General features: G+C 32.2%; 14 protein-coding genes, 2 long non-coding RNA genes, 1 other non-coding gene and 1 pseudogene across 44 annotated transcripts; 9 read left to right on the forward strand and 9 right to left on the reverse strand.

Moving 5' to 3' along the window:
• Positions 1-570: 570 nt before the first annotated feature.
• LOC7484429 (protein MICRORCHIDIA 6) lies at positions 571-11,815 on the reverse strand. 13 transcript variants are annotated; one of them, XM_052446002.1, is made up of 22 exons: positions 11,222-11,368; positions 10,710-11,045; positions 10,397-10,471; positions 10,265-10,299; positions 10,013-10,069; positions 9,121-9,199; positions 8,898-8,987; positions 8,742-8,817; positions 8,207-8,285; positions 7,553-7,687; positions 6,712-6,810; positions 6,508-6,609; positions 6,148-6,294; positions 5,514-5,606; positions 4,117-4,168; positions 3,890-4,001; positions 3,280-3,370; positions 3,117-3,234; positions 2,883-2,983; positions 2,262-2,338; positions 1,532-1,574; positions 571-1,011 (listed from the first exon to the last, which is right to left on the reverse strand). In XM_052446002.1, coding segments are annotated over exons 1-22 (2,109 nt in total). In that variant the 5' UTR covers positions 11,223-11,368; the 3' UTR covers positions 571-900. The 13 variants fall into 13 exon arrangements, with proteins under 13 accessions (XP_052301962.1, XP_052301960.1, XP_052301961.1 ...); XM_052446000.1 differs by having other exon boundaries at positions 2,883-3,016; XM_052446001.1 differs by having other exon boundaries at positions 3,117-3,157; positions 3,203-3,370.
• A 4,413-nt stretch (positions 11,816-16,228) lies between these two features.
• LOC7458071 (uncharacterized) lies at positions 16,229-18,151 on the forward strand. 2 transcript variants are annotated; one of them, XM_052445817.1, is made up of 2 exons: positions 16,229-16,380; positions 16,493-18,151. In XM_052445817.1, exon 2 carries the CDS (start codon positions 16,566-16,568, stop codon positions 17,553-17,555), a length of 990 nt encoding a protein of 329 aa, XP_052301777.1. In that variant the 5' UTR covers positions 16,229-16,380; positions 16,493-16,565; the 3' UTR covers positions 17,556-18,151. The 2 variants fall into 2 exon arrangements, with proteins under 2 accessions (XP_052301777.1, XP_024438042.2); XM_024582274.2 differs by having other exon boundaries at positions 16,245-17,265; positions 17,463-18,151.
• Positions 18,152-28,264: 10,113 nt separating this feature from the next.
• On the forward strand, positions 28,265-29,793 carry LOC7484430 (high-affinity nitrate transporter 3.1). The gene is made up of 2 exons (XM_002318052.4): positions 28,265-28,654; positions 29,074-29,793. The coding sequence occupies exons 1-2, from the start codon at positions 28,525-28,527 to the stop codon at positions 29,559-29,561; spliced, it is 618 nt and encodes a 205-aa protein (XP_002318088.3). The 5' UTR covers positions 28,265-28,524; the 3' UTR covers positions 29,562-29,793.
• A 622-nt stretch (positions 29,794-30,415) lies between these two features.
• On the reverse strand, positions 30,416-34,096 carry LOC7484431 (manganese-dependent ADP-ribose/CDP-alcohol diphosphatase). 3 transcript variants are annotated; one of them, XM_024582674.2, is made up of 3 exons: positions 33,847-34,096; positions 33,642-33,722; positions 30,416-31,520 (listed from the first exon to the last, which is right to left on the reverse strand). In XM_024582674.2, the coding sequence occupies exons 2-3, from the start codon at positions 33,651-33,653 to the stop codon at positions 30,537-30,539; spliced, it is 996 nt and encodes a 331-aa protein (XP_024438442.2). In that variant the 5' UTR covers positions 33,654-33,722; positions 33,847-34,096; the 3' UTR covers positions 30,416-30,536. The 3 variants fall into 3 exon arrangements, with proteins under 3 accessions (XP_024438442.2, XP_002318685.4, XP_052301969.1); XM_002318649.4 differs by lacking the exon at positions 33,642-33,722 and having other exon boundaries at positions 33,847-34,094; XM_052446009.1 differs by lacking the exon at positions 33,847-34,096 and having other exon boundaries at positions 33,642-33,833.
• A 5,202-nt stretch (positions 34,097-39,298) lies between these two features.
• On the reverse strand, positions 39,299-42,161 carry LOC7458072 (quinolinate synthase, chloroplastic-like; annotated as a pseudogene).
• Positions 42,162-54,709: 12,548 nt separating this feature from the next.
• On the reverse strand, positions 54,710-56,857 carry LOC7458073 (cytochrome P450 71A1). The gene is made up of 2 exons (XM_002318651.4): positions 55,480-56,857; positions 54,710-55,398 (listed from the first exon to the last, which is right to left on the reverse strand). Exons 1-2 carry the CDS (start codon positions 56,407-56,409, stop codon positions 54,778-54,780), a joined length of 1,551 nt encoding a protein of 516 aa, XP_002318687.3. The 5' UTR covers positions 56,410-56,857; the 3' UTR covers positions 54,710-54,777.
• Positions 56,858-61,018: 4,161 nt separating this feature from the next.
• LOC7458074 (serine/threonine-protein kinase AFC2) lies at positions 61,019-64,927 on the reverse strand. 4 transcript variants are annotated; one of them, XM_002318652.4, is made up of 12 exons: positions 64,704-64,927; positions 63,918-64,107; positions 63,515-63,541; positions 63,276-63,429; positions 63,121-63,169; positions 62,909-63,023; positions 62,554-62,645; positions 62,252-62,408; positions 62,099-62,163; positions 61,902-61,999; positions 61,710-61,812; positions 61,019-61,615 (listed from the first exon to the last, which is right to left on the reverse strand). In XM_002318652.4, the coding sequence occupies exons 1-12, from the start codon at positions 64,788-64,790 to the stop codon at positions 61,469-61,471; spliced, it is 1,284 nt and encodes a 427-aa protein (XP_002318688.3). In that variant the 5' UTR covers positions 64,791-64,927; the 3' UTR covers positions 61,019-61,468. The 4 variants fall into 4 exon arrangements, with proteins under 4 accessions (XP_002318688.3, XP_024438195.2, XP_052301819.1 ...); XM_024582427.2 differs by lacking the exon at positions 63,918-64,107 and having other exon boundaries at positions 64,704-64,869; XM_052445859.1 differs by lacking the exons at positions 62,909-63,023; positions 63,121-63,169; positions 63,918-64,107 and having other exon boundaries at positions 64,704-64,866.
• A 2,710-nt stretch (positions 64,928-67,637) lies between these two features.
• LOC112323575 (uncharacterized) lies at positions 67,638-70,864 on the reverse strand. Its single transcript, XR_002977011.2, has 2 exons — positions 70,091-70,864; positions 67,638-68,563 (listed from the first exon to the last, which is right to left on the reverse strand). It is a non-coding gene; the product is annotated as an uncharacterized LOC112323575 (long non-coding RNA).
• A 3,211-nt stretch (positions 70,865-74,075) lies between these two features.
• Positions 74,076-89,764, forward strand: LOC7458076 (cytochrome P450 71AP13). Of its 6 annotated transcripts, none has more exons than XM_052445931.1 (3): positions 74,076-74,224; positions 87,925-88,799; positions 88,937-89,764. In XM_052445931.1, the coding sequence occupies exons 1-3, from the start codon at positions 74,188-74,190 to the stop codon at positions 89,546-89,548; spliced, it is 1,524 nt and encodes a 507-aa protein (XP_052301891.1). In that variant the 5' UTR covers positions 74,076-74,187; the 3' UTR covers positions 89,549-89,764. The 6 variants fall into 6 exon arrangements, 5 of the variants coding, with proteins under 5 accessions (XP_052301891.1, XP_052301890.1, XP_052301893.1 ...); XR_008056951.1 differs by lacking the exon at positions 87,925-88,799 and adding an exon at positions 75,237-75,913 and having other exon boundaries at positions 74,188-75,099; positions 89,614-89,764; XM_052445930.1 differs by lacking the exon at positions 87,925-88,799 and adding an exon at positions 75,237-75,654 and having other exon boundaries at positions 74,188-75,099; positions 89,355-89,764.
• Positions 75,893-77,961, reverse strand: LOC7484433 (uncharacterized). 2 transcript variants are annotated; one of them, XR_002977159.2, is made up of 4 exons: positions 77,805-77,961; positions 76,723-76,795; positions 76,192-76,623; positions 75,893-76,052 (listed from the first exon to the last, which is right to left on the reverse strand). It is a non-coding gene; the product is annotated as an uncharacterized LOC7484433 (long non-coding RNA). The 2 variants fall into 2 exon arrangements; XR_002977158.2 differs by having other exon boundaries at positions 76,192-76,795.
• A 5,274-nt stretch (positions 89,765-95,038) lies between the features above and the next one.
• On the forward strand, positions 95,039-99,907 carry LOC7484434 (E3 ubiquitin-protein ligase RGLG2). Of its 2 annotated transcripts, XM_024581973.2 has the most exons (13): positions 95,039-95,279; positions 95,676-95,739; positions 96,187-96,437; positions 96,769-96,853; positions 96,939-97,079; positions 97,164-97,277; positions 97,363-97,460; positions 98,308-98,387; positions 98,464-98,569; positions 98,666-98,793; positions 98,885-99,068; positions 99,244-99,300; positions 99,378-99,907. In XM_024581973.2, exons 3-13 carry the CDS (start codon positions 96,210-96,212, stop codon positions 99,456-99,458), a joined length of 1,302 nt encoding a protein of 433 aa, XP_024437741.2. In that variant the 5' UTR covers positions 95,039-95,279; positions 95,676-95,739; positions 96,187-96,209; the 3' UTR covers positions 99,459-99,907. The 2 variants fall into 2 exon arrangements, with proteins under 2 accessions (XP_024437741.2, XP_024437739.2); XM_024581971.2 differs by lacking the exon at positions 95,676-95,739 and having other exon boundaries at positions 95,040-95,279.
• Positions 99,908-102,513: 2,606 nt separating this feature from the next.
• Positions 102,514-105,758, forward strand: LOC7484435 (28 kDa ribonucleoprotein, chloroplastic). Its single transcript, XM_024582169.2, has 4 exons — positions 102,514-103,141; positions 103,220-103,321; positions 104,867-105,148; positions 105,469-105,758. Exons 1-4 carry the CDS (start codon positions 102,605-102,607, stop codon positions 105,529-105,531), a joined length of 984 nt encoding a protein of 327 aa, XP_024437937.1. The 5' UTR covers positions 102,514-102,604; the 3' UTR covers positions 105,532-105,758.
• Positions 105,759-106,358: 600 nt separating this feature from the next.
• Positions 106,359-109,907, reverse strand: LOC7484436 (protein-L-isoaspartate O-methyltransferase 1). 2 transcript variants are annotated; one of them, XM_002318654.4, is made up of 4 exons: positions 109,629-109,907; positions 107,961-108,231; positions 107,186-107,350; positions 106,359-106,817 (listed from the first exon to the last, which is right to left on the reverse strand). In XM_002318654.4, exons 1-4 carry the CDS (start codon positions 109,884-109,886, stop codon positions 106,567-106,569), a joined length of 945 nt encoding a protein of 314 aa, XP_002318690.2. In that variant the 5' UTR covers positions 109,887-109,907; the 3' UTR covers positions 106,359-106,566. The 2 variants fall into 2 exon arrangements, with proteins under 2 accessions (XP_002318690.2, XP_024437938.1); XM_024582170.2 differs by having other exon boundaries at positions 109,655-109,804.
• A 6,644-nt stretch (positions 109,908-116,551) lies between these two features.
• LOC18103796 (protein SIEVE ELEMENT OCCLUSION B) lies at positions 116,552-120,427 on the forward strand. The gene is made up of 8 exons (XM_006376823.3): positions 116,552-116,852; positions 117,001-117,108; positions 117,264-117,344; positions 117,440-117,888; positions 117,991-118,097; positions 118,569-118,702; positions 118,927-119,427; positions 119,567-120,427. Exons 1-8 carry the CDS (start codon positions 116,649-116,651, stop codon positions 120,182-120,184), a joined length of 2,202 nt encoding a protein of 733 aa, XP_006376885.1. The 5' UTR covers positions 116,552-116,648; the 3' UTR covers positions 120,185-120,427.
• A 13,186-nt stretch (positions 120,428-133,613) lies between these two features.
• On the forward strand, positions 133,614-135,755 carry LOC7458077 (leucine-rich repeat receptor-like serine/threonine/tyrosine-protein kinase SOBIR1). Its single transcript, XM_002318058.4, has one exon. It carries the CDS (start codon positions 133,659-133,661, stop codon positions 135,546-135,548), a length of 1,890 nt encoding a protein of 629 aa, XP_002318094.2. The 5' UTR covers positions 133,614-133,658; the 3' UTR covers positions 135,549-135,755.
• Positions 135,756-139,160: 3,405 nt separating this feature from the next.
• On the reverse strand, positions 139,161-140,238 carry LOC7484437 (protein MHF2 homolog). 2 transcript variants are annotated; one of them, XM_024581916.2, is made up of 6 exons: positions 140,112-140,238; positions 139,961-140,009; positions 139,806-139,846; positions 139,692-139,734; positions 139,551-139,604; positions 139,161-139,445 (listed from the first exon to the last, which is right to left on the reverse strand). In XM_024581916.2, exons 1-6 carry the CDS (start codon positions 140,133-140,135, stop codon positions 139,342-139,344), a joined length of 315 nt encoding a protein of 104 aa, XP_024437684.1. In that variant the 5' UTR covers positions 140,136-140,238; the 3' UTR covers positions 139,161-139,341. The 2 variants fall into 2 exon arrangements, with proteins under 2 accessions (XP_024437684.1, XP_002318691.1); XM_002318655.4 differs by having other exon boundaries at positions 139,692-139,731; positions 140,112-140,223.
• A 25-nt stretch (positions 140,239-140,263) lies between these two features.
• On the forward strand, positions 140,264-140,335 carry TRNAT-UGU (transfer RNA threonine (anticodon UGU)). Its single transcript has one exon. It is a non-coding gene; the product is annotated as a tRNA-Thr (tRNA).
• A 71-nt stretch (positions 140,336-140,406) lies between these two features.
• On the forward strand, positions 140,407-141,140 carry LOC127904126 (uncharacterized). Its single transcript, XM_052446164.1, has one exon. The coding sequence runs from the start codon at positions 140,550-140,552 to the stop codon at positions 140,967-140,969; it is 420 nt and encodes a 139-aa protein (XP_052302124.1). The 5' UTR covers positions 140,407-140,549; the 3' UTR covers positions 140,970-141,140.
• Positions 141,141-142,029: the final 889 nt, after the last annotated feature.

The following is a 142,029-nucleotide window of genomic DNA, read 5'->3' on the forward strand; positions in this document are numbered from 1 at the left end:
CTAGACATGCACCAATAGCAAACTAGGCATGCGTGGGCCTAATTTTATTTTAGTTTTTTTCTATTAAAAAAATGAACATGTATACTATTTTTTTAAAAAAAGAAAATGTCTTCTAGTTCCTTTAAAACAATAGTCATTTTCAACTATTGAACATGTAATCTCTAAGCTACTTGAGCTAAGACATAAAAGTGTAAGGACTAGCATCTGGCCCACCAATAGCAAACTAGGCATGCGTGGGCCTAGTGTTTTTTTAGTTTTTTTTTTATTAAAAAAATAAACATGTTTTCCATCTTTTTTTAAAAAATAAAATGTCTTCTAGATCTTTAAAAACAATATTGTCATTTTCAACTATTGAACCTGTGACCTCTAAGTTAGATACACGTGCTAACCACTTAATTTATATAATCAATAAAACACCATAAGAGTCTAAATTCATTGTGCAGTAGGTTAATATTAATTGCAGACACCCAATTTTCTTTTTCTTTTTTAATCTTCAGAGATGTAATCACAGGGATAATTTCTAATATTAGTTCTGAGTTTAAATCACTGAAATTGTTACAAATAATCATCTTAAATTAAGAAAGGTATTAATTTCTATTGCATAGATAATCGATGGCCGGCGTGTAAACATAGATAATAATTTTTACAACTAATATATTGCAGGTCCATGGCTGGCGTGTAAACATAGATAATCGACTCGTACTGAAGCATAAATCGATTCCTATAAATGCATCAGCGTTGTTGATTCTCAATTAGTATCATGCATGTTCACGTCCACATTAAACATGCTTGAGAATCCGATACACTGAGCTCCCTCCCTCTTTCCCAGAATATGATACAACAACAAAGGTGTTCTACGATAAGAGGGTTGAAAATGGCAAGCCAGCTACCCAAAAAAATCTACGTACGTACATGTTCTTCCTCCTTAACCGTGTCTAATGATGTTAATTCAACCATAAGCCGATCATACTCCTGTTGAACATCTCCTAATTCCCTTCTTAGCTGCCTCACCTGCACGAATATGAACATCACGAATATGAACATCATCAGCTTGATATTTGATCAATCATCGAAACTTAACTCGTCATTTCGAATGCAAGAGAGCTTGTCCTCAAGTGTGATTTTGTTACTATTTGCATCTGTTTGGATGCCAAATGGGAATCAACAAAACTTGGTTGCACTTACTAGCAAGAGTTCAGGGTTTCTAGAATTGGCAGAATTCCACCACTTCAAAATAAGATTATTTTCTAGTGTATTGAACTCAAATCCCGTATTGTAGTTATTTAAGAAAAATAAATAAAGCCTTTCTAGAATGATGGAATTAAAAACACAAAGTCCATGATTATACCATTCCACTGATTAATACAGACAGGTAGCATACATACATATATACTGAGATGAATAGTTATGTGTGTAACATCCCCAATGGACTGCTATACACTTTCAAGCGTGATAAAGATGCTTATTAAATTTGAAAAAGAAGGAAAACATAGAATATGCATGTAATTATTAACTGTGGCGTATAAAATACCTTCAGATCAAGGTCTTCCCTCCTTTTCTCATGTTCCAAGCATCTGAAAAATAAAATAAACATGAGTAAATTTTCACGGATGCCAAGCTTAAAACAATGCAAGTTCCTCCAATTAGGGCCAAATGTTTACAGTCAGTCAATACAGAATTCTCCTGAACTGCATTTTGATGCTGTTCATCAAGTGCCAGTCTAATCTTTAACTTCACGACACTAGCTATCTCTAATCACAAAAGATCAATATACAGAATCCAATTGATATAGAACAGGGGGAAGAAAGAAGATAAAGGGTTGTAGAACTCCCTATCCTAGAGGAATAAGTTGATTGAGGGAGAATAAAACCTACAGAAAGAGAGCTCCTCTGGAAGGGAGCTGAGGGATATAAAAGAAAACCCTGTAGAAAAGGCTAAGAATTGGCTAGAAAACCCTATAACAGAGGGTTGGACAAGTATTTAAAGAAAATACTTCTCAATTTCAATATGATTTCATCATAATTGATAGAATAAGGTGCTTGTATGGACACCAAGCAACCCTAGTAATGGTCTTCCATAAAAATAAATCCTATAAAACTTCAAAGATAATAGTAAAACTCTAAAGAAATAATTAATTATAAATCAATAAAAATAAATAACAATCCTTCATCCTATTCTGCATCACCAATTACTCACAGGATTAACTCAACCTATACATTGAACAAAAACTGATGTACCGGGAATGTTATGATAATACTTACTTTGCATGAAGTTTCTTGTTTTCTTGAATCAAGTTCATAGTCTCCTTATCCATCAACTGATTCGCAGTACTCAAAGACTACAAAAGATTGCAGGCCAAATTAGCAACAGATTTCTTAGAAAAAACAACATGACAGGCAGCAAACAAATGAATAGATCAGAACAAGAAAATGAATTGCAAAAAGCACAGAGAAATCACCCATTTTGGTCAAGAAATAGAGAGCAAAAGCAAGCTATGTAATGAAAATAATCCCACAGTAAAGAAGCTGTCTTTTATGCGTGCGTGCATGCTAAATTATATCGAATTAGAGTTTTTGCAGAAAAGCAACCTGAGAATCACCTCTCTCTGTCTTGAATGCTACTATACTAGAAATTTCTGGTTAGCGTACCATGCTAACTATTGTTCTCCTACTTTCACCATAGACAATGAATTCAACATCAGAAGTAAGAAGCATGGAAGAGACAGATTTAGGCCTGGACACATATAGTTGTGATAGCAGAAGCATAGACCAAATAAAATTTGTGGGAGATGAATTAAGGTCAAGGCTTTCAAGGGAATTGGGTAATCTGCATGCACTGCTTCACTTCAATAAGATATTCAGATTCATGCTCCTTACTCAGACCTGTATTTCCAAATTGTGAGCATCTGCCCTTGCCCCTGCCTGCCGTTTCATTCTTTCAAATTTGTTTAAATCACCATGCTCCTTCCTCTTTGATGATAGTCCTGTCCCAACAATAGGAATTTTCCCAAAGAAAGCTCCGAGAATGAAAAAATTTATTTTAATCAAGCACATGGGAATCTAAGATAATTATCTAGTATTATTCAAGCACAACTTTTTCATATTGAAAGGGTGTACCTGCAGCAGATGCAGCTTTCACACTAACAGAATGGTGATTTTGATTCAATGTGACAGCTTTTGTTTTGCCACCATTTGGCATACCATGATTCAATGTGACAGGTTTTGTTTTGCCACCATTTGGCATACCATGATTCAATGTGACAGGTTTCATTATACCACTATTTGGCATGTCAGGGGATGAATCTTGTGGAGGCTCTATTGGTGGAAGCTTTTTCTTGACCTGGTAACCAATCAGTCCGCAGTGGTAATCCCTGACAAAAGTCAATAACCAGCATGACTTAAGTCATCGATATATAAGAACATAAATTAGATGCTCACTGTAAGGGGCATTTGTCACCACAAAGAATCATTTCAATTAATCAATTAGGTGCACAGATCCAAAGCAAATAAGGGGCATTTTTCACCACAAGGAATCATTTCAATTTATCAATTAGGTGTACAGATCCCATGCAAATCCATTTAACAACAAATCAAGTAATCAATTTAGAAAAAGGGAAAAAAAATATGGAAGCTTGAGATTGTGCGATAATCTTTTTAGTAACTTTGAACAACCATAGACAGTGTGTGGACACATAGACCAGGCAATTTTTGGAAGTTATAAAATAGAATTAGAAAAAACAAGTGAAGAGCCTCAGAAACAGCAACATGACAAAAACTTCCAAATTACTCTAAATAAAGGATTCTTTACTCAAAATAGAGAGCAACATGACTTAAACTTTCAAATTACTCAAAACAAAGATTTCTTTTTGAGTAAAAATTGAGAAGCGTACCAGTACTCCCATGTCATCTCCTTCAATCGACCTTCAAGCTTCTGAAACAGGGAAGTTCTCTCAAAATCTTGTTTGTTATGAGTGGGCTCAACAAAATTTGCTTCCAGAACACCTATGGAAGTAATACTAGATTAGTGTCAAGCATTAATTACAATTCTGAACAAAATTCACCTCAACACCATAGGAAAAGGGCAAAAAACTAGAAAAGACTTTTAGAAGCTTCTCACCAACCACCCCTCTTCCCCTACTGTCTGCATAGCTCACAACAGGCCAAAATGGCTGCATTGCAAGAGAAAGAAGAGACCTCTCAGAAGTTTGCCATCATTTTCTTCAGAACAAAACTGAGCAAGATAAAGCTACCACTAAACCTTTTACATTACCAAGGTAAAATAAATGGTCAAGGCTCCATGCAAACTTTACTGTGAAGGAAAAGAACCACAGCAACACACAATCACATGGCATCTAAACTTCACAAAGAAGGCATCTAAACATTCTATGGAAATAAGGCGGTTTATTTTGGAGATGCATAGAAGGAAGTCAACAAGTAAGATTCTGTGGTCTTGTCCCCATGCTTAAATGGCTTTGCCAGCTATCCTAAACATTTCTATCAGGAAGAGTCCTTTCATGATTTGATATGATCTCACATCCACTTCTCATTTCTCATTATCTTTTGATGTTACAATAATTAGTCTGCTTTGGTAAAATTTTGTAATTCCATGAGCAAATCTGTTTCCCATCATCTTTAGGTGTTGCAATAACTATTCTGATTTTGTACTAAAATGCAGAGCATGACACAATTCAACTGATTTCAATTTCTCAGAATATCCAATTCTCCATAACTAGATTCCTTATTAAATCTACTTAACAATTATTAAATAGTAGCGAAATTCCTACAAACTACTAAGAGTTTAGAATACTTGAAAATTAATTTCCAAAGTAGTCCTTCCTTACCCTTACTCTTTCCTGGTTCTAGACCTTAGATTTCAGAGCAACGAAGTAGCAAAAGCTCCATGAACTTCTATGACATCAACAATTAACATAACAATTTTGCTTCTGATACCTATCACTTTTCTTCAACAGTGGCAGTAATGATGACAATATGATACAGTCTTCTAAAAATTAAGTTTGGAAAGAATGATAAAGTCAATGTGATTGAAATCTTGTTTAAACTTCACAATGATGGAACCTTCAATGTGCCACTCTTCTAGTTTTTCCTGTACAAAGTCCATTGTTTTAACTCCTTTATCTCAAAGTGATGACCATCTTGTTCCTTCCAAATTTATATTATTATTTAAAGCTGGCTTATAAGTAACCTAGCTATATTTCTTACTTAGTAAATTTTCCAATTGTTTAGTTTTTCTATTTCTATCTGCTTTGGGGCCTATAAATAGCACTCAAGTTATGTTATGATGCGATGGTTATTAAATAAAATAGTCTTCTAGAGAATTTTAATTTGTGTTTTTTTCAGTCATAAAATGGTTGTACTTCATAACAGCATTTATAAATACTACACAATGGACTAAAGGGCCAAAACCAAGGAAGAATGCATAATTCCAATGGGTCAATGGTTTGTTCTCATATCTGCCAATGCAAAGGTAAAACCTCCTAGTTAAAAGACACTTGCCAGAATAAGACGGTTCTTGTGGTAGATATTGAAACCATGGGCAGTGACATGTGGAGCTTCTTTTAAAAACCCAATTGTAGTTAAGACTTCAGCCTGCAAAATTAAACCAGGTAGGAACAGGAATTACAATCACTGAAAATCAGAATCATGTGCATTTTACAAAATAAGTATTAGATTAACATGCTAAACTTAGACAAAGAAAGGCAGGAAGACACGAACTACTTTTACAAATGAGTATCGTATTGACACTGGAAAACTTGGACAATGATGGGCAGTAAGATATGAAAAAAAATGTCGAGAGATATGCAGGAATAATATATTTGTCATGAATCTTGGCAGCACACACTAAGGCACAATAGAATCACACACACACACTCACACATGGTTTTCTGAGATCCCATTTCCCACTAGAAGAGAGAGCAAGGGTGGCACTACCCACCAATATGATACTTGAACCTCCAGCAGTTGACTCATAGTTATAACAGAAACAACAAAAATTGTTGAGAGAACATCGTTAATATGGTCTGGTAGTTAAAACTAGATGCAACTTGAGAAATGAGACATTCAATCACTCAATATTTTTTTAATGCAATGCAGAGAGTAACTGAACAAGGAGAAAGTTTGCAAGTAATACCTCTTTACATCCACCAGTTTGAGGCCTGTACACAATGAATTCTTGAAATTTGAGATCAAGGACTAGATTACGATGCTCCACAAATTGCCCCCGCAGCACTATTGTGAAAGTTTCTGGTATTTTCAGGTACAATATGGACAAATAAGCCTGAGGAGCATAAGATATCAGACAGTGAAAATCATATTCATATATTCCTTAGATGTGATTGCACATGAGCAAGCATGCATGAGTGAGTTATGATGTCTCCACCATGAACTTAGGTGGAGAGGCTTATCACAAAAAAGGAGGCACTGTCTATGAAATATTACCTCAACTGTAAACTTGCATGAAGAGACAGATAAAAATAAAAAAAGAACTTACACGGAGTGAATAATGTAATCGATTGGCAATATGTTGTTCATTGACTGTCCTCCAAGCAGGATTTGCCTGTACTTTTTTTACATCCCCACCAATACGAATATCCTGCAACCATGCCACAACAAAGCAGCTAACTGGGAGTGATCGTAGTATATAATAAAGTTTAGAGGAGAAAACAACTACAAAGAGGCTGAAAGAAGTTCCAACCTCAGGATCTGTATCAAAGTCTAGCTCCACATTCCCATCATCACTGAACCACAAATTATAGATAATAACTTTTGTGCCATGCGATCCAATGTCATCAAACTGCAAATCAAATTGGAGTTATTTTTTTAGAAATGAGCTTGCAAGGGAGAAAGACAGTATCAACAAAGCATTTCCAAATTCTAGCTTTCATCAAGAATCATGGTGTATCTGGAAGTTTTGTACAATTTAGTAGTGTTTCACTTATTATGACTACAAAGATTAATTGAACTTTTTGAAAAGATTTCAAGGTGCAGCTTGGTGCTTGTCGTTCTAATACTACTACCATCCAAATCTCATTCCAACAGCTAAACAAAAATTTCAGCTTCCAATTCTGGCAAAATTGTGGCAGAAAATATGTCCGGCCTACTCATAACACCCCCAGCTCGACATTGAACAACCATGAGAATTTTCTCTATTCTATTGCCCTACGTCACATTCTTTCTGAAATTATGTGCAGTATCCATTGAAAATGGAACAATCACTTAAACAAACACTTCAAGATGTATCCACTTTTGTACCATTTGATTTTTAACCCAACTCTAAAAAGAAGGGAAGGTAATCTTGGGGCAAAAATAACAATTAGATTTTTACATGCCTGTACACATGTACCTCTGTGTTAAATAGCTCAGAAGTTGTACAGGAGTAAAATGAACCATCAGGATATCATTACTAAACTTAAAGAAAGACTATTGTGTAATTAGCTACATCAACTTGTAAAACAAATCTATACACATATGAAGGAGCAACATAAAATGCAATGAATGATGGCAAGTAGAGGAAAAGATATAGGATAGGAATTTACTTGTTTCAGCAGCTCAGCTTCTGTTGAATAGGGAGACCATTGCAACAGCATGGAAAGGTTAGACATAAAGTATTCTTTATCATACCGATGTGCAATTTCCATATTACCAGTAATCGTGTTAAGCTCATAATCCACCTGCATATAGAAACAAGTTCTTAAAATAGACTCCAGAAATACAAGCTTGTAAACAAAAATGGAAAGCAGGGATAAAACATAGAAGCAGCAGTTTGCCACGTCTTGGAAACCAAAAGGTCAACAGCTAAGTCAGCTATATAATAACAGGATTTAAGACCTGTGGTTCACTAGCATCTGCTGAGGTCTGACCCAAGAGCCTAATATTTGGGATCATATAACCTCATCCCTTTAAATCCCACAATTTTTTTGGGATCTTCTCATTCCTTTGGATGAAAATATCCTTCGTGTTGTTGCATTATCAAATCAGGATACCATCCAAAAGACTAATAAGCAGAACCTCAATTCAAGCTGTTGTGGCATGCCGGATGCGTGTGGTACACTACATATACATGCTATAAAAAGCAACAAAATGCCGTCTAAAAAATTGCAATTATTAACTTTCCAAAAAACAATTCCCAAAATAGAAGAAAATCAGAAAGAAATTCAGCTAACATAATTAAGTGGGGAAGTGAAACTCACCATTGGCACCACTATTCTGTCGTGCCCTGTTTGTGTCAAAAATGTATAAGAGAGGAGACCAATGCTTTGTGTCATTACCCTGCTCATTATATAAACTAATAAGAAAACAAGATTGAAAGGGTAATTACATATTACACAATATTAGAAAACAAAAGGAGCAAGGTTTATTCTTTTTCTTCTTTTTTTTCTTTTTGACCTGAGATTGTTCTTTATCTTTTTCTTTTTCTTTTTTGACCTGATATCTGTTCTTTATGTATGCAGTGAAATCATGCGTAATTTGGCTCACCTGTTACTTTCATCTATACAGTTTCACCATCAAAGACAGGGAAGAAACAATTGTGATGGCAGAGGTAAGAAATATGTTGAAGATTAATAAATGAACTAGGAAATCATCGAATGTTTTTGCACGCATATTTGAAAATATATAACTAGCCAGCAGTGGCTATCACTTCACTTGTGCATGGTTTGTATAAGAATTGTAAACATTTAAATTCAGATGAACAAGTCAGTGAAAGTTTTAGAATCATAATCAAACCTATCACCCAAGTGGCAGCTGAAGACAATAACATCTGCCCCAAGTCTCATGGTGCTGGTCTTGAAGCCATTACCATCTGAAAGGACCACAGCTCAAGCAATAAATATGGAAGGAAATAATCATAGAATTCAGTAAAAGCACAGACAAGTTCTGTACATTGTCCAATTGCTGCTTTGGACTTTTTATCAGAAAATCCAAAACTCATGCATCGCCGGATTGCTTCAGGATCCATTCCACCACCATTATCTAGTCATATAGTACCAACATGCAAATACCAAAATCAGGAAGTATTCAGTTTTTTTTCAAGATAAATATTTCATCAACAAAGACTACAAAACAACTTGACAACAAGTCTTTATCTTTGACAAGATAAACACACCTTGAATTAACAATGCTGGACTTTGATCTCTTGGATTTAAGGTTTTATCTACAATTACAAAAGTGGCCCCGTTTTGGATCTATCAAGTGAAAAAAAAAAGGATATGAAAAGTGAAATTCACAGCTTGAAGATGTCACCATATGATAACAGAAATAAATGGTGAAGAGATCCTAACACATAAGGGTGACCATGGCATATATTTGATAGCAATAGACATAAGAAAGGCTATTAGTGAAATAAAAGCTGATTTGCCTTAGGATTACCACTTAACAGACCCACATGCGTTTTTCCAAAGAAGAAAGCACAAAGGAGCACAGGTATCAAGACTTGTGCTGTCATAACATCATCCAAAATGTTTCAAGAACCAAGCATCACATTGAATCAGAAAATGGACAAAGTCAATAGGTAAACTACATTGTTATCGTGATATCATTCACATGTATAAGTTTAATTAATGAATTAAAAATAAAATCCATACACATCCACCTAATAAAAGTGGAATTATTTAGCCTATGAACATACAATGAGATTAAATTAATATGTGGCCTTTTCCTTTTAAATTAGTAGTTTTAAGTAAATTATTTTAGAAAAAATTATGATTGATGTGATAAGATTTTCATAAACTTTAGATTCAGCTTGCTACGGTTGAGAAATGGTAAAGGTTCTATAAATAGTGGTTTAAGCATTCAAATGTCTACTGAGAAGTTATTTCACTTTTCTTATTGCTTATTTTTGGGGATGCACACGTGCACATGCACATACATGTGTGTGTGTTAAAGCAGGCAGTAATCTCTTGTCACATTTTGGAAAAATCATTAGAAATGAAAAATTGTACAACCTGCTATTAATATCAACCAAAAAAAAATTACGACCTCCAGGTTCAGCAGATCACCTGGACAGGTGTCCCAACCAGTTCCCTGATATGCACATCTTGTCTGGGTTTCAGACACTGCTCTGTCCAGTCAAGAGAACATCTAAGCAAGAACGTACAAGTGTGACGACATGACATGTATAGGCTTATAGGCCCACTAACAATGATCTCAAAAACACCACACCACATTATTTTGTACTTTCAACAATAGACTACATGATAATCAAACTTGTATAAGCCAGTTAAAAAAGAAAAAGAAAACTGGCTACTTACCTCATCAACTGCATTGTCAATCAGTTCTGCTATGGCTGCAAACAAGAAAAGGTAGTTAGATGCAAACTCTACTCTTAAATTTATCATCACCAAAGTACAGGTGGAATAGAATACTGTATTAGCTGGACATACCACCAAAAGCCCACTTATGAGAAGTGGCATTTGAATGAAGAAACATGGGGTGGACATGGAGATAACTCTTGCCATCTGTTATACCATAAAGAAAATTAAAAAGAGCAACTTGGAGAATGGCTTATCGAGTACACACACACGCTGAAAAGAGATACTTCCGCGAATTGCAAAAGATTCTACCATCCAACTTATAAGACAAAACAGGGAGTAAAGCAACACCACAACATATATGATAGATTGCACAACAAGGTAGAGATTTTCAATAATAAGTGACAGTCATGAAATTATGATGAAAGAATTGATAGCTGCATACTTTGAAGTGTGGTCTCGGAATTGAGCCCATCATCATAATTCCCAGCTTTCCAAAATTGACGACAAAGTGGTGCTGGACATATTGTAGATGCAAAAGAAATGCCACTGTCATCCACTGGAGGCTGCCCATGCTCCAATACAATTGAATTACTCTGGCCAGTACTTAAGGCATTCAAGTTTCTAGTTTCTTCAGATTCTTGTCTTTTAGATTGAGTGCCAGACTTCCGAACCTCTGCTTGTTGGGCCTTACGGCGGTTTTCCTCTTGCACTCCTTCCCCAACATACCCTTTCTCCAACTTAATAGCTTTCAAATCAACCTTTTCCAAGCCCACCATCACTACAAAGTGAACAATGCTTCATCTCAAACAAATAAATAAATAATTGAGCAGATTATGCTACTACGGAAAACACTCAGAACAAAGAAAGTTGAAAACATGTTGCAACAGCATAATCAGAATAATATGAACATGGGAAGACATCAAGTAACGCCAATATCGACGGAGAAAACCTTACTAAGCCCAAGACTGCAATTCAACTAGTAGTTGTCTAGTGAGTGTTGGGAGATGAATTTTCAAAATATAACAAGTTCCTTTGACAATAACTTCTTTGATGTCAACAAATTGAGACAAGGAAGAGGATAGAGATAGACCAAAAATGAGGGTTCTCACAGCAAGTTCCTTTTTCTCCCTTTGTAGATCTACTCGTTCTTTTTCTGCTGAAACCAGATTTGGCGACTCCCCTGAGGGTTCTCGCTTCCTTCCCTTCTCATCTTCCCCCCCACCTTTTCAGGTTGGGTTTCAGCTTAAGAATGTAGATTTCTGTGTCGACTGCGCTGCGGAGGTGGTTGTCGGATGGTGGCGGGAGTGGCCGTTTGTTGGTTGCAGGTGGTCCGGAATGTTTTCGGGTCTGTTTCGATGTTTGCTGTCAGTAAAATGGAAATGGAAGGATGGTTTGGTTTGATGTTAACCAAACTGCAAATTTGGTTTATAAATTTTATTATTTTTCTATTTAAGTGTTTGATTAAAGATTTTCCAAACTCTCACAGGAGAAAAAGAAAGTAGAGCTACACAAACTCCTCTCCTGAGACCCTTCTGTAGAAATGAAAGTTGAAACTCCATTATTATGTATTTATATCGTAATTAAGTTTTGTTAAAAAAAGGAAAGGACTTGAAGGACCAAAATGAATTCATACACTCAGATATCCTTTTTATAATGTAATTAAAGAAAAAGTCCAGCATATTATTTCTGTAATTTAATTATTGCATTTTTTTATTTTAATCTCTTAATTTAATTATTTTTTGAATTTATATGCTTAAATTTTAATATTAAAAATAGTTGTTTGGGAGTGTGGTTGCGGTTGCTTTTCAAAGTGTTTTTCACTCGGAAATGCATCAAAATGATATTTTTTTTATTTTTTTAAAATTATTTTTAATATCAGAGCATCAAATAATCTAAAAGCACCAAAAAAGTAATTTAAAGCAAAGAAAAAAATAAAAAAAATTTAATTTTTTTCAAAAACACTTTTAAAAAGAAAAAACAAACAGATTTACCCATGATAGGCGACTCAAGTGCTAATTTGTTATTAGATTAAAAAATGGTTTGGTGATATTTGTCATAACTCATTTTTATTTCCCTGTGTTTTCTAACATATTTTTAAATAATACAAAAGTTTAAAAAATATGCATTTTCAACCTAATTCAACTCATTTTTTATCATTTTATTTGTTGTATTCGTGCTAACGATTTCTTGAAACTCAAAAATTCAAAAGAATAAAAAAAAATTAAGAAGGAAAAATCAATAACCAAGAATAAAAAAGATTTAGTGGACATAATAATAATTAAGTAAGAATTAAAGGGAAAAAAAATACAATAAAGATATTCTTAGATGGTGTAGAATATTCTTAGAATAAGAAATAAAAATATTCTTAGATAAAGCTATAAATAAAAGAGATGTTTTTTCAGAAAAGGAAGGTGCTATTATAGCCACTAAACTAACTAATAAGATGAACTGTATATGCTATATTAGATCTAATAATAATCAAGTTATTAAGACTCTTAATGATTTTCCAAAAATAAGTTGAATCATCAAGAACACTCCTTAACATCAAAATAAAGTTAAACTTTGAGCTTTATAGGAGTATCAAATATGACAAAATCTTGAACTTGGGCAAGATCAATAAGATCTTATCTTGAACATATTTATATTCTTATTTATCTTTAACATATTTATATTAGTCGACAAAATTACTAGATTTAAAGTGAGAGATCTCAAGCCCTAGAAAATATATCAATGGACCAAGATCCTTCATATAGAAATATTGGTGTAAAGTTATCTTCAAATAGTGAATTTAGAAAACATCATCACCTATAATTAAAATGCCATCAACATAGATTAAAAAATATATTATTCTTAAAGTGGTTTGATGAGAAAATATAAATGGATCATAAGCACTCTATTTAAAGTGTGCATTTAAATGTATCAAACCATACACATAGGCCTTGTTTGCATCTATATAGAGATTTTCTTAATTAACAATTAACAAGCATGTTTGGAGCTAGCTTGAGAATATGTTGAAGGTGAAGTCATAAAAATAGTTTCATCTTGATCATTATGGAGAAAACCACTCTTAACATCTATTTAATATAAACTCTAATTATAAGTAAGATTGTATGAATGATAGTTAAATATCTCTTCATAGTCTACTTCATATTTTTAATGATTTCTAAGAGTTATTGAACGAGCTTTGTACATGTCTAAAGAACCATTACGTTTACATTTAACATTGTACACTCACTTGCATTTAGAGTGTGTTTGTTTTTGAGGTATTTTTTGTGATTGTGATTTGAAAAAAGTAAGTTTTAAAAAAATATGGTTAGTTGGATTTAGATATGTATTTGGTTGAAATTATAGTTGAAATTTAGGTGCAACAAAAAACATGTATAAAATGTTTGGTAGTTGTGTGATTGCGGTTGCTTTTCAAAGTGCTTTTTACTTGAATATACATTAAAATAATATATTTTTATTTTTAAAAAATTATTTTTGATATCAGCGAATCAAAAGTATCTAAAAACACCAAAAAAATATTAATTTGAAGCAAAGAAAAATATAAAAAAAATTTAAATTTTTTCAAAAGCGCATTTGAAACGTAAAAACAAACGATATTTTACGAAACTTAATTAAAAAAACATGTAAAAACTGCTTCACAAAAACTGCGTTTTAAACTGAATTTTTTAGTGGGTCCCACAGTATAAAATGTTGTTTTTACAATTATCAAACACCTTGCTATATTTTTTGCACCACAAACACAAAAGTAGTGAAAAACAAACGCATCCTTAATGTATTTAACATAAAAGAGACATGGTGTAAGATCATAAATATTTTGATTTCAGCAAGAGCTTCTAGTCCTCTTTCATCCTTAGCCTTTTGCTAATAGAGATGTCTTACTACATATTTAAAAGAATTGATGATGTGGACAGTGCCTTAAAAGACATAGAAAGAAGAGGGAGAATATACATATCAATCTAGAGGACATATGTCTGATAAAAGAATGATGAATAAGAACTAGAATTAGGGATGAAGAGGGTTCCTCCATAGAAGAGTAATCAATCATATAATATCATTGTTAATTAACAAATTTAGATTTAAAACATCTGGGAATGGCCTTAAGTGATTCAAATAAATCCAGTGGTAAGAGCTTGGGACAAAGAGATTTGCTTCCTCTATAGTCTCAGGTTCAAGCCCTGTGGTTGCTCATATGATGGCTACTGCAGGCTTACATGGTCGTTAACTTCAGGGCCCGTGGGATTAGTCGAGGTGCGCGCAAACTGGCCCGGACACCCACGTTAAACTAAAAAAAAAAAGATAGAATATAATAGGATATGAAAAGAAGGAAAAAATCGAAGCAGAATGATGTTGTTAGGATTTATCATGAATCTTTCCTACCAAGGAAATTGCATCTATGGAGACATTATCATATTCAAAAGATGCATATGTATAAAGCCAGAATAGTAGTCTTGAACAGTTTATCATCCTCTGCATATATATTCTTGAAGATCATGTTCATGTTGAAAACCTCTCGCATCATCTTTTAAATGATAAACCGTTTTTAGATAGTTTCACATGTCAAAAGCAATTTGATAAGGTTGTAGATTCAGTGTTATATGTGATTCAACTTCTCCTAAGTCCCAACTGATAAATTGAGCATTATTTGAAATTCATCAATCTTGATCATCGAGATTCACAAACACAGAGATAAAAGTGAGTTTTTAGTAAGAGATAACTGTTCACAAACACAGAGAGACTGAATAATTCTCTGAACAATTTGTAAGCCTCATCGTGAACAGAAAAGAGCAATTTAGACAGAGAGATGACTAGCTACGAGCAACAATCAATATTGCAAAAATACTAAAACAAAAATTCTAAATCCTCCAATGATTAGATTCTATGCTATTTTTTTGGTCGCAACTTGATTTCCTTTTCTACACGGGTTAAATAAAAAGCTATTGCTAATGCTACTGCTGAATTATAATGGGTTCAATTTCTTGTCATGATCCTGGTGATTCGGGTATAATTCCTCATTTTCTTTGATTGCATAACTTAGAAGCAAATCCAATCTTTCATGCTTGCATGGAGCATATGGATATTGATTCCCACTTCATCCATGACATGGTAGCTCGTAAAGATCTTGAAGTTCAATTTATTGCCTCCAATGATTAGATTGCAGATATATTCACCAAGCCTCTTTTCTCGCCATGGTTTATGCTTCTATCATCCAAGTTGAACGTGGTTTCTTCCCTCACCACATTCAACTTACATGGAATCAATCTAATCCAACATAGTCATAGGCCAATTATCTGTTATATTATTCTATTGTATTTATTATATTGTACAAATACCATTGAAGTAAGCTAGACATATGCTTGTATAAGAGACATGTTTACTTTGTTCTTTTTAATTTTCTTTTCCATCTCTGTCAAACTGCAAATACTAGGCTTGCTGGCTCGTGAAGACTGCAAAACCTCTCTGTCCTAAGACCCAAAATGGCAACCGTAGATTTCACAGACCTTTTCAGCTGTCCCTAGATTCCTCTCCTACACCAAGAAACTAAGAAAGTGCTGAAACTTGACCACCCACAAATCAAACTATATTAATTGTTTTTATCAAATGATAAAAAAAATCCTGTAAGACCCACATTGGAAAGCCAACTTCTTGATGATTCAATTTTTTAAAGTTTTGACTGGTCATATCTTTTACTCCTATCTCATGTGCTGTCATGCTTCCAAGGATTCTACCTACGTACGTAGAAATCTATACTCCCAATCTGGTGATAATGGCCTTCTCTTCTTTTAACCATGCATGGGAATGCGTATTTTAAGTGTGTGTGTGTGTAGAATAAGCAAAAACACCTTGGATTCATTAAAGTTGTCTTGCTAAAAAGAAAAGAAGAAGAAAAAAAAAATGAAAAAGTCATGAAAACAAAGGAAACAAAACAAGTTTATAAAATACAAAATCCAGGTAAGAGAAGTTAAAGCATAATTGAATGATTGAATATAAAAAGGGGTGTTCTCCTTCACTCACTTTCACGGTTCACTATGTATTTCTTTATTTCCATTAATGCTGCCAAGAAAACCTCTGGCACCATCTGTGACTTGATACAATACATCCTGTAACCAGTAAGATCTCTCTCTCTCTCTCTCTCTCTCTCTAATTATGCAAGCAAGATCAGTTTTTATCCAGCTCATGACTCGTTCTCATCTTGTTGTCGTACTTCTATTTGTTGTTCAGTTCTGCTCTATACTAGGCTAAACTACCAAGTATTTCCATTGAATTAATAGAGCAAATCTTGAAGTTAAGTACAATGCTAGACCATCCAATTGGGATCCCTGCTTGCTTTACATCCAGTGACAAGGTAACTGATGATCCTGCCACAGTAACCAGGTCAGGGCAGAGTGTTTTCGTGTCTGTTTATCGTACAAAGATTGCTGATCAGTGTCGTTTGATCACAATAAGATGGTGCAAGAATCTGTTGCTCCATGGTCTATCAGTATCGGTTGAAGGTCCTGAGGGAGAGAGCCACTACACCTGCAAAGCGGAGCTGAAGCCTTGGTATTTTTGGAGGAAACAAGGCTCCAAACGGTTTGTAGTGGAGGGTAAAGCTGTGGATATCTTCTGGGACCTCAAGACTGCGAGATTCAATGGTGAAACTGAGCCTAATTCTGAGTACTATGTTGCTGTTGTTTGCGATGAAGAGGTTGTGCTTCTTCTTGGTGATCTAAAGAAAGATGCTTATAAGAAAACTGGGTGCAGGCCTGGTCTTATTGATCCCATTTTGGTTTCAAGAAAGGAGCACATATTTTGCAAGAAGAAGTTCGCTACAAGAATCAAGTTCCATGAGAAAGGTAGGTTTCATGAGATCTCAATCGAGTGCAGGAATATATGTAATTACAGTGGCAATGCTAGTAATGGGAATTCTATTAACCGGGATGAACCAGAAATGGACATAAGGATCGATGGAGACTTGGTCATTCATGTGAAGCATCTCCAATGGAAATTTAGAGGTAACGAGTATATTAACCTTCATAAACTAAGAGTAGAAGTATATTGGGATGTCCATGACTGGCTATTTAGTCCTGGTTTAAGGCATGCTTTGTTTATTTTTAAGCCAATAATGTCATGCACATCTCTATCATCACTATCGACGTCATCTTCATCACCACCATTATCTTCATCGACATTGACACCACTGTCCTCTCAGACAGGACCTGGTTCTGGTTCACTAGAGAGGCTTGATGCAGGTGGTGGGTCATTTGATTTTTGCTTGTTTCTCTATGCTTGGAAAGCTGAATGACAGGGACATACAGAAGCACCAACGTTACATCATCATCATGAACACCCAAGAGAATAAGGTTGTAAAAAGGAAAGGAAAAATGGGGTGTTCATGGGATGGGTCAGCAGCATGAGGTAGTCAGGATACAGATTGGGTTAAGACAGTGACAGATGATTTGGTTAAGAAAGGAAATGGGGTCCAATACTGAGGTTGGGAGTTAGCTACAGCTGGGGTTGAGCAAGTGGGCATAATTGGACAAGACAGATAGCATCACATAACATGGCCAATATTAATTTTTCACATCTAGAGGCATCTTCCTGTCTATCTTCTCAAAATCATCTCTTCCTCTCTCTCTCTCTCACTTGATCTGGTCTTGAAAAACGAGCAGTTTGCTTTCAGATTATAGTACCAATGGTGTATGCTTCCTTAATTTTATATATAGAGAGAAAATATAACATGTTTTCAGTAGGCTACTGAATGTCTGTATCAGGCAAAACAAGGCAAATTAATGCGTGTGATGATGAGCATAGGGGAGGATTTAGCGGGCTATGGATGATGATGAAGAGACACGTGCACGTTTCTATGCATATACATGACATTTTCACTTGATTTGCTCACTCTTCTCTTTTGCCTTCTCATATTCACTCTCCCATTTATTTACTTATACGAACGCGTAGGTTTTTCTGTTCATAATCTTTCCGGGAAACTAAGATCCGGCCCTGACACCTTGACTAGTATTCTTTCTATGGAAACTAGAGATAAACTGGCCTGGTGAATTGAAAAATAAAACCTTTTCAAGGTGCCAATTCTATTAGAATAGACATGTATACATCAGATTATGTAAAAGCGTATTCGAAGATCCAAGGTAAATGCGTTTTAATCCCGTACATATATTGCTCGGACTCAGATTCATATCTGACATGATCAGTGCATCCAAGGTAAGAATTTTAACCTGTGGCAAGGCTTCCAAATTGATACAAGTTTTCCTGTTAGTTCCAGTTTATTTGTGATTGAAGTCATTGAGAGTGGTGATCAAGTGGGCATAATATTCTAGGAAGGCAGGGGTTTTTGGCTGTTTTGAAGTCTCAAAAAATTAAAAAAAAAAAAACCATACCATTGAATCGTTTTTCATGTGTTCGATGTTTGAATCTCAACCATACAAATTTGGCATGGGACGTGTAATAATTGACATTAATAAGCATTCTATAAGCCGAATTCCACATAAGGATCAACTAGCTATAAACAATTGAGTTTGTTTTCATGCACAAATTAGATCTAGAAATTGTTAAAAAAGAATTCTTTAGTTTTCTTAGTGATTTTATTTTCTTATTTAATTTATGAATCCTAATGATAATTGAATTCTATTAGCGATGCAACTTTCAATAATTTTTTTTTTATATAAAGATTCAGGTTTATAACTAATATAAATAAGGATATCTAGTTATTTTTTTAATAGATTATCAAATTAAACATATTAAAAGATTTAATCAAAAGTTTTTAGTTTAGAGTTTTATATATAGTTTAAGGATTGTAATTTCTCCATAATTTAGGACTATAAATTTTAGAACTTGAGACAGCATCACCTTTTATTTTTTTCTATATGTTGTGTCCGTTTATATAGAGCAGGTTGACATGTTTGATGGATGATGGTATTGACAACATCATCTCATCCCACGAGACAAATCAAAGAGCGGAGTCTATTTGAAGCCCTATAAGGGCTTGAGAGGTAGCATAAAGAACTCTATTGAAAAGATTTTATAGGTTGCATCATTTGTTAAGCAAACAAGATAACATAGATTGTAACGAGAAGAGAGATGTATCTAAAGACTTACCTCGAGGTAGACCAAATCCTAAATATATTCTCGCAAGCCTATATAAACATCATATTTATATGCAGAGTGATGTTTACAAAAGACAATGCACTGAAGACTTGGTTTAGAGTCATCTTTTTTGTAGATGCATTTTTAATTTTGATGAAATTCCTTTTTTTGATAGGGAATTTTTTAAAGAAAAGATTTATAGACATCATATCTATATGACGTGTTGTTTACAAATCTAGATTCAAATAACATGAGAGCGGTAGGAAAATCCAGTTGGGGTGTTTTAGGGTTCAAAAGTTTATTTTTTAACTTATTTGACACAAAAAACAAAATAAACACCCTAGAAATCTCAATAACCTAGTTCCAACCACTTAAGATGGCAGGAGAATAAGGTTGGGGTGTTTTTGAGTTTAAAAGTGTGTTTTTTTAACCTATTTCACAAAAAAAAAAAAAAACAAAGAAACACCCTAGTAACCTTAATAAATCAATCTTTCAACTCAAAACACTCTTAAATTGGTTAAAAAAACATAAAATCAAACAAAAAAGAATTCTCTCTCGAGCCTAATGTACTTTTTTTAGGTGATGAAGGTAAAAAACCATCATCATTGAATTCCTCTCGTCAAATGAAATCATCTAACACCAATCTTGGCTGTTTTTATTGTTAAAATAGTGATAATTAAAACCTTTCTCTCTCTATCGCTGTTTTCTGGTGAATTTCTCTCATTTCTCAAACCTAGAGATTTAAAATTGAACAAAATGAATTTGTATACAAAAATAATATTTGTTGTAAATTTAGGGTTAGTTATATATTCTTGTTGTGTTTTACATTTCAATCATCTATCTTTTAATGCTACAAGTTTGAGCCGATTGCAAAACATGTTTGAGCCAGCATATATATTTTTGGTCATTCTTATGATCGTTAAAATAATGTTTTCTCATGCTTAAATCAGAGAGAAACACTCTTGTAAGGTACTCCTAACTGGAAACACTCGAGCAAAGTAGTTATAAACATAAACAAATAAATGAGATCCACTCTTAGAATTTATAATAAAATTAATCAGCTCCTTGTATTATGAGACATTGTTTTTTCTAGCTCAATATGCATCATATAAATTAAGCAGATTATATACATAGCTCTGATAAATAAATGCTGGCTTAGAATTGGACCCAATATATATATGAGGAGCGGCTTATCATTATAGAATGGTAAACTGTGATAAACATAACTAATTACAAGATCATGTCTAAAGATTTAATATTAATAGTTGTATTTATGTTGCAGAATATAGATGACAAAATACTTGCTTTTGATGACAATGAGATGATGTTGCCAATGAGACTATTTGGTGCTTTCTAACATTATTGTTTAAAACAAAAAATAATAATAAATTAGACTTAATAGACATTTTTCTTCAGTAAAACCAACTGCTCAATAATAATAATAATAAAATTCTAACCTTGTCACAAGTTAAAAACACTACCATAAAATTAGTAAATACAAACGGAATAAGTATGTTGGTATATTCTAAAAAGTTAGAAAAGAATTACTACAAATTTCACTGCAACTATTAACTTACCGATAAAATTACATACGGTTCTCTTATCGATGATATGTTAAATCGTACAGAGAGAATTACTGATGGAATGAAACGGTTATTTTTTTATCGCGCATGTTTTGTCTATAAAGTCATCGGTAAATTTATTAATGATGGACTTACCGACATACCAAAAATTACCGACGAGCATTTTTGTGACAGACATTTTCCATCCATGATCTTGACGGTAAAATAATCACAGACAGACTGTTAGTGTAAATACCGAAAGAAATTAATTTCCATCAATAAAATTGTTAAATTTAGTAGTGAAAATTTTACGATCTTCATTTACCAACACCAAACCACTCTGCGAGGAAGAACTTGTTCTTTTCGCGAGAGGCATCAAGGGTTGCTTATGTCGATGCAAACACAAGAACTACTAGGTTATTAAAATGGTGTTAAACAACATTAGAGTTTGAAGGATGAATACCAATATTTTTAGGGTTATAAAAGAACTAAAAAAGTCATGTTTAGAATTGAAGTTGGGCATTACATATTCTTTTCTTCTCCCAAACTTTCGTAGCACCAAAAATGATCATAAATACTTAGATGGATCAATAATGCATTACCTGACTTTGTTGTATTCACTTTAGGTTTTCCATTTCTCATGTTATTAGAATTAGCAGAAAACTAATTGCGGTGAGAAAAATAATATAGACAAGGTATACGTAATTCACGGTGGATTGGAACACTAAAATTACATCTTTTCCCTTGATAAAGAAAATCAATTAACTAACTTTGGAGGGTAAATGGGTATTTTCACGGGGTTCATTAACATGACCTAATTACTGTGGTAAAAATACTATAGACAAGGTATAATTCACTATAGATTAGAGCAATAAAATTACATCTTTACCCTTAACCAAGAAAATCAATGAACTGGTCTAAAGGTGTAAATGAATCTTTTTAAGGGGTTCATTAGCCATTCTTCGATTGATTGATCGAGGGAAGTTCAATTTTTTTGTATTTTTTTACATAATGAAATGACTTAAATACCCCTAAAAGAAAAAAAAATTCAATAGCCTTAGAAGGGCTTTTTTTGGTATTTCATTTTTCAAAGCACATTAAAATTACCATGTTACCCTTAGATTAAAATTAAAACAAGACTCAAGGAGTTTTTTTTTTTACTTTCACATTGGTTTTTTCTCATTATTATCAGGTGGGCTTAAGGGCAATTTGGAATTTTAATATATATATATATATATATATATATATATATATATATATATATATATATATAAAAGTTGCCTATGAGCGCAACATATGCGTTAGTGTGAAAGCCGCCTCATCATCTTTAAGTGGCTCGTGCAAAGACTTATGATGGCGAAAAATAGCCCTCCTTGATGTTTTTAGATTTGTCATGGTGGTGCCTACCTCTTTGAGTGGCGCGTTTATTTTAGTCATCGCCCGTTCTATTTTTTTTTTCTTTTTCTCTCTCTCTTTTTCTTGAATTGCATGCTGCCACTAAAAAACTTCACAATAGCTCTTTAATTTGTTTTTTTGTCAGATATAAGTCCTTGTTCTTTTAGTTGTAATTTTTTTATTTGAATAAATTATTTCAATTTGAAAATTGTTTTCAATTTCATTCTTTAATTTTTTCATGTCTCAAATTTGATCGATATTCTTTTAATTGCTTATTGTTTTTAATTGAGATGATTTTAAAATTGACTTTTTTTTTAATGATTTCATCCCCATTAATTTTTTTTTTCAGGTTTGAGTCTCATTCTTTCAATTGCTATTTTTTATTTTGCTTTGGTATATTTTCTTAATTGGTTGTTTTTTTTTCGATTTCATCCTTTAATATTAATTTGGTTGGGAATTGACCTTCTTGATTGAGTCCGGGTATATGATTTCATGGGTCATGAATTTAGGTGATTAACCCAAGTTTAGAAGACTCGCTTAGGTTTACTTTGTTTTTCATATTATTAAATTACTATTGTCTATTTTCTTAATATTATTAAATTAATAGAGTTTATTAAACTCAGTTGTCTCAATGACTGGAATCTCGATTTTCTTTTTTTGATTCCTTAAAAACTCTAGCGTCACCTTAAATGATTTCTTTTTTGTGTTCAGAAAACTTTGGTTCGGCCCGCGGCTTAGTGCCAATCACCAATATAAGTTTACTAGAGTCACTTTTGTTAGGTCTTATTTTTAAACTAACTTTTTTTTTCACTTTCGGTCATCAATAAATGGTTAATTAGAAATAGGCTTCCTAATTTTTTTTTTATATGAATTCCATGAGTTTATCAAATTCTTTTGAGAAGAGAGGGGATGATAGGATCCGAACTACACTAAAGAACCTATTAGAAGTTCTAAATGGGCTAATCACCAGGTTAAGGACAAATAATCTCAAATATACATATAATGGGCTTATTCAAAGTATTTGGGTCATGATGAATTTTAAGAAGTCTATATCTTTAACAAGTAATGATCAGACTTTAGTTAATCTAATCTATGTGCAAAAGAGGTTTGATTCATCTACTTCATGAGATACTTAGTTTCAGCAATTTTATATTTTATATTTTTTCATGTGTTTTGTGGATTCCAAGTTATTGGAGGATTCCTTATTATGTGTGAACATCTGGGGCTAAGGAAGAGTTAATTTCCTTATTTGTTTAGGATTCCAAGGGGCGTCAATAATATCTATTCAGTCAAGGGGTTTCTTTAATCAAGGAATTTATTCAACACTTGTTTATTTAAATCTCTAGAGTGCGGCAACTTAAGTTTAATTTTAGAAAAAATATTTTTTAATTTTTTTTGTTTTGGGCCTTATTTGAGATACTTTGGATCTTATTTTAATTTGGGTTGATGTTAGCCCATTAGGTCAACTAGGGTTTATTTTATTTCAAGTATAAGTATTATTTTTGTAAGAAAATAATTTATTAGAATGGAAATACATTTTGTCGCATATCATTGTGTGTGAGAGAGAAAATTCTCTTAATTTGGTTTTTTATTAAACTACCATGACTTATGTAAGAATTGACCAAGTTTCGTGGCGTCTTACATACTTCTCATTCACATCTCTTCATAGGCTTTAGGTGGGGGTTTTTCGGTTACTTATAGTTTTGGTTTCTCGGTACAGATTATTGTTGTGTCAAGCTCAAAGCCTGAATTTAGCTTTCTATGGAAATGATTATTTGATTATGAATTTTTGTGTCTTTATATCCATGGGGTTCACATCAATGACCCTACTTTCAAAATACTCGATCTTACTAAAATAACCAACCACATACTCAAAACACAAAAAAAATACCAAGATTAGTTACCACCTATTTTCATGCCCCTAAAAGAGTTATACCAACACTTGATCAAGCTATAGCAAATCTTCCATATGCTTTATAGTCCCTTACAACCACCTTACCCATATTGGTATAAGTCAAAAAAGAAATGTGATTACCATCTTGAGGGTGATAGGTTGTAGCATTAACGTGTTTGAATGTATGGTTGCTTTTCAAAGTGCTTTTCACTCAGAAATATATCAAAATAATATATATTTTTTAAAAAAATTATTTTTGATATCAGCGCATCAAAATGATCTAGAAACACTAAAAAAATATTAATTTGAAGCAAAGAAAAAAAATAAAAAAATTTTAAATTTTTTCAAAAGCGCTTTTGAAACACAAAAACAAACAGGGACTTGCAATTCATTCAAGAAATGGGTTGGTCTACTTGTTAAACATGGGTGGATAACTTTCAAAAGGGACTTAAATTCATTTAATGTTTAATTAATTATAGATAACAAAAATAAACACTTGTGAAATTGAGTACAAACCAAATGTTGGGACATTTGTTTTAGACTATGATAACCTCATAAAAAGCTAACTAAAATAATATTATAGATAACAAAAATTCCTTTCCTCTTCGCAAAGGAGGTGTTTAGCTATTACCAGTTGAGTCTAGGCTAACTAAATCCCAACAGATGGACAATGTTTGTCCTTCTTTGAAAAGTTTTGTAAGATCATCTGACTCGAACCTATAGTTAATGTCTTCAGAAATTGCTACTAATTGGTTGCTGGCAGTCTGGCACCGATAGTGGCACTAACATGCGTTGGTTTTTTACCTTCACCAACAGAAATAACGGTGCCATGAAAAACACATTGTCTGGGAAGCCACCGCTTGTCAAGAAGTGGAGGAGGAGATGACTGGTTGTAAGATTCAATGAGACAGTTAATCCTAAAGAAGGGTTGTAGCCAATTTGGGGCTGCTTTCATTATTGGAAGGTCCCTCTTCATAAAGTAAACAACAAGCCTCATTTGATCTCGGATGAGAAGAGAAACTACGATATGCTAGCCTCGACTTCAACTGAATATGAAGTAAATAAGATGGCCAAAAATATTACTAGGTTGCTTCCCTGGCTCTTTTTTTTTTTTTTTTTTTTTTCCTGTGATGAACTTTCTTTGTTTTGTTTTTTATTTTGCAGGGCTAATAACTAAGGAGGAAGAAGAAACTTCAGGAGGGCCTGTAAAAGAGAAACATATGTATGTCTTCTTTTAAATTGTTAGGCACCGTTTGAGTTTACACATAAATTGTACACATATTATTTATAAATGGGTCCTTCAAATTTAATTAAAGATTAAATATATTAATTGCTGCCTATTTAAAACCATTTACTTAAGATTAAATTGCTAAAATGGCTTTCTCTTAACTAAAACTATACTTTGAGGGTTTATTATTATTATTATTATTTTTGTTGACATTTCATCGCTAATATTAGGTAATGTTTGGTTTGACGGAGACAACTGAAGTAGGAATCTATGTGAGATAGTAAGAAATAAAAATAAAAACTCATTTTTATCTCAAGCGGAAATGAAATCAATTTTTATACCCTTATAAAAAAAAAAAAGATACATAAATATCACATGTCTCTACGTAACCTGTTTTTTACCCCAAAAGAAAAATAATAATTTTTTCCACACCCATAAATTTTTTTTTGATTTTTTTAAGGTAATTTTTTTTTTCCAAGAAAAACAGAGTTGTCAAGTAAAAAATTGAGATTCCCGTCAAAAACTTGACCACAAAACTGGTTAAAATCAATTTAACACGGTAAAAATCATCTAAAAAAAACTTAAAATATAAAAAAATTAATTTAAAACAAACATAGCTGTAAAAGTGCAATGAGATACACATCACGTCGCACAAATGTGAAATAGGAAAACCATTCCTTAAAAAAAACTATAAAATTCTCGTAATATTTAATATGAAATATAAAATAGGAAAACCACTCCTTAAAAAAAATAGAGAAGCATAATAATACATAATAAAAAAATAAAAATAGAGAAAAATAAATTAACTAATAAAAATATTTATTTTCCAAAAACAAAAACTCGTATATTATATATTATTTTATAAAATCTAATTCAATTTTTACTTTGTTTTTTTAATGGGATTATAACATATATTTATTTAATATTAACAAGTGCTCTTGTTGATATAATAATAATAATAAAATCTTACTCAATTACTTGTATTTTTATTTTTGTTATCATATAATTATATATTAAAAAAATAATTTCAAAATATAAAGTTATTAAATAAAACCGGGCTCATGATTTATTTTGTGAATTTAACGAGTTAATCCAAATTGATAAAAAAAACATTTTTATCTTAAAAAGCTTTTTTTAAGAAATTAAAACGACAATATCTTAAAATATTTTTAGTTAAATTAGGTTTTAAAAAGAATAATTATATTACATTTAAACTCACTAGATCAAATGAATCAAATTTAGCCAACACCAACACAATTTAATTTCAATGTCATACCATATATGAGGCAACATCATAGAGCCAAGTCAACTTTCTATATACTCTTTGGTTATCTTCAATGATTCTTTTTAGTATTTATTAATGTGTATGATTATTAATTAGTTTAATTATTAAACATGCATTTCAAGTTTTCAATTTAAATATGAGATTTTTCATAGTTTTTTTTTTAAATTAAAAACGGCAACATATTTTTTCTTTCATGTTAAAATTAATTTCTGATCCATACCGCAGGGAAAATTAGCATCTGGCATCGAGACTAGTGTTTACTATAAAAACTTTCCTCTCTCGAGTCGCCCATTACTTGAAATTTCCCAATTTTTTTCGTTTCCTGCTCGAGTCGGATAATTCAAGTTTAGCTCAATAACAATCAGCCCTTATCAGAGGGAACCTGGCTTGATTACCTTTATTATGGACCTGGATCTTGTTTTATAAATTATTTGTTTTTAGGGTAGAAACCATACTTATTAAACTTAGACCGGCCCGGCGGGTCGATCCGGGACCCGGTGGCTGGACCGGTTCGGATTTGTTAAAAGACCGTTTAATGCAACAACCCGGCAAAACCCGGTCAACCCGACGGGTCGACCCATGACCAGGACGACTTGGGTGAACCCGGACAAGATCCGGTGATTTTTTTTTTCCTTTTTAAATGTGGTTTCTATATAAACTTGGGGAAGAAAAAGAAGGGGCTCTAGGGAATGATTAAGAGAGAGGAATGAGAGAAGTTGTGGCCAGACAAATCTACAGTCTCAGTCTCAAGAACATCATTAATACTTCTCATCATCTTACCACAAACCATAGAATCTCGTGTACAAGAGCTAATCTTGTGCCAGTAGCTATCACTAGCTGCTCGATCCTTCAACCACCCTGAAGAGTTGTGTACAAGAGTTAATCAAGTTGATTATACCTGGACCTTGTTTTATAAATTATTTGTTTTTTGGATAGAAGCCGTGTTTTATGATTTATTTTTTATTTAAAATTAATATATTATAATTTTTTATTGTTTTAACGTGTTAATGTTAAAAATAATTTTAAAAAAATAAAAAAAATATATTATTTTTATATATTTTACAAATAAAAAATACTTAGAAAAAAACGGTGTCTAAAAATAATATTTGAGAATAATGGGTGAGTATATAATATAAAATTCCAGTCAAGTTGGGGGACAAGAAGGCCAACTCGTATAATAACTGAGCTTTACCAGTCTCCTCTTCCTTTCCACATCCATTCTATTTGGCTTTTCCCTCGATCAGCAACTTTCCTTGATTCGTCTAATCTCTTCGGGAAGCTAGGGGACAACCCAAACCATAGAAATTGTCCAATTACAAAAAAGTCTACGAAGAATGAAATGTCCTCGATACGTATACCAATACCCTCTACGTCCACCATGGATTTCCACCCTCTAAATTACTCCTTGCTTGGCGGTATATTTATAATGATGTCAAGAATGAATTTTAAAAAATAAAAATAAATTATTTAAATGTTTTTTCTAATGAAAAGCATACATTTTAAAAGTATTAAGAGCATGTTTAAGAATATAAACTGTGCATGAACAAAAATATTCATAACATATCCATCCCAAGAACTCTTTCGTTAACCCCACCCTTTCCTGGTGTTAAGGGTCATCTGTCTAATAAGTAAAACTCTTTTCTATTCCCATGAAGAAAAAAGATCTTACTGTATTTTGTCTGGCCTTGTATTATATAAGGAAGCCGAGCAGTCTCCACTTTATAGTATCATACCTTCTGTTTTAGTGGGATCGTAGCCACTTTTGCTGCTTTTGTACAAGAAAAGAGTATCTTCAGTTCTATACCAATGGCAGCACGTCGTCTTCTCTTGGCATCCCTTGTTCTCTCTTGCTCTCTACTGCCTTGCTATCAAGCTGTTCTCTTCTCCTCTCTGCAAAAAACTCTTGCGGTCACGGCTTCACCAACATCAGGACAAGGTAACGCAACCCGAAGAACTGTCTTCTTCTTTGCTCTTTCTGATTTGCAACTCCTCAGTTCTCACAGCCCATCTTCTTTCTCTGTCTGATTTAGATAAACAGCCATAGAACACCATCTTGTAGGTTTTATTAATTAACAAGGTCAGATTTTGTCAGCGTTTACGCGTTTGATGGCCGCGTGCTCCATTGGATATTCATCATGTCAAAAATTAAGGACAAAATATTAATAAAACTTCAAAAATATATTTAAATTGTTGGAATTGTGGAGTTCATAATTGGGTTTCCTTTTAAAATCATAATCCACGAGTTTATGTATGTTCTTAAAATTACTTTTTTTTTTCCTGTTTTTTCTTGAAGTTTATCGTTTTTTGTTATCTTAATCATGATAATAAATAACTCATTACAAATAAAATTTGCAGTGTTGAAAGGTGGTGTAGACAAGATCACTGTGACATGGGGGCTAAACCAAACCCTCGCAGCCGGGACCGACTCGACCTACAAGACGATCAAGGTCAAACTATGCTACGCGCCCCTGAGCCAAGTAGACCGCGCCTGGAGAAAAACTGTAGACCGCATAAAGAAGGACAGGACTTGCCAGCATAAGATCGTCGCCAGGCCTTACAACTCTGCCAACAAGACCTTCCAATCCCTCGAGTGGACTGTTCAACGTGACGTGCCCACTGCCACGTACTTCATACGTGCCTATGCCTATAACGCCGATGAGAGCGAGGTGGCTTACGGGCAAACAACAGATGCACACAAGACCACAAATCTGTTTCAAGTGGAATCAATCACCGGCCGCCACATGGCAATGGATGTTTGCTCAATTTGCTTTAGTGTCTTCTCTGTTGTGTCCTTGCTTGTTTTCTTCTACATCGAGAAGAGAAAGTCAAAGAGATCTCAGTAAAGTGAACAGGGCAGCAGATATCATATCAAACAATAAGCCCGTATAGTATTGCACAAGTAGTGGGTGCCATGTTTTATTTTCTTAAATTTGTTTTGAGCTTTTTATATTTTCTTGAACTCGTAGGAAATCTGGACTTTATTGTGGGGAAACAAGGAAAAGAAAGTGGCTTTATTATGAAAAACTGAGCTGCTGATATCTGAAATAGATGGTTTGAGTCAGCTGGGTTATTTTATCTTGACAAGTCCTTCAGATTTTTTATAGCTGTAAGCGAACCATTGACTTCCAATTCATTTCCAGAAAGACTAAAAAATAAAAATAAAAAACAGCAGCGTAAAGAAAGAATTACAACATGATCATGACAGCTTAGCATAATTTTGAAGATAAAGCAGACAAGCCATCATGTAGGGTGGACCAAAAATAACAAAGCGGCCCGTGGAATTAATCGAGGTGTGCGCAAGCTGGCTCGGACACCCACGTTAAACTAGAAAAAAATAAATAACAAAGCGTCACGATGAAGATGTGGATGATGGTGATCACATTTTCTATCTGCACGCAACCAAACATCTCTGGCATCATCCAAAATATTACTCTATTTATTCTGGTAACACCTCCAACAAGTCTGGAGATGATAAAGGAAGTTGAGTTCTGAAAACAAGCACCAATGGTGTAAACAACAGGCATGCGCGATCATGACAAATAAACATAAACAAATGAGAACAAGCAACAGAGACCATCGAGAGTAAGCCATCCCCTAATCGCAAACGTGTAGGGTATTCAATCTTGGACATTGATAGCAATCAACAGTTGCATCCATACCTCTTTTGGAAGGAGAAAGGCACAACACAATTGCCGAGTTGAGTTTAATGATGAGCTCTTCCATGGCTTGTTAATTTATTTATTTATTCCAATGCGGATAATATAATGTACAGATGAATGGCAGTTTAACCAAATAAAATGTTAAACTTACAAGTCAGGTTAAGGATTAAAACACATTTCGGTGCTCTGAATCCTATCGGTACCAAAAAGCAGTAGCCTGTCGTCATAAACATCGATATGTCCGTATGCATCTGTGTCAGGAGGACACTCAAGGGCTGCTTCAAAGGACCTGTGGTGTACTCCATGGGAATCAACTGAATACCCACCTTTGTGATCATGTCCAGAAAGGCAAGCCTTGACACAATTGTACTGGTGGATTACGTTCATTACTTCATCATAGTTCCATAGAAGTGCTTCTTGAGATGATGCAACAACATCCAAAGGCAGATGACAACAAACGATCACTTTCTGCTTCAGCTTTGTTGCATCCTGAAGTGTGCCATCCAACCATTCAAGTTGCTCTTTCCCAACAGCTCCATTGAACATTACAAACCTCCTATCAAGGCCCAGCAATCCTGATGGGCTGTTTTTATCTGAATTTGGGTTCTTCTTTTCAAGAAATTCTAGTGCTTGTAAAGTTTTAGAATGACCTTGTGGCCATCCAATTGCACTGATATCATAGCCATCCAGCACGACGATTCTGTATTCTGGACTAGGTGAAAAATCATAGTAGGCAAGGCCATTGAGACCTTGGATCTTCAATAGTGGTAGTAATTTGTCACGGGGAAGATTGTAGAGACAGTGATTGCCAATCAAGTGATAAACAGGACCATTGATTTTCTGGAATTCATTATTTACTTTCTTTACAGCATCTAGAGATTGGCCTGGAGGACATTTCCCATCCACAATATCCCCAAAGTTGATCACAAAGTTAAGATTCTGGTGGTTATTCCACTTTTGTACTGCCCTTTGCAATACATGGATGCTATGTCGATAATACCGGGGAACACCAAGGAATGAATGACCATCAGGAATATCAGCATACTGGACATCAGAGATTACACCAAATGAAAAAAGAGGTCGCTTCCCAGGTGGACTTACCAATCCATTTATTGACCCCATTGCATCCCCAGCACAGATACCCTGTCAGAGGAAAAGATGATAGATCATCAGCCAAGGTCTTCCAAGTAATTGATTAAGAGAGAATGGAATCAGTATGGGTAAGGAGGAATCTCATAGTAAATGTTCTACTCATCAGGGTTGTGGTGTATGTGTTTTCCACAGGATCAAAATGACACAGACTTAGAATATATTTTGGGCAGGTGGTCAACCATGAAATATATAATCCAACCATCAAATCAAGTGGTATATGCTTATCCTATCCATGAACTTTCATGATGGATTTACAAAGAAAAAAACATGTTTAATACATAATGAGAGTTAATTCTATCCCTAAAGGAATTCTCAAAGGTAAAGAAGCAAAAGAATTGAACCATCATAGCTGTATATACAAAAACCAGTATAGCTAAAGCACGTTCAACATTGACTTGAGTCCACCATTGTGATCATTGTAAGAGAATTCAGGATGTCACAGACAATAGAGATGTAGGTGATCTTTTACTTGATATTTTTTTTTCCTTCTGTGGGTCATTAGAACTCAAAAGAAAAAACTTATACAGAACCAGGCAACACTCTTGAATCTTGCAAATTAGCAATGCAGACTGCTGTTTTAAAGGTTCTCAGGTATGCAGAATCAAAAACTAAAAAAACCACATGTCCAGAACATATAAAAACTAATTTGTCAAATCATTTTTCCAGTGCCAAAGGAAAATATGACTACATAGTCAAAGTTTTATATAAACATACTATCCAGAGAAACAGTATGATGGAAAATATTATAGAATCAATAATAATCTGATCAAGGAATTTTCTATCCTGCATAGATTTTCTAGAGATACATCATAGTATAAGAAATCAATTCCATTGGATATAAAATGTCATATGCCTAAAAATCTAAAACACAAAATTGGGGCATGCATTTAGCCGTTTTTTTTTTTTTTTTTGAAGGGCATTCAAATGCTTAAATCAGGAATAAAAGACCATTATATCCCTCAGGAAAAGCTACATGTTTTTATTGGAAATGCAAAAATGCACCCTGCGAACACAATTTTATGACCTCTCATACAACTAAATGGTTCTCAAATAATTTACTCTAATTGAGAGTAATAAAAAGTTCCAGTAGAGGAAAAACTGCTGATTAACTTGTAATTTTATACCACAAGCCCACACATTATTAACTACACACATTACAGCAAGCACTCTCTTTTTACTAACGTCTGAACAGAAGCCAAATATGGTATGATCAATATCTTATAAACTAAACTAAATCCTGTTCACAGTTCTCAAATATTGAATAAAAAGAATCTAGAGGATTATATACACCTACACAATTAATGATAATACTGTAGAATTTGTGCTTAAAGAAAAACAGGCACCACAACCACACACCCCCTAAGCCTAACCATAAGATGAATAGTGAGAATATAAACAGATGAAGGAGATTGGACCTTTGAACTAGAGGAGCCAGTTATGAGTCACTGAACTCTGCATAATGCAGGATTTAACAGCGGTAGATACATAAAATAATACAGTATTAACTGCAAGGGATCCATATGAAACCACTGAATTGATCCTCTAACTAAGGCTACCACCCAATGCAAGTTTTCTTAGAAGAACTTTGCACGTTTTACGATTAAGGTCACTAATTAAACTAACAATTTTCCCATTCTTTAATTTTCTTTCATCTTTCTTCAAACAGAGCCTGAGTGAAAATGATGAGCAATAACAGCAGTTAAGGACAAATTTTTAAAGTTTCGCCTAGATTACCTGATCCAACACACACTAAAATTTATAACATCTATCTGCATACTCGATAGCAATCAGACAGACAGAGATGTAGACATTAATGACAAAGTTTTTGAATGGAATTAATGACATAAGAGCTGAACTGCACCAAGACTCTAATCAAATAAAAAACCCATTCTTTGTCAATACCAAAAAGAATCAAGAGCAGATTTGGGACTCACATATGATGCTATTTCCATGAAAATTCTAACCATCCATAAACTACACTGAAAACCCAAATCAAAACAAAAAAAAAATCATAAAGTAATAACAATTACGCCATAATATGTTCGACATGATCCATTATAAACAGCATCCACCGACTTAAGATAAATAAACCCAGAATTTAATGTTGCTTACGCTATTCACCATAGCAGTAATTAATGAGAAAAACAAAAATTCTTTCGATAATTATGAGAGCCCAGAAACAGTATTGGCTTCCTGTTTCATCAAGTAAACAAAACTCAAAAATAAAATCACAGAAAGTCAAGAACATATACATTCATTCATAGATAGATTAAAAACAAACTAAAAGGAAAGAGATATGACGTTGTTGGTTGCTTACGTTTGTTTGTCGATGACAGAGACAGAGACAGATACAGAGCAGTGATGGAACGAGGACGGTTAGTTTGTTTGGAACGACAAGTCACAACAGTGTTCTAGTTGGGTTTGGACATGAAGTCTCAGGTTTGTTTGGAAAAGGGCGGTGACCTTTCTGTGGTTGCTTGGATTAATTTGACCGACTATTGTGATTTGTGACTACGTGGTCAATTGTCCAAGAGAATCCACCATTGTTAACGTGACAAATGGTTTAGTCTCAGCCTCCTGTATATAGCTTTCGTTAGAAGCCAGTCTCATGTCTCGCAATAATTTTAGTTATTCGATTTATTTATATATAATCAGTCATTTAATAGTTTATTTGTGTGTAATTGTAATCATAATAATTATGTCTATGTAAATAGAAATATTAACAAATATTATATGTGTAAAATATCTAATTAAATTTTTACCTTTTTTTTTTCTCAACTTGGTACCAATTTTTAAATTTCTTTTATTGATTAAAAATTGAATTTTAAAATTTCTATCTTAAAAATAAAGTAAGAAATTAATATTTTTTAAAAGAAGATATATGATATATTTTATTTTATTTTATTGATACATATTAAATTTAAATATTCTTAATTTTGTTTTTTGTTTTTAAATAGTAGTGTATCATTTGGTTTCATAATTTTATGGGGAAAAAAGGAAGTTAATTGAAAAATAATAAGAAATCAAATAATATATAAATGAACTTCTATACTACTATAAACTTTTGAATAATTTGAAAGACCTTGAAATGATATTTATTTATTGCTTTTCTATCTTATAACAAAATATTCAATATGCATTATTAAATTAAGCTTATAATATGAGTTTTCTAATTACTTAAAAAAATAATTTATCATAAATTTATTTCAAGAAATTGTGATTTTAATATTTATCTGCATTCCTGACAAGAAAAACCTAGTATATGAGTGATTTATAAATGTCATTTACGCATAAACAATTCATTTATCATAATCATAGCATCACTTTAAAATGCATTTATTTTGAGAAACTTACATGGAGGTTGGGGCAAAGAAAAAAACGATAAAAAATATATATACACACTTGTCATAAAAAAAAAAAATTAGATGAGATGTCCGCGTTTCATGTATTTAAAGAGAGAGTTATTGTTTTACTATATATATATATATATATCAACGCATTAAACGGTGATATTATTAACAAAAATAAAATCCTAAAATATAAGGTTTGTTTTACTATACTCATCCTCAAAAGATATTATTTACTTGAATGGTAGTTTTTTTTTCAATTTATGTTTTTTTTTCTAATTGCAATTCAATCTTTCAATATTAGATTTATTAAAAATTAAATTTTATAATTTTTTATAATTTACTTTTATAAGGTTATTTTAGATTTATGATCTGGATTGCGGATTTGACGGGTTAACTCGGATGATTCGAGTTTTTTTTCTTTTCACCAATTGATTTTTTTTTATCAATTTTATCCTTCAACATTGAGTTAATTAGGAACTAGATCTTGTGATTTGTTTTAGTTTTTTTTTTATAAGGTTATATCTATTTCTTTATTTGAGTAACGAATTTGGCGGGTTAACTTGGGATAACTTGAGTCATTTTTTTAAAAGATTTTTAAATTTCAACTTCATCCTTCAACATTAGATTTATTGGTGATTAGACTTCATAACTATTTTTCAATTTAATTTAATGAGTTTATTCCAATTTCATGATCCAAACCATTGGTTTGACAAGTTAACTCGGTTGACTTGAGTTTTTTTTCTTTTTCTAATTGATTTTTCTCAATTTCATCATTTGACATTAGATTGATTAAAACTTAGGCTTTATGATTTGTTTTAGTTTATTTTCTATGAGGCTATACTCGCCTCATGACTAGGGTCGCGAATTTGACGGGTTAACCTAGGTTTATTCAAGTAGTTTTTTTTTAATTGATTTTTTTTTCAATTTTATCTTTCAACACTAGGTTGATTAAGAATTTGGCTTCATAATTTGTTTCGATTTACTTTCTCTTGGGTTATTCTAATCTTATGAATCGAGTTATGAGTTAGATAGGTTAACATGGATTGACTCATGTTATTTTATTGTAATTTTTAAATTAATTTTTTTCAATATTATCCTTAAACATTGGATTTATTAAAAAATGAGATTCATAATTTGTTATTCAAAATGCTTTCAAATAAATCTATAACAAATATGTTTAATAAAATAACAAATATAACTAAAAGTTAGAATGCTTTTGGTAGGGACTTATACTAATGCTGATATTGTGAGCTAAATTATTAAGTCTTTATTGAAGACTTGGAAAGCTAATGTGACGACTATTGAAGAAGCTAAGAATCTCACCAAACTTTCATTGGAAGAGCTTATTAGTTCTCTAATGACTCATGAAATTGCCATGAAAGAACAAGAATGAGAAGTAAATCCAAAAAGAAATTTGGCATTCAAAATTGTTCATCAAATTAAAGATGATGATGATAATGATAATGATGATGAAGATAAAAAAGGAATTGAAGAAGACATTGCACTAATTATAAGCCAACTTTAAAGCTTTCAGAGGAAGAAACTAAGAAACAAAAGATTCTCAAACTTCATAAAATATAGGAATAGGGAAGATTCTAGCAAGGAACTTCTAAAGTGCTTCAAATACAACAAGACAGAACACATAATAAGAGGTTATTCTTCAAAATAAAAGGAAAAGTCATCATCGCAAAAAAGTAATAAAAGTTGCATGGAATGACAATTCAGACTCTAGCTCAAGTGATAAAGAGCATATAGCAAATATATGCTTCATAACCATCGAAAATGAGAATAAAGTACATTTTTCGAATGATGAATCTGACCTTTCTTACAATAAGTTGCATGATGCTTTTGAATCTTTGTATGATGAATTTAGAAAGCTAAGTTCTAAATATTGTTCATTGAAAAAGATTCATATATGTTTATTTGTTAAAAAAGATATATCGAAAAAAAGAACATGCATTATAATTGATGATAGTAAAATGATTAACCAACTTGAAGATGAAAATAAGGTTTTTAAAGAAAAGGTTGATAAGTTGAATAGTACCTCATTAAATTTACACAAAGTTCTAAGATTTTAGAAATCATTCTTTCAAGTCAAAGATATGTTTTTAACAAAAGAGGTTTAGGTTATCAATATAAAAAGAATCAAAAGTATTTCAAAAACTATTTTATTAAAGCCAAGCAATCATATAACCCCAACCATGAATAAAATTATTGTAAAGCTATTGATTATCTGATTTATGCATGTCTTGTTAAAAAGGACAAAGTTTATGGTTTGACTTGGGTTCTAAAAGGAACCACCATTAACCACAAAGGAGTAAAAAAGGTATGAGTTCTAAAAATATCTTCTTGATTTTTATGTGTAGGAATCAAGAAAGTATGAAGAATGGCTTTTTGATAATGCTTGCTCAACAAGAGATAAATGATATTTTCATCAATCAAAACAAGCACATTAAAATCTTCCACATACTTAGGATATAACATATCAATTAAGCTTGATATGAACGAAAATAGTAAGAATATAGAAATCACCAAATTTCAAGGTATTATTGTTTCTTTTCTAATTAATTGCAAATAGACTCGATATTATACTTTGTGTGTCTATGTGCATTTATTCAAGTTTGCCCTAGAAAATTACATGTTAGTGCTATAAAAGTTTTTGTTTCAAATTGCATGGTATAATTGGTTTATAATTGTGGTATCTAAAGGAAGCAAGTTGAATTTGATTAGCTATTCGGGTGTGTTCATTGATTAACATGTTGATTTTTATAAGCCTTTAAATAAGGATTGTTTTTGCAAAATTCTAAGAAATTTAGGCTTTATTGATGCTAAAGATATTTGAGGTATATATTATTTATGTGTGTGTATATTATTGGAAACAAGTTAGACATATTTAAATGATAAAATACATATCCTTTTAGCATGAAATATCTATTCTACTAAAAAAATAATTCACTGACAATAAAAAACCAATCAACTGGTTCATTATACCAATTCAACCAGCCGACTAGTTGAGCCAGAGAAATAAAGGATGACTATTATCAAATTTATAAGATTTTGAGTTTTGAGTTGGGTTTAGTTTTTGAGTCTACAAGTTGGACAAAAATATATATTTCGACTCATAAAAACACTTGTAAAAGAGATAATTAAGATAATCTTGATTTTATATGAACTAGTCAATCGGTTCACATAATTGGATCAACCGATTAAGCTAGAGCATTGGCAATGAGGCTACTGCTTAAATTTTCATATTTTCACCCCTCGATTTCTCTGCTTTTTTGTTATAATTTTAATATGAAAATGACCCATTTTAAGTGCAAAGAAAGGATCAAAAGAGAAAATTGGAAAATTTCAAGTTTAGGTTTCAATCGGTTGATCGATTGAACTTAACCCAAAGCAACCGGTAGATCGATTGCTCGACAGTATATATAGAACTGTCACTTTCCATCAAAAGCCAAAATTCCTAAATAGAGGAACCTTAACCCTAATCATGACTCTTCTCCTAAATTCACTCAAAATCCACAAAATTAAGCCTATTTGGAGTCAATTACTTAGAGATTAAATCTTAATGGCACCCAATAAACATACATGGGATGTGAAATCATGAAGAAAAAGTGCCAATGATCTACATCATATCAAGGTGATGATATTTAGAGATTCATGAGTACTTTTGCAAATAGATTTATTGTTATAGATATGATTAAGTAATGATTTAATTGCATATGACATTTTGCCCTAGAAAGGGCATTTTGATGAAGTAACTTTTATGAATTTATGCTTAATTGACTGCATGATTAAAGGTCAAATTAACCAGTCATATATCATGATGAGGAATTTTATTATGGCACTTCATCAAAAGCAGAAGTCTTCGCCCTATAGTTTGTGTCTAAGTATAATTTTTTAGTATTTTGAGATTTTGCTCATGGATAGGATTCCGTATCCAAGAACATGGAAATAAACACTAGAACCCTCGTCAAGATATATGCTTTAAACAAGGATGATGAATGGAGTGTCCAGAGATCAAATGGATATACTTTCATGACAGGGGAGAAGCACAACCTATTAGTAGTGATAATGGGTTTGAAACAATGTTTAAAAGACTATCAATGACTTTCTCTCCTGAAAAGATGTCTAGGGTGGAAGATTGATTGGAGAACATTGAAAGTGAAATGCACCATAGACGAGAGGATGTGTAACACACAAACAAATATAATAGATATGATGGCTAATCTACTTTCTTGTTATCCACCTCCCTAGATCTTGTACTAGCATCTGCATTGTTTTTATGTTTTTCATATTTTTAATGCTTTTCGTACTTTCTCTTTCCAATTTTTAATAGATTTTAAAACTTTTGAAGATTATATAATGATTTCATATTTATTTTCTCTATTTTTTAATTGTTTTTTTTTTCGCTGATGATAAAAGGAGAGAGAATAGATAATATAAATATAATCACATATGAACAAAGGAAAAACTATTGTACAGCTTTATGAACAATAGGCGAGAAGTACAAACTATAGATGGATTATAATTGTTTCATGACCAAATATCCTGTGCATTTAAGTTTTTTGTTTTTTTTTTATTTGGTTACTGATTAGTATTTACATAGTATTATCATATCATTCGTTAACATGTAACATGTAGTAAACAGAAAAAAGGGACTTTCAAATGTAAACGAGGAAGCAGTAATCTAATGGAATCTCCACTATGCGCTGGATGTATCTTGGCAATTTCTTCATCAGTCAATATCGCAGTCATTTGCAGGAACAATTTTGCAATATCGGCACCCATGTATGTTCAAATCTGGAATTTGAGCAAAAGCCTGTGGATGAATGGGATAGAAGAAAAAACAGAAGAAACAAAGGTAACCTTTTTAGGTGCTCAACACCAGATTACAAGATTCGGAAGGTAAAAGCACGCTTGTAACAACTACAAACCTGCAGGATAGTTTGCACAACTTTGGAAGAAGTACAAGTGATAGTAGGAACAAGCTCTTGAGCGTAAGCTTTTGTCTCAAGTGAGGTGTTAATGTAGATAACATGCAAAGATGGAGGAGACCCTGAAGCGGCTCCAAGATAATTTCATTTAAGCAGGAGTAGATGCAGCATCTGCTAAAGAACCACCAATGCGCTCATTTGACATCCTGTACACACCAACCTGCAGTAGTAATGCCACGAGGAAAGAAAATTATGAATTTCTTTGATGGTATGTTACACCAACACCACAGTTAATCTGTAATTCTGTGTACAAAATTCAAAAACATGATACGATGTAAGAATGTTTTACAGTAACATCATTTTATGCGTCATCATCCATATAAAACACAACAAAGGGTGCTTGATACCAGTAAAGAAATGACCAAGGAAACCGATACAAGAAAAACGAGCAACAAGAATGAAACACCTCTCCAAAGCCAGCTTGATCAAGGGTTGCACGCACATTTTCTGACATAAAATCCACACCCAAAACAGTGATGAACTTGCACCCGCCTTCAGCCATCTCAACAGCACTATCTGCCATGACCAACGTATCAGATATGTGGATGTGAGGCCAGTGCTTCTGTGCAGCAGTCAAGATACCTTGAACTTCAGGATCCATGTAAGAAAGAGAAACAACACCAATTTTCTTCTCCTTTAACACATTGACAATCTCTTGAACCTTAGATTCATCCGGGAACAAGTATCTTGCCTGCAATTAAACTAAAATAAACTTTGGATTTTAATGAAGACAGAAATTTTATCACCAACAGCACAAACAACTAATCCAAGTTAAATCATTTAAATACATCATTATATTCTAAAATCCTTGCCCCACTCTCCCAGTGCTAATCCAGAATAGAAATGCAGAGACATCTCTCTTATAAGTGCCTATAGCCTATAAAAGAAAACCGCATGCCCTGGCAGAATCTGACTCACCCAAAAAAGAAAAAAAAAACAAAGAAAAAAAAACAAAGAATATAATAACAATTAAGAACAAAAAAGTGGAAGAGGAAGAGGAAAATCATGAGCCTTTATTAAACATGAACAAGAATAGTCCAAGAGAAATTTAATAACAGAACCTCTAAAAATATCATCTCCAAATTCACTCTACAAGACCTACAAGGATTATCAGGGGGGGAAAAACTATAAGCAGTCTCCAACATTTGTAAAAATTATACTACTGATCTCTTCAATACTTTTGTTCTACAATCCTAATCTCATTTGTCCAATTCTACACCAAACTTGCTTTCTCTTTTGCACAAAATCCAATCAATACGAAGAGAATTTGGAAAGTTTAATCCTAACCTGAGCCTCGGCATAACTCCCCTTCGCCTGAACCCCATCAGAACTAACAGTCAGGGATGGAAACGGATCAAAATCCTTCTTCCCATCTCTTTCAGCCACCAATATCCTCACTCTCTTTTGCATACTAACCAAAACATTATGCCAAGTATTCACTCTCGACCTCGCTCCACCATGCAATCCAATATTCAAAGCTGCCAAATCCTCTGTTGTCACCTTCAAAACCTCCTCTGGCAGCGCCCCATCAAGCACCCAAATTAAACAAGCACAAAAACCTCTTGTAATCTCTGAGTCGCTATCAGCCCAAAACATCATTTTGCCATATTTGTCTAACTGTGCCTCCAACCAGACCAGGGCAGTACAGCCCATGACCCGATTGGAATCGACCCGGGAAGAGTCTGGTAGTGGAGAGAGGAGGGTTGCATAGTGGAGGAGGCGTTTAACACGGTCGATTGGTTGAGAGAGGGACTTGAACTCGGTGATTAAATGGTGAAGCTTACTTGGGACAAGCTCGGTTGTCTGTGAAGGAGAAAAGGTGACTGCTGTGCAGGTTAAAGGTGAGGAATTTGAAGGTTTTGGGTTTGAAGGTGGTGAGTGGATGCATTTAAGAGATTTGAAGGAGGAGAAAGAAAGAAGTTTGGTTTTTTCGAAGGGGAAAAGTGGGTTTTTCTTGGTGGGTTTAGGGTTTGGTGAGATGGTTGTTTTTATGGAGGAGATTGTTGCAGTTGCGGAGGAGTACATGGTGGTGGTGTTTGTGGGTTCTTGAAGTGTGTGTGAAGCAGAAAAAAGGGATGGCTATGGAAAGCAGAGAAAGGAGGGAGGGTCTTCTGTTAGTATTAATGCAAGGCCAGAAACAGAGTCAGAGAGAGAATCTGAACAGCCAAGAAGGGAAAAGAATATGAAAGGAGGCGCGAAACACTATCATCAACACCAAGAAACCAGAAACTTCCAAGATTTTTTATTTTTCAAATCTGACCATTAAAAAAAAAAAAAAAAAAGCACACTGTTTGGTCCGGAACACATCCATTGCATGTGTTTCTCTTCGCAATCAAATAAAGGATTGCTCTTATGCGGTGTTATTAAATTAAAGGAGTCTATGATTTGATCGCAATGTAGATGCCTTAATTTCTAAATTTATTTAATATGTTATTATTTTAATATTAAAAAAATATTGTTTTGATTTTTTTTAAAATTAAATTATGTTTTTTTAAATTGTTTTTGAATTTATTAAGTTATCAGAGTCATATAAAAAAATTTCACAAATTAATTTTAAATTACAATTAGGAAAAAGTAAGTAAATTTATTTTAATTATCATCTATATTTTATTTATTTTTGTTGGGATTAATTTTGAAAGCTAGAAAAATGTGAAATTTAAGTTTTTTAAAGAGAACTTTTAGTTGCAAGAAGAAGAAAATAAAATAAGAAATTATAGCTATTATTAGTCTTCTAATATAATAAAATAACTTGTTTAATCAATTGAGCTAATAATTATTAAAAAAATTATTAATTAAAGAATAATTAAAATAAAAACATTTAAGTCAAAATCCACGTGATGCATGTCCCGCGTCATTAACTACCATGTTATCACGAGATTCAGCAGAATCAGCACTCCATCTCTTATTATCCACATCAGCTTCTTGTTAATAATCATTCAAAATACACACAATTATTATATTATTATCTTAAAATATTTACAACAACTTATGTCTGGTTTAATTATCAGAATGAAATGTCTGAAATACAAATAGTTATTAAAATAGAGGAATTATAATGAAATTTTGGAATATTTAATGCCTCCTTTGAAATAATAAAAAGGGATATTTAAACTTCTTAATGCCTTTTTTTAAGATAAAAATGAAAAATAATTATAAAAAAGATTTCATTAATATATTTCTAACAGTACAAATACTAAAAGTGATTATAAAAGTTGTTGTGATGATGATAAAAAATAATAATAAAAAAGAAATAAATGGTGGAGTAATAGTAATAGTAGTAGTAATAATAATAAAAAATTAATAAAATTCTTTGCTTTTATTCCCACCTCCCCACGCCCCATGTAAAAGTGCAATTATGTTTAATTTTTATCCATGCTTAGATAGGTAGTTAGCACTGTGTCATGAGCCTTATCAAAAAATTTCTAACATAAAAAGATCTGAGACTTGAGTCATTACCTCGTTTAGGTTTAATAAACTTGGTTAATATAATAATATGATTAAAAAAAATATTGATAATAAATAAATTGAATAATAAAAAAAGTTGGCAATAATTAACTATAAAAAATGAGCTAACAATGTCATACTAAGAAGGAGGAGAAAGAAAAGCCCATTAGAGACTTACCATCGCTTCACCTTTGGCATCGACCCACCACCAAAAAGAGCTCACCGAAATGGTTTTAACGTCACTACAAAAGTCACACATCAACGAAAGAGGTTGTGTGTGCCATCAAAGCAACAACCGAGAAAGCAAACCAAACAAAATATCATAAAATAAGCATCTCATACTTATATTTAATCAATTAATTTAATTCAACTAAAAAAAATCTCTTTAAAAAATGTCAATTTAACAAATAAAAATAAATAAAAAGACTCGAGATAACTCAGGTCAATTTTAAAATTAGTGAAAATCCTATATAAAGCAAATAAAAAAATATAAGATCTCAATCTCAATTAAATAAATGTTAAATAAATATTAAAGGATAAAACTAAAAAAGCATGAGCTTAAAAAAAGGGAAAACATAAGCTTGCCCCGGCGAATCTCATAAACCAAGGTTAATCTCTCAAACTAGCAACTTGTGAAATCCTAAACCCAAACTCAATCAAGAAGCTCAATTCCCAATAAATTTAATTTTAAATGATGAAATCATTAGAAAATATCAATTTAAAAAAAAATTCAAAGTAAAAAAATAGTAATAAAAAGAATAAGGATTACATCTGATAGGGGGGAAAACTGAAGGAGGATGAAATCAGAAAAAAAAATTCAATTTTAAAAATTATCTCAAATAAATCAAATAGTAATCAAAAGAATAGGGATCAAATTTGACTGATAAAAAAATCAAAAAGGATGAAATTGAAAAAGAAGTCCTAATTTTATAAATTATTTCAAATAAAACACATAGTAATGAAAAGAATAAGGAGCAAATATGAAGGAAACACAAATCGAAGGGTTTCTTTAAAAATTTAAAGGGTCAGGCATTAAAATCGAGGAGGAGAGAGAAAAGAACGAATGACAAAAGAAAATGTTATAGATGTCAAAACTAAGTTCCACTGGCCATATAGGTCACCAAGGATGGTGGTTTCTCTGAGAAGATTCAAATATCACCTCAGAAGCCATTATTTGGCCACTGAAAGCCCCCTCATGTGTCGTCTGAATAAAGTGAAAACATCTATCACCCTACCGCGTGCATTATATGGGCCAACTAGCTTTTTTAAATAATATTTTATATTTATTAAAATACCAAATTGTCTCCTAATCAACTTGATTATAACAAAAAAAACTAAGATGAAAATATGAAAAAACTCCTAGATGTCAGGTAAAGAAATTTTGCTTTTAAGGGTAATGTAGTTGTTCATATGCTTTGAAAAAGTGAAAAGTTAAAAAAGCCCCTAGACACCAATTATATAATCTTTATTTTTAAGGTTAATTTAGTCATTTTAATATAATGTTAAAATGTGAAAAGACTGAGATGTCCCTAATCAGTCTGATAATGACTAATAAACTTTGGGAAAATAATGTATTACCTTTAATAACTAGTCTAATGATTTGTTTTGATACGAGAAAAATATCATTACAATATTTCAATCCACAATACAATAAGTCTAGGTGAACAGTTAAACCTTGATCCTTTTTAGTTTTTTTTAAAAAAATCTTACACTTAATTCACATTCCCATTTCATTTGTTTCAACCAAACACCTATAAAATAAGAATAAAACATCATATTATTTATTCAGGAAAATTACACATGACATCTTATAGTTTTTTTAGATGGCCTTTAGAATATATCCATGATATAGACCTCTTAATAAGCCTTTTGGATTGGTATAATTTGTGTCAATCAAACAATAATCTAAAATGATTTTGGAGATCCGGATCATAAAAGAGCCTAAAAATAGATATTCTAAGTGAATTTTAACATCGAAAATATCCTCAGATGGCCTTTAGAATATATCCATGATAACGACCTCTTAATAAGTCTTTTGGATTGGTATAATTTGTGCCAATCAAACATCCAAATAAAAACTTATATGTTAAAGCAACAATATGCATTTGCCTTTCTATAATGTTTTCTTAGACTTTTGTATGTCAAGCTTGCTATGAACTCTTCAGTTATATATTCCATGCCAGAAACTATAAAAGATAACTTTTTCGTAAATGAATTAATATGGATATGGATAGTCTGTTTAAGACTTGACCTAGTAATGACTTCATCTTGTTACAATAAAGTTTGCTCAAGGATAACTTAATTAGAAAAACAAAGAAAAGAAAAAAAAACATAAACCTTATTTTTTATTAGAAAAATTAAATATTATAAATAGAATGATGGATTTAGTCTAATAATTTCAAATTGATAGATTTAGAAAATGCAAAGAAGTGGAGGTGGAATGAAGAGATAATTTTTACTATTTTTTAGTGGATAATTTAATTAGAAAAAACAAAACTTGAACACTATATTTGATTAGAAAGATTGAAGATTGGAAATTGGAATGATGGATTTAGTCTAATAGTTTCAAATTGAAAAGATTTAGAAAATGAAAAGAAGTGAAGGTGGAATGAAGAGAAGATTTATACTAAAAATAAAAAAAAGAAGTGAAGGTGGATTGAAGATTGGAAATTGGAATGAAGGTGGAATGATGGATCTAGCTTTGATAATGGTATTATTATTTTTTTTTCTATTTGTTTTCACCTTCCATGGAAGAAAACGAAATGCTAAAATCTTTCCTTTCGTATTTTTTTGTTTGCTTTCGCATGATTTATTGTTCCGTGCTTGTTTTAGATAGTATTTGAGATGGTAGTAATAGTTGTTTTTCAAAGTATTTTTTTGTTTGGAAATACATTAAAATAATATATTTTTTATTTTTTAAAATTTATTTTTTACATCAGTATATCAAAACTATCCAAAATCATTAAAAAATAATTTAAAACAAAAACAAATTAAATTTTTTTTAAAACACTTTTTAAATACAAAAACAAACATCGCGCTACTAAACCTAGCTCGGACAATTAGAAAACGTCAAAACTTGTTTTCGAATATACAATAATTGAAAGGAAGAAATGCTTGCCGTTGTTAAAAAAAGAGAAATTATATCGCCATAAAGATAAAACATGAAGTAGCAATCAATTCTTCCTTATTACTTTTTTTTTTGGTCCCCAAAACAAAAATATTAACTACAAATTGGACGTTGATTAGTCACTTTGAAAAGTAAGCAATTGATCGAAGCCCTTCGTGAGCCTTTGACCACATTTGTCTTTTTCTGTAACAATAGAACAAAAGTACTCATTGTCTTTTTCTTTTATTTTTATTTTTATTTTTATTTTTATTTGACCAAGACACGGTAGGTAGCCGCACCCACTCTTCATGAAAATCGAACCTTACCCTGTTCATATATTAGTTCTTACCAAATTGAACTTGACCTCAACTTTTGAGTAGACAAACACATGTATTAGGTTATTCAAGTTCTGTAATTAAATAATCAAGATTAATCACTGAAAAAAAAATTATTTTGTAAATGGAAGTGCGTGAACAAGCATATATTATTATAAGTATATTATTAACATATGCTAAAATGCTTCGATGAAATAAAATAAAAAATAAAAAGTCCTCGAGATTTTCAAAGACTGAGTTGAAAAAAAAACCTCCATGGCATTTCATTTCAATGCAGTAATAACTGCCTAGGCTTTTTTCAACTCTATCTTCAAAAGTCTTTAGGATTTTTTTTTATTTTTGAACTTTAATTTTTTTTTATTTTTTAATATTAGATTTATTAGGAATTAGATTTTATAATTTATTTTGATTTGGTTTTTACGGGGTTATCTTGGTTTCATTATCTATATCGTGAGTTTCACAGGTTAACTATATTAACTCAAGTTATTTTTTAATTAATTTTTTTTTCAATTTCATCCTTTAACATTGAGTTGATTGAGGATTAAGCTTCGTAATTATTTTTTATATGCTTTATATGGGGTTGTCATGATCTTATGATCCGGATCGTGAGTTTTGTAAGTTAGCTAGGTTAACTCGGGTTTTGTTGTTCTTTTTTTTTAAAATGAATATTTTTAATTTTAATTTTATCATTCAACATTGAGTTTTGCGGGTTAATCCGAGTTGATTGGATCGTTTTATTTGTCATTTTTTATTGTTTTTCAATTTAATTTTTCAATAACGGGTTGGTTGAGAAATGAGCTTCATAAATTATTTTTTATTTTCTTTATATATGGTTATCACAATCTTATAACTCAAGTCGCGGGTTAAACCGGTTGACAAGGTTTTTTTTGTCCTTTTTTTAGTTGAACTATTTTCAATTTCATTATTGCACTCTATGAGGTTATCTTGATCTCATTATCTAGGTCACATGTTTGCTTAGTTGACTCGGGTGGTTTTTTATGTTCCTTTTTAATTAATTTTTTTTATTTCTATCTTTTAACATTAGGTTGATGGAGAATTGAGTCTCATAACTTGTTTTTTGATTTGCGTTCTATGAGATTATTCTATTTTCATGACCCAAGTTTAACAAATTAACTAGGGTTGTCTCGGCTCAGTTTTGTAGTTGAATTTTATTTTTAATTTCATCCTTTAAAATTGGGATGACTGAGAATTGTATTTATTTATTTTTTATTTGCTTTCTATAGGGTTACCAGGGTCTCATAACCTAGTTAGCAAATTTTATAGATTAACCTGAGTTGATCTAATATGTTTTTGTTTTAAAATTTTAAAAAAGATGTCACTTGATTTTTTTTAGTCAAACTATATTTTTATTTGTCGTCCAAGTTGTCTTTGAATTTTCCAAGTCGACCAAGTTACATCATATCAATTCTTATATATTTTAAATTTTTTTTTACTAAAAAATATATTAACAACACTTGAATATTTTTTTTTACATTCAAAAAAAACTTGATTTGACCTATGGTGTAGCCTGATTAATGATCTAGTAAAAAATCTAAATCTCCTTATGGATTCATTGTACATTGTGAAGAGGAGCATTTTGGCTTGAATAATGTTTTCCTTTCTTTTGTTTTCTTTTTTTTTTTCAATCTTTTAATTTTTTTTAATTCGATTATTCCATATTAAGTTTATTTAAAATTAAATTTGACAATTTGTTTCGGTTAATTTCATATGAGTTTCTCAGAATATAAAAAAAACAAACACCCTATTATTAAGTTGATGTTTGATTTGGAACAATAAAATTTAATTTGATTGATTAAAAATAATTAATCTGATAAAATATACAAAGCAAATGTACTAGGTAGTTTCTTTTTCCAATTAAGAGAGCAAGATTCAACTAATCGAGGTCGAGTCCTTGCAATTTTGACGATAGTGCTTGTATTTAACCTTCTTGGTGCAAGAAGCAAATGTGGATGCTAAATGCTATAAAATATAAAAAGGAAAAAAACCCTAACTCAATGATTCACACCTTTGGCTAAAGTCATATCCGTCAATGGGTAAAACTCCTCGTAAACACAAGTTCATGCGCAAGGAAAGGCTCTCATATATCTCCACAAATATATTTGGAGGTAGCATTGATTCATTGAATTGAATATAAAAGTCGTATTATTGGGTTGGTGTGAGCATAAGTCATGGAGTTAAAGTTTAGGTTTGCAAGTTTTTATTTGTCTTCAATGAGTGACGAACGAGCACAAAATCAAAGAAAAATCCAAAGGCAAAAAAAAGCTTAGAGAGAAGGAAAAGAAAAGGGATACCATGAAGTTATCAATATTGATTTAGGTTCTTTGGTCAAAATGAGAGTTGAATGGAAAGCGACATGCAACCACTATTGCCTTCATCGGCCATCTTGGAGGAGTTGTGGCCCTTGCACGAAATCTCCTGTTAATTATTGCGAATCTTAAAAATTAGCCATAAATTAATAATTTTTTTAAAAAAATTGTATAGTTAATTAAAACTATTGATGAAATAACACGATAAAAAAAAATTAGTGAAATAATATAGTTTGTACATGTATTTATTAAGAAACTTAATTTTTATAGCTTTTCACTATTCAGAATAACGATATCTTTTAAAAAATATTAAAAGGTAAAGAGAGGAGAAAGAGAGAGAAAGAAAAGATCTTGGAGATATATTAAAGCTTTGAATACGACACACCGATATCATTAAAAAGATTCCAACAAGACGAATCCAACAACACAAAAAAAAATCACTAATGGTGGAGGGTGACCTACTTGTTTTTGGTGGCAAGTGTGGCCCACTCGAGTCACTTTTGGTAACTTTTCTTGGTATTGTTGGATTTATCTCGTTGAGATTTTAAAAAAAAATTAGTGAACTACTATAGTTTGTACATGTATTTATTAAGAAACTTAATTTTTATAGCTTTTTACTATTCAGAATAACGATATCTTTTAAAAAATATTAAAAGGTAGAGAGAGGAAAAAGAGAGAAAAAAAAAGATCTTGGAGATATATTAAAGCTTTGAATACGACACACTGATACCATTAAAAAGATTCCAACAAAACGAATCCAATAACACAAAAAAACATCACTAATGGTGGAGGGTGACCTACTTGTTTTTGGTGGCAAGTGTGGCCCACTCGAGTCACTTTTGGTAACTTTTCTTGGTATTGTTGGATTTATCTCGTTGAGATTTTAAAAAAAAATTAGTGAAATAATATAGTTTGTACATGTATTTATTAAGAAACTTAATTTTTATAGCTTTTTACTATTCAGAATAACGATATCTTTTAAAAAATATTAAAAGGTAGAGAGAGGAAAAAGAGAGAAAAAAAAAGATCTTGGAGATATATTAAAGCTTTGAATACGACACACTGATACCATTAAAAAGATTCCAACAAAACGAATCCAACAACACAAAAAAACATCACTAATGGTGGAGGGTGACCTACTTGTTTTTGGTGGCAAGTGTGGCCCACTCGAGTCACTTTTGGTAACTTTTCTTGGTATTGTTGGATTTATCTCGTTGAGATTTTAAAAAAAAATTAGTGAAATAATATAGTTTGTACATGTATTTATTAAGAAACTTAATTTTTATAGCTTTTTACTATTCAGAATAACGATATCTTTTAAAAAATATTAAAAGGTAGAGAGAGGAAAAAGAGAGAAAAAAAAAGATCTTGGAGATATATTAAAGCTTTGAATACGACACACTGATACCATTAAAAAGATTCCAACAAAACGAATCCAACAACACAAAAAAACATCACTAATGGTGGAGGGTGACCTACTTGTTTTTGGTGGCAAGTGTGGCCCACTCGAGTCACTTTTGGTAACTTTTCTTGGTATTGTTGGATTTATCTCGTTGAGATTTTTTTTATGATATCGGTGTGTCGTAATCGAAGCTTTGGTGTGTTTCTAGAGTCTTTTTTTTCCCTTTATTTCTTTCATTTTCTCTTTCCTCACTCCGCACATTTAATATTTTTAAAAGATATCGTTATTCTGAATAGCGATAAGCTATAAAAATCATGTTCTTCGATTGCAACATGTAAAAATTATGTTATTTTATCAATTCTTTTTCTAATTGTGTTATTTTACTAATATATTTAAAAAAAATGTTAAAAACAAGAAAAAAAACCAATATCAACCCGATATTTTACAACATTGACCGCGCCATATCTCAGGACTCATGAACATATAGACATAGCAATATGCAGTTTTTTAATCAACTTGATAATATAAAGAATGAAGTGGCTAATGTTAATTAACAATATACTCTAGATATTAATAAAATATCGTTAGATTTTTTTAAGATTGACTATTAGATTAGTGGAACTCACAAATAGATCTTAATTTAAGATCATGATCTAATAATTTATATGTATTATTATACAGAGTTTTTTTTTTAATCATATTTCAATCCTGCTTAGTATTTTTTTTTTTATGAATAAATATTTTTCATTAATGGAAAGCAATAGAAAGGGGTGGGCCCAGCGGTGTTTGTTGGATTTATCTTTCAAACTGGTGTTGCTGCACCTACTGGAGGGCAGGTGGGCCTGAGTTTCTTGCCACGTTCAGTGTCCCTCTCGCCGGAGGAGTTAAAGCGTCTCACTTTCCGAATATTTATTTATTATTATTTCTATCTTTACTGAAAGACAATTTCTGATGCTTTTACGTAAGCACTGACAGCTAAGTAGCCAATTCATGATGTCATAGTGTACTTCCCCTTCCATGGGGTATGTTAAATTCACTACGGATGGGTGGGTGTGTTTGTTTTAGCTTTTTGTGGTTGAGTTTGAGGTTGGGTATAATTTATTTATGCACAAAATTCAATCACAAAAGCTATTTTTTATTGTTATTTTTAGCTTTTTTGGTGGGTTCCACACACAAAACTCCACCTCCACCTCGAAAACAAACACCCTCTAAGGCTTTTATAGTGACCAGATATTTCTTCTCTCGCCTGGGAGGCGGGTTAATTTTTAATAAAATAAATATTTAAATGGAAAAAATATGAATATATCCGAGTTAATTTAATTAACTTGTTATTTGGGATAATTTCAGAGAGAAAATATAAAAAATAGAAAGTTTAAGGTTTAATAGCTAATGTTAAATGATGTAATTCAAAAATTAAAAAAAAAAACAAAGTTAAATCGGGTTAATTTTCAAAACTAGTATCTTTGATCATGAGACCAAGATGACCATAAAGAAAATTGAAAAAAATCTTTAATAATATTCTTAACTATCAAAAAATTAAAAAGAAACACAAGTAGTAATCAAAATAATTAGAACCGAATGAAAAAAAATAATAAGGGACTTAATCGAAAAATAGAATGAGAGAAAAAATTCGATAAAAAAAATAAAATAAAATGTTGAAAGATAAAAACAAATTAAGAAAATGATAAAAAAAAAGAGTAATTAAGCAAATGAGAACTAAATCTGAAAAAAAAAATTTAAATAAAATGTTGAGGGATAAAATTGAAAGAAAAAAAAACCAAGAAAAGGATAAAAACCCAATAATCAAGAGAATGAGTACCAAATTTAATATAAAAACAAAAAAAATCAAATGTAAATGGATGAATCGAAAAAAAAAATAATCTAAAAAAGAATCCAAACAAAGAAAGACCAATAAAAAAAAATCATAATTGAATTTTTTTCTCTATTATTTTTTTTTTATCAAAATAATACCACTTTTACATTTTAGCTGAATAAAAAATCAAGCGATTAGCTAAGAAAAAAATCATGTTAACACCTATTGATTTTTTTTTGTTATTATTCATTTTATCAAAATAATGTTATTTTTACTTCATGTATAATAAAAAACCCGATTAACTCCGGTAATTCCACTTATTCGACCCAACCTATAACCTGGAACATGATAGAGGTCGACTCTCAGGCTAGGTTTTCATCTTATCTTCAGCGTGCGGCGAGTTTAGTGCAGTGTGCTTCTCCTCGGCTGCAGAAAAATCAGCAGGAGACCTATGGCAATAACTCCTCCAATCGGTCTCAAAATAGAGGTCGTAATCGTTCTTGTGGTGGCCGGAGCCGCGGCTTCAATCGTGATTTGAATGGATCTTTAAGTACGGGCTTGAGTTCCCATCAGATGAGTGTGTGTCGCCAGCTCTACAATGAATTTAATCATACAACTCACGGGTCTCCACAAAAATTTTAATAATCAGTTCAGCAGGCTGCCAATTTTGTTTCTCACACCACCTCTACTACTGCTAAGTTTAGTGTAAGGTTTGCTTTCTAAATATTATCAATTCAAGTTTTACAAGTCTCAGGGTCACTGGAGACCTATATGGTCATTAATTTCAGGGCCCAGGAGATTAGTCGGGGTGTGCGCAAGCTGACCCAGATACCCATGTTAATTAAAAAAAAAGTTTAGTGCAGGTGTAATTCTGAGGGGTGTAGCTTAACTGATCAGATTTTAAGTTTGTTTTCTGAAAGTTACTAGTTCAAGTCCGACAAATCTTAGAGCCACTGGAGATTTAAATGGTCTTTAATTTCAAGACCTATTAGATTAGTAGAAGATACGCACAAGGTGGCTCGAACCCACGATAATAATAATAAAAAAAATTTAGTGCATGTGTGTTTGTCCTCGGCTGCAGAAAAATCAGCAGTAGACCTATGGCAATAACTCCTCCAATCGGTCTCAAAGTAGAGGTCGTAATCGTTCTTGTGGTGGCAGGAGCCGCGGCTTCAGTTGTGATTTGAATGGATCTTATAAGGTTAGCTAGCTAGTGCTAGCCGAGGTTGTAATAGTGTCCAAATTATTCTAAAAAATTGCTTTTTAGAATTTTTCTTATTTTTCAATGTTCAGTAAAACATAGTTTGTGCTGGTAAGTCTGGGATTTCATCATGGCAAAAAAAAAAAATTATATATATTAATTTTGAACTTAGTATAAAATGATTATAAAGAGTTTTTTGGATCTTATAACATGATTTTTTTTTTTTTTTTTGCTTGTGCGTTTAGTCTCACCATATAATAATATATCCCTATTCCTTTGTTTGCAAGATGCAAACTAACCCATTACACTCTATTTAACAATATCTTAGACTATACGCACAAGTACAAATGCAAGAAATTTTGTTGTTCATACGCACTATATAAAATATCTTCGTAATTATTTTACACAAACTTTAAAATTAATATTTTTTTCATAGTTGAGCATGATAAAATTCCAACTTATCAGCATGAACTTTATTGGATTGAGTATCAAATCACGTTTTTTTTTTTTTTTTTTAACGTGGGTGTCCGGATCAACTTGCGCATATTTCGACTAATCCCACGGGCCCATAAATTAACGATTATGTAAACCTCTAGTGGTCATCATATTAGCAACCACAAAGCTCGAATCTGAAACCACACGGAAAATAAATTTCTTAATCCGAAACTTTTACCACTGACCACCTACTAAATGGTTCATATCACCTATCTTTAATATCATAAGTAAAATCATGTTTTGTAAATCATACTTTCAATAACAAGAAATCTTATTTAATAGAAAGTACATCGGCAAGATTCGGTCAAAAATTCCATTGCAACTTGTTGATTTTTATTTTTTTATTATAACGATGTCATTTTGATTTTAAAAAGAATAAAATTAACCTAAACGACCCGATTGAAATCCAAAACCTAGATTTTAAACCTGTCCGGATCTAAAATATATGATGTTGCGTCTAACGCTTAGTTGGAAACTAACACACTGAAACTTAAGGAACAGTGAAGCAAATGATGTACCTACCTGCAAAAAGGGAACATGCAAGGATTAAAAAACATCCTATTCTAGATTAATTAGTCTTGTCTTAGTTTTATAGCAATGCTTCCTGTTCTAAAAGCTAATGTTGAGAAATTCACAAGGCTTCTGGTTCCCAGCCAGGTTATTAAGAATCCTCTTACAAATTTGGGAGAGAAAACATCAAGTTGTCGATATGGTTCATAAATTGTGCAGTCATCATAGATTGGGAAAGAAAGATTGATAATAAGAACATAACCTCGTATCAGTTACAGATCGTTTTTGGAAAGTGGGCTACAGGAACAAGACGAAGAGGTGATTTCTTACGAATAACTGGTGTAAACACCTCACTCATATCTAAATCCTCTGCGGTGATGCCTTCAGGAAACTCCCAGTCAAACCAATACAAGATATTAGCTAGAACATATTCAACTTCTACAACTGCAAACGCAATTCCAGGGCAACCCCTTCTGCCAGCACCAAAAGGAATGAATTGGTGGTTTTGGCCTTTAAAATCAACTGATTTATTTGCAAATCTCTCTGGGATAAACTCTTCAGGACTATCCCACAATTTGGGGTCACGTTGAATCGCCCACGCATTGATCAGCACTTTCAAATTGGCAGGGATGTGATAGCCTTCCAATTCAAGACTTGCAGATGTTCTCCGGCCAATAAAGAGAGGCGGATGTAACCTCAGAGTCTCTTTCACAATACACTTTAAGAAGTCCATTTGATCGATATCAATTTCTTCGACCTTGGATTTTTCTCCGACAACACCTCTTACTTCTTCTTGGACTTTCTTCATTGCACTTGGATTATTCACTAGTTCTGCCATTGCCCATTCCATGGTGGTTGCAGTAGTATCTGTTGCTCCAAGAAACATATCCTGTATTTAAAAAAGAATCAAGTTTCAGCAGAAAGTGAGCAATCACAGAAAAACACACACAGAGAGGAGAGAGGGAGAGACCATGAGGATTGCTTTGAGGTTGTCTCGACTGAGATCAATGTCGGTCATTCCATTCTTCTGAATACGAAGTAGAATATCTACCAAGTCTTTCTTATCAGATATGTCATCTTCAGTCCTGGAAACCAAATGTTCTTCAATCACTTGATCGAGAAAAGCATCAAGTGCTTTGGAAGTCCTCTTCAGTTTAGAAACTAAACCAGTAATAACATCCATCCAACCCAACAAGGGAAAGAAGTCTTTAAAGCAGAACTCTCCAATCAGGTCCATAGCCGTCCTCCACAATTCTCCCAGCTGCTGACCATCTACTTCTTCATATGTTCTTCCAAAAGCAGATCTAGATAGTATGTCATTAGAGATGGTTAAAAACGCCGCACCAAGATCAATGGCAACTTTACTGAGGCATGAAATCTGTATTTTCTCAACCATTTTCCCCACTTCTTCTTCCCTGGCGAATTGAAATGCCTGCACCCTTCTTTGGCTCAGGAGTTCAAGGACACATACTTTTTTCGCTTGTCTCCAATAGTTACCATAAGAACAAAATGCTATGTCACTGCTTCCATAAAAGAGAGCATCTCCAGCCCTTGTTTGAGGTTTATCCAAGAAAGCTTTGTCATGTGTCTTCAAGATCTCTTTGGCTGTCTCTGCTGAGGAAACAATGAGAGCAGGAGAACTGCCAAGGTGTAAGAGCATTAAAGATCCATACTTCTCAGACAGGGTACGGAGTGACCTATGGGGGAGCCTGCCTACCTGGTGAAGATTTCCTATCAGTGGCAGCTTCAATGGGGATGGAGGTAAGTTGAGCTTGTCTGTTTGAATGGACTTGATGAAATAAATAGTGCAGAAAGCCAGAAATGGAAGAACCAGGACACTGAACAAGATTGTTCTATCCAATTCTAGCCAATACTGGTGCAAAAAAATCGAAGGATCCATTCTTTCTTCCTATAAAACTAACAACACAGCAGCTTTTCATACATGATTGATCAGAAAATAGAACTGCCTGCCTCTTGAGATGTTTACACGTTTCTCCTATGGACTAAAAATTGATATGAAGATGGTAACAGTAACATGTATTTTACAGTTCACATTAGAGGAATCCAACTAGACATTAAAATAGTAGACTTCAGGCAGCATGCATGATCTAGAAATTTAACAAATTCCCAATTGCTTGACCAGAGATGCACTAATCTGATTACAAAATATCATTTCCAGCTTGATAAATCAACTGATACTGGACCTAATATCATAAAGCCACTTCTAACTTGCCACCATCAACATTAACAAATTCAAAACAGAGGCATGTACAGCTGGACTCTGATATATGAAATAGATCTTAAGGTACATGATTCACGATGATGATTTTAGTTTGGTACGCAGTGATCTGGTACTTAGCATTCAAAAGTCAACGAAATAATTTATTTTTTTTATAAAAAAATGGGCCCTTCAAATAAAATATGATGAAGATCGTATCTTAATTACCTAGCTAATTTGTCTGTTCTGCAGGAGGACTAGCTAGCAACAGGGTATCTCAGACACAAGCTACCATGCTTTTTGCGCTCGTCGAGTGTAATGTCGCCACGTTAAAGAAGATTTTTTTATAACAAGATTTATTTATCCTGGAATACCAGGCTTTTTAAAAAAACAATCTTTCAATATAAATTTGTTTTTCCTTCGCAGTGACATATTAATAATTTTTTAAAAATTAATTTTAATTAACAAATATCATTTCAAGTTTTCAAACATTGTGGTTCTCATAATCATAACATCAATGATGAAATCATCAATGAAAATTTTATTATTGTAAATGAAAACCTATAATTAATGCACGATTCAGAAGGTTTGAGGTTAATATTAACTTAAATATTTTATTATTATGTTAATTCGGTTAGTTTATTGATATTAAAAAAAAAATTTCTTTAACAAATTCTAGCTGCAAGGAAAAATTTGAATGGGATAAAGCTGATAATGTTATTGCAATGAGTGTTTGGGAGAATCACGCTGCAACTAGGTAAGATTGGAATCAAGATAAAATTTCTTAATCCTTTTATTCAATTTTATTTTTCATTTACTAACAGATAATTCATTTATACCATATAGGTTGCATGATTTTTTGTACGTGGCACAAAAAAAGCTAAAAATATGTGAAAGAAAGAGAGCTTCCAGGCTGAAAGGCCGTAGTGGTGTGGAAGGATTTCAGACCGCCGTACGTCTTAGAGGTTGGGTGAGCGGCATATATTCAATACGTGATGTCCAAACATTTCGTGCAATGATCACACTCCAGTGCGGAGAATCGAAATTGGTGTGTTCATGGTTTCGTCACCACGCACATCGGTGGCTTCATTCCATTCATTTTGCATGTAAAGCGGATGGTAAAATTTTTTTAATTACATCCATTTTTTTTATAGATATTGTCGCACGTAGGCAAGCGGAGTCGAGGGTCAAGGATTTTTTACCTGCTTGTTTGGTTCAGAGTCACTAGGAGACCCGAGTGTACTGGTCTTCTAAGAAATTCTAGGGTAAGGGACTGGTTTGTGGTTAGGGAAGGTATTAACACCTGTAATGAAATTTACCTGAGGTAAGTTGCATTGTATGGTCTTCATATGGTTTAAAGTTTTTGATGAGTTTTTAACTGATGGTCAGTATATGGCTCATGTTAAGTATATACTCTTACGAATATATCTGATATTTTAAATTTATTATGGGCTTGCATGCCCAGATAAATTCTTATGGAAAAGGGACCATGTAAATGCCCTAATAAGGTTCACTTATCCTATAAGGCAAAAGAGTTATTCACAATTCATATATTATGGTGAAAAATACATTTAAGATTGGTGAATATCTAAAAATAATTCTGAAATTTTTTTAGTCAACTCCTGATATTTAAATACCAGTCTGCTTGTGATTTGGACTGAATTCCTATATTGTATTAGAAACATTAGCGGTACAACTTGAATCAATGTACTAAGTATTATGCTTTAAGGATGATAATTTTTTTTTTTTTTTGTAATTAATCTGGTACTATGTAATCTTTGTAGACTAGTCAAGATTCTTTCTGACTATAATACTTGGTAAAGACTCTTTAAACTAGAATTTTTTTCAAAAAAAAAAAACCAAAGATGTTAGATATATGTTATTTTCTCTTTTTTTAAGGCTATTTTAATATCGGGTAGTGACACATAAAAAAAGTCTTAGAGATTGATCATGAACTTGTCAAATGATCATTGATTCCTTGATGAATATGCTATTTGCTCAACATTATTTCTTTCATAGGAGGGAAACAATAATTAGAACTTAATTTTGAGCAGGTATACATATATAGTAGCCTCGCAAAATAAATAGATATGGAATTTTAAACTTGATCCTAACAAATTTAGTATAATGCCAAAAATAACAAACACTAGAAGAATAGAAAATAAAATAAAAATACAATAAAGCTATAAAATGTGAAAGAAAAGTTGTAAATATTGATAAAAAAAAAAGTGATACTAAATGAAGATATTTTATAGCATTCATAAAGTAATTAGAGATATCCTATTAATTACTTTTTATGTCCATTTTTTTTAAAAAAAATTAATGAGTATGAAAGAAATACTATATGAATATATATATATATATATATATACTATCATTTTTTGTTTATCAAAAATTTCATTTTCTTCCTTCATTTTATATTTGACTTTTTCTTCAAGGTAAGCCCTTAAAGATCTGTGTCCGACTTTCTTAAAAGAAAACCCTAGAAATTAATAAAACATCACTAATTAATAGGTTTTCCCAACTAGATAAACTATTTATATAATTTCATTATAAAACTAACGAGATGACATGCTCGCGCGCTGCTACGAGTTTATAAAACAAATATACTTGATAGTGTTATAATTGTAAACCAACGCTAGATAAGTAATAGAAATTAAAGGTATGATGGAGCAAATATTTCATGACGGAAAAAAAGTTGTGTTGGTGATCAAAAACTTAGAGACTGAACAAAATGATTTGTAGCAATCTACAGTGTTTTGTGAGGAAAAATACAGTGCTTTCGCCACATGATTTAGCTTTTCAATTAATAAAAAACAAAAAAAATTACAAAGTTAAATTCTCTACCAACTTAATATTAAAAAAAAAAAACCAACAAAGATAATTTTGGAAGGAAAAAAAACCCATGAGAAAAAACGTTGCAACAATTGACAATGTTTTGTGAGGAAAACTATAGCACTTTTCCCAATAAAATAAAATAAAAAACCATTTAGAGAAATATTGTAGCAATCCACAGTGTTTTGTGAGAAAAACTACAACGCTTTCCTCATATGATTTAGCTTTATTGTAATTATAATTCTTAACCAACTCAATATTAAAAAAAAAATCGACAAAGATAATTTTGAAAAAAATCATAAAAAAATCACATGGAAAAACACTGTAACAATTCACAGTGTTTTAAAGAAAAAAAAATTACAAAGCTAAATTCTTAATCAGCTCAATATTATAAAAAAAAAAACAGAGACAATTTCAGAAAAAAAAAATAACAAAACAAACACAAAAAAAAAAAATCATGTTGGAAACACTGTAGCAATTCACAGTGTTTTGTGATGAAAGCTATAGTGTTTCCCCACATGATTTAGCCTTATTTGTAATGACTTATAATTGTAATTCACAAACAACTCAATATTAAAAAAATAAAATTGAAAAAGATAATTTGAAAAAAATTATAACAAAAAAAAACTATGCGGAGAGACACTGTAGCAATCCACAATGTTCTATGAACAAAGCTACAATGTTTTCCCCACATGATTAAGCTTTATTACAAAGTTAAATTTTAACCAACTCAATATTTAAAAAAATAAAATCGACGAAGATAATTTTGGAAAAAAATATTACAAAAAAAAAAAACACAAAAGAAACTGGAAAAAAACCATGTGAGGAAAAACTGTATCAATCCATAGTGTTTTGTGAGAAAAACTTGTATTTACTTGTAATTGCAATTCTTAACCAGCTTAATATTAAAAAAATAAAAAACAGATAATTTTAGAAAAAAAAAACATAACAAAAACAGAAAAAAACCATGTGAGAAAAAACATTGTAGTAATCTTCGAAGAAAGTTACAGTGATTTCCTCACATATTGTAACTGTAATTTTTAACCTGCTCAATATTAAAAAATAAAATAAAAAAAGATAATTTCGGAAAAAATTATAAAAAAAAACCATGTGGAAAAACACTGTAGCAATCAACAATATTTAAAAGAAAAAAAATTACAAAATTAAATTCTTAATCAGCTCCATATTAAAAAAAATTTATATTAAAAAAAATCAACAAATATAATTTACAAACTTAATCCTGATATAATTTGTGATCTTTTAAATTGCAACAACCATCTAGCATACGTTTTTGTACCTAATTGCATTAGTCACCGGTTGTTGGACAAAATAAATCTATAATACTCACCAGATTGTTGATTTCTAATATCCTGATTCATGATTGAAATATAAAAAGGAAACAATTTCCTGATAATGAACAATGCCTTTTCTAACTTGTGAAAATGATCATTCAGAATTGACAGAATAAAACTGTATTAAAGGCAACCATTAAAAAGGAAAATAAAACGAATGGAACTTGTTTAATCAAGAAAAAAAAAGGTAAAAAGAATTGGACGGACTGCTTCCAAATCAACATTCTATTTATAATTCTCAACAAGATTTCCCTACTGTACACTCTTGGGATTGGGTTAGCAACTTCTAACAATACATTCAAACCCAGCAAGCAGCGCATTACGCAAGACGCCCAGCAGCGGTTCCTGACATTTATGCAGAGGTGCCTGAAATTTATGCCACAGATATTTACAGATGCCAATCTCTCCAATGGTTGGGGTAAAATAGGCAACGCAGATTCTTAACGTAAGAACTTCACCATTGCCAGCTGGATTCGTGGCCACAGCCCCAATAAAGCAACAATACAGCACACACAATCACAGGCCCTCATCTCTTGGCATGACCATTCTATTCCTCACCTCCTATGCTGAACTTTTGCTAAGAAGGGATGTCTCAGAGCTTCTCGAGCTGTTAACCTGTCCAAGGGATCATATCTAAGCAGTCCTTGCAGGAGATGTATAAGATCTCCAGCAGACTGGTCCACATGTTGCATTACTAGATTCTGTGAAAAAATGCAGGAAAGAGATGGTAAGAATAGAACAAATTAAAGAACAACATTCTCAGCAATTACGCAAAATAAGTGGGGAAAAAATAACCTGAAGTCGGGGTAGCTTCAAAACAGCTTTCATGCTTTCTCTTGAAGCAGCTCCCTCTGGCCAGTCCAGCCTACCCCTTCTGACATACTTCCCTGCATGTCGACTATGAAAGCAGAAGAAAAGGTTAAGAGCTGAAAGCTTAAGTGATGACATGTGATCATATATCAATGTATAGATATACATATAACTTACTCCACTCTCTTCAGTATATGCTGTGGCATAGGACCAAGCACACGTTCCATCATTGCAAGATGTTCCAAATTTTCATGTGTTTGGAATAAAGCCTCACCCTGTTCAACATATGCAAAGTTGTAACAAATCATTTGCATTTAGCCATTGCAGTGCACAGTAGAAAACAAGAAAAGCTAAGTACAGGTACAGAAACATACAGTGCATAACTCCACTAAGATGCAACCAGCACTCCATATATCACAAGGATAACTCCATCCAAGTCCTGCAATAATAATAATTGGAAGTTGTAATTTCAAAACAAGGAAAGGTAAAGGAAAGGAAAAAACAGAGAAAATAAGACCAAGAATTACCAAGAATAACTTCTGGTGCACGATAATGCCGTGTTGATACAATGTAATTCTGATCTTGTCGCTCATAAGTTGTGCTACCAAAATCAATTACCTTAATGGCACTTGATTTTGGGACTCTTTTATAGTAGGAAATGTCCTTTGGTGAACGAGATGAGTTCTGTGCAAAGCAACATATGTAAATGACCTTAATAAGTCAAGTCATCCAGAAAGAATTGGAGAAGGACAAAGCAAATGCCACATGGAAACTACAAAACACAGCAAGAGCAAAACATAAAATAACAAGTAAAGAAGCTAAGCATTACCTTGTAATCAGGAACTTTTACATAGTCAGAAGAAACTAGGAGTATGTTCTCAGGCTTCAAATCAGTATGTATCATACGCAGGTCATGCATAACTGCAAGTTTTGAAGTGCAGAACCAACATAAGTAAATGAATCATAAGAAAACCCTTACTCAATTTAACCTAACAATGCAACAAGCTACTCTAAAGAGAGACAATTGACAGCCAAAAATTTGCCTAAGTCAGAAATACATTAGTATGTATCTCCATCATAGTTAAGAACTAAACATTAATATTATAAAAAGACAGAAAAAAGAAAGGAAAGAAAAAAGAAAAACAATGCATAAAAAGAAACTAGCTAAAGTAATTACTACACACATGCTACACATTCCAACAGTTGTCTGCCAATCTCACGGACAAGATCAATGGGAAATGAGCGATAATTGTTTTTGCGAAGAAAATCGTATAAGCTTGGTCCAAGCTTCTCAAATACCTGTTAAAACCATTTACATTCACCCACAAGTTTTAACCCCCAAGTTATTTGTGAATTGGGGAAATTAATCCATCACAAACTAATCATATATACTTACAATACAAATATGGTTACGATAGTCAAACCAGTTCCGTATTTGCACACAACTGCAAGGAATAAACCCATTTAACCATTGACACAGAAGCATAAGAAAGCAGGTCATATGGCCAGCAATGGCAATAGAGCAGGTTAGGACAGATCAGGTAAACTCACCGGTTGCTCCCTTTATCATGTTTACCAAGATTTTGCAGCACTTCAATCTCTATCATAGCTGCTTCCCTATATTTCTTGATGCCACGTACAATTTTGATGGCGACCATTTCCTTTCTTTCTCTATCCCAGCATTCCAAAACCTGACCGAAGGTGCCTATACAAGGAACAGATAGTATAAAGCCACAATGTCTGATGAAGGAAAACTACAACAAGGAATGCAAATCGGTGACAGGGCATACCTTCTCCCATTTTGCTGTGTATCTTGTCTGCAACAGTAGAAGCAAGAGAGAACAAAAACAAAACTTGGTTAGAGACTATCACAAGTAACCTGTCAAGATAAAATCTCAGTAGAATTACTTCTAATATCTCCAAAGACAAGAGTACTAGCTAGCAACTATGGAATGAGACAACTTGAGATCATGTAAAGTTCTCACTATATCAGAAGAGCCTATTCCTTGATAGGACTTCAATACAACAAAGTAATCAAAGTCAAATTAACTAATAGACTAATGCTATTATATCCATAATTGGTGGAAAAATGGTCCTCAAAGTCCCACCAGTAGCAAAAAGGTTTGCAACTTGAGGACTTCATATATAAGCATATTCATTGTTTATAAGGTATGGGTGGTAAAGTGTAATTACAGCGGGAAGTTAAATTATCTCCAAGCGCAAACATGTAATGACCATCCTTGTCATCTTCCCTCCATGGGGGAGAACCATTTCGAGCCACTCCTTTTACAAACAGAGAACTAGTATGGTCTGAGATTGCTCCTGAAGATGCATAGCTTGCTACATTTCCAACCTCTTGTCCACAAAATATTCCTACCTGGGCCTACACACAGCCATCCATTTATGTACCACTCAATATATTAAAATCAAAAGTTTTCACCTGATACCTTCATACACCCTCGGCATCCCCTTTCACTATTTGCCAAAAACTCATTTGTGAGTGTAACAAAATATAAAAACAAAATGCATATCATATCATATCATATTTCTTGCATAATTGAACAGAAATCTGGATTGAAAAACAAATCTTATAAAATTGATTATCCATAACTCTTAAACCCATTTCTAATCTGACTAATTAGTTATAAATAAACACAAATTTCTCTGAATTTCTATTAAAAAAATTACAGAAATTCTCATTATACTAAAAACAAAATTATTAACAATTAAATACATTATAATAAATAATTATAAGCCATATACAAAAATAATCAATTGTAACAAAGATCTGCAAAACTACAATCGTAAGCAAATAAAAACAAATCGAAACAGATCAAAAATCAAAAGTCAAAGATCCAAATCTTTAAAAAAGAAAACGAACCGAGACTAAATTCAAGATCTGATCTATTCAAAAACTATTAAAATACATCAGATCTATCAAATTAAGAGCAAATTGAAACAGTCAAACGCTGATGATACCTGAGGCACGTCCCAGGCAAAACGCGCTCTCTTCCTTGGTCGATCCAGGTGCGTTATGGGAAAGACGGTCACGTGTTCCAACTCCATGATCGAAGAGAAATCCAGAGAAATTTTCACGATTTTTGGTGCAGAGAGAATTCTAGCTAACCCTTGTTTTAATGTGAATAATAAATAACGTGGGATGAAGGTAGGAGGAGAACTGACCGACAACGTGGGTTGATTTTATCCGTGGATTTGAGTCTGACATGTGTTTGTTGATTCCACGGTTCGGTTTGTTGGCTACAGTTAGGATTTAACCGTGGTTGAGTTGAGATAGCTTTTGTTGACCATGACAATAATTCGAAGCGTTACAAATACGCAGGTCAAAAGACTTGATCGTAACCGTTCATTTGATGGTTGGATAACATAATATCATTTCCAAATTCTTTTTAAAAAAAAAACATTTTTGTTTATTCATTACCAGAATTATTTTAGACAGCAATAAAAGCTCGAGGTATTGAGAAAAACTAGTTATCTGACTCGCATTCTGTTGTGGATCAGATTTTTTTTTCAATTGCACGTCAAACATTTTTTTTAAAATAAAATATAGGCCTTTTCAACATTTTTTATATAAAAAATATCAAGTATAAATTAAAATATTTATGCATGCTTCTAATTAAATAAATTAAGAATTATTTGTGTCAACAAAAAAAATCATTAATGATAACTAAATACATATATAAAAAAATCGAGAGGCGAATATAGATTAAGATATTTAATCTCGCAATATAGTCTATTTACATGATTATATTCAATAATTCTGTTTATTAACATTATTTTTTTATCTAATCAAATGATAGTAGAAATAGACACATACATAAAATTAAAAAGGAAATTAAATATCTCGCAAAGTTGCACTTATTATAAATGCTATCATAAAATAAATATTTTTTATTTTTAAAAAGAAATTTCAATTATATAAAACAAGAAAAATATATATATGAATTAGAAAGATTTATTCAAAAATTAAATATATACAAAAAAAATAAAAAAAAATTACTTTTAAAAAATAAAAAAATCATAGGGATATTATTTTATATATAAATTAAAAAATACATATAAAAAAAACATGATTATTTTTTTAAGCCAAAATTACCACAAAAGAAAAAAAGAACAAGAAAGAGGCTAGGATGTTGTTGGGCTTGGCCTATTTAGGAGGGCCCGCGCACTAGCCTATGTTTTTAAAATGTAATATGCTCCATGTTTTTTGAAAAAAGAAGTTAGTTGACATGTTGCCCGACTTTGCTCAAATTTCAGTTACCATAATAGTTGGAAAATCAAGACTGAATGTGTTTTTATCTAAAAATCTATTTTTCAAATCATTTTTTATTCAAAACAAATAGAAAATACCTCAGACACCTTCATAAATCCATTAATAGCCTAAAACAATCTAGAAAATTATCCTAAAACCCGAAATCAAAAATTTTTCCGAGCTCAGATATATTTTTTAAGCACTTTTAAGGTAAAAAAAAAATACCTAAATTGAACTTCTCCTCTCATCAAATGAAATCATTTAACATAAATATCGATCGTTTTGGTAACTAAAGTCATTGGCAATGAAATATTTCTCTTCCTCTAGTAGAAATTTATTGATCTCTCTTTAGTGATCTTTCTCTCTCCTCTCTTAAACAAGGAGAAAAACTAAAAGAATAATTTTTCATACCAAAATTAAATTGAAAAAATATTAAGGGATCGAATAGGTATAATATAAAAAGTTTGAGGATTAAAGTAGATTTTTTTTAGAATTTTGAAATCATCTCCTAGGACTCACCCTTCAATTCCAATATAGCATAGCGAATCATATGGTGTCTAATTTGAGCACTTCCAACAAGAAAAAGTATAGCTATGAGCCACTTCTGAGGGGTGTAATTTAATTTATCAGGTTCTAGATTTGTTCTCTAGAAGTCATCAGTTTGAGTCTCACAAACCTCAGGGATACTGGGGGCTTGCATGGTCATTAACTTCAGGGTCCGTGAGATTAGTCGAGATGTATGCAAACTGACCTGGACACCCACGTTAATAATAATAATAATAATAATAATAAAAAGTATAGCTGAGCCAGCTCTCTGTTCAATTTGGGAAATATGAAGTATTAGTTTTATTTGTTTGCCGCTGACAAAATTTTGGGAGATGATTTTATCAAATGCCTGTAGAAAAGAGAAACTATGAAGCAAAAAAGTTTTTCATGGATGGTATATAGGGTTTGCAAAACAAAAGGATAAAGAAAAGTTTTCTTGCAGGATTGGAGAAAGAACATCCGATTTTGTGCTCTAAAGAGCCACCAGATAGTGTTATTCCATACCAATTCCCATCTAAAAGTCCTGGGAGAAAAAAGAGAAATTACAATAGCCGGCAGCAGTGGTGGAGCTAGAATATTTTAAATGAGAAGATAATTTATTAATAAATATTTAATATTATATGTTATACATACATATATTATATATAGAAATTAATTTGAAATATATGTACCAACTCAAGTCAAGCAAAATTAATTTAAAAATACTTTTAAAATAAAAGAACTTATGTTATAATTATTTTCTTTGAGATTTTATATTTTAAAACTGCTTCATAATGATTTTATTTTTAATTTTATTAAAAATATATTTCTCAATATATACAACAAACTTTCATTTATCTATGTCTAAATCTTTCAAGGATTAGGAAAGTTCTTAACAACAATTATATACTGACATATGGTACATAACATTTAAAATCATAGCTTAAAAGGATTGTTATAAATTGATGATGTTCTTGCTCACTTGTTGTTTTGTACAAGTGGATTAAACATAAATATTAAACGTTTTATTTATTTATTTATTATGTTCCAAATTTTTTTAGTTGTCCTGTACTTCATTTTTAATTATTAATAAATTCATTATCATTATTTTTCATATAAAATTCATAACAAAATACTTATTAATTTATTAAAATTCATATCAATTAACATATAGTATTTTTAGAGCTTTGATATCTGGTTCACCTATAGATGAAGTCTCTAACAGCACAAATATAAAAAATATAACTGCAAGGCAAGCTAACTCTTTTCTCAAACCCATCAGCTGCCTACCTATATATATCTCAGACCATGCATAGAATTCTTAGCCCAAAACCCTATATTAAAAATGAAAAAGAGAAAGGAATTTCCTTTTTGGATCTGATTTTGGAGGGGGGGGGGGGGGGGGTGGCAATTGCCCCCTCTTGCCCCTGTGTGGCTCCGCCACTGGCTGCCAGCTTGTATTCCTTCATGATAATTGAAACGTCAAAAATATTCAATGCTTCCATAAAAACATGACCTCCACTATGTTCTTAATAAATTATGCTGTGTTTCAGGCAAGAATCCTTTAATGGAGAACCCGCACTGAGATTTGATTATTGAGACAGAAGCCTCAATTCTTTTTAATTAAGGCATTCATCGCCTCAGTCCGTGTAGAAAAGAGCACGGTAGCCATTCCAATGGGATCTCTTTTTTCTTCAGGAAGTAGTGGCATCTTGTTTTCCTTTAGAAGTAGTGGGATCTGTTTTTTCTTCAAAAGTGGTGGGATTCTTTCTTCCTGCAGACATAACGGGATCTGGATACCTGCAATAATATTTCAAGCAACGACCTTAAGAAATTCTAGCAATTCTATAACAGTTTAACTTGAAAGCAAACTACTACAGTAACTTTACAAACTTCCTGATTGAGGATGGAACAAATTCACAGCCAGACAGGAAGCGCTCTATATCTTCGTTAAGTGCATTTGGAGGGAGTCCTTCCAGCAAAACCTGAACCAAAGGCAGATCTAGGTGCATCAGCTTGAAAGTGCTATGAAGTCTCATAAAACCTGAGCCATGGAAATAATTGGATTTGTTAAAAAAAATAAAATGCAAGACAGCAATATTGAGTGGTCAAAAGATGCTCCTGAAAATGCAACTGCAGCAGAAAAAAATATACGGGTCCTTGTACCAGGGCAAAAAAACCAGTCAAGCACACTTTATTTTAGTCTCAAAATCGACATTTAGGCATCAAGCACTTGCAGAATAGTCGATAGGTAAAGGTCTACAGATAAAAGACAAATCAAATAGCTACAAGCCTGCACCACAGCAGGCCGCTATAAGGTTCTCGGTAGTTCAGCTCTCTTGGCTTCAAATTCTAAGATTGTAAACAAGACAATCGACAAATAGTATATTGGACATGTTTGCTGTTGCAAATAACTCATACTAGCTAGCTATGGCTTCCTGATGATGTTCCTTAAGCATAATGAGGATAAATGCATTCAATGTCATCAACAAACAGAAACAACCTTCCTTTTCCCCCCCTTGATGGGCTGATAGGAAACTACTTAAAGTACCAAATACTACAGTCTTCATGATAGAAGTAACAAAGGAAGGTCCCTAAACTGCTTCGAAATAGTGTATGTTTGCAGGATCTTGACACAATTTATGAAGTTATATCTTTAAAACTGAAAAGAATAATTATCAGACATTGAAAGCCAAATCTCCAATGACATGAAACTTGTCTAAAAATTATTTCCACAGGCACCCAGCAATTGATTAATGCAATGCTGCACCAATCATTTGAACCGATACTGGCAAAGCATCTCATAAATTCTGTAAAGCTCAGAAACCTTTTAAGAAAATAATCAGAGCCTGTAAGAAAATTCAATTAGATGTTGAAGACCACACCTTCCTCTCTTTATATAGTTTGTATATTACTACAAAATTAGATAAAATAACATAGAGAATGCAGCTGATAACTTGAACAGTGGCTTACAAGAATAACATAAATAATATTGCACGTTGCAACAGTAAATTGCATGGTTTCAAATATACATGCTCAAGTTTAATCGGCTATTAATGCACAAACCCCCTCGTGAAAAATTGCAGAGCATTTTTGCTCTGCTTAGCTAGCTATTCTAGCAAAATGAACAGTATAGCGAGTGCTGTAGTGCTCCTCAATTGGCTTTTGAAGAAGGCGCAAGAGGGAAAAGGTCGCGAGAAAAGAAAAAATTATACATGGCATTTGGGCTGTCTTTTGTTCTTGGCTTCAATTTTCCTAGCAATCAACAGTTCAACTATGGCGATGTTGTGCTAATTGCACAACTGAATCTCAACAAACGGATAAACCTTAACCACCAGATAAAGCTCAAGATAATGGTACAACCGAATCTCAACAAACGGATAAAGCTAAAGTTCAAAACAAGCGAGAAGAAGAAGATCATGTTCAAGGAAGCAACCCCAGGAAATAACAAAGTCTCTGTAAATTTATATACTTTCAAATGTATCTTGTAACAGAGTTGGCCTTATCCGAAAACATCTATAAATAAAATGATCCTCAAAAAAACATAGAGGAAAACATTTCTACTATTTACCTTTCTTTTAACACTCTTTATGTACGAGAGGTCATCTGGATCTGTGGTGCTAGCGGAGTTTAACACGACGGCGACAAACGTTTGCTCATTTACTCTTGTCTCTGGGTAAATATTTTTAGAACTGTTTGGGCTTCATAAAGAGAGATTGCTATGGATAAGAAAGGTCGACTATGGTGTGAGCTTGGTGAGAGAGAGACAAGGTTTCTGAGATTAATTCTTGAAGATTCAACATCCAGTCAGTGTAGTCTATGCCTGTCTGTTTCTGTTGCTATCTTGCTAGCATGCTCACTTGTGATTATCGTGGAAGTTGAAAGTTTCACATACAGGGGTTTTGATATTTTATGTTGTGGAAGTTGAAAGTTTCAGTTTCTGGGATTTCATTTCTCACATTAGGTACTGAACTTGAACTTTCTGGGTTTTCAGTATTTGATTGATTGATTTATCATCATGTTGACAAGTGAGAAAGAAAGTGTTGAAAATGTACAGTGGATGGATGTTGTTCAGTTTGGCCTATCAAAGTTCAAGACTTTATCACCCTCACGAAGTTGTTGATCGTTTCTTGTAGGTTTGGAAATTGGGTTTTTCAAGTATATACAGTAACTGTTAGTATTTCTGATGGACAAGATAGACTGAGATTTATGTGAAATTCATGTTTGATCATGGTGAATTGAATCGTGTTCATATTTAGAGAATGCCCTCTGTTGATATGGTTATGAAATGCGTGCATATGACCTGATATGTATCAGGATAATAGCCTTTTGCCCATTTCCATGATATTTGTCTGCTTGAACCGATATTCTTGTAAACAATATTGACTTGTGATTTTTGCTTTATTTCCTTGCCCACCATCGCAATTGGTGTTGATTAGTCAGTATGATCTACCTCCTCAATACTCCAATTAATTCGTTCTGCAATCTCAATTTTCATGTGAAAATCAACCTATAGCAAAAAAGATAAAGTGATCGAGCAACTTTAAGGATGGAGAAAGTATTTGTCTTGTAGAGACGTGGATCAACACGAGCATGGATTAATGTGGAAATGAAAAAAAAAGGGGCTTATTAGAAAAGAATTCACGATAATTATACCATAATTTTACCGTGATAACAAAATTTAGGTTTTGAAATAAGAAAAGAATTTTTTTAAAAAGTTTGATAACAAAATTTAGGTAAGGGTTGTGGTAATAATTTTATGATTATTGTTGATGGAATCAATAATAGTTCAATGAAAGTAAAGATTTTCAGTGATTTGAAATAATATTAGCTGTTTTAGTTTTAATTATATAACGATTAAAAAAGTATTTTTTTATTCAATTTTTATTATTTTTATATAAAATATATTTTAAAAAAATATATTATTTACAAGATTTGAAAATAAGAATTAATTTTAGAGAATAAAAAAAATAGAAATAAAAATTAATAAGATCAAACAAATAAACATGGGCTTCGCTGCGCCAAGGCTCAGCGCTCAGGCGTGGAAGCTCAGTGCGTCTAGCCCATGTGTATGTTTCTAAATCATGAAAATTAATGTATTTTTGAATAAAAAATATTTTAGAAAACAACTATTACCATACTTCCAAACACCCCTAAAATTATGTATGTTTGCTTAGTTTAAATTGTATTTCACTTGAAAATGATGTCTTTTAAGCTAAACTTAATTTAAAACGTGACATGTCATCTTAGACAAATAGATATTAATAAATTATTAATTTTTGTTATGAAAAATCAATTCTTTCGCCATTTTTAACCACAAATACTTTAAGAACATTCATCAAATTCTTAAGAAACCAATTTCAACTATAAAACTCATTTTAATTAATAAAAAGAGAAAAAAAATCAAATAAAAAAAATCAAATATATTTCAAGGTTCAATCTCTCTTTTTTAACAATTTCAAGATTAGGAATCACCATCAATAAATGCCTCTTACCATGATAAAGCTATTTCACACCAAAATCAACAATTGTTGGGCTAGCAAAGTTCAAAAAGCAATTTTTGTCAAAACTTGTCGTTGAACAAATAATAAGAAATACCACCCAAAAATGAAGGAAGTGCAAGATGATCCTCCTCGTTTAGTTTGTCCTCTTTCAATCTATTTATAAATATGAAACAAGACAATATTCACAGGTAAGTATAACCAATAAACTTCTTAATAAAGATGAAGATATACTCGCAGATCCTTAATGTGAGTATAAGAGGCAGAGGAAAAAAAAAATCGAGTGTTCAAATTTTAAGTAATACAACTAACTTAAAACACAACCAACTTAGTAACTAAATCTGTGAAACCATTATTAATTGTTGAAGCGTTCCAAGAATATTTCTCCATGAGATTATGACCTTTCCTGAAAGCTTTATATTATTTTATTATATACTAAGTCAATGAGATATTGATGAAGTGAGAAATGAGTGATGTTCAGTGTTTTGGAAGTCATTATTCTCCACCTTATATTTCTGGAGACGGGGAAAAAACCAAGAAGAAAGGTTGTAAAATTTTCCAACGACATGTCATTTTCCTTGGATTTCCAGAGGCTGTGAATCGCCAGTCGTTCGCTGATTTGAACACTGAGGTGCATGTATTGGAAAACGGAGCTCTGAGACAAATTTCTACCTTCAATTTCCATCACCTTATAGACTTTTTGAAGCTCTCAATGACGTTTATAGTCTGTTTCTTGCATTATCACAAGTGAGAACCTAATGCGCATAAAATTCTATTTCACTGTATGAAAATGGGGTGAGATTTTATGTATCAGAAAATGAAAGCTGACCATGCCCCAGCTGGGACAAAATTAATGATCGCTTGGCATTGCTGTTCCATGCTTGGAAACTTTTGCTATCTTCTTTTTCACCTTTCAAGAACCTTTAGTGTTTAAATATTCGACGTACACCCACATTTAGAGAAAATATCATTAAAGGAATCATATCTTATAGCCCTGGTGTGTCTAAAAATTACAACAACGTTGATGAACTACAACAACGTTAATGATTACAAAGAACAGACTTGTCTTCCTTTGAGAGAGAATTGAATGTGAAGACCAGCAGAGCCCACTCGATGTGGTATTACATTTCATATCAGCTCATCTTTTTCGAGGTTTCTCACTTGTGATAATGCAAGAAATTGACAGCTTAGGTTTCTTGCATTATCACAACTGGACAAGAATAGCCGAGCCCAAGTTGATGATTACTTCATATGGAAAAGGCTAAAGACAACGGCGACCATCACGGAGATGGCTAATGGGGCCTCCTCTGCAAAATGATCTGAATCACTGTAGCTCTCTATACTAGAAGGTTACAAAAGAACTAAAACCATAGTGATATTTATCATGCTTGGGACAATTATTTATTTATTAGATTTTTATTTGTGCGTGTTATGCTGTGTGATCGGTAAATTTTTTTTTTGTCTGACCCCGGTTAATTTGATTAATATTTAAGATAACTCTGTAGAAAAAAAAAATAGAAAATTCAAACTCCAATAGCTTAAAGTCAAAAAATAAAATAATTTTTTTTAAAAAAAATCAAAGTTAAATTGGGCTAATATTTGAAATTAGTAACTTTAGTTATGAGATCGAAATAACCATATAGAAGATAAAAAAAAAAAAATTTAACAAAATTTTTAACCATCAAACAATTAAAAAGAAACATATGATAATTAAAATAAATTAAATAATGAGAGTTGAAATTATCACAAAACAATTAAACAAGAAAAGAACGAATTGAAATAATAAGAATGAGGATAAAATTCATGTTGAATAAAAATCAAACCCCTCCTACATGGTTTACTATGAAAGCCAGCTTGATTTATTAGAGGCCAGGTCGATAGATCCTATGTTTACCCGCTAATCTTTACTAAGTTCAATAATATCAATGAAAAATTCCTCGCAGTAGTGCGCCCGCAACTGACTAGTCTACCCTGTTCATGTTCCAAACTAATAAATGGTGTTTGAGAGAAGGTAGCACATCCACTCTACCAAGGACAGGGATTTGTTTCTTGCAAAACTAGTACCTAAATTTCAGTCATGTCACTTCCTATAAAGGGGTTTGTCTCTGTTTAATTTGTGGTATCAACACTACAAACCACTTGAACTGTCAAGGGAAAAGATCCATCAATGAGTTTACTACAATGGCTGAAAGAATGCTCCAAACCTACCTTGTTCGTTGTAACTATTTTTCTAGTAGTAGTGCTCAAGTTTCTCATGAAGGACAAGCTGAAAAAGAGGAAGCTCAATCTCCCACCAAGCCCTGCAAAATTGCCAATCATTGGTAACCTTCACCAGCTTGGTAATATGCCTCACATCTCTCTCCGAGGGCTTGCCAAGAAGTATGGTCCCATCATTTTCTTACAGCTTGGGGAGATCCCAACTGTAGTGATTTCATCAGCTGGATTGGCAAAAGAAGTCCTGAAAACTCATGATCTTGTATTGTCTAGCCGTCCGCAGCTCTTTTCAGCCAAACACTTGTTGTATGGTTGCACTGATATCGCTTTTGCTCCTTATGGTGCTTACTGGAGGAATATAAGGAAGATTTGCATACTTGAGCTACTCAGTGCCAAGCGTGTCCGTTCGTACAGCTATGTTAGAGAAGAAGAAGTTGCTCGCTTGATTCGTCGGATTGCAGAATCTTATCCTGGCATCACCAATCTAAGCTCGATGATTGCACTATATGCCAATGATGTTCTTTGTCGGGTTGCGCTAGGAAGGGATTTCTCTGGAGGAGGAGAGTATGATCGGCACGGGTTCCAAAAGATGCTTGACAATTTTCAAGCATTGCTTGGAGGATTCAGTCTTGGAGACTATTTTCCTTCGATGGAGTTTGTGCACAGTCTAACTGGAATGAAATCGAAACTCCAGTACACCTTCAGACGGTTTGATCAGTTCTTCGATGAGGTGATAGCTGAGCACCGCAATTCTAAGGGAAAACAAGAGGAGAAGAAGGACCTTGTTGACGTTCTACTTGATATTCAGAAGGATGGATCTTCTGAAATTCCTCTCACCATGGATAACATTAAAGCTGTCATCTTGGTCAGTGAAGATTTTATTGGTCTAGTTATACCTTCAAGGCTTCAACTTCAGTGTTCCAAGCATCAAATTACTTGTAGATGAGTTCATTTGCACACAACTTACAACTAAAGGGTATAATTATGGTTCTATTGTTGCAGGACATGTTTGCTGGAGGAACAGATACCACCTTCATAACCCTTGATTGGGCAATGACAGAGCTTATCATGAATCCTCATGTCATGGAGAAAGCACAAGCTGAAGTACGAAGTGTTGTCGGAGACAGAAGAGTGGTGCAAGAGAGTGATCTGCCCCGGCTGAACTACATGAAAGCTGTTATCAAAGAGATCTTACGGTTACATCCTGCCGCTCCAGTTTTACTCCCAAGAGAATCTTTAGAAGATGTTATAATTGATGGCTACAACATTCCAGCTAAAACTCGGATTTATGTCAATGTCTGGGGAATGGGGAGGGATCCAGAACTGTGGGAAAATCCTGAAACTTTTGAACCAGAAAGATTTATGGGCAGCGGTATAGATTTCAAGGGGCAAGATTTTGAGCTGATACCATTTGGAGCAGGTAGAAGAAGCTGCCCAGCCATCACATTTGGAATCGCAACCGTTGAAATTGCTTTAGTTCAACTCCTCCACAGCTTTGATTGGAAGCTTCCTCCTGGCCTTGAAGCAAAGGATATAGACAATACAGAAGCTTTTGGCGTCTCATTGCACAGGACAGTTCCCCTGCACGTCATTGCAAAACCACACTTCAATTGATGCAAGAAGTGTCAGGATTTTATTAGTCTGTCAACTAGAATCTGTAATTTTCTTTCCGAATAAAAGTACTACTTGTGGTTTGCTTGTAAAAAGAAAGCAGAACTTGGGTACGACTTAACTCCTGCCTTAGTCCTTGCTGCTGGAACTTGGACACTATAATCAGTTATAAGTTGTGTCACCTTTGCGCTTCAATCAATCATAATACTGCAAGGAAAAAATGCTTGTCTCTGAGAACTACTCATTTCCTCATGTCAAATAAATAAATAAGAAAAAAAAAACCATTTTCCTTCATCAAATGCTTTCTTTGGCTCAACAAAGGAGATTAAGACAAAGGGGTTCATACCAAATGAATGTCTACGATGCAGCAAGTAGATGCCTGATCTGCTTTGCCTTGGAACCAGATAGACTTGACATTTCAAAAAAGAAAGGAAGCACCATCCATGACATTGAGCACTGTTTTTGGATATTGATTATAGAGACACACAATTCAGAGCATATACATCATCTTACAAGGAAGAAACCGATGCCTAGACACAACAGGATTGAACATTAAAGACATGATATGGAGGTATGTGCTTGGCATTCTAAACTACTCTTGGTTTAAAAATTGGGATACCATTCAATCTCATATGTCACTAAGAACGCAAAAAACATGCTCTCTGGTGAATCAATCAACTGCCTTCAAGCTCAACTCAATGTGATCTTATATCCTGAATACACGATCTACTTGCTGAGCACCAATAAACAAGGCATCTGCAACAAGAAATACTCCAACCTGTGCTGGAAACAAAGACATTAATATCCTACTAATCTAAAAACTGGACTTTGCAGATGATTTTACAGGAAAAAAATGGAAGGAAAACACTATGATTACCAGACGAGCAGAGAACAATAATAGATAACCCCAACCTTCCTTGACAGCAGCAGCCCTTTGTTGATCTGTCCAACTGAAAGTCATAGGGGAATTAGCTATAAATTCAAAAAATGGAAACGTCAAATATAAGATAACAGTTTGAAAATTTATATGGCCAAGGACATTCATCTGTCAACCTAAAGTGCATACTAGGAATTTCTTAACAGGAAAAGAACGAGTCCCACATGGAAGCCTGCCTACAAGCAGATATACTCAAAGTTACATGGATCAAAGTAATAAAGCCAATTTAACTTATAAGTATTTACAGGAATTTGACCATTCATGTTCATGGAAAGTCATGGATGTATTTTCCACATATTTGGGCATGAAAACATCATGGAAAAAACTTATGTATTCAATGGTAACACAAACTTTTTCCCTGCAAAGTTAAATACTAAAAGGTAGTAAAGACGAGGCATGCCCCAGGAACTCAGAAACCCCATCAATTCCAGCAAACTTACAAGGTTGAGGGCCTTCACTGACAAAATCCTTGTTTTGAATCATTAAACATTTCTTTACTTGATTAGCCAAAGAAAAGAATTGCCCACCAATTCTCTTAAAGCCATCGAGTTTCAATATATATCAGTGTCCATCTCATGGTTTCCTTATGTTGCATTAGAAAAGAAAGGAATTCTCATCTTGATCATCCAATCAATGTGTTTACTATTGCTTGGACATCCAGAGAATATCAAGAACTTCTCACAGTTACCCAAGTTATTTGAAGCCAAAAGTTCACTCCTTCAAATAAAATTATTGCATAAGATGCTATAAAGCTCAAGTCTATGAAATGAATCAGACTGAAATGTTTGAGTGGTATCGTATATCCATCTTAGTTACATAAAATCAAACAGTCGCATCTCTGACTCAGTGATAAATTACATTGTGCAGTCCACATATTGTATAACAGTCTTGCTTGACATTTAACTAGAATAAAATGATTCTTCTGGAATTATAAGAATCAGTGCAAACATAAAATGACAAATTTACTCCTACAAATGCATATTGATAGATTGATATCGGCAGTTATTAAGCTAAGAGTTCACCTCAATCCTCTCTGGCATGCAACAATAAGGTCTGCATCTTTCGGGAACTTCTCCTCGACCTTTCCACCAACCTCCTACAAAAACACAGGCCATGTAAGATGACTGCACTATGCCCAAGGAACATTCTTCTTATTTAAGTTTCTGTTCAGGTGCTCCATTAAACGTGACAGCATATTAAGTTAGTATGTAAAAGTAGTGTAGCAGAGCTTGCCGCGTTTTGTTATAGAACTAGTTATATGACCCGCGCGCGATACCGCGGGTTAATTTTTTTATATAAAAAATATAAAAAAAATTAAGATCTAAAAGTGTTAGGTCTTTCAGCAAAACTATACCCAAAAGTCTTGGGTTTGGCTGCAACGCCTGACCCAAGAGTAATATTTATAATATTAATAATAACATTAAACTTGCATGATCCAAATTTAAGGGGGTCTGACTGCAATACCAGACCTAATAGCCTTGGATGTGGTTTTGGCTATAAGGTCGTGTCATAAAAGTGTGATAATTAAATAGATTAATTAAAAAGAAAAAAAACCAAAAGAAAGAAAAAAACTAATGAAGAAAAAAAAATCTGAATTAACTGGATTAACCCTTTAAACCAGGTTAACCCGTCAAACCTTAGATTCGTGTCGTGAAAGTTTGATAACTAAATAGAAAAAAAAATTGACGGGTTAACCCAGAATTAGCTGGGCTAACCCATCAAACCAGGTTACCCCTCAAACTCGAGATCCGTGTCATGAAAGTTTGATAACTAAATAGAAAAAAATTGAACATTAACAAACTAAATTAAACGAAAAAAATTAATTAAAAAGAAAAAAAACAAAAACAAACAAAAGGCATCAACCTTTTACTAATGAGGAAAAAAAAAATCAGAATCAACTGAGTTAACTCGTCAAATCAGGTTAACCCGTCAAACCTTGGATTCGTGTCATGGAAGTGTGATAACTAAATAGAAAAAAGATTTAATATTAATGAACTAAATTAAAAAAAAGATTAATTAAAAAGAAAAAAACAAAGAGAAAAAAACCTACTGGAAGGAAAAAACTAATGAAGAAAAAAAAAATCTGAATCAACTGGGTTAACCCGTCAAACCCGGGATCCGTGTTGTGAAAGTCTGATAATTAAACAGAAAAAATTTAATATTAAGAAACTATAGAAAAAAAACTAAAGGCATCAGCTTTTTCACTGTGGACTACACGGTGCAGTCCACAATAAAAGGCTTAAAAAGGAAAAGAAAAAGAAAAAAAAACAAAGGCATACGCCACGGGTTAATTTTTTTTTCTTGCATAAAAAATATCAAAAAAGGCTAAGATCTAAAAGTGTTAGGTTTTTCTGCAAAGATATATCCAAGAGCCTTGGGTCTAGCTGCAACGCTTGACCCAAGAGTAATATTTATAATATTAATAATAATATTAAATTTACATGACTCAAATTTAAGTGAGTCTGGCTGCAAAACCGGATCCAAGAGCCTTGGATGTGGGTTTGGCTATAAGATCGTGTCATAAAAGTGTGATAATTAAATAGATTAATTAAAAAGAAAAAAAACAAAGAAAAAAACCAACAGGAAAAAAAAACAAATGAAGAAAAAGAAAAAAAATCTGAATTAACTGGGTTAACCCTTCAAACCAAGTTAACCCGTCAAATCTGGGATTCGATTCATGAAAGTTTGATAACTAAATAGAAAAAAAAAATTGACGGGTTAACTCAGAATTAATTGGGTTAACCCATCAAGCCTGGGATACGTGTCATGAAAGTCTGATAATTAAATAGAAAGAAATTTAACATTAACAAACTAAACTAAACGAAAAAAATTGATTAAAAAGAAAACAAGCAAAAAAAAATTCCGGGTTAACTCGTCAAACCCGAGATCCGTGTCATGAAAGTCTGATAACTAAATAAAAAAAAATTCACATTAACATACTAAATTAAACAAAAAAATTTCATTAAAAGAAAAAAACACAAAGAAAAAAGCAAACAAAAACCTATAAAGGCATAAAAAACAGAAAAAAAACAAAAACAATTAAAAACAAAAAAAAAACAACTAAGAGTTTCACTGTGCAGTGCACAACTGCACAGTGAAACACTGATGCATAAAAGGCGCGGGGAAAGCTACAGTACTTTCCCCACGCCTTTTAGAGTATTGTTAATAGTTTACAAGATAGGTGGTTTGCGGTACATTTATAAATAATATGAATAATTATTGTAATGACAGTTAGTTAAAAGTTAAATTTGTGATTGTTTTAATATTCCAGTTAGATTTGGTGTTTAAATAACTTAGATTTGATGGCAATAACAGAACTAAATTATTTGGGTTTAGAGTCTCTGTGGACTTAAGTTTTATGGGTTTGTTTTTACTACATATCTAAGTTATATGTGTTTGTTTTTACTATCTGATCCAAGTAACTTGAGTCTGAAGTGCCAGCCAGATCTAAGTTACTCGAGTTTAGTATTTTTGTCGGATCCAAATTTCTAACGTATAATAATAATAATAATAATAAAAATATTTATAATATTAATAATAATATTAAAATTATCTTAACTAAGTTTTTATAGTTTTTAATTCCTTCAAATTAAATTTATGGTTTTTCTTCGACAGCAACAATTTTTTTTAAAATTTATTATTAATAATAACAATAATTATTATTTTTACCCTTCAAATTAAATCTATGGTTTTTTTCAATAGTAATATTTTTTTTTCAAATTTATTAATAATTATATTAATAATAATATTTAAAATATTAATAATAATAATAAACATATCTGACCCAAGTTCTTATAATTTTTAATTCTACCCTTCAAATCAAATATATGATTTTTCTTCGATAGTAATAATATATATTTTTTAAAAATTTAACAACAAAAACAACAATAACAATAATAATTTTTAATTTTATCTTTTAAATCAAATATGGTTTTTTCTCAATGATAATAATATTTGTTTTTAAATTTATTAATAATACTAATAATCATGAAAATAATAATATTAAATATATCTTATCCAAGTTTGAAAGGGTGTGCTTGCTCGGGAGAAGAGGGAAATGGAATATTGAAAGGGAAATTTGGGTTACAAAACTTAGGCTAAAAAGAAGAAGGGGAAGGCAAAGGTAAAGGAAATTGGTGTTTGGAGAGAACGAAAATATATCGCTATAGAAATAGTTTCGATGTAAAATTTAATTAAAAAAAAAAAACTAAGAGTTCAAATATCAAGAGAATGGGGGTGAGTTTTTTTATTAAGGGTTTGTTTGAGATTGTAATAGCGATTACGGTTTAAACTGACTTTTATTTAGAAATGTATTAAAACAAAGTTTTTTTTATATTTTAAAAATTGTTTTTAATATCAACACATCAAAATGATCTAAAAACATAAAAAAAAAATTAATTTTAAATAAAAAAATTTCTAAAATTTATAGAAAAACAATTTACATCGCTTTTCCAACCTAGAATTTGTTTAGAGAGACGCCAAGACATAATAGTCAGATGCATTTCCAACCCTTTGCTCATAATAGTCACTGACTCCTTTTCTTGAAAAGCTCTGATACCAAACAATTGCTAGTCATTAATTTCCACAGCTTTTAAACTTTTTACATTTTCTTTTGATAAATGACCCGTAAATTCATTACAAGAAAGGTCCACATGATATGTCAAGAATCCAAAATGTTCAAGGAATATATTATTTGATGTTTTGATAATAATAATTTTTTTTAATTTTAACAATTTGATATATTTGGTAGCTTGTATTTGATAGCCCTGATATTTTTACCTTTGTTTTAATTTTTTTTTTGCTACTTTTACTGTCTATCCATGGTTTAGTATCATGTGAGTATTTCTTATTACTGAAATTTGAAACAATATTAATTGTTTTAATTCTATAACGATTAAAAATGTAATTTTTTGTTTTTTTATTCAATTTTTATTATTTTTCTATAAAACATATTTTAAAGAATATAAATTATTTATAAGATTTGAAAATAAAAATTAATTTTAGAGAATAAAAAAAAAACAAAAATTAATAAGATCAAACAAATAAATGACGGCTTAGCTGCACCAAGGCCTAGCGCCAAGGCGTAGAAGCTCAGCGCGACTAGACAAACAAATATTAATAAATTACATAGTTTTGAAACCCGGCCGATCTGGGGCTGGAAACGGGTCGGGTTGAAGAAAAAACAGGAGAAGAAAAAACCCGACGGGTTGACTTTTTTTTTAATACTAAAACGACGTCGTTTTGATTTAAAAAAAAGAATTAACCCGGACGACCCGATGACCCAGTCAAAACCCGGGACCTGGGCCTTGAACCAGGCCGGGTTCGAACACTATGATAAACTATCAATTTTTGTTCTCAAAACTCAATTCTTTCACCATTTTACCAACAAAATAATTCAAGATCATTCATCAAGCTCTTAAGAACCCAATTTCAACTATAAAACTCATTTTAATTAATAAAAAGAAAAGAAAAATAAAAACTCCAAATTAAATTAAAAAAATCAATTATATTTCAAGGTTCAATCTCTTTTTTTTTTTTTTTTTAACAATTTCAAGATTAGGAATCACCATCAATAAATACCTCTTACCATGATAAAGCTATTCGACACCAAAATGAACAATTGTTGGGCTACTAAGGTGCTAGCAAAGTTCAAAATGTAATTGATGAAAACGACCCACATGCAATTTTTGTCAAAACTTGTTAAACAAATTCTAAGAAATACCACCCAAAAATGAAGGAAGTGCGAGATGATCTTGTTCATTTTTATTACTAATTGATGAGTAAAATGTTTTATACATAACAAATGACAAGTAACTTTATAAAGGATTTCCCATGAAGCTGGGTTCATAAGGAGGTTTAAGAGCTCATTTGTTTTATATTTTAAAAGTGTTTTTGAAATAAATTGAAATGAATTTTTTTATATTTTTAAATTATATTGATGTGCTGATATTAAAAATAATTTTTTTTTTAAAAAAAATATTTTAATATATTAAAAAAACATTTTAAAAAACAATTATTATCATACTTTTAAATACCCTCTAAATATGTAGTTTTCATATGAGTTTGTTGCGTCATCAATTTTGATTGTGGATGACTGAACCCCATGTCTTTCTTGAATAAACCTTATCAATGGCTTTGATGCTAGAGCAGACAGAGTTGGACTTGGGAAAAAAATTACCATGAAGTTAGGTTTGGAAAGAATTACCATGAAATCGACGCTAAAGTAAATCTATTCAGAGAGTTTACCAGGCAAAACATTCATTGATGTTGTGAGGATTTGGTGATGGATGTGTTTGGAGATAGAGGTAAGAGTTCTCTGAACTTGAACCATTGCGATATAATGAAATTTTTGTTTTAATTAACATGGATGTCCGAGTTAGTTTGTATGTACCTCGACTAATTCCATGGGCCCTGAAATTAACGACTATATAAGCTTCCAGTAACCCTCAAGGAACTCGAACTCATAACCATTTGAAAGCAAATTCAAAGTCTAACCAATTAGCCAAGCCTTTAGTCGCCTTGAAAGAACTTAAACTTATAATCATTTAGAAGTAAATTCAAAACCTAAACATTTGAGCCACCACTCAAAGTTAAATTTTTTTTTTCTATGGACGTAGGGATAATCAAGATGTGAAACTATTTATTTGTGTATGATTGTTTTTTTAGTTTTTAAGATGTTATTCTCTTTATCAGGTTGTATGATCTAAGATTAATTAGTGACAAAGCTTCATATTTGTTATTTAGTTTTTATTTGCGCTAATCATCATATATGTCATTGATGACTTTTTTTTACTTGTATAAATATACAAATGAGGAATAATTAATCTAAAAAAATCATCAACTTCTTACACATCTTTTTTTTATTGCATTTTTTTAAAAACAGTGTTGTTGACCATTTTTATTTGTATAAGTGTGAAATAATTAATCCACAAAAATCGTCAACTTTTTATCCACAAAATAGTAGATGGTAGCCTGTTTGGGAGTGTGGTTGCGGTTATTTTTTAAAGTTTTTTTTATTCAGAAATATATCAAAATAATATTTATTTTTTAAAAATTATTTTTGATATCATCGCATAAAAATAATATAAAAACACCAAAAAAATATTAATTAGAAGTAAAAAAAATAAAAAAATTATCAATTTTTTTTAAAAACACTTTTAAAATGTAAAAACAAACATGGCCTTAAGGCTGTACGTTGTCACTATTTTCTGTGTATGTATACGCGTGTAAAAATGTTTTCAACACAGTAAAAATTGCATCGGTGAAGTTTTTTTTTCTCGTCAATTTTGCTTTAAACTCTCCAGGTAGTTAAGTTGATGAAATCTTTTTGATGAATTAATGATAATATTTACTTAGTGACATAAATTTTGTGGGTGTTTATATATATATATATAAAGACAAAAAAATGTATATACCATGATTTTGTTAATTGTGAAATTGTGTGTGTTGTGATATCATTTATTTTTATTGTCATTATTTGCAAATATATACTTTTGTGTCTGTAAATATTTTTTGTGTTTAATTGAAGTGAATCGAACCAGGTCAACGTGATTTACTATAGACTTAAATTGCATGAATAATACCTTTCAGGTCCTGAAAGATAGAGTGCATTTAAAATCTAATTTTTCAAATAAATCATGAATGAGCTCAAAATATTATAGCATAAGAATAAATTTTGAAAAACATAAATAATTGTAATATTTCATATGAAAGAATACTTTAAGAATAATTTTTATTTATTTATTTAAATAACTAACTCAGATTGAATCTCTTAAACATTTTCAATTTGGGAGTTTTTAATTCCCTGAAATGACGAATTCTTTATCCTCCCCAACATTTTCCAACCAGAAATCACATTTCCCGAGCCACTGCAGCGTCCATCAAAATAAGAAGGAAGTTAGTATTTACAAGGGGATGAATAAAGCCTTGAGAAGAGTGGCAATGCAACTCTCCTTGACGCCATTGTTGAAGCGGTCCAAGAATATTTCTCCATGAGATTTGTCCAAGATGACCTTTCCTGGAAGCTTTATATTATTTTATTATATACTAAGTCAATGAGATATTGATGAAGTGAGAAATGAGTGATGTTCAGTGTTTTGGAAGTCATTATTCTCCACCTTATATTTCTGGAGACGGGGAAAAAACCAAGAAGAAAGGTTGTAAAATTTTCCAACGACATGTCATTTTCCTTGGAATATCACCTTAAGATGCTTGCACCAAACCTCACATAGTGTAGTGAAATGCAAGATCTCCAGAGGCTGTGAATCGCCAGTCGTTCGCTGATTTGAACACTGAGGTGCATGTATTGGAAAACGGAGCTCTGAGACAAATTTCTACCTTCAATTTCCATCACCTTATAGACTTTTCGAAGCTGTCAATGACGTTTCTAGTCTGTTCCTTGCATTATCACAAGTGAGAATCTAATGCGCATAAAATTCTATTTCGCCGTATGAAAATAGGGTGAGCTTTTATATATCAGAAAAGGAAAATTGGATCCCAATAAATAAAGATTACTAATAATAATAATAATAATAATAATAATAAAGAATTTTAAAAGTTTACATGGATCATTTAATTAATTATAAGATTCAATATTCAGATTATGATAGAATGAATTAAAAAAATTAATTTTCTGTTGTTGATATTCAACGATGCATCTTCTAGAGGATGTGGAAGTTGTAAAGTAAAGATAGTTGCAGAATGTGTAAAGGGGACAACGAGCACAACTGGACAAGAATAGCCAGCCAAGTTGACGATGACTCTGAGCCTGAGGAGGTATGAGGTTGTATTTTAAAGTATTTTTTATTTAAAAATAGATTAAAATAATATTTTTTATTATTTTTTAAATAATTATTTTTGATATTATTAAATTAAAATGATTTGAAAAAATATATAAAAAATATTAATTTAAAATAAAAAAATAAAAAAAATAATTTTATTAAAAAAAACTTTTAAAATACAAAACTAAACAGTACCGATATATATATATATATATATATATATATATATATATATATATATATATATATATATATAAATGATAAAGACAACGGCGGTCATCACAGAGATGGCTAATGGACCTTCTCTGCAAAAAAGATCTGAATCAGTATAGCTACACTGGAAGGTTACAAGAGAACCTAAACCATGATGATATTTAACACATGCTCAGGCTTGATGTGATGACAATTATTTATTTATTATATTTTTTTTTTGTGCTAGATGATCGGATAAATTTTTTTCTAACAAATTTTTTTTAAAATAGTGATAATATGAAAGAATATGAGTTACCTTGAATAATTCATGATTTAGAATAATTCAAGAGGAAGGAAGAAGAAAAAAAAAATCAAGCTCCAATAGTCTAAAGTCTAATGATAAAATTAAAAAAAAAATCAAAAAAATCAAAATTAAATTGGGCTAATATTTGAAACATGTAATTTTAGTCATGAGACCGAGTTGACCATATAGAAGACCAAAAACAATCTCGAACAAAATTCTAAATCATGTCAACACCCGTTAATTTTATTTTGCCATTATTTTTTTTATCAAAATAATATCATTTTTACTTTCCGCACAATAAAAAATCTTATTGATCCTGGTAACCCTAGTTATTCGACCCAACCCGTGAACCTGGACATGACGGGGTAGACTCCCGAGCCAATTTTTAAAAACATAATAAAAAAATAAGCACCAAATATAATATGAAAATTCAATGAAATTAAACAATGAGACATAAAATTTCCACAAAACAATCAAACAAGAAGAGAACTCAAAATAAAAGAAATTACAATTATAAAAATGAGAATCAAATTCAAGAAAAAAAAATTAAAATCAAATGATTAGGGATTAAATGAAAAAATAAAATCCAATCAGAAAAATATTAAAAGCAAAATAAATAGAAATAAAAAAAATGAGAAATTGTAATTGAAAAACAATGCTAGTGATTGAAAAACAAGTTTTTGTTAAAACAATCAAGATAAATATTAATAAGAAAATGAACTTTAAATTATAGAAATACATTTTTCCTACTCATTTCTATGGTTACATTTTTTTTACAAACCTTTGTTGATGCTTTTTATTGAAAAAAATACTAAAATAAAAAATTATATTTTTGTTTTTAAAAAGATTATGATTTTTTCATAATAATATTATCAATTAATTTATGAATAACTATTTATTAGCCGTATATGTAGAATATTTAAAATAATATGTTCATCAATAATAAATTAAAACAAAATATTAGTTTTTTTATTTTCTAATTATATATATATTATATATATATATATATTTATTTTTCTCATTTATTTTTCCATATAGTTTTGGAAGATCATCAATTCATATTTTTTTAATTTATTAATTGATGCTAGTTTTCACTATTACAATTAGTGTTTGCTTAAAAAAAATCTCTTCACGAAAACAAAACATGTTTTTGTCAAAAGTGAAAAACAAATATGAGTGAATAAGAAAATGTATTTTTTTTTAATTAAAAACATACTTTTTTGACTTTTCATTTCAATTTTGTTAAGTTTTTCCAAACTTTTTTTTAGTTGTTGTTTTTTATTTAATTAACTATGATGCTAATAAAAAAACAATTTTTGTTGTTAAAAAAATACATAAATAAAAAAAAGATAATTTTAATAAATGGTCTTCGAGAGAAGGTAACACATCCATTTATAGGGATTTGTTTTTTGCAAAACCAGTACTATATTTTATCAAACAATTATTTTAACTTAATAATTTAAATTGTTAAATAAAATCTCAAAATATAATTTATATTATTCTCTAATATACCCTCTCAAGTGATAGCTTTTTGGACTTAAAATTTACACGGACTCACATTATCTTATATTTAATTTTTATCAAATAAATAGGGATAATGAGATTCAAAATTGTAACTGCTTGATCATCAAATCTCTAATATCATGTAAAAGAATCAACTCAACCTAATAACTTAAATTATTAAATAAAATTATAAAATATAATTTATATTATTATGACAATTTTATTTCATATCACTTCCTATAAAGGGTTTGTCTCTGTTTAATTTGTGGTATCAACACTACAAACCCACTCAAACCACTTGAATTGTCAAGGGAAAAGATCCATCAATGGCTTTACTACAATGGCTGAAAGAATGCTCCAAACCTACCTTGCTCGTTGTAACTATTTTTCTAGTAGTAGTGCTCAAGTTTCTCATGAAGGAGAAGCTGAAAAAGAGGAAGCTCAATCTCCCACCAAGCCCTGCAAAATTGCCAATCATTGGTAACCTTCACCAGCTTGGTAATATGCCTCACATCTCTCTCCGAGGGCTTGCCAAGAAGTATGGTCCCATCATTTTCTTACAGCTTGGGGAGATCCCAACTGTAGTGATTTCATCAGCTGGATTGGCAAAAGAAGTCCTGAAAACTCATGATCTTGTACTCTCCAGCCGTCCGCAGCTCTTTTCGGCCAAACACTTGTTCTATGGTTGCACTGATATTGTTTTTGCTCCTTATGGTGCTTACTGGAGGAATATAAGGAAAATTTGCATACTTGAGCTACTCAGTGCCAAGCGTGTCCACTGGTACAGCTTTGTTAGAGAAGAAGAAGTTGCTCGCTTGATTCGTCGGATTGCAGAATCTTATCCTGGCATCACCAATCTAAGCTCGATGATTGCACTATATGCCAATGATGTTCTTTGTCGGATTGCGCTAGGAAAGGATTTCTCTGGAGGAGGAGAGTATGATCGGCACGGGTTCCAAAAGATGCTCGACGATTATCAAGCATTGCTTGGAGGATTCAGTCTTGGAGACTATTTTCCTTCGATGGAGTTTGTGCACAGTCTGACTGGAATGAAATCGAAACTCCAGTACACCTTCAGACGGTTTGATCAGTTCTTCGATGAGGTGATAGCTGAGCACCGCAGTTCTAAGGGAAAACAAGAGGAGGAGAAGGACCTTGTTGACGTTCTACTTGATATTCAGAAGGATGGATCTTCTGAAATTCCTCTCACCATGGATAACATTAAAGCTGTCATCTTGGTCAGTGAAGATTTTATTGGTCTAGTTATACCTTCAAGGCTTCAACTTCAGTGTTCCAAGCATCAAATTACTTGTAGATGAGTTCATTTGCACACAATTTACAACTAAAGGGTATAATTATTGCTCTATTGTTGCAGGACATGTTTGCTGCAGGAACAGATACCAACTTCATAACCCTTGATTGGGCAATGACAGAGCTTATCATGAATCCTCATGTCATGGAGAAAGCACAAGCTGAAGTACGAAGTGTTGTCGGAGACAGAAGAGTGGTGCAAGAGAGTGATCTGCGCCGGCTGAACTACATGAAAGCTGTTATCAAAGAGATCTTCCGGTTACATCCTGCCGCTCCAGTTTTAGTCCCAAGAGAATCTTTAGAAGATGTTGTAATTGATGGCTACAACATTCCAGCTAAAACTCGGATTTATGTCAATGTCTGGGGAATGGGGAGGGATCCAGAACTGTGGGAAAATCCTGAAACATTTGAACCGGAAAGATTTATGGGCAGCGGTATAGATTTCAAGGGGCAAGATTTTGAGCTGATACCATTTGGAGCAGGTAGAAGAAGCTGCCCAGCCATCACATTTGGGGTCGCAACCGTTGAAATTGCTTTAGCTCAACTCCTCCACAGCTTTGATTGGAAGCTTCCTCCTGGTCTCGAAGCAAAGGATATAGACAATACAGAAGCTTTTGGCATCTCAATGCACAGGACAGTTCCCCTGCACGTCATTGCAAAACCACACTTCGATTGACCCAAGAAGTGTCAGGATTTTATTAGTCTGTAACTAGAATCTGTAATTTTCTTTCCGAATAAAAGTTACTACTTGTGGTTTGCTTGTAAAAAGAAAGCAGAACTTGGGCGCGACTTAACTCCTGCCTTAGTCCTTGCTGCTGGAACTTGGACCCTCTTCCACTGCAATACTTGGAAGAAATCAATGTAAAACTATTCCCATCAAGCTTATTCCACAGACCCAACTTCCCTTAGTGAAAAAATCTTTACTTTTCCTTCCCTAATATACACATGTCATAATAGTCACATTTATCAAATTTAAAATCTTAAAGCACATCACTTGAATTTAGAAGATCTATCTCCACAATCAAAGCAATATGATCATTACCCTATACATGTTCAATGAATACACTTCGAGAATATAAAAATTGAGTCCAAGATTAAACTACGTTAACATAAACAACAATAAATAAGATGGCTTAAATAATACCAGAGCATCCTATTTTTTCTTAGTTGTAGCCATGTCTCTTATTTACTTCAATTTAAAGTTTTTATCAACAGCTTGTATTTGTACCGTGATTTCTAATTTATATGGAGAATGAGAGACTGATTCTGTAGATGAAACTGAAATTCAATGTTACGAGTCCTTTATCACTTTTTTTGGTTCTCGATATAGTCAGTTTTATGAGAAATCGTTGAAAGTTAAGGCTAATAAGGCTGTGTTTCCAATGCCTGCAAATGAGGATATGTTATTTACTCATGCTAATATTAGTTTAGCAAGGAGGGAGCTTGGTTACAAAGCCCACTACTAGTCTGCAATCAGGACTGAAGAAGATAAAATCTCTTGTAGCATTAACATGTGAGTTATAAATTGTAATTAGTGGTAAACCCTTTTCTTATTTAAAAGTTTTAGCTAGGCATGCCTAATTTGAATACAATTCATTATCAATTTGTCATCGCTGCTGCTTTTATTGCTGCTCACAGTACAAAAGAACTGCTGGAGAGAAACGATGCTGCCGCTACCGCTGAGATGGAGCTACTGGCGTGATTGTCGTCCATGGTTGTTTCTTTCTACTGTGGAGAAACTTATAGAGTAGTGGAAAGGAGATGCAGCTGTTGATGGATGTTGTTGCTCTCGGTCTAGAGTTGGTGTAGAGGAGGTTCTCGGCTGGAAAACAAAACTGCATATGCCTGGAGAGAAACCCCTGCAGCTTGCTCACGATGGGATTAGAGGTTGCTAGTGTAAGAGGTTGTGAGAGATGATGCCCACGGTGGCAGTGCTGGCAGCTTCTGGGGAGAGATCGCTGCTGGGGGGAGTTGACTAACGGTTCTGCTGTGACTCTTGGTTGGTTTTTAAAGCTGACGGTTGATTATGGAGGATGATTGATGGCAGTGGCTGTGCAAGGGAGGAGCTGGAGGATGGTTCCTGGTTATGGGTTCTTTTTTTTTTTTTTGTAAAGGGCAGTGACAATAGATTATGGGAATGAAGAAGACAAAGAATGAGTTTGATTTTTTGTTGCTGGTTCCACTGTAAGCAGGAGACAATGATTGAGAGAGGTTGTGGTAATACCTGGTTTTATTAATGGGAATGGACGACTAGGAGGTAGATGATGATGACGACTGTCTCTAGGTTTGTTTCAAGCCGGAAAGATTAAGGAGAAAGGTTGCTGCAGTCTTGGTTAGGCGATAGTATTGATGGCAATGTTCCTCACACTTCTTCTGTAGCTTGAGTTAGGATTTTGTGTGAATTTTATAAAAAAAAAATGGAAAGGTTATAGGGCTGATGGGTTGATCGGATCTTAATCTTGATGTTAAAAAATAAATCTCTGTCATTCATTAGGACACAAGGTTTTTTTCGCAAGCAGAGCCATGTTGAGTAATGTTTTTGAGAGAGAATCTATAAGTGTTTTTAATGCAATAAAAGCTGGAGTTTTAGCTTAAAATGAAATATGATGAAGGGGTGAAGGAGAAATTAGAGATAAAAGGTGGTCACTTCGGCATTTTTTTTTTTTTTTTTTTAAGAAAAGAAGAAAATGAATAGTGAAATTATGGTCATTCTCAATTTGGTCCTTGAACCTTTGACACTTTGCAATAGAGCCCTCAATCAGCCTTAATCTTTTGTATTCCTTGCAATTTCACCTTTATCTTTCTTCAATTAGACTCTCCAATTTTAGTGCTTTTACAAAGTGATTCTTGGTTTTGAATTTCTTTAATGTGGTCCTCAATTGAATTTTATACTTCAAATTTCTTTCAATTAAGCTTCTAATTGCACCAATTTAGCATTTCAAAGTTTTAATTGTGTCTCTAATCTTTCAATCTTTGGGAATTGATCTGAATTAGACCCCAAAACTTGATTTTTCTTCAATTGAGATCGTGAATGAATCCACAAAACCGATTAGAAATTTAATTAAGTCCTTAAACTTAATTAATTCTTCAAATTTTTGTCCACTTGACTTTCAAACTTAATTTTTCTTTAATTAAGTCCTTAAATAAGTCAAATAAACCTATTAGAAGTTTAATTAAGTCCTTAGACTTAATTAATTATTTCAATTTTGGTCAAGTTTGGATTCCAACCTTAATTTTCTTCCTTTTTTCATCCTATTTTGTCAAAACATCCTAATTTGGCTATTCTTATGGTATTTTGATTTTTTTTAGTTTAAAGGCTTATCTCCTTGTTCTCGAAAATATTTTTAGATTTTTTATTTTTTATTTTTTAATAAAAAAGAAAATTATACACTTTTTATAAAATAAATAGGGGGGTTTGAAACTAAGTTATGACAAAGAAAAAGAAAAAATGGCTTTAAAATAGGATAACCCATTAAAATAGTGAGAGTGATTAAGTCTAGCACATAATATCTACAAGACATTAGGGGAAAAAAAATCCTCCCTTATGTCTGACACTCTAATCATTTGAAAATGTACTTCAAGTGAAATATCAGGTTTCTTCTTTGTAATAATGATTTAATCTCAATTTGGACTCCATATTATTGTTTTGTGATAATGAATTTATTTCGTCTCTCCAATGATTAATCCTTTATGACTTTCTTTGTATCTTTATGATTACTCTATTGATTCTGCATGATTGATTTTTAAATGTCTTTGTATTTACGTCTCCATTTTATTTTCCATATCTCTGGTTAAGAAAAATCTTTATGACACAAAATAATATTTTATTCCAAAAAAGGTTGTGATATGGATATAAACAATAAAAACAAACATAAAGTTGATACAATATAACATATAATATAAACATAAACAATAAAAGCTAATTGCCACCTACATCACGAGGAAGATATTCTCTATGTGAGGCAACCTCAACATATAGATTATGAAGGCCAAGAATGGAGTTAAGTTTAAGGTTGTAATATCACACCCTAGCAAATCCATGAAAAGAAATAGAAAAAAATTTACATGTTGCATCACTCTTTTGAGTTACAAATTTCCCTTTTGGTAGGAATGCTTTTAACATTTTATATGTGATTTTTATGATCTATAAGGTCATTATAGTTATCCAAGTTAGCTTTTGTGGCCACATAATCTTTAGAGAGATAAGTGTATAACACTCTTTAATAAAGTAGAAAGTCTCCCTTTTGGTAGGAATGGTGTTCATTCTTACTCTTAAGAGCTAATGCAATATTGCGTTTAGGTATTTTATAATGAAAAGCATGTGAGCGAGACTCAGAAAAAGATTGATACGACAGTTGCATCCATAACTAGAAATCATTGAGGAGTACTTTTTATAACGAGATCTTCTCCTTCGTAAAGTTGAGGTGTTGTGTCTATTTTTCATGTTGTTTTGTCATGTTTTTTCATGGAACTAGAGTTATCTTTGTGCACGTAATACATATAATGAAATTGTGTTGTATTTCTTGTCAATGGAATGAGTAAAGCCATTTTTATATGACTAGAATAACATTGTTGAGTGAGTTGATGGAGATTTGAAGGGGTTAGAGTTTCTATGATGAGGATATTAGTTACTCTCCCTTGTCCTAGAGTTTTGTAAGCCATATAAAGAATATATAAGGACTGAAAAGGAATGAAGTAGCGTTTATTTATTTTTCCATATATAACGTCACTAATAAAATATGAAAATTTATAATAGATTAAGTTTTTCACAACTGTGATCTTGGGCTGGTGGAGTGGCTGACCATGCCTGTTAAGCCACAAGTTTCTCTGTAAAATAAGTTCTATATTAGAATATAAAACCATGTCATGTTTAAGTTAGTAAAATATAGAAGGGAAACAATGTATAAGAGAGTAAAAAACTTGAAGAGTATATTTATAAATGTTGGGTGTTTTGTGGGAACTTGTTGGATTGTTTAATGGCTCTTAGTGATTCCTAGAATTGTTGTATATTTGTTTGTGGTTATTAGAAGTGTTGGATGGTTGCTTATGGTTACTAAAAGTGTTACGGTGAAATTGTATATCTTCTTACCTAGCAATTTTCTCATGATGTGCAATTTACCAAAAGTGGAGCAAAACAAGTGAAAAAAATCCAACCTAGATGAATAAAAATATTATTTTTATATTTTTTTTAAGTATTTTTAATGTATTTACATCGAAATTCATTTAAAAAATAATAAAAAATCACTTTAAAAAAGATGTTTTTTTTGACATTTTTCAGAAGCAAACTCACTTTGATTGCAGAACAAAAGTCCGGAGATTGAATGGGAACACGAAGAGATAAATGAACAAGTGAGAGTTGGGGTGTCCCTACAAGGTTGTCAATTCCATTCCGTTTCGCCTGGAATGGCCGAAACATTCCATACCAATTCAAAAAACGGAACAAAACGGAACAAATTTCATCTCATTTTAAATCTCGGTCCGTTCCGGATTTTTCGGCTAAATTCCGCCGGGAACGTTCCGGTTTCATTCCACATGTTCCGTTCCGCTCTTGAAAAGCCATTGAATCAAATTGAACCTTGTTCAATTTAATTAATTAAACCACCTAATTATAAAAAACTATTTTCATTACTATTTTCAATAACAATGATATTAATAATAATATTGAAAATTATTATTACTATTTTCATTAACAATGATATTAATTTTTTAAAATTAGATTTATCACTAATATATATGGTTTATATTCATGTTGTTTTTTTCATGTTTATACTTTGTAGGAATTTAAGCAAAACAAGGGATGCTTTAGATTCCATTAGCCTTGATAACATTGACCTAACTTTTTATTTAAAATATTTGTGTTAAAACATTTTACTTTCATAATATTTTGATATTTTGTTTAAGTTGAATTACTTTAAGTTAAAGATCTATTTAATCTTGACTATTTAGAAATATTTTAAATTTAGAAATTATATTTGTTTGGCATTGTGTTTGTATTGCATAATTTATAATTAATTTATCTTGAATTATGTTTGTTGAATTTATATATATATATATATGAACAGTACAACCCCAAAACAGCACGCCGAAACACTCCAAAACTGAAACATTCCATTCTAATTGAAAAAATAAAACAGTTACCAAAACAAAATTGACAACATTATGTCCCTATGCCACAATAACAAGGAACAGTAAGTGCAGGGAAACTTCCAAGAACCAATCAACTCGCAAAGCAGTAAACAACAACATGCCCACTTTGCCTTCCTTTGTCATTTCAACTTGAACCCAACAACCATTTCCATCCTCTCTCTATCTCTCATGGACTTCTCCGCCACTGATATCATTCTCAGCCTTTGTCCGTATCAATCTACACGCAACAATTAATGCCGTGGAAGCTCACTCTTGTTAAGGTAACTTCTAGTTTAAAAATCTTGTTTCTTTCCTTGAACTGGATTTACCGAATTCTAACATGGGTCAGTCTAGAATTTGGAAAGCATGAGATTCTCTTGCATAGTGAATGTAGATTGTGAATGTAGATTGTGACTGTAAACTTGTATGATAACTGGTGTGAATTATGAAGGAGTAGTAAAAAGCATGCTGCAATTTCAGGTAAGAATTTTGGAACTGTTTTTCTTGGCTAGTCACGGATGAGAAAAGTCTTCGATATTAGATTTTCTGTGGCAAAAAATACTGCTTCAATAATGCAAAACAAGTTTAAACAATAATTAATTTTTTGAAGAATTAGGATGACCCACTTGAGCCAGAGAATGTCTTGCCTTGACTAAATGGATCTGCTTCTGCATCAGGATAAAAAATTTGCAGTTGCTTTGACAGGTCCCACTTCAATAGCAGATAGAAAACTTGGAAATTGTAAGACATTGACCTGTTTTGTTTGGCATGCATGAATTTCCTCGTATTCAAATTCATTTTGTTGAATTTCAGCCTCTGAAATTATGAACTAATACTTGCTTTCCTAGAAATTTCTTGCTTATGGCTATTGGAAACATTTTCTTCCTGAAACAATATTTTGTTTCTAAACAATGTAGTCGAGGGTCTAAAAGGGAAATTAATCGTATAATCAGGAGTTCAATTGGCTTTCTATTATATTTTTTCTCAAGTCGTTTCTTAGAATTTGTTTTAGTCTTTATCATAGACTTTAAGACTTTTAAGTGAATAGAAAAGTATTTTATTCATACGAAGAAAGCTCGAGAACAAAAGGTTTCTGAACGACCTGTTCTACTCAGTTCCCATTATGACGATTTTTTCATTTTCTTCAATTCGGGGAGTGAATTGTTTTTGCATTCGTTGGAGTTGCAGATAATTGATAGTTTGTAGCATTAATGGGTGGGATACTCTCCAGACGTTCAAGCTCTCGCCATCCTTCTAGTTCACACTCATGGAGCCATCACAGCTATCCCCAGTCACCATATGCTCAACCAAGCCAAGAATATATGCAATACCAGCACTATGTACCTCCACCTCAGAGCTATGGTGATCCAGCACCAAATTCCAGGAGGTTGGAGAGAAAGTATTCAAAGATAGATGATAATTACAATAGCCTGGTGCAGGTGAAATATTATTTCTTATTTCTCTGCATATCATCATGTCCATACTATAGTTGTGGAGGACCTAACTAAATAGTTGTTGGAAACTATGGAAGATGTTATCATTGAGAATGTGTTTTAGATTTGCTTCGCTTGGAAGAAAATTTGCATGAAGCTGGGTTTTTATTTTATTTTATGTTTTTGACTATTACCAGTGACAAGGTGAATCACTCTATCAAAACCAAGATATTAATCTCTTATGAAATAACTAAATATCAACTTTCTGATGTTAATTATGATAACATTTTATTGCTACAAAGAGTGTGATCTTGTGCCACAATCAACCTGTTCACAGGTTACTGAAGCCCTGGCACGTGCTGGTTTAGAGTCTTCAAATCTTATTGTGGGTATTGATTTCACAAAAAGCAATGAGTGGACAGGTTTGACCTCAAATGTGCAGATTCAAGCTCTTTGTTTTTTTCTTTTTCCAACTTGCATTAACTTGTTAGCCTGCTTAAATATTAGGTGCAAGGTCATTCAGCCACAGAAGCTTGCATCACATTGGGGATGATCAAAATCCTTATGAACAAGCAATATATATCATAGGAAAAACACTATCTTCCTTTGATGAGGATAACTTAATACCCTGTTTTGGGTTTGGAGATGGTATTTCTCAGAACAAGTGTGCATTGACAGTTAAAAGTTTTAATCCTCATTATAACTTATAAATGTAATTCTATGAAATATCAGCATCAACACATGACCAAGAAGTTTTCAGTTTTTATCCGGATGAGAGGTTTTGTAATGGATTTGAAGAAGTTTTGAGACGCTATAGAGAATTGGTCCCCTGTCTACGACTTGCAGGTTGCAAATTTAACCCCCTTCTTTAGCTTCTTTCTCAGTTGCATTTCTGCTTACTGATTTCTCTCACTTTTTTGTTTTGTGATAGGACCAACATCTTTTGCTCCTGTCATTGAAATGGCTATTACTATAGTTGAGCAAAGTGGTGGCCAGTACCATGTTTTACTTATAATAGCTGATGGACAGGTAATTGTTTTTTTTTTTTATATATATTTCATAGTTTGCGATGAGTCACCAGCATAAGTGTGCAACTGATATGAATTTTTCACCCTTTTAATCCCATTTGAATAAATGACATTTCAAACCTTCTGTAGAATTTGTTTCAACTGCATTGCATTTGAAATAATTAGAAAAGATACTACTTTGTTCTAGTGTAACTGTAAGTTTGATTGTTGGCCATAAACTTCTATTAAAGATGTAGTTTCAGGCGAGAAAGCTGCATTTCAAGTCTCTCATGTTTTTGTAACTGAGCATTCTTGCTGTTAGTGGAATATATTATGTTCAGGGAAATATGATCAAAAGAAGAATTGTAAGAGTTTCTGTTTGTTTTCTTTTTTCTTTTGAATATTTTCCAGTGGGGGTGATTTGAAATGACACTTTAACCATTAAGTCTCAGCTTTTAAGTCCTTAATCACTGGACCAATGGTTCAATGGCAATGCCAGAGTTTCTTGTTTATTTAATTTCTGGTTATTTTGTTAGTGGAATTTAGCTGTTTAGCGCATCAGGCAGCAACTCAGGTTTAATAGCTAGTCTTACCAAACATCCTAATGAATAAGTAACTCAGATGAGTTTCCTGATTGGCCAAAGGGATTAGTATTTCCGGAAAAATCATAAAGCAAGTGAGATCTCTTATTATTACTAGGTTTGGTGTTTGGACCTCAACAAACTAGAATTATAGCAACTCTGATTAAAATTTCTTCCAAACTCAATATCTTTTACTTTCAACATCAGAATATGTTGTCCAAATTTCACACATGGTCACTTTTATTTCATCTATTTGAGATTGATTCCATGATCTATGGGTTGCCACAGGTGACAAGAAGTGTCGACACTGAGCATGGCCATCTAAGCCCGCAGGAAAAGAGAACAGTTGAAGCAATTGTGAAAGCAAGGTAAAATGTTTAGCCTTGTCACGTAAGTAATTTTTTCTTTCCCAAAACCTGTTTTGATGCACTTGTTAGTTTCCAGTGAGTACCCCTTGTCCATTATATTAGTTGGGGTTGGAGATGGACCGTGGGACATGATGAAGGAATTTGATGATAACATCCCTGCTCGGGCATTTGACAATTTCCAGGCAAGAAGTTTTTATCTTCACTTTTATTTGCAAGTTTTGCAGTTCCCTAACTTGTACTTGGTCGGTGCTAAACTGGGAAAATGCTACCTTTTGTAGTTTGTGAATTTTACAGAAATAATGTCAAAGAACATGGACCGGCCTAGAAAAGAAGCGGAGTTTTCTCTAGCTGCTTTGATGGAAATACCTTCTCAGTATAAAGCAACGCTAGAGCTTAATATTATGGGGTAACTTTCAACTTCTCTACACTTCACAGAAGGTTTATACTGCCCTTGAAATGCTGAATGCAAATTGTATTTTATTTCATTGCTTTATCAGTGCTACTAAAGGGAAGGCTATAGATAGGGTTCCTCTTCCCCCTCCCCAGTATGGTGCTGGTTCAACTTCATTCAGAAACCCAAAACCTGCCCAATCAAGCAACAGTCGTCCAAGTGCATCTTCTTCTGGCAGACATGATGTGGTTGGCACAGCACTTCCTGCAAGTTCTGCTTCTGATAATCATGTACTCACAGTTTCATACCCTTCTGTTGCTGAATTAATATTTGAAAGACTTCTTTCGTTTCACTTTGTGCTAGCTTCCTGATTATAGTCTTGCTAGTGCATTTGCTCTTGGAACAAGATTGCAATGTTATATCTGAAGTGAGAGTAATGAATTTGAACTTTTTTGACATGAGCAGCTTTGTCCCATTTGCCTCACCGACCCTAAGGATATGGCCTTCGGTTGTGGACATCAGGTAAATATATTTCTCTCTCTATATCTCTCTAGCATATAGATAGGATGCATCTTATGTTAAGTTTTATTTAATTGCAGACATGCTGTGACTGTGGTCAAGATCTCCAGTCATGCCCCATTTGTCGAAGCACCATCCACACCAGAATAAAGCTCTATTAAATGGTATCTACTGGCATTCTTCGAAAGAAATGAAAAACAAAAGATTCAGTACTTGTCACAAGACATTATCTCTCAATTGTCATTATTGCATCTCCAAGTTCATCGCAGTTATGTCTATGGATGAGAGGACTTGTTATGGATGTGCATAAGAGATCAGATGGAAGGAGTTTTCACAAGATCTTTTGCCCTGTAAATAAAACAGTTCTCCATCTTCATTGCCATTAGCCATCCTGGTTAGCTATATAGTTTGATCAGCCTGGTTCCATAGCCGACAGCCTTGATTAGTAGTTGCAGACGTAGTTTGATTAAATAATATGATTGCTGCAGTGCTGCCTGTTGTTTAAGTCTCCTCTTTCTTAAGGTTTCACCAAAACATTTTGTTTCCATTCCAATGCTTATTCAGGGTCCACTTGGAGACCAAATACAAGCAAATCTTTTTTGATTCGTAAGATTGATATGAACAAGTGTAATTTATAACTTAGTCCATATAGTTTAGCAAAACAGATTAATTAGGATTAATCAACTACAGTTTGTATGGAAATTAGAGAAACAAGGGAAATTAAACTAAGAAAAAAAAGAAGAGAAGGGAATTTTTTATTTTATTTTTTGGTTTAAGAAAGTGAGAGAAATATGGTTTTACTTGTCTGGATATATTAATAGAAAAGAAAGCAAGACAAATTTTTTTAGAAATTCTTAGAAAAATATGAATGTTCAAAAACTTCTTATTGGTCTAAATGATATGAGCAATATGGTTTTGAAACAATTTGATTTTTTTATAAATAAAATTAATTAAAAGAATTAGAAAAAAAAACAAACATTAAACAAACCGTCATTCAATATAATTTTTTTTAACAACTCGAATAATTTTTTTGAATTGTTAAAAGGACAACATTGAATGATGACAAGTCCTATGTGTTTTTTCTAATTTTTTCTATAATTATTGTATTTGTGAAAAAAATTCAAATGTTTTAAAATAGCATCATTTATTAAAAAAATAATTATCAGACCTTATTTTTCACAACCCAATAGTTTAGAAGTAAAAGATATCATTAAATTAATAGTAAATTGTTCATAAGTTATGACAGAAATAAATTTTATGATTAAATCCTTGAGAAAATCTCATGTTTTTGTCCCGACATTAACGACAACAAATCTTGTGTTGAACAAAATAACATGTTTTTAATACTTAACCACTATATACTAGGTGATAAGTGCCTATGATCTTCAGGCTGTCATTTGATGTTTAAATCCTAAAAAAGGTTGCAAGGATTTTATTTTTTCGATATGTACGTGGATGTCCTTGTATATTATTGAAGGAAAGCTAAATATCTACCCATTCTAATTGGACACACAATCAGGCAGTGTTGGATCCTTCATCCGGAGTTGAAGTCTAATTTTTTTATAAAAAAAAAAACTTCAAAAAGGTTACGAATATAGAGCTTATATTGCTACTCATTCTATTGATAATTCTTCTTCGAGTGATGTGGTAAATTTTTCTACTAACCTGGCTGCCCTTCTTAATGATTTTGCTACTTATCTAAAGGAAAAAGGTGATACTAGCTTGACAACTTCGAGCAATTTTGATTTCACGACTCTTACCATGGTAAGTTTGATGGTTTCCTACCAAACTCTACTCATCTATCATAAGAGAATTTTAAAGATATTTTAACTGCATTTAAAACTATTTTAGTTACTAGTACTGTGCATAATTTTTAGGTAATTGATTCGGGTGCCTTGATCATATAACAAATAAAGTGACTAGCTTATACCATTTTGAAAAATTTTCTACTCCCTAAACTTTGTTTTATTTTTATTTTCCTATACATTATTCTCTTTTCATACATTTATTAACTTAAATATTGGAGTGTTCCGTATTCCCTCAAGGGATTGGTTTTTCAGGAACAACTTAGGACATCACCCTATAAGCCCAAGACACAACCAGAAAAAACTCAATTTATGTGTAAAGTTTTTTCATGACTTTATTAATGACCCTATTTGTAGAAACCAAAACAAAAGGCTAATTTATTTTCATTTTATTTTTCATCAAAATTCTTTTAATGGCCGACAAAACTCAAGAATATGAGAAAATACTTGACCTCCTCACCATGGAAAATATAGCCCCTCCAGATCTCTAATAACTTTTCTATCAAGTATAAATACTCGATAATATTATTCTAGCCATACAAGAACAACTTCACACTCAAACACAACACACAACTCCAAATCTATTACATACACCAGGTGTACAAAGACAACTTAAGACATGATAATTCAACTCTTTAAAAGAGTGAACACTCCTTAACAGACCTTATTTATAAGCATGACTATCATCATCAATCTTTTTTTGAGTCTTAATTTTGCTCAGATGCTGATGCTCCTTATCGCAAAAGACTTAGACATGAAACCACAACAAGTCTTGAACACCTTTCCCGCAATATAGGAGACTCTACACTTTATCATAGAGTGCTATAAACTTATATCTTTAAGGATTGGGTCACCATAAATACCAACATGAACAACTATAATGGTTCTATAATTCCCTGAGCTTACATATAAAATGTTAGAAACATTCTATAATTTGTGACACAAAAAAATAACATCGTGTATAAAATTCTTCCAATAAATTTTAGTAGATATGCTAAGATATGATATCACTTTCCTAAACCTAGCTACGTATATTTATAATCTTTATATTAAACTCATCTTTCATTTTAATACTAAATAAAAAAAAACACAATTAAGCTTTTTACCACCCAATGAAAGGATTAAAACACCAAAGCATATCTTCGCATAATCAAATATAAATGCTAGCTAAGCTTTTCCGTGCACCGTTGGACATGCTATACCATGTCATGGTCAATTGTCATATTGCTTATCTGCTGGTCTTCAACTTAAATGACAAGTCGTCTGTTAAAAAAGACAGCCCTCCAATTCCATAAAATATCTTGAGAAAGCCCATTACCTAATCCAAGAGGCCCAAAATTTCAGTCCATAAAAAAAAATTAAAAGAAATAAAGAAATAAAGTTGCCTCCTCTTAAAAACCCTCTCCTCTTCCCAGTCTGCCTCTTATCCTCAAACCCCTCTGAACCCCCTCCACTCCTCTCCTCTTCCAGCTCTCCCCTCCTCTCTCTATTTCTCTCTCAAAATGTCTGCTGCATCTGCTTTCACCTTCAAGCCCCTCTTAATGGCAGAAACATGCCTCTGTTCACTCCCTTCGACTTTCGCTTCGAAACCCCCACTTAAATCTCTCCCTATTTCACAAAGACCCAGCAAGCTCCAACTCTCATACTCCCACTCTTTATCACCTTTCTCTCTAAAACCCAAAACCCATCTCTCCTTAACAATCCCGTTTGTAACTCAGACCTCGGATTGGGCTCAACAAGGAGAAGAAGACAACACCACTATCACTTTAACTGAATCGGAGCAAGAAGAACAAGGAGAATCCAATTGGGTAAATGAAGAAAGTAATGATTTTGAAGGTAAAGTACCTGAATGGGAGGCTGAAGGAGAGGATGCAGCTGCTACCGAAGCTATTAGAGGTGAAGGAGAGAGTGGTGACGAGGAGGGATTTGTAGAGCCACCAGAGGAAGCTAAGATTTTTGTAGGGAACTTGCCATATGATGTTGACAGTGAGAAGTTGGCTATGTTGTTTGAACAAGCTGGAACTGTTGAGATTGCTGAGGTAAATAAATGCACTTGCTTTTTTGTGTTTTAGAGTGTTTCAAGGGTTTTATGGAGGTTTTGTTTTGTGGTGTTGTAGGTTATTTACAACAGGGAAACTGATACAAGTCGTGGGTTTGGGTTTGTGACGATGAGTACTGTTGAAGAATCCGAAAAGGCTGTGGAAATGCTTCATCGTTATGTAAGTTTCTTCCTATATTTGTTTTGTTGAAACTTTTGGCTATGTGTGGTTTGGGACGATTTAAAACTATATATAAACTTATGATAGTTGCTAGAAATGAGTGAAAGGGAGTAGGCAGAGTGGGAGATGCCGTTTCTATGCCTTTATCGCTAGAAGAAGAAAGATGCTGGATTTTTGGAAGTTTCCTTGCTCTAACTAATTGAGCCACCTGTTAGGTTCGGATGGCTGAGTATTTTGTATAATATGGGAAGAGAAATTCTCTTTTTTGGTTGAGTAATGGTACTTTTTTTTTTCATTTTGAAGATAAAATTCACGTGGGGTTCAACTAAAGATGTTAATTATAGGAGATGAAGTTGTTACATTACCTTCAGGAGAGTAGTTGCATTGAGTATTTCTGCTATAGAAAATGGGAATCATATAGCCTTTGATCAAGTTGGAGTAAGGATGTCTGGATGTTCCTCACAGGGTAGAAAGACTTGTTACTAGTAATTGGATAGCTTTTGATTTTTTAAGGGTGAGGTGTCTGGTTTGCCTCACTGAGTAGAAAAACATGTTACATGTGATGGATAGTCTTGAGGGTCTGAGATGATTTTTATTTAATGGAATTGGATGGAGAGTGTGAGGGGTTTTCTGAAATGGGCAGCACAGAAAGATATTTTACAAGTGCTGTTTGAACTGTTATTGGTTGCTGAGGTGGGAGTCTCATATGACTGAAATTCAAGCAGTTGCATAAGTAAAGCTAATTTGTGAACAAGAACTGTGGCTGCTTGAGTAGGATGCAACAAAAATAAAATCTAACTGTTTATTAAAGAAACGCAGTTCAATTGCAGCATGTGACATGGTGGTAGGAGCTTCTTGGGTTTGGAAGTGAAAGTAGCAACAGTGAAGAGAGTTGAGTGTGGTGTGTTAGATCATTTGAATATACAATCAGACAGAATGTGGTGATACCCCAAAGCAATGTTGTTTGGCGAGTCCACTTTATGTGCAATTAAGGGTGGTGTACATTGCAAATAATGACCAATTAGTGTGGAGATAGGACATGATAATGCTAATTAGAGATTACAGGAGTAAAAGAAAAATATTGTTGGCCACAACCTTTTTTTTTTTGAGTTTGTCCACTGTTGTCAGTTGGAGCTTGTTGTTTTCATAAAGCTATGTTGTAATCTTTCAGTTTCATGTGATTTTTGCACAAAATGCTGTTTAACTGTAATACCACTGGAAAGGTTGAGAACTTGCTTATCTAGTAAAACAAGCCTGTTATTTATTGAGAAAGTATCCTTGGTTTTGGGATTGTTTGAAGAGAATAAAATTACAATTGCATCAATAGTCATGCACCTTATCTTTGCCTGAGAATTGCTGATCGTACTTGGCATGGTGGATTATGCTTTGCCATTACTCTTTGTTAGAGTTGATTCTGAAGATCAACATTGGTGATAGATGTTCTGCTTGTTAATCAGGACATAACTGATATGAAAATCTTCAAATCTTACCATGAATTTTTTCCCAATAACCAAGCTGTTTTCTTTTTTATTCTATATTGAACAGGATTTAGATGGAAGGTTTCTGACTGTAAATAAGGCTGCTCCTAGAGGATCAAGGCCTGAGCGCCCTCCTCGTGTGTCTGAACCTGGTTATAGAATCTATGTGGGCAACCTACCATGGGATGTGGATAGTGGTCGCCTGGAGCAAATTTTTAGCGAGCATGGTAAAGTAGTGAGTGCTCGGGTGGTTTTTGACAGGGAGACTAACCGTTCACGTGGTTTTGGCTTTGTAACTATGTCCACAGAGAGCGAGTTGAATGATGCCATAGCTGCACTTGATGGACAGGTATGAGATGAGTGCTTACTATTGTGGAAATACAATGCTGAATTTTTGAGATTTGTAATTTTTGTATGTGGAAAAGAAACTAATCGCACTATAAGCATGGTTGATTCATGCAAGTAAAACAATGAAAGAATGAAAGAAAGATGGCTGATGATTAGGAGTTCTTCGGATTATATTTAGAAGATTGCCATCAATTTATTTCAATATCATGAACTTATAGTTTGGAGAACAAATAGATGAAACAGTAGATCAGTTCTTTGTCTATTCTATAAATGCCCTTCAAGTTTCTGTTCCATGATATACATGAGCTTCTGGTTTTGCAGAATCTGGATGGGAGACCAATCAGAGTAAATGTTGCTGAAGAAAGACCAAGGCGCACCTTTTGAAGTCATATGAATTAAATAGATGTCTGCGCGCCCCGCCCCGCCCCCCCCCCCCCATGTATTTTTGCTGTTTTTTTCTTCAGTTTTGTGGTATTAATTTTTTTTAGCCAGTTGCATGGGAAGCTCATTAGGAGTTTTGTACTTGAACTGTCTTAACGTGTTCCTTAAAAATTGTTGCGCAAATTCGAGTACATTGGGCTCTATGAGATAATATTTAATTTGTTGGCACAGCATCTAGTCTGAGAAGATGAAACTAGTAACTGGGTACTGAAATTTGTTAGGCCAAGCACTTCAACGAGGACGTTTGACTTAAAACTTGGTTTCATAGACTGGCTATGCTCTGGGCTTGCTGGTGACAAGGTTTGTATCTGTTTTTATTCTGGGCATTTGTGCTTCTCTATAAAAAAATTTATGGATTCATCTTTAAAGAACCACTTTAATTAAGATTTAATAAAAAATAAATTTTACCATACTGATATTTTTAGATATTTTAAACAACCACTTATCTGATATAAAAAATAAATTAAAAAATATTATGTCAAAAAACAACTAACAAGAAGCTCTATATCAGTTGAATGATTCCAATTGAAATATGGATGCTACTAGTAATACCAACTCACACCGAAGAAAAAAGGAAAGGTAAGTTAACTAATCTTTTGTTTTGAGTGCTAAGCCAGCTCTTCTCAGAGTAAAATCATGCCTGAAGTTCCGCTGCAAATTAGGACAGGAAGTTTAATCATGTCGTGGGGTTAATGCCTGTCAACTGGAAAGGCAACTACTAAGGACGACCTGTCATAATAGATGTACAAACAGATGCTTCCTCTGAAAAGTAAGCTGAAGGTCTTGAAATGAGATGATATAAACATAAGATGATCAGCATCTACTATTTACAACTTCATCAATGCAGGAGCTTAGGAGGGTTTGTCAACACCATACTTGACAGAATCTCGTACATATGCACAAATCCAAAACAACACTCTGATGGAACCAGCACTTCACCTACCAAAAAAAGACATCCGAAACCCCGCAATTGGGCACCTAATAACCCCGCAATTGGGCATCTCTACTTGTTAAAGGGACATAACGGACAGAAGTTTCACTACGAACACTAATGGAACCATCCTCATTCTTGTCAATCACCTTCAAATCCTGGAATATGTTACCAACCGGAATCACCATCCTGCCACCAGGTTTCAACTGATCAAGAAGTGGCTGTGGGATTTCTGGCGCTGCTGCCCCAACATGAATGGCATCATATGGAGCAAACTCTGGCCAACCTTGTCTTCCATCTACAGATAGCAACATTAACATCAGAGCTTAGTTACTAACAATTTTTAAGCTGGTTTCTTTTGGAAAATTTATCAGTGGAGAATTCAACGTGTTTCAGCAAGCACATCAAGTTAAACAAACAAAAACTGTCAGGGAAATCCATTCTTAATGAGCTTTACTTACAGGAGATAGAACACTAACAAAAATTAAAAAAGAAGACTTCCATATGAATTCCTATTACAATTTGTTCTTTTTCCGAATAATCTTCACCTTAATAAGTGACGTGAAAATCTAAAGTTATTGCTCTGTTGCTGCCAATAGATTAGCCTACAAAACATTTAATATGTTGTAGGAAAACATATTATTATTTGCAAGGTTCGAAACATACCACCAACATGAATTGAGAGGGAACCTTCTTTCAACAATGGAGCTGCTGCGCTTTTCTTGATATTCTTTATGGAAGAACCAGCCAGCTCTGGAATATGTTCTACACCAACAGCACGACCTTGTGGTCCAACCATCAGAGCAAAGCATGCTGTCAAGTACCCAGTCCCTTCAAAAGTAAACAAAGTGAGAAACACAGGATGGGATTGCATGCAGAGAGAAACTTTCTAGAACGATAAATGCATATGACTTGCATTTTTCTTAAAGAATCTACTGCATTACAGCCATGCTAAGCAAGCCGATTTGTGGAACAAGTTTACAATTTAGTAATATGCCTGCGGTCTCCCAAAAGCTTGCACAGCAAGAGACAATAATCAAGACCATTGAGTTCAATGGACTGTAGTAAAAAGCAATCGAAAAAATTTAGAGAAAATGAGCAAATTAAAACAAATTTCTGAAGTTGCTTTGCTTCTTGTGGTTAAAAAATTACTAGTTCTAGTCCACTTCCTTGATGAATCAGGATTTGTAAATCAAAATTCCCTTACTGTTTCAAGACCCTGCTTAGATCAAACTAGGAATATCTGGTCACACAGATTAAGATCCTAAACTTGTTCAGCATCACAAACTATAGCATTATCCAATATTTTTATATGCTTAATGCCTAGTTATTTCACACAGCTAAAATCATCATGTTTGTGGGTTAACACTAACTCTTCAGGAGTCCTATACACACAGATTTTTTGTAGGTGGGAAAAATAATGGATGCATGAGAAAAAAACCTGAGCCAACATCCAGGACATGCATGCCAGACTTCAAATTCTCCTCCAACAACTGCAGGCAAGTTGCATGCATATGAGGAGCAGAAATGGTGGCATTGTAACCTATTGCAATGGGACTGTCAACATAAGCAGGGGTACCATCTGGGACAAACAAAGCCCTGTCAATTGTTTCCATTACTTCAGAGACCTTTTTAGAACTGATCGTTCCATAATTCTGCAATTGCTCCACCAATGCTTTATTTTTATTGATGCTACTTCCAGACCAGAATCGCTGGAAATTGCCAAAAGGAATGTTTAAAGCATTATTCAAACAAAAATATGATAACACTCATGTCTAACAGGATGCACCAATCATTCGTATATAGATAAGCACATAAAAGCTCAATTATTCATATATAGATAAGAGCAGCTGATATCAGCAGCGCTGCAACCAGGAAGCATGGCAATAAACACCACTATTTACAAGGCAAAGACACAAGAATGCATTAACCTCGGGTAGATAGCATGGAGCTGATATCTTCAAAGGAAATATCTTCTCATGATTGACCTCCACATCAGAGATGGCTATGGGCTGACTTTTTAGGTCTAAAGAACCTGGGCTAGTGCAAAATTGTGTACCACTAGTAAAAAAGTAACGAGTCCCAGTAACAAAAGCTATTAGGACATAGTATGTTCACCGAACTTGAAATAGTTTTCCCTGAAATTATGTGCCTCAAACATCCCAAAAAGGATTGGCATTTATTGAGAACTCATCTCAAAAAGTTCTTTCAGAAGACAACAATCTGAAGTCACCATACTTTTGTGCATAAGCAAACCCATCAATCCTATTTTCTACAACTTTATCAAGGACTATATTTAAAGATACTTCAAGTAAAAACTCAAAGCCCTTGGGTTCTATTGTTTCAAAGTACCTAAAAATGTATTTGGTGATAAGTCAAGCAGCCATAGCTGAAACCAACCTGCATGAGGGATACTTTTATCTTTCTGTTGAGAACAGTATAACTTAAAAGTGTTGCCTAAACTTACTCATAACCACTGCGTTGCATTTCTACTTGCATTCTAAACAAAGTGATTAGCGAATGAATTTTAGTTCGCCCTACCAACCAACTTTGACTGTCAAACCATTCGATAGCCAATTTTAAGGAACAATGCCCCGGCATTACAACTCCAGATCATATGAATTCTATTACAAGACAAATTCGTCACTAGAGAAATCATATGTGAACATAGCAACCCATCAATTCAGAAAAGAAAATAGTAAGATTTTATGGGAAAAGAAAGAAAATCTGAAAAGGAAGAAAATACACATCAACCAATTCACAGAAAGTAGTGATCAACAAGAAAAATAGACCACTATCTTTTATAAATATGTGTGTGTATCTCAAAACATAAAAAACAATTTCATGGATTTCTCCTGATACAAACACAATTGCTCATTTCTACACTTCAAAAAAAATAAAAAAATCTATTAACAGCCCAAAAACATACAGATTCCGAAAACATCAAACAAACAAAATATTAAATTCAACATAGCTAAAACGAATAAAGCTCACTACTTTGTTGTAATACAACCACAAAAACAATCATTTCTCTACTTTAGCAGATGGCCCATCATTCATTAACCCTCAAAACACATAAAGGACATAAAAAGAGAGGATAGTGTTTTACCTCCATCCTGAAAAAGAGAGAATTACCCGTGAGAAGACAATTAAGGTTCCTTGGGAAAAAATTAAAAGAGAAGAGAGTGTTAAGTTGAGGTGGAATAGTGTTGTTACGACGGCGAAGATGATGGTAATGGTGAAGGTTGGTGGTGTTACTGTGGGCTAAAAGACGCTTAAGAGGGGGCGAACAATTGCGGAAACCATACGCTATTACTCCTGCTGGGAGGGATAGAGACATAGGCATAAGCATAAGAAGCATGGGCATCTATCTTTTTTTTTTTTTTTTGAATGATGTTTATCGTTTATTCCCTTTACTTTCTTTTTTCGATAAAAAAATAAAAATAAAACACTTGTCAGTTCGTCAGCTAATTAGGATGTATGGGTGACACGTATGCTTCTAGCCCGACAGGAGAGGAAATATGTGGGTTTGTTTACTGAGGTTATTTCTGGGCTTGCGTCTATTGCGGCCTACATTTGTCTTGTTGGGCCATTGGTGATGAATAGCAGCCCATGTAATACTGGGCTTAATAAGCCCAGCCTGTGGGGGCTTGCCCAAGGTGTACTAGGCCCGTTATATATAGAGTTATGTATAAAAAGCAAAAAAGAGAGAGATGAAAGTGAACAACCATTTATTACTCCAAATAGCGAATAATTTCTTCTTTTTTTTTTTGAAAATTAGCACAATTAAATAAAAATAGCAAAAAAGCACAGATGATTTTGTTTTTCGCAAAAAGCATGCCCGGAAAACACACAATTCCCACTGCGAGCTTTTAAGAAATCACAGGTGGAAATTATGGTTTATAGAAATTGTAGGTGAGAACTAAGGTTTTTTTTTTTTTTTAAATAATCGTATGCTTATTTCAAATAATTTTGTTTGGGAGAGTTTGAGATAATTAATAAACGTTGCTATTTTTTTATTGTAAATATATTAAAATAATTTTTTATTTTTAAAATTTATTTTTGATATTAACATATCAAAGCAATTTAAAAATGAAATACAACAATATTTCTACTTTATTTAGGAATTGAAATACAACGATATTATAAATGAACTAATTTGAAGACCAAAAATAAAAAAGAAAATCGAAACAATCAAAGGACATTGTAAAATGACTTCAATTCCATTAAAAATAGGGAGAATTTCAAAGAAACCTCTTTTAAAGAGTGAAATCCCAATTAAAAAAAAACCCCTCTTCTAAAGAGTGAAATTTTATATAGTTTTAGTTTATTGTATGATTTGTACTGAATAATCTTATAGAGAGTGAAATTATTTATTTAATAACTATTTCTTTTTTTACTAGTAGCTAGGCTTGAGTTTTGAGTATATTTTACCTATATAACACTATTTTATTTTTTTGAAGAAAAGAAAAGAAAAGAAAAGTAAATGCACGTGAAGATAGGCGAAACCACTCATTTAGCTACGGACATTCCACTCTTCACTTGCACACATGTTTAGAGATAGCTTGCCTTCTAATTTAAGGAAAACTCATTTAGGTTGAAAAACTTTAACTCAAAAATATATTAGAGAATTACTAAATCAATTAAAATGCGTGGAATTGGTTTGAATATTCATATATATAGTAAATCAAATAAATATATTCTTATACTCATTTGATTATTAATTTCATGTAGTATATATCTCAATGATATATATAGTGTGGGAGATGTTGAGTTTGCCTGCTCAATTTGCAATTAATGGAAGCAAATTACTTTCATTCCATAGGCAATAGATATGTTTTTTTTTTAATTATTATTTTTTAAAAAAATAAGAGGCAAGTCACCCTCAAAGCCACATGTGTTGAGTTGTTTTTCACAAGCAAATGACTTTTTTTATTTGTCATTTGTGTTTTTCGACCTCTTTATTTATCTCTTTTCCCCTTTAATTTTAGTATTTGATTGATGATAAGCTGATTTTTAGTGTACAACAAAATCTTTTGGCTCTTTATTTTTTCTTGGTTTAATGCTTTTTTATTTCAATTTCATAATTATTATGGGTTTTTTAATTTCTTTGGGCTTTTATCTATTGCTTTTTTTAATTTTATTATTTAATATGAAGTTTTTATTTAATTTTATCTTTTAATACTGAATTAAATTATTTTTTTGGATATACCGAGTGAACAAAGCTATGTTGCAGTAATTTTTACATAATTTAATTTAAAATATAGGTTAAATTAAACACGTAGTTGAGTTGAAAATTTTCAAATTTAAACTATTTTACTTAGTTTTATAACAACGCTAAAAAAATTTGACAGTCTAAATGTTATTTTTTTACTCTATTTTTTTTTTCGTCTTAACAACAGCAAGAACACAGCCAATATAAATTAGATATTGATACTAGATTGGTACACATGAAACTAAGAGCGCGTTTAGGAACGCGGTTGAAACCGCATTCCTTTAAAATTTAATTTTTTTGTTAAAAATTATTTTTTAATGTTTTCATTTGGTTTTGACGTGCTGATCTCAAAAATAATTTTTAAAAAATAAAAAAAATATTATTTTAAAGCATTTCTAAACAAAAAATATTTTGAACCGTAACCGCTACTGCAATTCAGATCTATTTAGTTAATTATTAATGATTTTATTTTACTAAATTAAATCTTTAAATTCTTTGAACGATTCTTTTCCAACATAGCTTGTATGGAATCACAACGTGATGCACGCATCAATTATAGTTTTGAGGCGCCTTGTACACGCATCAACACCTGGTACGTACAGCATCTGGTTCTCTTGACCAAAAGTTAAATCTTTCCCTTGAAACTTCAGGCGTCTTCAATTTGAGCTCGGCAATCCTGCTCGCTTGGATCTTTAGATACATGGAAAAGGCTCAATTTGTATATATAGAAGATTACGTACGCTGCTATTCAAGTCACTTGTGCTGATATGTGTGCTAACACACAGGATGATCACCATGGACTGCAGGATGATCACCCTGGAGTGCTAGCACTCAGGATGATCACCATGGAGCACACATGATGATCACCATGGAGTGCAGGATGATCACCCTGGATCGAGTGCTAGCACACAGGATGATCACCATGGAGTCCCATATCCTCTCTACTGTCTTCCCATATATATGGAGAAGTCAAGAGTGTTGCTTATGAATATAAAAGGCTTCACATGTCACGAAATCGTTATAATTTAGCAGTAATGTGACTAGATTGTAGATCCTCTCTAGGCGCGGCGAGTGAAATAAATCCTTTTTAACATTAAAAACAAATGTCCGGAATAACATTTTTTTTAGTCCAAGAAGATTTTTAACCGAATAAAAATTCATCCAATTTGATCTGTTTAAAATTAGATTTGTCGTGTTTTAATTTCTTTTAAAATCACTAACAAAAATTATCTCAGTAATTTGACATGTTAAAAATGCCGAAAAAGGTTTTTACAATATTTTTATTCCATCTTTGTTTTTATTCAAGATTACCAACGTAAATTTTTGTCACAATTTTCATTAGTAAAAAAGCTATAAATATTTTTTTTGTTGGCAATTATGTTGCTTTTTTTTTTTTTTTAATGTCCCCTCTTCCATTTTCACATGAGGTGAAGTCATGAATCGTGTATGTGAATATATAGACATATACTAGATAGGTTGTTAGTGTCATGCTGCGAGCTGACTTAATTTTCCTCAATCTATAAAAAAAGATGTTATTGTGATGTAAACATTTATAAAAAAAAAATCCAAAACTCAGGTCTTGACTCGATTGAGTTTAATAATATCAGATAATTTAATAACATTAACAAAAAAAAATACAATGACAATAAAAAAAAAATAACAATGAAAAGAGAGATAAAAAAAAACTCGACGTGAGCCTATAAAAGTTGGCACACCAAATATATGATTTTTTTTGTGATACAAGGGTAACCTCATTGAAATCAAATTGAATAAAATCATTAAGCTTAATCACTAAATAACCCAACGTCAAAGGGAAAAACTAAAAAACAATTAATTAAAAAAACAACAAAATAAAAGCTCTAGTCAAACTAGGTTAACCCATTGAATTTGTGATCATGGGTACAAGATTGAGATAACCCTATAGATTAGAAACCTGAAAAAAAAAAACAGAAGACCAACTCTCAATCAATTAAATGCTAAAAGATGAAATTAAAATGAAAAAATTAATTTTAAAAAAAATCAAATGTTGAAGAGTTTTATCTAATATTGAAGAAAAAACTAAATAATCTCATAGAAAGTAAAATGTAAAAAATCTCAAATCTCAATTTCTAGCAAACAAAATATTAAACGACAAAATCAAAAAAAAATATAATCCAAAAAAGGTCAAAATAATCAAACTCAAGTCTACTCAGGTCAACATGTAAAATTAACGACCTGGTTGTTATACCGGGGTAATATTTTCAATAATAAATTAACTAAAACTATGAAGGTTAATTACCAAATAACCCAATTTTTATGGGCAATATAACCTGAATTGTTTTAAAAATTAGTTAAAAATCCTATAGAAAGCAATAAAGAAAAAACAGAGACGTAACCCCAACTTATAAAATATAAGCTTCATGAAAGGAAAAACAAAACCCTAATGAATTTTCTAAATACGAGTCAATATCTTAAATCCACAACTCATAAAATACCAATCATGAGTTCAATTAACAACCAATTTAATATGGAGGATGAAACCGAAAAAATATCAATTTTAAAAAATTTTCAAAGTATAAAAAATAGCAATCAAAAGAATAAATATTAAATTTGATAGGAAAAACCCAGAGGATGAAATTACAAAAAAAAAATCAATTTTAATAATTATCTCAAATAAAATAAATAACAATAAAAAAATATAAATTAATTATGACATATGAAAAATTAAGCTAAAAAAGGATGAAATTAAAAATAAATTTTAATTTGATAAATTAATTTGTATAAAAAAATAATAATTAAAAGAACAAAATCCAAATCTGTTGAAGAAAACAATTGAAGAGCTCACTAAAAATCTTGAAGGGCAGCGTCAAAATTGAGATGGAAAGAGAAAACAAGAGAAAAAAGGCTATCAATACCGAACCAAAGACTCATTGGCTACACGTGTTGCCGTATCATCAAGGAGACATTGAGAGGTTTCAAATTAACGCCATCACATAATACGATGTTTATTCATCAAATGACACCACGCATGCCACTTGAAGAGGGCAAGAGTCATCTACACGTGTGATGCTCATCAAAGCCATCTTTTTTTTTTTTAATTATAATGATATTTTTTAAGTTACCAAATAAACTCTAAGCGAGCCTAATTATAATAAAACAAAAAACAAAAATAACTTTGGACAACAACCTAAGATTATTTATTAGAAAAAGAAAAGCTAAAAAGCTCTATGAAAGTTTAATAATATTGTTTTGTTTTAAAAAGTAAATAAGTTATTTTACTTTATAAATAAAATATAATAAGATCAAATTGTCCAAATATTTTTTGAAATGGATTATGTGAAAAATATATTTGCTCCTTGTTGATTTTTTTAAAAGAGTAAAATAATCATTTCACCATTTTAATCAACATTAAAATATATTTTGGTTCGTGCTTGGTTGTTTGGCTTTGTATATCACAAAATCACGTCCTTGATTTATAATATAGCGTGGCTTTTCCTCTTAGGAAAAAACTGCAAGAAATCAATTAGTGCAAAATGTTCAAGTATTAATAGAATAAGCTCAATTACCATTGATTAGCCTATAGCTGAACATGCTTTGAAAAAAAATAGTACGTAATAAATCATATTACTAGCATGTTTGAGGTTGAGATTGTAATAAATTTTATTTTTTAAAATGTTTTTTATTTGTAAATATATATAAAATAATATATATTTTTTATTTTTAATATTAACACAATAAAATAATAAAATAAATTTTTTTTTTAAAATACAGTCCAACCGCTTAAACAAACACTGCCTGCGTTTCAAGCAGGAAACAACTTTTGAGTTTTTATTATGGTAGTGGTGGTGGTTCAAAGTGATTTTCGCTTATAATTGTATTAAAATGAAGTTTTTTTATTTTTTAAAAATTATTTTTGATATTAGCACATCAAAAACGATCTGAAAATATAAAATAAATTTTTATTTTAAATAAAAAAACAAATTTAAAATTTTTAAAAATAAGGTCTTTACCGTGTTTCCAAACATAACAGTCGGATGTAAAAACACCATTTCTAGGATTATGATTTCAGTGTATTGGTTTATTTCCTGTCTGAAAAAACGAAAACTTGTTCAAGATTTATCCTTTGCCTATCTTGTTTCCCAATCAAAAGTTCCAGTACAACAAGGTGTGAAGTAGCTCCAGTGTATGCTCTTGTCTTTGGTAAAATCTATCATTGTCTCTCCTGCTTCTTCCTTTTTTCCTTCTCTCTTTTTTTCAAAATTCTTCTTGTGAGAATAATCTTTACTAAAATCTGGAATGACTTGACTTCTAGGATGCCGTCATATATATAGATATAGCATCATCGTAATTATTGGATGGGAAGTTTGCCAGCTTAGTTATCCCTAATCCCTTACCAGATTTACTGGCAACTGGCCCACCATGATTTTTTGTGTCTGAAGATTTTTGTGTCAGAAGACTCTGATTGAGGGAATAAAACAAAAGAAAAGTTCAAATTGAAGCTTATGATTGTTTTTCTTCTTTTTTATATATATAAAAAAGTTAGGTCGGGAGTTGGAACTATTGTGTCCTGACAGAGAGTGAAACCAACCTCTCTCTCTCTCTCTCTCTCTCTCTCTCTCTCTCTCTCTCTATATATATATATATATATATATATATATATATATGTGCCAGTCCAAGTATACAAGGCGTGATCTTTGTTACAAATATTTTTTGCGAAGAATAATTTATAAAGTTCAGATAAATAGCTGTTACCGTTTGCAAGCAAAGAATAACTAAGCTGGCAGACAGCTTTTCCGAACCAAGCCTCCTTGATAAGGCTATATATATGTAGAAGGCGTTTCTATATATATATACACATAAATACTAAACCCTATATCTCTTAAACTACTCAAGTCCAGCTGCCTTCATTTCTATCACCTTATTTAGAGTTACCAAATGGCCTCAAACAGCATGCAGATCACTCCTGCAATGAACCAAGTGATTCCTAATGAACTTTGGGTCTCCTTGGAATCTAATGGTAGCACAATGATGAAGGCCGTCAGGGCAAGCCATGCTCCTGATGGTCGCAAAGTTGATGTCAAGCCGATGCTCCGTATCATCGACAACATTTTGCTTAGGGCTGCTCCTGCCATCGTAGAGGTTCATATTATCTTAATTCATTGTCCACGTTGATAAGCTTTCTTGCATGCATGTCTCACAAACTGAAAGAAAACTTACGAATTTCACTTGCCTAATTAGGGTTATATATACTACAGCTAGTAATGATATGACACTTGTTTCATTGTAGGGTACATATGAAGATAAAGGTCTTCTGGAGGAGGAAATATTCAGTCGGTCTGATGTGGATGCCAAGCTTAAAACTCTTGCTTCTATTATTAAAAAAGTCTCCTCTGAGGTTGATGACGATATATATACAAGCAATTACATTAAGTCCAATGCCTTCGCGTTGTTCATAAAACTATGAACTTTCATGTATATGAAAATAAATACTTTATCAGAATCACTATATTTTCAACATAATTTTTCTTTTCTTTTCTTTTCTTGCAACAGCTCTTTTCCCACAACAACTTGATCCTCTCAGGAACATTCAAGGCGAACAGCAATGTCAATCAGACCATTATTCCCTATGGAGTTAAGATAACTACTATATCATGACCCATCAAAACCTCTTTCTAATCACTGTTTGTTCTTTAAATTCTCTATTCATCATGCATGTTTTTTTGCAGATGGATTGCAAGTGTACGTGCTCGGGTGGCAGAGATGTGCATGCAACGATTATGATGTTACTCGACACCCTCTCAAGCTATTCGTGGGATGCCAAAGTAGTGCTAACTGTAGCTGCTTTTATAGTGAACTACGGTCACGAATTCCTTCTATTCACATCATCTGAAGCTAAAAATTCAGCACTTGCTCAGTCTTTAGCATTCCTTAAGCAACTTCGAGACATTACTGACCATGCTAAGTTCTCAAAAGCTAAAATCGATGCAATTACTAAACTTATCAAGGGCATCATGGCTGTAACCAAGTACATTGTCGAATTGCATAATCTACCCCCTGAGTCCATTGCAACTGACGAGGCACCAATGTCAAATGCCATGGCTTACATCCCCAAAGCTGCCTACTGGACAATGCTTAGTGTTGTGATCTGTGCCTCGTATATTGCTAGTCTCAGCGGGTATGTGTATGTCTTAAATATTGACAGAATGCATGTTTAATGAATCCATTTTATATAAATTAATCACAGGTAGCTAGATATATTAAAATCATATAATTTCAGGTCTGAGGAAACCACGGAATTATTAGATCTCTCAAGACTGGCTAGTGAAGGCAGCAAAATGCTGGTGATCCTGAAGAGCTACAAAACTATTTACAAGGAGTACGAAGGTAACCCCTGGATACTCTAACCGTAGAATTACCTTAGGTTTTTTTTTTTTTTTTCTAAAACAGAGTTCACGATGACGAGATAAAGCGAAGTATCAAAATATTTCTTTCGTCAAAGCATTAATTAACCAGGGAACATATTTATGATGAAGACCATTCTTTTTGGAAAGTTGGTGCATAATTTTACAACTAATCATTGGTTCAATGATCAAATCAAAAAAGGAAAAGAATATAGAATCCTAGGTCGAATCGAATTTTTTGAACTAAATTAAGGGGTTGTTGCCATGCAGATTTACCTGTTTGTTCAAACTCAGTAGTCTGATGTTGATATTTAAGAGAAATAATTTTAATTTAGATTCCCTCCCACTCCCCCTCCCCCTTTCTCTCTCTCTCTACACAGAGAGAGAGAGAGAGAGAGAGAATTCATATAAAGCTGTCATGGACTAAAAAGAGACCACTATATATGAGATGCAGATGAGAAATGTAAAACAGCTTACTGGGATCTCGTCAAAACTTTCTCCTCAACTCACTCGGACAACATGACGGTTCTCAAAACCTTGCTTTTAGCCAAGGATGGCAAGCAACACCTCGTGGGTCACACCAGTAAGGTCTGTTCTTAAATTCCTTTCATTTTTGGCACTTGTTACGTAGAAATTATTAAATAATTTCCTTGTACAGTTGCTTCCTTGCTAATTGTAGAAAATGAGTCCATTATTAAGATACAATGTTTTTGTGAATATATATGAGTAAGGAAGCAATGCATCAGAAGTATCTTAATAAAAGGAAAACAACAATGTTATAAAATAATTTCTTTTTTCAATTTTATATACAGAGAATTCACATTGAGGAATTAAGGGAAAAGCATGTGTTCCTGCTCGCATCTGGCCTTGATATCTCAAAAGAAGAGATTGATATCCTTGGTAAGTTGTACCAAGAGGCTAAATCCAAGGGAGAGGTTCAATATGAAGTAGTGTGGATCCCAGTTGTGGAAAAGACAATCTCTTGGGACCAAGAGAAACAGCAAAAATTTGAGCAGATACTAGCCATGATGCCCTGGTACGCTATGCCTGAACCTTCAAAGATCAAAGCAGAGGTCATCAAGTACATAAAAAATGAGTGGCGTTTCGAGAACAAGATGATTTTGATGCCGCTAGATAGACAAGGAAAGGTGGGGTCCTTGAATGCCCTTGACATGCTTCTGGTACGGGGAAACAAGGCTTTCTCTTCCATCTATAATGAAAAAGAGGAATCAATATGGGAGGCTCAACAGACTTGGACGCTTGAGCTACTTCTAGGCGGCATTGATAACAATTTCTCCCTCGTACTTGACTGGGTAATTTCACTATCTCTAAATATATCTATACCCTTTGTAAGCGAAAAATAATACTTTAAGCTTCACATTAATAAAGATAGATTGAATATATAGCAAGTTAACTTTGTAATTATATTTGTTGGGCCTTGGTTTTTGCCAGACGAAACAAGGTACGATCGTGTGCTTGTATGGAGGAGAAGATATTGAGTGGATCAGGGAGTTCACGAAAGCAACAAAAGATGCTGTAAAGAACATCAGTTCTGGCACCAGCTTTGAGTTAGTCTATGTGGGCAAGAACAATGCAATCAAGGAAGTGGAAAATATCATCAAAACCATTGACGATGAGAATCTTAGTCGCTATTGGAACGACTTATCTTCCATTTGGTTCTTTTGGACCCGATTGGAGAGCATGCTCTACTTGAAAATGCAACAATGCAAGAACTTAAAAAATGACCGTATAATGCAAGAGGTCACAACTTTGCTCAGCTATGATGACAGTGACAGAGGATGGGCTCTCTTTTGTAAAGGTTCTGAAATGGCCTTGGCACAGGGAGATGTAGCTCTGAAGAGCATGAAAGAGTTCAGTACTGAGAGGAAAGATGCTGATCTTTTCCAGGCAGTAAGCAATTACATCAAAAAATCACAGAAGATACAACGTTGCAGCCGCATTATCCTCTCAGGGGACAGGCAGGAAATCCCAAGCAAGAAGCTAAGTTCGGACGGATGTGAGTGTTCCATGGAGAAGTGCTTCGTGTATCGTTGCTGCGCGGATAAATAGTCTTCGAGCAAGCTTTTCCCGTGCTCTGAAACATCGACCTCCTAGTTCCGTACTCGATTACGAGAATAATAATGTGTGCTTTGTAACTTTTTTTATTTTATTTTTATAGTCTATCCTCTATGGCGAACGTCCTCTTTCTTGATATTTATAATTAGTTGGGTGTCTGCTGGTCCGGCCTCCACTCAACAAGTGTGCTTTCTATGTACTTAGAAGAATGATAAATAAATTGAAGAATATATTTAAGCCTCTTTCTCGAGAATCCCTTCTGGGTTCTCACTTGGTTTTTGCAAGAGTTCAAAATTTTGAGTATGTGCCTAAAAAACGTTTGGTGCTCCTTTTCTTACCGTTTTTTATTTTTTTTTTATTTTTTTTGTAAGAGTTCAAAATTTTGAGTATATATACGTGTTTACATTTAAAGAGAACCAATTTCGTAATGCTAGAGATAAAGGCAAGTTGTATGTTTAAATAATAAAAGGGACCAAGCAAGACATCATCCGAAATGTCACTACAAGATTTAACAGTTTTACTGATAAAATTTTTCCATCGGCATAAGACACATATTCCGTCAGTAATTAATATACCAACGAAATCACCGACGGAAATGTTTCGTCGGTAATTTTTTTTCTGTCGGTAAATCCGTTTGTAATAAAAAAATATTCTTATCGACGAATTTACTGATGGAAAAGACACGTCGGTAATAATATTTTTTATTACCAACGGATTTACCGACGGGATTATTTAAAAACATTTAAAAAAATTCATTTTATAAAATAATTAAATAATTAAATTAACATAAATCAACAATCTATAATATATACTCAAAATGCTTGGAAAAAGAATAAAAAAATCAACTCAAACAAATTTGCAACAAATAAATAAAACGAAAAAATAAATTCAATTAAAAATTGATCTCATATGAAAAAAAAATCTCACAACAACATTTATACAATTATTAAGAACAAAACAATTAAAAATAAAATAAAAAACAAATACAGTGAAAAAAATCATGAAAAAAGAAGAAAAAAGAAAAATCTTACCTTAATGTAGTTGCAAGTGAAGCTAAGGAGAGAAAAAAATTTCATAAAACATATTAATTAAAACAAAACTAAGAGGATAAAAGAAGAAAAAAGAAGAAGACATACCCGAGCATGGAGAAGAAGAGAAAGAAATAGATATTGATGTTTTTTACATATAGTGAAGAAGAAGAAGAAGAAGAAGAATAATAATAAGAAATGAGTATGTCTCTTGTGAAATAAGGGGATTTGGACTTTTTATTGGGGCGCGTTAGCGAAGGATTTACCGACGGATAATTGAATATTAATATTTTTTAAATATTCCGTCGGTAATTCTATCGATAATATTTAATTTAAATTTTCAATTTTGTAAAAAGTTTTCAGAAACCGCCAACAATTACGAATGATTTTTCAATCCATCGGTGATTCCGTCTGTAATATTTAAATGAAAATTTTAAATTAATTGAATTTTTTTAGAAAACCACCAAATAACACCGACGACTTGTCAATCCATCGGTGATTTTGTCTGTAAAGAACAACAATTAACAGTACAATTGGAAAGTGAACAGTTTTGAAGCTCTCTGGAAAATACTGACGGAAAATTCCATCGGTGATTCCCTTTGTAATTGACATGATGAACAGTGTTCACAGTTTACCAATGAATTTACCGACGGATTTTACCGACGGAATTTCATTATTTTTTTTTGCTTTGTTTTAATTTTTTTTCCCACGGTAATTCCCTCGGTATATACCGAGAGAATATTTCCATCGGTAAAATCCCTCGAAAATTTACCGACGAAAATATTCCCTCGGTATTTCCATTTGTATTTATCGATTTTCTGGTAGTGTGTCTTATTGATCTTTAGCCAAATCTTAAATCACCGGAATGAAAATAAAAAATTATATCGAATTTAATATAAGCATTTAATTTAAGATAATATAAAAATGAAATAGTGAAAACATGTAAAGTTAAATACATGGTTATTGCTAGGGTGCTAACAAACCTCCTCCTGCCCTATATGTGCTCAAAACTTCAATTTTTTCACATTTTAGTTCCAAAATTTTAAGCGAGGATCAGAGGAAAAAAAATGAAATAGAAAGTGTTCAACCCGCCATGAAAAAATCTCACCTTGGTTTTAATGGGTTCATGATTAAAAAAGAAAAGTTTAATATGGGTGGTTTTGACCATGAATTTTTTATTTTGATTTTAGATTTTTAAACTAATTAGAGAAAATTGAAAATGTATTTGTTGAGGTTTTTGTGATTGTTTTTAAGGTTTTTTTAGAAAGAAAAAAAGAGTTAAAAATAGATTTTTTGGGTCCAAAATCCGAACCTCGGTTTTCTAGTCACCAAAGGTAATGATAAAATGATCCAATAATGATACATTGTTTGCCAAGATGTACTCTACAGTATTCGTTAAGAGAAAAACACTAGAGCGAACTATACCTTTTTTATTTAAGAAAACTTAACCAGGCTTGGCCTTTCAAATCTAGAAGCACAAGACCCTTTTATTTAATTTTTCATTAATGGGTTTTTAAAATAAATTTTAATTTAAACTTTGAAAGTGTTAGTTGAACTTTTATTCCTAAATGATCTTTTGAATTGTTTATATAATTACAATAATACTTTAAAGAGATTATTATAGTTTATCTTTATTTTTCTCTTTTAAATTTTATATAAATAAGTTGTATTTACAAGATGCATTTATAAGAAAAAAATTATTTATATAAAGTGATCAAAATTAAAATATAAAATAAATAAAAAAATTATAAAATAAAAAGATATTCGAAGTAAAATATATACATGTGCATCTATCTTTTTCTTCTTACAATGAAGATCAACTTTTTGTCTTATTCTTTAATTAACGTTAATAATTTTTATTTATTTATCAATTCTTATATATTTCTTTCAATTTATTTTATTAAGCATAAATAATATCTTTTTATTTTTCAATTTAAAAAATTCATGATACTGAAAAACACATTTTTAATGTTAGCTCATTCTTCTCTTGCGTTAAAAATTAACTTGAATCTTACCTATAATGTAGCATTGGTACACTAACTATTTTAAATCTAATTTCATGAATACATTTGTATGTTCATATATTCTACCATATTAGAAATAAACATTTTTATATTTTATAGAATTGGAAATTGATATTGATGTATGGATTTTAACCGAGCTCTTCGTAAATGTTGGACAAAATTTATCATAACAAGTAAACAACATAATGTGATAGACTACATGGACTGATTTTGTATGATTTATGTTGTATATGTGCAAGGTTGCAGTGATTATCCTCCTAGATCAAGATTATCATGAATAATATGGGTGGAAAGTATAAGAAATTCTTGTTTTTTATCAGTAAAAGAGGGGAAATAGGAGTCGTCATCTAGTATTTTAATTACTAGAAACCCTAACTAGTCTTAGAGTTTGGGTAAGGGAACTGATTGCCCTCTAATATGCCTTACATGAGGTAAGCTACATTATTTATTTATCTGATTTAAACTAAGGTAATGTTGTATTTTCTATTGAGAATACATCTTACGTATAAGTTCATAATCTTGTATATTAAAAGAAATAAAATAATATTTTTTTAGTCTTTTTGAAATATAAGTCAAGTTCTCACGGATAATCATAAACTAGTTATGATTCCCTTGGATTGATTCTTGTAGTTTTTTTCAAAGTATGATAAAAATGTATTTTTAAATAAAATATGCATGAAAATTTTATAATTTGGCCATATGCTAGGAAAAAAATATATTTTTTATTATTTTATTATTTTTTAGGCTATGTTTGGCAAAAAACTCATTTTTCCTTGTAATAAAACTACCAAAATAGGTTTAAAGGGTGTTTGTCAAACACATCCTTAAACCAAAAAACCTTTAACAAAAACATGGCAAACCAAATAGGGTCTTAAACCTAAACCTAAAGGCATAGACATGTTGGAAATCATGCAAGGATAAATAATCTAGCATCCATTCACTTCAATTATCACTTAAACATTTGAAACTTTAGAATTAAAATCCATCAAAACTTATTATTGATGCAAATAAACCCTAGATTATTTATTAATCAAGCATAAATAAGGATTATGTGCAAAGAAATAGACCAAAAGTGGTCCTAATCAAAGGTCTAAGGCAATGTTCTTCCCAAAAACATGAAGAACATGCTCAAACCCAACCCAACAACTTGAAGTCCAAATTAGACCAGATACGATATATAAAAAAAAGCTACATGTTGGGAATCATACAAGGATCAATAATATAGCATCCATTTATTTCTATTATAAAAAATAAATATGATTTTGTCAAAATAAGTTTCAGTTCAATATTAAAACCCTGGGATTAAATTCCATAAAAAAAACTTGTTATTGATTTAAATAAACCCTAGATTATCGACTAATCAAGTTGGCCAAAGGGTTTAGTGTAAGAAATGGACCAAAACTTGTCTGAATCATGGGGCTAAGGCAATATTCTTTACAAGAATACAAAGAACATGCCTAGAAACCCAACAAAAACCCAACTATTGCTAAGCTCTGAAAATGGGCATTTTTTGCTCTAAAATATGCTTTCTTTATCCCAACATGTCACACTACCATACATAAGCATGTTTGAATATAAAAATTAACAAATAATATCAAAATCATACATGAGGTAACAAATTCAAAAACTACCAACTTAAAACAGACCACATGTTCATGTAATATGGATTCAAAATTAGATCTTCTAAACTTATTTTGGTTATGAACAAACCTAGCATAACTAGGAAAAACATTATTGCTTAAACATCCATTGCTTAAATTAAACAACAACTAAAACAACATTGTGTGTGTGTGTGTGTGTGTGTGTGTACAAGTTAAACAATAACATTATTATATTAAAAACATCATAAAACTTATATAAAAAAAACTTCAATAAATAAAAAAATAGCATTAAAGAGGTGAATACAATATCATTTATTGAACATTCCAAACCTTTTTTATATGCTTGTAAACATAAATATAAAAAAAAAACAAAAAAAAAAAACATCTCAAGCAGGCCACAAGAACTTACTTTTGGATTAGAAAATATACCTAGAACAACTACTCTCTATTTTGCTTTCATTTGGAAAGTTTTGCCTCTCACCAACATACTATTGTTTCCAAGCTAAGGAGATCTTTTATGTTAGGTCCTGGATCTTTACACTTAGTTTTTTTATGAATATTTTTCTACTTTTTTCTTCTTCTTTTTTAGCTCTCTTCTTAAATGGGTATTTACAGGGTTTTGAGAGGTTTTGAATCCATTTTTAACCCCGTGATCTTGAGGTAAATGTTGTAAAACCTTGATAAGAACCCATTTAGGAGCATTTGTGTATGAACACATGAAAAGAAGGTCGTTTCTTGCACAATTATGTTTCGATCATGGCTGACTGAGTTGCCCACTTTCAAGGCCTCGTCGGAGCAATTCTGATGTCAACGTCACCCAAAATCACCTGAAGTTAGTAGAGGGGATTCACACATTTCATTTGGATCCAACCTTGTACAATTTGAAGGTCTATAGTTCCACACTCATTCGTTTGAAGTTGCCAACTTGATCAGCTAAAATTGTCATAACAGAGGTCAGTCTATCGAACAACGTGTCATTCACATTCTCTTCATTAAATCTGAATGATATGTCATTTATGGTTTAAAATTCAGGATTGAAAAATTTTGATGGAGTCTTTGTTCTTCAAATTTCTTTGAATTGCACCCATAATTGTCTCTAAATTTTTAATTTCATGCAATTTCACCCCTGTCAAACTCAATTGGTAGCCCCTAAGTTAACTATCTTTTTCATTTTGGTCTATAGATTTGAATTTGTGCATTTTAACCCTCCATTGACTAACAAACTTCTAGTTTCTACAATTTGGCCCCTGATTTCATCACTTTCAGCCCTTACATTCACCTATTTTTTCAATTTGATCCTTGATTTTGGATTTCTTCAATGAAGTTCATAATTGTCCATCAAACTTCAATATATATATATATATATATATATATATATATATATATAAGTCATTGATTTGACTAAATTAACTCTTAAAAATTCCAATTTAATCCCTAGACTTTAATTTCTTCCAATTAAAGTCTAATTTGACTTTAAAAATCAAATTTTCTTGCAATTAAACCCTAAATAAAATCAATTAAAACTTGAAAATTCTAATTGAGTCCTTAAACATTCAATTTTGAATTTCCCTCCTCAAATTGAATTTTCTTTGTCAATAGGGTCTTCATCAATCAAAAATACATTGTCAAATTTTTCAATCTTATATATTTTGATCTTCTTGAACCAGTCTTCAGCAATTTTCTTGGCATTCTGGTATATTTTTTGTATTGATATATTTTTTTGAGTTTTTTCCAATATTTTTTAAATTTTCTTGTATTTTTTCTACTTCTTTTTTTTATATAAGGCTCCAACAATGGCTAACAACAACTTCAGTACTAGTCACTCTTTCTAAAAGGTGTGGCCAAAACACTATGCACACACCATTATTCACCCTCTCATATTTTACTATGGACTTACTATTCAAAATTGTTTTTTTTTTTCAATTTGATCCTCAAACCTTTTCTATGTAATCACATCTATTTTGGGCCGAATTCAAGAACAATTAAATCAAATTTATTGACTAATAAAAAAAATTGAAAGATAGGGAACCAAAGTATAAAATGCACCACAAATGGGTGATGGTTTCAAAGTTAACATAAAAAGTTTATTTTAGTTCTCAAACTTTACAAATTATACCTATATAGTCACTCAAAATTTGTTCAATTCAATTTTGGTACAAGAGTTTATTTTTTTAATCCCTAGTTTGGGAGAGAAGAGAGAAGAGAGAGAGAGAGAGAGAGAGAGATCTCCAGATTTTGGTTGTAAAGTGACAAAAATATTGTATGCGCCAATTTAGGCCATCAAAACAGTCAATCTTTATGTTAAATGATTTCATTTAATGAGAGGAGTTCAGCTTAGGTTTTTCTCAACTTGAAAGTGCCTAAGACAACAGATTTGAGATCGAGATTTTTGATTTCGGATTGATTTCGGGTTTTTGGATGATTTGATATCTTTATGTCAAATGATTCCATTTAATGGGAGGAGTTTAACTTAGGTTTTTCTCAACTTAAAAGTGTCTAAAAACATATTTAAGATCGAAAAGATTTTTGGTTTCGGGTTGATTTCAGGCTTTGGGGTATTTTTTTTGGTTTTTTTAGGAAATGGATGGGTTTATCAAGATCCTTAGTATGTTTTCTAGGTGTTTTGGGTTAAACATAGGTTTTTGAATAAAAAAACCTATTCAACAATTTTGTTGGCAATTTCCAATGCCGATGGACTTTTTGATAGAAAATGGGCGGTAAAAGCACACCTTAGTAACAAAATATTCATTGGTGATTTTGTCAATATTATAAATCACTGATGGAATTGCTAACAGAATAAAATCACTGACGCTCGATTTTCCAATAACGATATTCTTTCAATAATTCCATTAGTGATTTATAATACTGATAGAATTTTCTCTAAAATCTAACGGGATATTCTTTTGGCATCCTCTAATTTTCTCGTAGTGATTGAATAGAAAAAAAAAAGGAAGTAAAATAAAAAGCTAATGAAATTTTGTGTTGACCTAGGTTAACACGTGAAATTTACAACTTAGGTAACGAATATGATCACAGTAACTTAACCCGATCTGAAAATTTGTCTCTTTCTTTTTCCTTTCCTTATTCTCTTTCTAGCGGGGCCTTGATTGGGTCTTAATTGATCTCAGGTTGGATTAAATCTGAAACTTAATTGAAGAGTTATAAAAGGATTGGAAACAGAATTTAAAAAATATATCTATCGACCTCGATTAACCTTAGTTAACCCATGACAACCTGAATCATGGACATGATCCCATTTAGGTAACCCATTTGGGTAACATGTATCTTTTTTTTCTCATCCCTTACTCTTTTCTTGGTTAGGCCTTAATTGGACCTTAATTAGCCACAAATTTGATGGAATTCAAGATTAAATTGAAGAGTTATAAAAAACAATTGGGAAGAAAAACAAAAGAGCTTAAATTTGTGACTGAATTGAATTGGCATAAAAGAATTAGGGGCAAAATAATAATAATAATAATAATAATAACAACAACAACAATAACAACTTGCTTTGTGCGTGCATTTCGAGTGTATTTTTTAGCATCGTAGAATCATCTCGTTGAGATCTCAACCAGGGCGACACATGCCAGTGTCAGACTCCCAACATGGCTCTAACAACCTTGTCTTTACTTCATTTTTCCTCCCTTGTCTCGAGATTATTGCAGCAATTGCAAAAAAAAAAAACATTATAGTCACTCACAATGTTTTGTTTATGTGTGTGCATAGTGCTTTTAATTATAGAAAAGTCCCTTCACTTTTAGTCTTTACCACGACAAGTGCATGTGACTAAGATAGCAAAATCAGACATAATATTTTTAAGCTAAATGATAACAAAGGATGAAATTATATTTTTATTTATTTTAAGTTAAAAAAAAATAGATCATTGGTAACAAAGGGTTAAATTTTATTTTTTTTTATTGCGGGATAAAAATGCATTAAACAAAAAGAAAACAGCCCAAATATTGTGACTTAACTCGTCAAGCCTGTGATCGATCCCGATCACGGACTCAACCAGGTCTAATATTTTTCTTTTCTTAAATTTATCTTGTGCATAAATATAGAATAAAAATTTGTTTAAAGAAAGGTCTAAAAAAGTGCCCGTATACGTGGGTCTAAAAGCCTAGGCCAATGTGCCTCAACCTAACGTATTTGTTTTTAACCTTTTTAAGGGGTAGGTGACCCTTTTTTTTGTAAAATAAAATAATCAGATGACACATCACCTATTGAGGTAGACAATGTGTCATTTATCTGCTAAGATTCTGACCACCAAAATAGTGGCCTGAAATTAGTTTAGAGAATTGTTTTCCCTAAAAACCCATTTTCTAATGCACTTTAACAAAAAAAAAAAAAAAACACATCTTATAGACACCCTTGAAACATTTACAAACCAATTTATCAACCTAAGAAACCCAAGAAAGATCCAAAAAATACAAATCAAACTGAGTTAGATTTTTCTTCCTCGACTTGAATCTTCTTTTTAGGCAATATTGAAGTTTTAAACAACCACTATCAAATTCTTTTCATCAAATAGAACTCATGGACACCAAGATCAACTGTTTTGATGGTTGAAATTGAAAAAAAAATAATGACTTTCTCTCTCTACGCTAGACTCAAGTAATGCTCTCTCTCACACAAACCAGAAACTAAAAATAATAAAAATAAAATTTTGTGTCAACATTGATTTTTTTAAAAAAAGTAAGGGACCAAAAAGGTATAATATCGGAAATTAAAGGACTAAATTAAACTTTTTGCGCCACCTTCGAACACCACCTATTTTTTGTTTCTTTTCCACTTTGGTTCTTCTTCTTTTGTCCATGGTCAAGAGATAAAAAGGAATTGGGTATCAATTTTAAAATTAAAGGACTCAATTGATGAAACAAAAGTTTGGGAATCAAAATAAATAAAAAATACCACTCTATTTTAGTTTTTTGTTTTAGTATGGAATAATTACATTATTAGTGCACCAACTCTACATATTTTCTCAATTAAGTACATCAATTTTTTTTTTGAAGTACACTTTTTTTTTCAAAATCTCCAATCAAATACTTTCATCCACCTTTTATCCTAGTATATATTTCAATCAAGTGCTTTCATACTCAATTTTTTAAAAAAAAAATCAATAAAATACTTTATTTGAGTACATCAATTTTTTTCACAATTTTCAATCAAGTACATGAACCACTTGATTTGAACAATAAAAAAAATTGGTGTAATATAATAAAAAAGTTGAAGTTCATGTACTCAATTATCATAAAATAAAAGTTGGAGTATCGATAATAATTTTAAAAAAAATGGCATGCCATTAAATAACAAAAAAAATTGATGGAAGATGGGTGAAAATACATGATTGAAAGCTTTTAAAAAAAATCAGTGTACTCAAACGAAAAAAATTAAAATTCGTGCACTCAATTGATAATTGATGGATGACATGACTCTTTTTTTCTTTAACTTGATTTGGATATCTGCTCGTATATGAGTCGACCGGCCCCTCACTTTAGAAGGAAACAACTTGAAAATTCATAGAGCTTTCATGAAGAATTTTCCTATGGTCCGTGCCCATTGGAGACGGCAGAGTGATTTGACAGAGATAATACATTTTGATCTACCAATAATTTAGAACTCATTAAAATTAAAAAAAAAACCATAATTAAAAATATCAAAATAATCTGAAAAAATTAAAAAATAATTAATTTAAAATAAGAAAAATAATTTAACAAAAAAACCATATTCTGTTCAAAACCATATTTACTATAAAATTATTAATAAATTATATTGATAGAACATATTGTTCTTTGTTTTTAGTAAAATGATGAAGTATCTTTTTTATAAAATAATTAAAATATTATTGGAATGTAGTTTATTAATTTTTAAAATTAAAAATTAACTAAAAATAATAAGATATAAAAATTGAAGTTATTAAAATTTTTATTACTCTATTAAATTCTTTGAAATATATATTTTTCTGGTGGGTAATGTTTAGAAGGAAAAAAACGGTAGTAAAAAAAAATCTTCCATGAAATTAAATTTGGTGACAGGTGATGATTAAAAAGGTAAATCTTAATTATCCTTATTAAAACAAAATATGTACTTTTAGCTATATTTTCAAGATATAAATATAAAACTAATATTTAATATGGAATAGTTACGTTATTAGTATACTAACTTTACATATTTTCTCGATTAAGTACATAAATTCAAATTGTTTTTAAGTGCACTGATTTTTTAAAAATCTCCAATTAAATATTTTCAATCAAGTACTTTCATACACAAATTTTTTCAAGATTCTCAATCAAGTAATTTTATTTGAGTACAGTGTTTTTTTTTCTTCACAATTTTCAATCAAGTAGATGAACCACCTAATTGGAACAATAAAAAAAATTGGAGTATTATAATAATAAAAAAAGATTAAAGTTCATGTACTTAATTATCATAAAATAAAAGCTGGACTTCCGGTAACGATTTAAGGAAAAATGACATGTCATCAAATAAAGAAAAATTGATGGAAGTGCTTGATTGAAATTAAAAAAAAAAAAGTGTACTCAAATGAAAAAAAAATGAAAGTTTGTGCACTCAATTGATTATTGATTGGTATCAAGCAAACCAATAAGAGATGTGTCCTGGAGGGATTAACCTGGAAATTTAACTTGATTTGGAATTCTGTTCGTATATGAGACGATCAGCCCTTCACTTTAAAAGGAAACAACTTGAAAATTCGATAGAGCTTTCATGAAGAATTTTCTCATGGCCCGTGCCCATTGGAGACGGCAAAGTGTGATTGGACAGAGAGAATACAATATCTTGATCTACCAATAATTTAGAAAAATAAATAAGTCAATATAATACAAAATTATATATGCTATTGCATAATTCGATCCTAGAAAAGTATGGTTTTATATTGAAAATATTTCATGTGATTTATATGAACATAAATTATTTTATTATATTAACAAAATAAGAATAAACTAAAAGGTACAACTGGTCGAATTTTTTTTTTAAGCAATTTTATTATAAATGATGTAATAGGTAAGGATACATTGACAGGTTTCTACTATACTATAAAATTGAAATTACATTGAACAATTATTCAAATTCTAAGAAAAATATTTGATTGTATAAAAATCTTCATATTTTGAAGACAAAAAAATTTGAATAAAAAATTTAAAATCCACTACAAAAGGGCACATTTAATATTTTGTTTTCATAGCTTATCATATCCAAAGTGCAAGTACGGTTTATATATATATATATATATATATATATTAGATTTAATATATCTAAAATATTATTTTAATAAACATGAAAAATATTAAATATTAATAAGTTATTTTTTAGCTTATTTTTCATAACATAACCAAATACTGAAATTATTTTTCAATTTATTTTTTATTACACTACTAAACATCAAAAAATAATTCACTTTCCAAAACAAAAATACTTTCCAACAAACAAACGAGGCCTAAACTTGAAAAGAAGCTATCCATTTTGTAATAGATGGAGAGTTATGTAAGTGTTTTTCAAAATATTTTTTATTTAAAAATATATTAAAATAATATTTTATTATTATTTTAAAATTTTATTTTTTATATTAATAAAAAAAATTAATTTTAAAAAAATAAAAATATCTCAAAATAGTTTTCAAACATAAAAACAAACCTTCAACTTGCACAGTGAGGGCACAATCACATCGACAGCTCAAAATAGCCTAAAGATTTTTTATACATTTTTGCTTGACTTGACCAGCCAAAAAAACGCCAGACCCGTTGACTTGGGGACTTCGGGGAAGCTTCTCGTTTGATTAATTTCGCCGTAAACGTGGGGCATAAGCTCATTAAAGATGTGATCATTAATTTTAATAAAAATGATTAATAAAGAAATATATTAAAAATGATAGCAAATTAAAGGCAACAATTGATTCTTTTTTATATAAAGAGAATTTGTATAATTTATAACGGTATATTGATTTTTTTTCTTGATAATAGTTGATATTTTATTATAAGATAGCCAAATTACCAATAAATTAATAGGAATGAATTATTTTATTGCCACCACATTAAACTATTATTTTCTTCGAGAATAAATTAGTCTAAATTCAAGTGAATTTATAATTTAATTTGAATTAGATAAGCTCTAATTAAGCATTGTTGTTTTTAATTTTTTTTCTTATTAACAAAAAAGCCACACAACTCATAGGCAATTGGCTAGTTCTAGTTATAATCCAGTGCAAATATTTGGAGGTGATGTTAGTGAACTTGTTAGTTGGCTCTTTGTTAGAATAAACACATAAATAAATAAATAAATAAAGATAAGAAAAATCTTTAAGATTGTAGTTTGAGTGAAAATTCTAGAAAAAATAAATTTTTTTAATTTTGATGTGTCGATCTCAAACATAAATTTTAAAAAATAAAAAATATGTATTATTTTAATAAATTTTTTATTAAAACACAATTGTTATTCCATTTTCAAATATATTTTATTGGTCAATTGCTCCCATTGCTCCTAACTAATTGTAACATATTTTCTTGATAGTGTATTACTCAGTGGTAGCTTCAAATGTTCTTGGCAATTAGCTTCATAATCATGTTTTAATGCCCAAATTTCAAATTAAAATATGATATTATGTATTAATATAATATGGAGATTGCTAGTCAGAACAAGGCACGAAAAACAAGTGTCGTGGACCCTACTGTTCCAGTTTTTCCACACGTGTCATGGACCCTACTGTTCCAGTTTTCTCCACACGGTGTGTGCTTATAAAATCAAGCAAACTATACATATTGGTCCCAAGCCAAAATATAGCCTGAAAACACCACCAAAAATGGCCGTCCTTCACCACAAACACCACCTCTCCATCTTCGTTCTCCTATCTGTCCTCCTCCTCGCTGATGCAAGATTGAACCTTGACCATTCGGACCTCAAAGCCTTCTCAACCATCCAAAAAGACTTGGGCATCAGCAGTCAACGAAGCTCCTCCTCTACACCATGCAACACCCCTGGGGTGTTTTGTGAGAGGAGGCTCTCTCCCAACAGCACCTTTGTGCTCAAAATCACAAGACTCGTCTTCAAGTCTCAACGGCTCGCAGGGTTCTTGTCTCCGGCAATTGGACGGCTGTCTGAGCTCAAGGAACTTTCACTAACCAACAACCAGCTCGTTGACCAGGTCCCTGCCCAAATAGTCAAGTGCAAGAAACTAGAGATTCTTGAGCTTGCAAACAACCAGTTTTCCGGTGAAATTCCCTCTGAATTATCATCACTTGTCCGTCTTCGAGTTCTTGATCTCTCGAGCAATGAATTTTCTGGGAATTTGAGTTTCTTAAAGCACTTCCCCAACCTGGAAAGTCTTTCTCTTGCAAATAATCTCTTCACTGGAAAGGTTCCAAAGTCTATACGTTCATTTCGCAATCTCCAATTCTTCGACTTCTCAGGAAACAGTTTTCTTGAAGGACCTGTGCCAGTGATTGGCAAAGGTGAATCCTCAAGGCCCCAATACCCAAAACGTTACATATTGAAGGAGAATACAACAAGTACAGGATCAAAGAATAAGTCTTCTGGACTTGCTCCAGCTCCTGCACCATCATCATCAGCACCAGCACCATCAGCACCACACAAGCACAAGAATAGCAAAAGAAAGCTTGCCGGGTGGCTCCTTGGATTTCTTGCTGGCTCAGTAGCTGGGAGTTTATCTGGGTTCGTGTTCTCATTATTGTTTAAGATTGTATTGGCAGCAGTAAAAGGTGGAGGGAGAGATGTAGGCCCTGCAATCTTCAGTCCATTGATCAAGAAAGCAGAGGATTTAGCTTTCTTGGAAAAAGATGAGGGGCTTGCAAACTTAGAAATCATCGGGAGAGGTGGATGTGGAGAAGTATTCAAAGCTGAATTGCCTGGAAGTAATGGAAAAATGATTGCTGTAAAGAAGATAATTCAACCTCCAAAAGATGCTGCCGAGTTATCTGAAGAAGATAGCAAGGTTTTAAACAAGAAAATGAGACAAATTCAATCAGAGATCAATACCGTCGGCCACATTCGGCATCGAAACCTTCTTCCTCTTCTAGCTCACGTGTCTCGTCCTGATTGTCATTATCTTGTCTACGAATTCATGAAAAATGGTAGTCTACAAGATGTGTTGAACCAAGTTACTGAAGGGAAAAGAGAATTGGACTGGTTAGCTCGCCACAAAATTGCAGTAGGAGTGGCATCTGGGCTTGAGTACCTTCACTTGAGTCATAGTCCACAGATTATCCATAGAGATCTCAAGCCCGCAAATGTACTTCTTGACGACGACATGGAAGCTAGAATTGCCGATTTTGGACTCGCTAAAGCAATGCCGGATGCTAAAACACACATCACAACTTCTAATGTTGCTGGAACAGTGGGATACATAGCACCAGAGTATCACCAAACACTCAAATTCACAGAAAAGTGTGACATTTACAGTTTTGGTGTGGTACTTGGGGTGTTGGTGATGGGAAAGCTTCCATCTGATGCGTTCTTTCAAAGTACTCGTGAATTAAGTTTAGTTAAGTGGATGAGAAATATTATGATATCAGAGAATCCAAGTCAAGCTATTGATCCAAAGCTGATAGGCCATGGGCTAGAGGAGCAAATGCTGCTAGTTCTTAAAATTGCTTGCTTCTGCACTATCGATGACCCAAAACAGAGGCCTAGCAGTAAGGATGTTCGGTGCATGCTGTCACAAATCAAACACTAGTACAAGCATGGAAGGCAATGATGTGTAAGAAACCAAGAATAATGAAGCATGAAAGAAGGGTTGCTTCGTAGAGTCTTTAAATTATATCTTTCGAATTTGTGTTAACTGTTACCGTTAAGTTTATATCCAAGGAAGGGCTGTAAAACGTGTTTCTTGTTATTTGTCCAAAATACATAATTTGAGTGTGTTCAATCTGAATTTTACTAAGCTCGAGTCCTATGACCTATCCCCTTTCCTAGTCAAGTTATCTCTGTTGGTAAACAGTAAAAATAATAAATTTAAAATTTAGATAAATCTAAAATTATTTAAAGTTTATATGAATATCATATATTCTTTTTTATTTTGAAAATTATTTCAAGACCGGGTTGTCACAAATCACAAGTCGTCTAAATATTCAGCCTCTAACAATAATCCACATCAACCACCAATAAGAAATTTCATAAACCCTTCTAAAAAAGAGGGATTGATATATCTTTGAGTACTAACTCTTTTCTTTTGTATTTAGATGTTTTTATACTGTACTGTTATACTATCACGTGCAGAAAATAAGAAACATAACATTCTATTTATAGAGAAATCTATAAACGTTATAAATAAATAAAAATATCAATTTGCCTCTTAAATAATATCACATATATTATTTTAGCATAATTTTAGAAATTTATTTAATTAAATCCCTATTTGATTTTTTCTAGGTCTAAAATTGTAATTTCTTGTATTAATTACATTATAGTCCTTAATTTCTAAAACTTATTTACATTCAAGTCACTTGATTAATCATCCCATTTTAATTTATGACCACTGGTTGTTAACTTATGTGTGTCATCCATTAGGTTCTCTAATAAGTTGGTTCAAATATAAATCATAATCCTAAATTAAATTAAACAATGTAATTTATTACTAATTCAACAATTGATTGATTTATATTTGAAGATCAAGTAACCACATATTATAAAAGTCATAAGTTTTTAACTTAACTTTTTAGTGACCAATTGCTCAGTGTAATTAAAATCATTTTATTAAGAATGTTTCGTTTTAGATATTATAGCATGAAGTATATATATTTTGTTAAATCATTTTAGTTCTTAACACTATAGTCATGATTCTTTGAATAAAAATTGAAACTTTTTTCAAATCTCATTCCACATTGATTAAGAGTTTTACAATCAATATTATTTAAGAACAAATAAAATATTTTTTCTAGTTCACTGAAGGTAATGAATTCTCTTTTAATTACTCAAATACCTTCATATAGTTTATGTCAAACTCAATATCTGCTCATTTGTTACCCTTGATTAGGACAACGTATAATCATGATCAAAGCATAACACTACCTATATAAAATAAAGTAGTAATTTCAAGTTTAAGAATCAGTTACACAATTATAACATGAGCTTTTTCGTAGAAATAAATGATCTCTCTATATAGAATTCTCTTACAAACCAGTTCAATGTACATGTCATCTGAAAAGTACCTGCATATTAATTTTAGGTATCCTTCATACCTTAGTTTATGAGAGCAACTGCTTTCTTTCATAAAAAAAAAAACATAATATGCATCGGTTTTCAACAACTCTAATTAATGTCTAGTCTTAATAGAATATTGACCAGGAACATTTAGGAACAATGTTTTGATACAATAAAAATCTCATAATTATAACAACTTTATAATTTACTATGCAAAATATTTTTGTTCCATAGACTTTATCTTTACTATAGATTCATTAATCAAATATAATTGAATATTAAAAATAATAAAATCTTTAGTAATGATAAATATATTTTACATGAATAAAATCAACTATTCCATCACATATTCACTAACATTTTCATTATATCTTGCTGGTTCATGTTTATATCGAAGTTCAATACAAATCCCATGACCTACCCCCATTTCTTCCCTTGTGTCTGCGTCTTGGACTACATATGCTAATGGGGAGTTTAAGGAGGAGGCTAGTACTGTCAAGTTTTCTTTACTGTACTTGGAAAAATGTTTGGCATACATAGATACACCCTTGACGATCAGGAGAGTTTTCTGCTATAAACGAGAGACAGGGGAAGGACATAATCTTTATAGACAAAGCGGATCGCAAAGGAAAGAAAGTGGTAGCCCTTGTTATGAAATTAAAAGAAAGCAAGAACAAAGGGATGAATCTTGATTACCAATCGGATCTTTTCATTTGTATAGCATGTAACTCGTGTTTGCGTTGATTCTGAAGGTGGCAAGGACAACTGGAAAACGAATCTCTCTCTCCCCTCTGCTCAGGGAAGAAAGCTGCTTGATTGTGCGTTATTTTAGTATATGGATTCATACTTGACAAGGAACTCATTTCTTCATTTGAGTCAAAACAGAAGTGATATCCACGCAAATCAATTACAAATCCAGTCATGCTTGCAGAGAGCAGGTAATCTTAGAATCGTAGATCTGGGGCTAGAAATCATCCATGGAACAAAAATCAGCCTGGTAAAGGCTGCTTTGTTAAATAAACTGTTAGACATCATCTTGCTCGAAAGCAGCTAAAAGATTTTGGGTTAACATGGAAGAAACATCAGCAAGAAATGCAACCAATATGAGAAACAAGCCTTGCATAAAATCGAGTGCAAACAAAATCCATGGATGGTTGACCTGCACGGTGGTTATGCCAAGTTTTTTCAACTTGCAATCATACCACGAAAATATTTTTCTTGAAATAAGCACTTTGAAAAGGCAGGGTTTTTGCAACAAGATCAAGCCAGTAGAGTTCAAGAATGCAAGTTCCATGACACTGCCTTCCACTACATTGTTGGGAAAAATAAACGAGTTTTCCTCTAAAGCAACCAATCAAGTCCACAAAATCCCTTTCTACTTGTAATCATTCCCTCTTTTCATCGAAAGCCAAATAGGAAGAAACGTTCAAGTCAACACTTCCATGACAGCGTGATAATTGTCCCTCAACATGTGAAGAGTGCTAGAAATCTTTTTCCACGCCAAGCAAGTGCTAGAAATGGATCAGGGGTTCACTTTTTCAATGGTTTTCAGCTTGTTAAACATGAAGCCCAAGGAAAACTATTTAAATTCCTAGAATGGAATTCTACATGGGTTTAATTGTCAGACCTAAAAGTTGTAAAATAACACTCTGCAAGCAATCTCTGTTAGGGGTCAATATTCAGAACTACACAGCCCATAAGTTGTCCCAGATATCAGAAAGAAAAAAAAAGTTCTCATCAGACAAGGAGATAAGTTTTCCACATTACAGTTCTACAAACTAATAAACAGGCACTCGATACATCAGCCTAATTAACTTAAAGAACAAAATGGAAGAAACATGGAGCAATTTCTCATCCTTCTTCCAATATAGCTCTATCGAACAAAAAGTGTGTTTGAGCGGCACCATCCATTCCATAATTGCTTGATTTATATTCCAAATAAATCCAATTACTGGTCAGGAACAATGCATTTACTCTTAAAAGATGCAGTTGATCAAGAATATGTCTACCATATGGAAAACAATCACGAGTCACATTCAATGACTTAATGTTGCCGCAGCAAGCTTGGCAAAACCAACAAAAACCAAGACCACCAAATTGTGAACTCCATTGACACGCGCAGAACCAAATAAGAAAGAAATACAAAAAAAGAAAAGAAATTCCATCGCATTGCAGGAAGACAATTATAGATCATCAAATGATCTTCATGTCAATAATTCTATCTAACAATAAAAAATGCACTACCATCTAAATCCACAAATTGAACAGTTTGGATTAGAGAAAAGTAAAAGAAAAAAACCAAACTTTATGTATGCCATGTACATATCTTAAAAATCCAGAAGCAACTGAGGAAGAATCCTCTCCAAGTGAGTCCCTTCAATCTTACCAGCTCCCTCTGCTTCAGCAATCATAGCAGAACGCTGCACTGCCTCTGCACATGCATACCACACCATGATACCAACCGTTTAACAACAATGCTTTATAGTAAAGGAAAAAAACAAGAATCCAGAAATTTAACCATCATCAAGCTCGAAACCTGTAATAAAAATTCGGAGAAGTTCGCAACTCAGTTTTAGGGCATTGGAATTAGCTGCATCCAAAAAAAAAACACCAATAACATTTTGCACATAATTACACATTAAAAAAAGAGAAAGGAATCATACGAATAATGAAATACCAGAAGTGGTTCGAGTCTTCTTCAATGTTCCAGTTCCAACCTGCTAAATTAATAAAAATATAAACATCCGAATTTGAAACAAAATAGGAAAAAGAAATCATCAGAGTTAATTACCTCGCAGTCCGTACCGTCATTGCCTTCGTTTTTCTCGCGCTCTGAAATAGCCATGAATGTTCATAAATTATTATTATTATTATTATTAAAATCCAAACACAAGAAGAAATAAAACCATAAGAAGAAAAAAGGCGGGAGTCATGGGAAATGCAAACCTAGGGCTCTCCGGGTCCAGATGTGCTTGAAAATAGCTTGAATCAAACCCTAAACAATTATGTCAACAACATACAACAAATTAACACAGATAACAAACAATGTATATATATATGAACAATTTCCTTATTCAAGAAAGAAAGAGAAGCATACTGGATCGAAAGTGACTTCCTCCATTCGCAACTTCAAAGCCCTTCCCTCCTTTTTTTTTGTGATTTTCTCCTCTCCACTCCTGCATACAACTATAAATGTCGTTTAGTTTTTTAGATTATTATAATAAACATAAATTGGTCGCTTAAGTGGAAGCCCCTATAGCTCAGTGGTAGAGCGTCAGTCTTGTAAACTGAAGGTCCGTAGTTCGATCCTGCGTGGGGGCATCTTTTTTACATTTCCTTTTTACTTCATTCGAAACGACGACGTGTCTTCTTCAGATACAAACTCTGTTTCTTTTCTGGGGTTTTCCTTTTCCATGGTAAACCTCGCAGCCGCAAGATTTGAAGAGCAAACCTCAAAACCAGACGCAGTCCATGCTCTCGGATTCTCTCTCCTTTGGCAAAGATCACTTCTTTCTCGTAGAAAAGTTAAAAAAAAATGGCCAACATAATCCACAAACTAATCTCAAAAACAACCCCAACAACACCTTCTTTAAGAATCATAACCTCAACCCTCAAAACTCCACAACTCTCTGACCCCAACTACCTAACAGCAACAACAACCTCGCTCCTTCCCAGCACAACAAAATCAGATTTCTCAAACAACCCAATTCCTCTCTTAAACCCTATACCCACACAGGATGTTAAACCCTTGCAGTTTTATTACCCGAGTTTCCCTTTTGGGTTTTGCTTAAATCCTATTTCCGCAACTGGTTTTGGTCAAGTGAAGGCTATGGAGGAGGATGTTGATGATTCAAGGACTTTGTGGGCTGATAGTGTGAAGAAGAAGAGGAAGAAGAAGATGAACAAGCATAAGTACCAGAAGCTTAGGAAGCGTCTCGGGAGAAAGTCTTCTTAGGTGTTTCTATCGGTAAAGAAGTTCGTGTCTTGGTGGCTTTTTTGGTTCTGGCTTACAAATTTTGGATGGCAAAATGAAATGTTGTAGTTGTTTGGGAGTATTAAATTTTGTAGTTGTTTACTGTGCTTATTTAACCGAATGGAATTGAATAATTTGAAATGTTGTTGATCATTGTTGTCGACTTATGTCCTTTGGGTTTCATAGAGATATTACTTCTTCTTTTCTTTTTTCTTTTTTTAAGAAGCATAGTTGTATTATATAAACGAAAGGGATTAGAAGAGAGGAGAACTCAGGCGTGCTTATACAATTTATTTATTTTGTAGAATAGGAGTACTAAATTTTGTAGTGATATTTGAAATAAAGGGTTTACTTGATGAATTGGAAGCGAATAGTTTGAAATGTTGATAATAACCCTTGTGGGAGTTTATTTGGGTAGAAATATGTAATTTGGGGTCACACAAATCTGCCATCCTTTTCATGCTAGTGATGGGGATAAGAGTTGAGGTGTACTTATCTTGTTTTGCTATGGAACCAGACATGTTTAAGGCAAAAGCTTCATACCACTGAGCCAAGCTTTAAACTTGTTTTTGCAAGGAACCTGTAGCTCAATATAGTTATTAGAACCTCCTGTCTGGATATGTTGCTTACTTTGCAAAAACAAGGGGGTGTGGTACTTGTTATTTAGACAACAGAGTTGGGGTCTAATAATTCTCTGAAAATCTTTTGGTGCTATAAATGAAGCTTCACCTTTATCTTGAGTTTGCTTTCTGTCTCTGTGCATTGTTGTAAACAGATGACGAAACCAAACAGGGTTTTGAACACTGTGTTTGCCTTTATCTTGACACCCAAGGTACAAATTGATCAGCGAGTTTGAATTCCAAAATAGTGGGTTTTCTAAAAAGCTCTTGCTCGGGTACTTTACTCGAGACTAATTTAGATCATAAACAAGAACCTTTATAGAATAATGAATGAATTCTATGATGTAATAGCTTGGGCGCATTTTCCTGTTACTAGTTGTTGACTGTCAATATACTGATTCCTTTGTGGCTGGCAATTGTAC

This window comes from Populus trichocarpa, chromosome 12 (genome assembly GCF_000002775.5).
Source record: "Populus trichocarpa isolate Nisqually-1 chromosome 12, P.trichocarpa_v4.1, whole genome shotgun sequence".
NCBI classification, from domain to species: Eukaryota; Viridiplantae; Streptophyta; class Magnoliopsida; order Malpighiales; family Salicaceae; genus Populus; species Populus trichocarpa.

Excerpts from the sequence above, each read along its gene's own strand:
- LOC7484430 (XM_002318052.4), top strand. The coding sequence starts at position 28,525 with ATGGCAGCACGTCGTCTTCTCTTGGCATCCCTTGTTCTCTCTTGCTCT. Across the intron at positions 28,655-29,073 it reads TTCACCAACATCAGGACAAG|TGTTGAAAGGTGGTGTAGAC; the intron begins GTAACGCAACCC and ends TAAAATTTGCAG.
- LOC7484434 (XM_024581973.2), top strand. The coding sequence starts at position 96,210 with ATGGGTGGGATACTCTCCAGACGTTCAAGCTCTCGCCATCCTTCTAGT. Across the intron at positions 97,080-97,163 it reads CTGTTTTGGGTTTGGAGATG|CATCAACACATGACCAAGAA; the intron begins GTATTTCTCAGA and ends ATGAAATATCAG. Across the intron at positions 97,461-98,307 it reads TTATAATAGCTGATGGACAG|GTGACAAGAAGTGTCGACAC; the intron begins GTAATTGTTTTT and ends GGGTTGCCACAG.
- LOC7458074 (XM_002318652.4), bottom strand. The coding sequence starts at position 64,790 with ATGGAGTTGGAACACGTGACCGTCTTTCCCATAACGCACCTGGATCGA. Across the intron at positions 62,409-62,553 it reads TAAAAGTTCCTGATTACAAG|AACTCATCTCGTTCACCAAA; the intron begins GTAATGCTTAGC and ends TGCTTTGCACAG. Across the intron at positions 62,000-62,098 it reads TCTTAGTGGAGTTATGCACT|GGTGAGGCTTTATTCCAAAC; the intron begins GTATGTTTCTGT and ends TATGTTGAACAG.
- LOC7484437 (XM_024581916.2), bottom strand. The coding sequence starts at position 140,135 with ATGGAGGAAGTCACTTTCGATCCA. Across the intron at positions 139,735-139,805 it reads ATGACGGTACGGACTGCGAG|CAGGTTGGAACTGGAACATT; the intron begins GTAATTAACTCT and ends TTATTAATTTAG. Across the intron at positions 139,446-139,550 it reads TCTCCGAATTTTTATTACAG|AGGCAGTGCAGCGTTCTGCT; the intron begins GTTTCGAGCTTG and ends ATGCATGTGCAG.
- LOC7484429 (XM_024582651.2), bottom strand. Across the intron at positions 10,472-10,709 it reads TTCCGAGACCACACTTCAAA|ATGGCAAGAGTTATCTCCAT; the intron begins GTATGCAGCTAT and ends ATGGTATAACAG. Across the intron at positions 2,339-2,882 it reads CTCACAATTTGGAAATACAG|TCTTTGAGTACTGCGAATCA; the intron begins GTCTGAGTAAGG and ends AATCTTTTGTAG.
- LOC127904126 (XM_052446164.1), top strand. The coding sequence starts at position 140,550 with ATGGCCAACATAATCCACAAACTAATCTCAAAAACAACCCCAACAACA.
- LOC18103796 (XM_006376823.3), top strand. The coding sequence starts at position 116,649 with ATGGCCTCAAACAGCATGCAGATCACTCCTGCAATGAACCAAGTGATT. Across the intron at positions 117,345-117,439 it reads AGACCATTATTCCCTATGGA|ATGGATTGCAAGTGTACGTG; the intron begins GTTAAGATAACT and ends GTTTTTTTGCAG. Across the intron at positions 119,428-119,566 it reads TCTCCCTCGTACTTGACTGG|ACGAAACAAGGTACGATCGT; the intron begins GTAATTTCACTA and ends GGTTTTTGCCAG.
- LOC7458076 (XM_052445931.1), top strand. The coding sequence starts at position 74,188 with ATGAGTTTACTACAATGGCTGAAAGAATGCTCCAAAC. Across the intron at positions 74,225-87,924 it reads GCTGAAAGAATGCTCCAAAC|CTACCTTGCTCGTTGTAACT; the intron begins CTACCTTGTTCG and ends AATGCTCCAAAC. Across the intron at positions 88,800-88,936 it reads ACATTAAAGCTGTCATCTTG|GACATGTTTGCTGCAGGAAC; the intron begins GTCAGTGAAGAT and ends CTATTGTTGCAG.
- LOC7484435 (XM_024582169.2), top strand. The coding sequence starts at position 102,605 with ATGTCTGCTGCATCTGCTTTCACCTTCAAGCCCCTCTTAATGGCAGAA. Across the intron at positions 103,322-104,866 it reads TGGAAATGCTTCATCGTTAT|GATTTAGATGGAAGGTTTCT; the intron begins GTAAGTTTCTTC and ends TATATTGAACAG. Across the intron at positions 105,149-105,468 it reads TAGCTGCACTTGATGGACAG|AATCTGGATGGGAGACCAAT; the intron begins GTATGAGATGAG and ends CTGGTTTTGCAG.
- LOC7458077 (XM_002318058.4), top strand. The coding sequence starts at position 133,659 with ATGGCCGTCCTTCACCACAAACACCACCTCTCCATCTTCGTTCTCCTA.
- LOC7458073 (XM_002318651.4), bottom strand. The coding sequence starts at position 56,409 with ATGGATCCTTCGATTTTTTTGCACCAGTATTGGCTAGAATTGGATAGA. Across the intron at positions 55,399-55,479 it reads ACCTCAAAGCAATCCTCATG|GATATGTTTCTTGGAGCAAC; the intron begins GTCTCTCCCTCT and ends TTTTAAATACAG.
- LOC7484436 (XM_002318654.4), bottom strand. The coding sequence starts at position 109,886 with ATGCCCATGCTTCTTATGCTTATGCCTATGTCTCTATCCCTCCCAGCA. Across the intron at positions 107,351-107,960 it reads TGTCCTGGATGTTGGCTCAG|GGACTGGGTACTTGACAGCA; the intron begins GTTTTTTTCTCA and ends TTACTTTTGAAG. Across the intron at positions 106,818-107,185 it reads CCTCTCAATTCATGTTGGTG|ATGGAAGACAAGGTTGGCCA; the intron begins GTATGTTTCGAA and ends TGCTATCTGTAG.
- LOC7458071 (XM_052445817.1), top strand. The coding sequence starts at position 16,566 with ATGCTAGACCATCCAATTGGGATCCCTGCTTGCTTTACATCCAGTGAC.